General features: G+C 43.3%; 1 protein-coding gene across 1 annotated transcript; it reads left to right on the top strand.

Annotated features, from left to right (window-relative positions):
- Positions 1–40,801: 40,801 nt before the first annotated feature.
- On the top strand, positions 40,802–121,838 carry LOC116900627 (signal-regulatory protein beta-1-like). The gene is made up of 7 exons (XM_032902344.1): positions 40,802–41,034; positions 99,194–99,505; positions 101,033–101,347; positions 116,446–116,754; positions 119,424–119,750; positions 120,738–120,847; positions 121,450–121,838. The coding sequence occupies exons 1-6, from the start codon at positions 41,013–41,015 to the stop codon at positions 120,842–120,844; spliced, it is 1,392 nt and encodes a 463-aa protein (XP_032758235.1). The 5' UTR covers positions 40,802–41,012; the 3' UTR covers positions 120,845–120,847; positions 121,450–121,838.
- The last annotated feature ends 22,341 nt before the right edge of the window (positions 121,839–144,179 follow it).

Raw genomic sequence — 144,179 nt, 5'->3', positions numbered from 1 at the left:
CACGGCTGTCTTCTCAGAGAGCCTGTTTGTATAGTTGTGAATACACTCTGCCTAAACCTTGCTGTCTGACTGACTTGGGAGGAGGTATGATCAGAATCAACCCAGTCACCAGATGGCTAGGGAGACAGGGCACCCCTTCTGAGCTGTCGAGGGTATGCATAGGTCTGGCATGAGCTTCTATGGGCTTGCTAACTCCTGGTGGCCTTAGTCAAGTGCCTTGGCTGGGAGGCTACAGTGAGTGAACCAGAGCTCTGTGCTGCGAGAGGCTGGGAATAGGGGCTGGTGGAAGAACAAGGGAGAAAAACACAGGCTGGGTGGCATCCAGGGTGGTGGCGTAGGACCAGTTTTTACCAGGATGCCAAGGAGGTCTCTAAGGGGAGCTGTGGCTATGAGGAGGAAAAGTTGCCAGGCCCAGGGAGCAGTATGTACAAACTGCTGCACAGGGTCAGGTCCTGCCAGTCAGAGGAGTCCTTGAGGCCAGTGTGGTTGAGAAGAGGGATGGAGGTAGAGTGTAGAGAGAAAGGGAGCAGGTTCCGCAGTAAAACCTCACAAGTGCCATCACACCAGAGACACAACCAGATGGGAAACAACTCAGATAAGTTAAACTGTCGAAGGCCATTCAGCTGGTAACCCAGAGTGCCTGGCTGGACAGCCATTCACCGTGATGAGAGGGTTAACCAATTCTGGGTTGCTAACTACTGTCATGAAGTGAAGGATCGTGGGTAAGACCAGCCCACTGGGTGCTGCTTGTTTCCTGCTACCTGTAAGCATATTCAGCAAGCGGTCACTTGACTTTTCTAGCCCTCGGTTTGCTTACCTGTGCCCTAGAACTAATTCTGCCTGTCAGATGGCTGGCTGGGAGATGAGCCTGCCTGAGATACAATGAGTGACTGCAAAACATCACCCGGACGACTCAGGTCTAACCCTACCATGTCTCTTTGTGGACATGGGTCCAGGGACCCCTCTGTCCCAAGGTACTGAGTCTGCAGACTTGGGGGCTTTACCAAGGTGGTTCTGTACCAGAGGACCAACCTTAGGACTATAGGACCTCATAGAATTGGGAAGCCCTGGTGTCCTGTATCGCTCCTAGGGGTCTTGCTCTGCTGTTCCTTTGTGGCATTCATCACGACTGTAATTACTTGTTTAACATCTGCCTGCTTCTCTTGGCTGCGTGTTCTTATCTCAGCTGGCTTCGTGCGTTCCTGGGAACCCAGCACCGAGCCGTCGGCCTGGAGCATAAAGTTTGTTAGGAAAGCAAACAGCCTGGCTGGCGGAAGGAGCACATACATGGATGCTCTTTGGAGCAGCTTGACTCATTGCCTTCCAAAGGATCTGTTTCTAACCCAGGCTTGCTGGCCACAGAGCCAGTGTGATCTTGGGCACAGGTTCTCTGTAAATTAAGGGGAGTAAATGAGATAAGGGGAAATAGTGGAACTAGGGGATCTCAGGAGTGCTAGGGCAGCAGGATTTGGGGGCAAGGCAACCATATCAGGAAACGCAAGAAGGTAGCAAGATACACACGGGGTTCGGAGACTCCAGGCATTGGATGGATGGGAGGTCGCCATGCGTGGTGGGATTCTGTGTGTGCTACGGGCTGTGTGAGTTGAGTTCAAGTGTATGACATACAGATCACTGTAGATAGGGAGCTGTGTGCTAGGCAGCTGAGGCACAGAGAGGGTAACTTTTTCACTTATGCTTATTGGGGTGGGTAGTTTCAGTTCCCATCACTTTGAATATCTATGCCCTTTGGCCTCTGCCTTTCCAAGCCTCACCGGGAACTAAATGGGCCAGATGTTGGGTGATTTGTGGCAAAAAAAAAATATACAATTTTTGCCTCTCGGGGAAGGTTCTCACAAAACCAGAGATGATACCAGGAGGAGCGGGACAGGGCAGAGAGCTAAAGACCTCCAAGGTCTGGCTATTGGGCTTGGATTAGGCCTCCTGAAGTGGGCAGTCTAGCGAAGCCTTCAGATGCTCCTGACCATGGCGCTGCAGATGGAGTGATACTGAGAGCGAGAGCGAGAGCTCCCTGCAGAAACCGAGCTTTTTTTTTTTTTTTTTTTTGGGCAGCCTAGCTCAGCACCTGTGTGCATGCTGCGTCTGAGTGTGTATGGTAGTGTGTGTGTTAAGGGTGGACCCACTGCCTCCGCGAGAGGGAATTCAATCATTGCAATCGTTGCCGGTCCTCCGTGGCACAGGGTCGCTCAGCAAGCTGGCACTGGAATATTTTGAGCTTGCGGTAATGAAAGAAAGCTCACAGCAATTTGGCCCATCTTCAGTCTTGAAAGCCGCAGCGCGACATTCAGTCATCGGAGGCTGGGATTATCCACCGCTAATGGGGGCTGCTGCTCTCAGGCCAGTGAGGGAAAGGAGGGCTCAGAGAGGTTAAGTGACTTGCCCAGCATCACAGGATGGGTAATGGGAGGGCAAAGTCCGAGGCGCAGTTTGGCCTCTTCCCCTCCCCCAAGGCAACCCGGCTCCCCAGAATGGATCTTTGCTGAGTTTCCTGAGCGCTGGTTTCCATAGCAGCAGGCCATTCCTGCACAATAGATTCCTCCTCTTCTCTGGGCTTCCTGGCTGTGGAGGCTGCAGGGGCGGGGATGCTCCATCGTAGGGGACTGTTGGGTGCAGGCTTCCAGGAGCGAAAAGGGCCACTTAGGCGGCTTGGGAGCCTCCAGACCTCACAGAAACCCCACCTCTGCCCCACGCCGTGTCCGGGGTTTCCATTTCCACTCCGGAGTTGGGTGTTCTTCAGGTAATGAGTGGAGAGTGAGAAAAAGAATAGAAACTCAACCAAAACAGACCAGGAAGGACAGACAAAAGCAATTGTACAAAAACCAAGACAGGACAAAAGATATGTTTGTTTGCAGATAATTCATTTCAATTTTGCAACCTTGGAAGGGAGGTTCTGCCCCCTCCTCTGACAGAGAAGGAAACCGAGGATGATAGGTTTGTCACAGAGTACAATCCAAGAGCCAGCCTCTCTCCCATAGGAAGGCCTGGTGAAAAATGCAGATTTCCTGGCCACACCCTCGCCCATAGAATCTGCCTCCTGAGTGATGGCACTTAGGGAGTGAACTCTTCAGGAGAAATTTGAAGAGGGCAGGGCTTGGATATAGCACTGGGTAGAAATGGCCAGCCCAGGCTTGCTTGGGTTTATGTAGCAGGTAAACGCAGAGCTAGGGTTTAGGACCCAGATGGGAGCATGAAAGGGAAGAAATTGGCAAAGAGAAGATTTTCAAAGCAAGACATATGTCCCAGAAGAGATGGCAACAAGAAAAAAAAAAGTAGGGAAGCCAGAGAAGCAGAGTTGGTGGGCAGAGGAGGGGTGTGTGGGGTGATCAGAGTGAGCTTCAGTGAAGGGGGTGCTCACTGCCCCTCTCTAATCCCCACGATGACTTCTCAAGGGTCTGAGCTTCTTTTTTCTGGATGAAGAAACTGAAGAGGCACCCGATTATCTTTGAACTCTGCAGGCTGCTCTAGAGGGCGTCAGCTTTAATCACTAGGCCGCTTTTCAGGGGAAAAGCTCAAGGGCTCAGGACAGCTCAAAGTTTGTCACCATCACCGTCTACCTGTCTGTACCTCCCCAGGTACCAGTGTGCCTCAGTTTTCTTGCCTGCAAAATGGTGCTCCAAGGGCCTCACCCAGGAGACCCAAGGAAATGCATAGAGCAGAATCTAGTGCTGGAGAGCCAGGAAGCATCTAGAAAGTGATACTGAAGGTTCTCAAATCGGGGAGGGACTGTTAGCGCCTTTTGCCCTGGACTGACTGGGACAAGGGGGAAGAGAGGCCACCAGTGGATTCTGCTAAGTCGAATGTTCCATAGGACAGACCCAGTGGTCAACTCTTGTCTGCATCTGCTGCTGTAAGCCACGGGACTTCTCTAGGAATTCTCCATCCTAGGTAATCACAGTTCAGTCCTAAGTGTCTTGGGCACAGATGCTGCCACAACTCACAGAGCATTCTCATGGCTGCTGGTCGTCTGCCAGGTGGCCTTCCCAGGTGGCATGGGTGCTGGGACCATTCATAGAGCTATGAGTACTTGGTTCACACTCCCAAGGACACATCTTATATGGGCTCATCTTCCCGTGTCACAACTACGAGAGGCAGATGGACAGCAAAACCTGGGTGGTAATGAGCGCCTGGACTCCCCTCAGTTTCTGTTCTCAAATATGAGTGGACTTGGGTTGGGGGTGGGGTAGCTGGTTGAAAAAACAACCCATGTGACCTTAGATTTTTCTCTTGGTGGTAACAGTTTCTTGGTGTTAAGACTGCAACAGCACAGACTGACTAAAAGTGTTGATGCCCGTTAACCCCATAACTGTGTTGTGCTGTGTTTTACTTATCCAGATATTTGGGACTCCACTTACCCTGGGTCTGGGGTTATCCTTGTTCACGTTTTACAGAGGTGAAGACTGGGCCCCAGAGACTCTAAGTAGAGTGAATTTCAACCCTGTACTTGGGTTCCCAGGCCTATTTCCTAACTACCTCTTGGTTCTCAGAAAGGGGCGGGGACGGGGGATGAGGACAGAGCTAAGGGCTCTAAGGTTGTCTCCTGAAGAAGCAAGAATTACACTGAGGACAGGCTGTGGACATGCTTGTAAATGTAAGGCACTGGCGTAGGTAGCTGGGTGGTACCACTCAGGGATGGAGGGCCAGAATGGACATCTGGCCAATTTGCTTTATGAGCTGGAAGGGGGTCTGTGGGAATCTCACTTTGTCACCTGGTTTTGCTCTGATAGTAAAACCTAGCAAAGTCACATTCCTTCTTGCTCTCAGGATACTCCTGTGCCTCTCCACTGTGCATGGAGGAAACGCTAGATCTTTCAGTGCCCCAGGAACTTCTATCCTGGCTAGACAGAGTCAGTCCTCTCATTTCTCCTGTGCCTAGTCTCATCCTTGGTCCTTCAGCTCCAGCAACGCTCTGTGGATGTGCAGGGCACATCCGTGGCTCTTCTGCTTGTAAGGCACTTCTGCGAGATACCCATGTGGCTCCTCTCCTTATGTGTCTATTAGAAAGGCCTTTCTCGATGTTCATACTCTAAGTGTCCACTGCTGCCACACCAGCCACACCCATTCTTTCATGGTATTTACTCACTGTTCACATACTATGCACTAGACTTGTATATTCGTTTCATGTTTGGCTGTTTCCCCACTCCAGGATAACATCAGTTCTAGCAGAGTCAGGATTTTCCCAGTATCCCTAGCACAATACCTCTCCCACACATGGTATGCACTTAGTGTGAGTAGCACTAAGGAGCAAAGGGGGCTGCAGAGACTGAAGTTCACCACATTTGTCCCTCTGAAAATCACTTGCTCTAGTTTTGCAAATTGAGGCTCAGAAAAGGCAAGAGTGCAGGTTAAGGCGGGGCATAAGTCAGTAGAGAGCCCCCTTTGGGAACGTCCAGCCTTGTCTGAGGTCATTTCTTTTCCTGAGGCACCCAAGGACTGATCCCCTACAGGGTCTAGCGGTCCAAGCCCAGGCCATACCTCTAGGTTAGTAGGGAGGAAATATGCATTGTTGAGGCCACAGGAAAGACTTTCTATATGCTTTAATATATATGCTTTAATGAACTGAACTGTGCCCTCTCCTACTTCTTCCTCCCCACCCCTACATCCTAGTCCTTTAGGGTGCAATTGTCTTTGGAGACAGGGTCTTTAAAGAGGTAATTGAGTTAAAATGAGTTAATATGGGAGACCCTTAATCCATACCATGGTGCCTTTATTTGGAGAGATCAGGACACAAACGTACACTGAGGGAAAACCTATGGGGCCTTGAGGAGAAGATGGCTTTCTGAAGTTGGCTGAAGAGAACCCCCACAGAGGCCAATTCTGCTAACAGTTTGATTTGAGCTTCCGTCTTCCACAGCCGTGGAGAAGATGGATTTCTGTTGTTGCAGCCACCTGTAGTCCACTGTGGCGTGTTAATTGTGTGAATTAATAATGCAGATGCATCGGCACACACAATTCTTGCATGAACTACAGGGTAATAGTATATTAGTATATAGTATACAGTATACAGGGTAATAGTATATTAGTATATAGTATACAGTATACAGGGTAATAGTATATTAGTATATAGTATACAGTATACAGGGTAATAGTATATTAGTATATAGTATACAGTATACAGGGTAATAGTATATTAGTATATAGTATACAGTATACAGGGTAATAGTATAATTCCCTTATTTTACAGACGAGAAGGCAGGCTCAAAGTGGGGAAGTGGCTTGCCCAGGATTGCACAGTTCAGGTTTGCACACAGTGCAAACAGGCTGGTGGGGAGATGTCTAGACATGGTCTAGACACTGTGACATCTGTCCACATTGTTGGGAAAGTGTCATAAAAGTCTTAAGGACTAAATGATCTACATAGTTGGAACAATGATCTTCATTGAGCAGAGAGTGGTTTCCAACATTTGGGTCTTAGGAACCTTTTAAAAGTTAATGAGAACAAAACAAGTGAGAAAAAAAAAAAACCCAAAGAGTTTTCATTTATAGTCATTTATCTACCGAAGCTACCATATTAGAAATGAAAACAGAGGCATTCAAAACAGCATCCCGTTGGTTATCAGAACAACAGAGTCATCTTTCTCACAGCCCTCCGGGGTTGGGATTATTAATATCAACATCTCACTTTGTAGGTGAAGGGTCAAGCTCAGTGACGCTAAGTAGTCATAGGTCTCAAAACTAACAGATGACTAAAGCCAGGGTGGGACTATAGACATCTGGCTCCGGAGCTCAAGTGGTGGGCTGCTTTTTATGCCACTTGGTACTATCTTAGTTACTTTTCCCACTGCTGTGGCAAAATACCCTGACTGGAGGAAGGGGTTTACTTTGGCTTGCAGTTTGCGGGTATACTCCATCATGATGTGGAAATCAGGCACCAGAGCTTGGAGCAGCTGGTCACATTGCCTCTGCAGTCAGGAAAAGGGAGAGAGCGGATGTGTGCGCTCACCTCGCTCTTTCCTTTCTCCGCAGTCTAGGAACCAAGGCTAGGGAATGAGGCGTCCCTCTTTTAGAGTGGGTCTTCCCATCTCGATGTGTCTGGTGAAGATAATTCCTCACAGGCATGCCCAGAGGCTGATTTAATCTAGATGATCCCCACAGGTTTGTGAGATCTAGATCCCGTCGAGCTGACGATAAGCACCGCCCCTCACAGATGGGACACAGCCATCGTCTTCCTATTAGGAAGTGGCCATTGGAACATTTTTTTCTGGCAGGTTTGGTCTAAGTCTCTGTAGCCTGTCTGCAACAGGGACAGGATACAAAGAGTTAACCTTTCCCAAGAAAAAACTTGAAACTGAGAGATTTCTTTCCCTAGAGGCACACCAGGCATCCCACACCCAGGCAAGGGCGAGAAGTCTGCTCTTACAGCACAAGCCTTGCACGAGTTATTTATTGAAGTGTTGTGGCACCCTTGCCACATCCCAGAGCCTCTGGATGGAGGCCCCTCCGCAGAGTCTGTGATTACCCAGAAAGACCAGAAAGAAATGAGTTCTTTGAGGAGTCCGAGGTAGGATAAAACGTAGCTGAAATACGCCCTCCCTGAACGCTTTGCCCAACCCACATTTATCTTCCCCGTCTCGTTTTCCCTTTGTGAACATTCGCTGAGGACCTCTTGTGTGCCGTGTACCTTCTCAGTCAGAACAATGGTTAAGCCTCACAGCGAATTTGTGCAAATGGTCATTTGCAAATTCATTCTATCAACACTTACTAAGCACTGACAATATGCCTGGCAATTAAGTGGGTACCTGGAGCACGGTGCAGAGGAGAAGACAGATAAGGCCCTGTCTTTGGGGAAATTCACGAGCATATGGAGAAGACAGATGAGGAGAGAAGCAACCGTGGGCAGTGCAGGAGAAAGAGAAGCACAGGGGGTGAGGTCTAAGCAAGCACAGGCTAGGAGCTCAATAAATATTTGCAGTCATTAAGCCGAGTCTCCTTCCTGACGAGAGCTTTAGGCTAGATGTCCAAAGCGTTACTGTATTGTGTTTGCCAAAGAAGACTAATGGCTGTGATCAACTGCTCATGGTCATCGGGGATCTGGGAAAGCCACCTAGTGCCTCTGACAGCTTTCAGGCTCTTGGGGTCTTTTCTAGATTCTTTGCATCCCCCAAAGAGAGAAGAAAAGACAGCACAGGGGACATTTTAGGGCTGCTTGGAAGAACCTCAACGCTAACTTATCTGGTTTCTGTGAAGACACAGGTTGCAGTGTGGAGTGAGACAGAGGGGTGTTGGAACCCATGATTCCTCTAGAGCAGTGGTTTTCAACTTTCCAGAAAGTTTCCATCCTTTAGTACAGTTCCTCGTGTCATGGTGACCCGAATCTCAAAATTATTTTTGTTGCTACTTTGTAACTGTAATTTTGCTACTGTTATGAACCATAATGTAAATCTCGGTGTTTTCCAATGGTCTTAGGTGACCCCTGTGAAAGGGTCATTTGATGCCCAAAGGGGTTGTGACCCACAAGTTGAGAACAGCTCTAGACGTGTTTAGCAGAGGAAAGTAATGTTAAGTCAGTCTCTCTCTCTCTCTCTCTCTCTCTCTCTCTCTCTCTCTCTCTCTCTCTCTCTTTCTCTCTATCAATTTTTTTTTAAAGACAGGATTTCTGTGTGGCTCTGGCTGTCTTGGAAATCACTCTGTAGACCAGACTGGCCTCAGACCCCAAGAACTGCCTGCCTCTGCCTCCTGCGTGCTGGGGTTAAAGGTGTGCACCGCTACCATCTGGCTGTGATGCTGCTATCTTAAGGAGGGTGGGGTGTGTTTAGGAAGCTGGCATGGGTTCTGGATGGTCACAAACCTCTAACCAGGGGATGCTCATTGTAGTGTGGTTAAGACCATCCCTGCAGCTGCTGATAAAACCCAAATTCTCATTGAGAAAAAGCAGACTTGATGCGTTACTCTTGTCCTTCAAAGGTGGTTCCAGGGATGACTACATAAAGGGACCCAACGGGCCACCACCTCTGCTTAGCTTTATCCTGCTTGCAAGCCTCCAGCACTTAGAAGAAAGGATGGCCACTAACAGGCAGCCCCAAACTTACATGCTCCAAGCTTATCGAGTCCAGTGGGAGATAGGGCTTCCTTCTTACATAGTAAGTATATGCCCAGCTGCTTTTAGTTCCAGAAAAAGCATGTTGTTTCTACATTGAATTCATGACCACCCTTGTTTATGTTTCTCGACAGAAGCTCCTATAGTGTAGGGGAGGTACCAATCTCCCCCACAGAGACTCAAATATGTGATACTATTGTTGTATAGTGGTGTCCCCTGAGATTAAAACCTTCCACTTTGGAGGGAACTTCTTAAGATATTCTAAAGGAAAGTGACATACTACAGGAAAGCTTGTTTGAGTGTAATATTGGAAGTAAACAACTCAAAGTAGTTTCAGGAAGTTCCTGAAAATGATCAGATTCACTAATATATACATGGATGCTAAGGCTGTTGAGAATCAGGAAAAAAAAACCCCAAACAAACAAAAAAACAAAACCTCTCAGACGAGCCCAGCTGCCTGGAAGAAGCAGAGGCCAGCTAACTACCTAGAAAGACAAAGCCCAGCAGAGACGCCTAGAAAATGCTCAGACCAGCTGAGGTATCTGGAAAGGACACTCTCCAACCTGTTGAGCTGCTACAGGCTATGGAGTGTGCTCCAGGTTCCCAGCTTTGTGAGCTGTCACCCACACTGAAATGGGCTTTGGTGATGCAACTGTCTTTGAGTCATTTCTGTTCCTATAAGTAATCCCTCACCTAGATTTCTCTAAGTAACCCCAGTCAGGCTCCTTGGCTCACTAAGCTGAACTTCAGTGGTATCCGTGCTTTGGGTGAGTAGACATGTGTCTCTCCAGGAAAAGTCTGTAACCCAACCACTATCAAGCCCATGGTACAGCGCCTTATGAGCACGATCCTAGAGGAGCTGGCCTATCACAGCCCTAGAAGGTAAAGGGTGATAAAGAACACGACAAATATAGGTGGCTAACAAATGTATTAAAGGTCAGCTAAAAACTCCTAAAAGAAGACAGAGGTGAACCATATGGTTTTACAGTGTTAACAGAAAATCTTTTCCTTCTTTTCCAGCTTGTATTCAGAATAGTCAGAGAGACGTGAGCCCAGAGAAGAACAAAATGCCAGCTTGTTACAGACAGGGCTGCTTGGGGAACATGACTTAGGCAGGCAGGCAGGCACTCAGAGCTGATCCCTGTGGTGCCAAAAACAGACATCTACAAGCCTAGCCCTCCATGAAGCTTGTCAGGGCTGTCTTCAGGTGCTTGCCCCAGTTGCAGCCCTTCCTCCACTCTTACCAGTCAGTCCAGGATGTGACTCTGATGGAGACCTCCCCTTTTCCAACAGCGCACTGAAGTGGACCATCAAAGGCACAAGCAACTATCCCCCCAGGGTGACGGTGATCTTTCCCGAAGAAGCTAGTGGAATTTGTGATGGGTGGAAACTCAGAGAAAGAAGTATGCTAGTTTTCCTTCTTTTTTCAAAAAACCAGTATAAAAATGCAAGCCACCTTCAATGCAGGGTCTCATCCTAACTGGCTTTATATGATGGTGTGCATCCCCTCAGCCTTATGAGTATTGAACAAAATTGAAGGCATACTTAATGAACACATTTCTACCTGACTTTCTCCAAATTTCTGTACAAAGCATCTGAGAATGCCCACGAGGCTGCATGCAGCACAAAGAGAGGAGTCATGCCTTCTTGATCATTGTTGATTCCTGTGACTGAGCACCTATGCCATGTACTTAAAAATGTAATAGTCATAGGTAATGCGGGTTAGACAATTCATAGGTATCAAAGCACATCATTTAATTGCTTCCTTACCATAAGTAAGTGCTGTAGTCACTTTAGTGAACCGCATCTTATAGAAGAGGAAACTGAGGCACAGAGAAATGACTTAGTGTCCCCCGCCCCCATATACCCTGGCACTACATCTTCTCATAAGTATGTGAAGAGCATTCCCTCACTCTGCACACGTTTGTTTGCAACATTGCAGTTTTCATAGACAGTGGGGTGACCTGCTTTTCCTTGGACCATGTTACCTATGTCGTGCTCTTACCAACCAGCTGCCAGGCATCTGCCTACATCAGCGAGGTCAAGCTTTCCCCAAGATGACTTCCTCCCCTGCAGAATTGTTGTGAAAGATCATCCTCCAATCAACTGCTACTATCTTTGGGAGGGCTGGTTCTGCTCACAAGGAATTATTATAGGTGGGCTTGTTGACTCTTGACATTCCTTCATAGAAGGAAGGGGAGGTGAAGGGGGTTACGGGATGGTCACCCGAGTATCCAGTCCTCTCTCCCAACAGCTGCATACAATTCTACCCTAATTGCACATGGCCTTGAGGTCTTGGGAAGGGCTAGAGTGTGTAGATGGGGGAGGACTAGAGGAGGGGACCTCATTTACACAGTCAAGAGAGTCATCTCTGCTGGGTACAGACGGTCCAGTGAAGTGCTTTAAGGTCTCCTATACTCACTCCTGTCTGTAACCCCTCACCCACTGCTCTTTAAGTAAGGTGAACAAACTTACCGCTTCTTCAGAGTGAACTTTGGTGGACCTATGATCATGTTTGCTTTGGGCTCTAAGGAGGAGAGGTAGAACTTGTTTACAACTCTCCCAGGGAAAGACTTTCAGCAGCAAGAAGCCAATTGGCTCAATGCTTTTGATGACTCTGCAACCCTATTTGACCATTCTTTCCTGCCCCCGGGTCTGTGTACATATGCTCATATGTGAGTCTTTGTCCTTTTCTTTTTTCTTATACACGAAGTCTACATTTTTACCCAAAGAAATTACAGTAGCCCCATTATCGGTGCTTTTACATTGGTTCCCTAAGTTCCAATTTTCACAGCATGACAGAAAGAGCCATGTAATCCCATACAGTCTAATATGTCACATTATCATAAGGACGTACCAAGCTTAAAGAATACAAGCCCTTTATACTGTGTAGTAAGCTGGCCTGCTTTTTGATTCAGAGGGGCAATGTGCATCTCTGTGAGGACTTGCTGGCCACTGGAAGCTGCTCTGCTCCCAAGATTCCCTGGGAACTAAGGTCCCCTAAGAGCAGCTTTTGATCAATGATGAGGACTTGGCATTTCATCACTCCAGCTCTGGGGCATGCCAGGAACTGGCTTGAGAACTCCCAGTGTAGTAAGACTTCAGTTGGTAACTGGTTTGTTAACACTTCTCCTTCCCTTCCTGGCTAGAGTCCTCTCCTCTGATGTCACCTGCGTTTGAACTTCGATCCTTGGCTTAGTCTTCTTCTCGTTTAATTCAATACACAGAAATGATTGCGGGACAAATTATCGCCCCACCCCCACCCCCAGCACAGGCAACCTCTCCTATGTACACTAATCTAGGAACAGCGAGGTCAGGGCAGGATGGCATCCTCCATGAGTCTGAGTCTGCTGCTCACCACCCTGATACAAAGGGTATCAGGGGTTCCATGACTTTGAGTGGCAAGGATCCTTGGGAATGACTAGATGGATGGATAGATGGATGGATAAATGGAGGTGAAACCAAAGCTGAGAATTCTCATCAACGCTGGGCACAGACTGCATGAAGTTGGTAGAGAGGAGAGAATGCAGGAACATGGAGATGCCAAGCCTGAGCCAAGAAAGTTGTTTTGCTATGGAATATATTATTTTTGCAGGTTGCTATAGTTACCGCTGTGAAATTAAAAATTAAAACCTTGTGAAAGAGAGAGGGTTGACTGAGATGAGGCAGTTCCTTGACAGGCTGAGTTATTTATCTTTTCCCCATGTAACATCTGGTTACGTGCTTGCAAATTTATTTTTAATTCAGAGCTCTAAAAAGATTGTACATTGATATGCCATGCAGAAATGAATCACTTGGGGGAGAAAGATTAGCCAGTAGTATCCAGTGGCAACTGGTGACCTCTAGTGTGTCCCCTGGCCTTCGCCTCTGCTTCTCAGGCAACCTCTAGGCATCAGGGTAGGACTGGCAAGCATCTGGAACTCCTGCCAATCAAGCAGCAGCCGTAACCATGGCTCCCAGATACAGAGCCTTGCTGGAGGCTGCTTTCAGTTCCAGTGACTCTGACCAGGACGATGAGCATAGCTCCGGAAAGAGGCTGTGAGATCCCCACTCTTCAGTCTGGTCCCCAACCTGTGAAACAAACCCTCAGTGTCAGCCAGGATCTTTCCTGGGGGGTGGGGGAGACAGTCTGAATCAGGTTCTTAGAGAGTCCATGTTTGCGGCTTAGTGGAGATGACACTGGTGTCTGCACCTAGGAGACACAGGGTCTGGGTCCAGCCCAGCCACTGCAGGCTGTGTGTGTGCTTATGCAATCACAACAGTTTTTGATCCCCATTCACCTGCTCCTTCAGGGAGCAGTTGGAATCTGCAGTGTTCCCTGAGCTCAGCCTAGAAGTCCCAGGAGTCATTCTTGCTTTCTCCCTCTCACCTAAGGGATAAGGTTGGGACCCAGGGTGGGCTGCCCCGAGAGTCTCCTCACCTTTGTCCTACCTCAGGCCTCCATCATGGGTGTTGCCTGTACACAGAAATCTCTTCCCTCATGTTCCCAAGTCTCCCTTCTCTGCCTCCTCCGGGGCTTTGCCACAGCCATTCAGCAGACCTCTGCTTCCCACTTCTGCACCCACCCTGGCTAGGCTATCCAGCTCCTGATGGTGCAGTGCTGGGTTCTGTGCTCTCTCTTGCCTGAACCAGCCAGCTACCAGCTGTTCCTCCTCTTGATGGATTAAAGCTTCTCCCCAATGCATTGTTACAGTGATTGCATTTGTGGTTCTTGCTACTAATCCTTTATCGCGCCCCAATTTAAACTTTAGCGCTCACCTACGTGTGTGTACAGGGAAAAGTGTACATATATAAGGTTTGGACCTCTCAGGCATCCCCTGGGGACAGGGGATGACTACTGCAGTAGATAATCTTCCTGCCTTCCTGTTGTTTGTATCCTGTTATTGGTCTTGGTCATGGCTTTGTCCTCTATGTCCAGAGCAGGGTCTGTGGCCTACACAGCACAAGAGTTAATACTGTTCTTTGAGTAAGTGAATGAATGCAGTGAGAGAGTAAAGGAAACACTTCTCAGTCTGTACTGAGCATTCATCATCAGATGGTGTTTTAGATTAGTACTCTTTCAGCTGTGTAAGATTACTTTTAATACTTTCCCCTTGGGTCCCTACTGTCCGGTAGGGGCACAATACACTTCTGTCTTAGTTAGGGTTTCCACTGCTATGAAGAGGCACCATGACCAAGACAACTCTTAGAAAAGACAGCATTTAATTGGGGCTGGCTTACAGGTTCAGAGGTTCAGAACATTATCATCAAGGCAGGAGCATGGCAGCATCCAAGCAGGCATGGCAAGGAGATGCTGACGGGTCAACATTTTCACCTAAAGGAAGCCAGGAGTAGATTGTCTGCCAGGCAGCTAGAAGGGTCTCAAAGCCCACCCCCACAGTGATACACTTCCTCTCACAAGGCCACGCCTAGTCCAACAAGGCCACACCTCCTAATAGTGCCACTCTCTGGGCCAAGCATATTCAAACCACTACAACATTTGTAGAACAAAACAGTCTCCATGTCATGTTCAAAGCATCTGATCAGATAGGGTGGTGTTTTGTCTAAGAGTAGAAGGGAGCCAAGTCATTCGGCTCTGTCTGTGGTGGCAAAGCAGACCTCTTCCCTGCGTGTTGACTTCTTTGAGTCACTGACTTCCATGTTGGGCCCTGATGAAATAACTCCCCACCCCCATCCCTATTCCCACCCCCATCCCTATTCCCACCTAACCCTATTCCCATCCCTCATCCATACTCACAACTTGCCCAGCATTTAGCTGAGTCTGAATGGTGTTGGGCTAGGTGGACTGACGACCGGGCGAGGGATTTCCTATTAACAGCAGACACAGCCTGGACTTTGTGTCTGTAAAACGTCTTAGCTGCTGTCATTCTCTACTGTGTCTGACAGGGATGAAGTGGGAGGATCCGGGAACATTTTGTGGGCAGACATATCCAAATTTCTTGACAGGTCTGGACTCATCACCCAGGTTCCCCAGATGAACATGCTCCCAAACTCATGCCTGAAACTCTGGGTTTGTATACTCGTTGGAGGATGAATAACTAACTAGCTAGCCGTGCCAAGATCTGTAGAGGGTGCCTTGTGTAGCTGGCAACACGGTGTCCCAGCTTGACTCTGGTTTTTGGGAGGGACTGTTGTTTCTGGTAGCTAATTTGGTAGTGCTGAGAGCAGCAGGTCTCCGGACTGAGGTGCCTGCCTGTATGGCTGATCCAGTGAATAGAGGCAGGATGGGGTGGGGGAGAGTGCTTCCAGATAAACCAGGCACAAATGAAGTTGCCTTTTGGTCAAGGGGGGTGACCTCAAGGATCTGGCCTTAGCTCCTTTCTGTTCCTCATCTCTTCTGTGCAATAGCAACTTGCACCCCACCTTGAGGAGCAGTAAAGAGATCTGGATCAGTAATACAAACTCTGAACGCCTTGGACGGGAAGGGCACTGTCAAGGGAACCTCTTGTTCCCTTCCTCATTGTCTGTCTTGCTCTAGGCTATGAGCTCTGTCCAGAAGGACTCTACTATGCTGCGACTGCTATGGCTTTAGGAATTAACCTGTGATCAAGACTGGGATGACTGGGGTGGGGATGAAGAAAGGACAAAGACGGACATATGACACACCTGCCCAGAAACTCAGTGCATTTATTTATACAGCAGAGCAAGGAAGTGGATTTACTGTACAGAGCAGAATGAAAAGACAGATTTAGCTAATCTTGGTAGGGGGTCTCTATAGCAGACCAGTCGCAGGTTGTAAACATCCAGGGGGAGGAAGCTGCTGTTGACATTTCCCACACACTGACAACATCTGCACACAGGCGAGGGGAAAGGCTTTACCATTTCCCTGAACCTAATTGGGAAAGGCTCTGTCATTCTCGTGGGTTTGAGGCATTGGGTCCTTGACATGGCCATGCTCCACGTCTACAACACACATCCATTCAGAACTTCACCTGCTCCCCACATTGCTGGCTCTGCTCACCTGTCAGCACTGGGATGAGTTTGACATCCTTCAGAGCTTGTCAAGTCAGCACAGGAAGGATGATAGGACGGGAACTGTGGGCTAAGCCGGATGCTTGCTCCAAGTCTCTGGGATGGATCCTCAGGATCCTGGATATGTCACAGCAGGAGGGTTTAGGGCAGGATCCTTACTTCATTCTTCAAGAGTTTGTTCATGTGAATCGTGCTAATGGCTAGCCACTTTGTGGCCTGAAGAGCACAGCATAGATGCCTCTTCTGAGCTTGGTCCAAGCGAAGTCCTGATGCTGGTACATTTGGAGAGGGAGAAGATCGTGCATTTATGCAGGAGTGTGATTGTGTAGAGGGATTGGCTCTGGGCTTAAGAAGGTCTTGGGTCCTATTAGGCCCTGCTCTTGGGAAATTTAGAACTGAATACAATGCAGCTGTAAGTAATATCATATTCATATCACTATATAAGTAACAATCCTTGTTACTTATAAGTATTTTGATACTGCAGGACTATAATCTGTTTGCTCTGTAAAGCAAGTCTAAGGTAGGCCACCTGAGGCCAGTGTGGCCACTGGCATCACTGGGGACTGAGGCTTCGTCTGCCATTTGTTCTGTGTCTAACAGGTAACTTGCTATGTTCATTCTCGGCGCTTTGTGGTTATAAAATGGCTTTGGGGGGGTCTCAGGAAATGCACCCCTTTGCTGGGCAGGAAAGAGGGCAGAACGGTAAAAAGCTGAAAGGCTTTGTAATGCACGGTAACACCTGAATACACATAAATCTAACTGGCTAGATCCGTGTCTGGACCACTCCTCGTCAGAGGGGAAAATGAATGCTTGGTTTCTCCGTAGCCACTACGACGGGAGCTTTTAGCGATGGGAAGGCAGCTGTGCACACATGGTAACTCCCTAGCGTGGAAATCCTCTTTGTCTATAAACTCTGGTAATTTACACTTCTGTAAAGAAAGCCCATCTACCTCTAATAACATATGATCGAGACATGAGCTGTGTAGGGCTTCAGGCCCACTGTGCCAAGAGGCAGCTGTGGTGTCTCAGCCCCTGTATCCTCTCAGTGTCTCCACTTGCTCTACTGTTAAGTGGAGGATGTTTTTCGCCAATGGAGGTGTTTACCAGGATGAAAATAAGGAAAAAACTGAAAAAACAAAAAGGTCCCGGAAAGAAAGCTGAATCATGTCTGACCTGTTTTGAACATCAAAGAAAAATCGAAGCAGTCACTATTGTTCTCACTGTTGTGACTTCAACCACGGTTGTGCGGTTATAAAGATCGCAATCGTTATTCTGACTGTGGTCACCACTGTGAGTTTTTTTCCTGTAGATAGAAGAAAGGCCTAGTGTCCTAAGGCATGGTCCAGCACTGCCTGACCTGTTGGTGGCTCTAGACAAGCCCCATTGGCAGCTAGGTACTCCCTTTGTAGGGGAAGAATCTGGCCTCAGATAGATCCCTAAGCTCTGGTCTGAACCATATTGTAACCTGAGTTGGGAGTGAGAGGGCTGTGGTAAAGTTAGAGGCTCTCTTCCAATAGCCAGTCTAGGCCTCTCCCTCACACAGCTGAGACACCTCCCTCCTCTCTCTGGTTCCTGGCTCCTTCTCCCAATATTCATTCTCTCCTGACACTTTTTTTCTGAGACTTTCCTGCCTGCTTTCCGTGGTGGGAGGTCATGCCTTGGTGAAGGGGTCCCTCTGGGCTAATGGCCACAGAGTTGTACTAGGAGGAGCACAGGGAGGGAGAGAGACATTTTCTGGAAGGGTGACTAGGAGGCCCTTTTGTCCTCTCCCAAGGATTTGCCTCCTAACTTCTGGTGATCAGCAAGCTCTCATTCCTTTCTGTGCCTCAGTTTCCCTATCTGTTCAACTGAAGATCTGAACAGACTGTTTTGATAACTAGGCACCTTTGCACACCTCAAGACAGTATCTGAAATGCCCTGTCCTCACACTGACCCTTGTTTCAGGAAGGGGGACAGAGTCCACAGGGCTCCAGTAGTTCCATCCCTACGCCACTAGGCAGGGCAGCTGGTCTTTGTCATTTCTCACACAGTATCGAGTGAGGTTTTCAACACAACATTTTAACTCCAACATTAAAATAAAGAGTCTGACAGCAGTAACCAGCAGGTATAGATTTACCATGTGCCAGGCATTTTGCTAAATGTTTCACACATATTAATTCATGATGTAATCTTTCAGTAATGCAGCGAGCAAAGCACTATTAATAGCTTAAATTTGAGTAACGAGCAATTGAGTAACTTACCCAAGGCTCCTCAGCAGATCCGGGAATCTGAGAACAGCCCACTTGGCTGTGAACTACCGATATTTGTTTGTTTGGGGAGGGTGGGGGGAGGGTGGTGAGCTCATCTTTTCTGATGTTAGAATCTTGTTTGCAGCACTGTCTCCAAATTCTTTGCTTGGCTTCGGCTTGTACACCTGCAGGGACGGAGAGCTCACTACCTCCCTGGGGACTCTAGCTCTAGCAGCATCAGTATGAAAACACTCCCTCAAGTTTGTGGAGTGCTTAATAAGTCTTCAAGACTCACAGTGGTTTCCTGGGAAACAGAGCAGCTTGCTCAGCCCCCAGGGACATGGTGTGGTCTGGATTACAAGTGAAAAAATTTAGAAGGAGCTAAAACCCTCACATTTTGTTGCCACAGGAGAAAGGGCACATTGTGGACCCAAAAGCAGAGGCTTATTGTGTGAGATGCTCCTGCCTTGAGCTTAGTTTGTTATGTGTTGCTGTGCAGAATCCTGTGGACCGGGTGATTCATAAGCAGGGAAGCCTGTGTGGAACCTTCCTGGTGGCAGCCATAATCTTGGCAGTCAGGAGCAGAGACAGGAGGATGGTGAGTTTAGGGCTACATTCTGAAAGCTAGTCTGAAGAAACTCACGGGTGTCGATGGCGCTTAGTGGTTAAACCTTAGCACAGGGTGTACGAGAGTATCAGCAGCAGCACTACCAAAGGATTCTAGAGCCATGGTTCTCAACCTGTGGGTGGAGACCCCTTTGGGCATCCTGTATGTCAGATGTTTACATTATGACTCATTACAGCAGCCAAGTTAAAGCTATGAAGTAGCAACAAAAATAATTTTGTGGTTGGGGGTCACCACAATGCAAGGAACTGTATTAAAGGGTTGCAGCGTTGGGAAGGTTGAGAACCACTGTTCTAGGGGGCTATGAAGACCACAGTCAGGGACCCTTTGATCAATGTCTTCTGGCTGCCACCACAGAAGGAAGAAGGAGAAAAGAGAACATGTCCATGTGCACTCAGACGACAGACAGACAGACAGACAGATGAGAGCACTAGATGGAACTCCTGTTTCAATGCTTGCCTTCTCAATAGTCCATTCAGGAGTAGTGCTCTCCTGATGTAAACATTTGGCCCTGCCTCCTGATGCTGTGACAGGGGAATTGCAGATTATGCTTCTTGGGAGACACCGCCTCCAAGTCACAGGGCTGAGAGCAGCATCTTCACTTATAGCATGGCCTGTATAAGCCCAGCTTCTTCAAAGAGTTGGGATGAAGGCTGTGGACCATAATGCACAGGAAGTGCTGGAATTTGGTACCATCAACTGTGAAAATCCATCTTTTCATGCCATTATTTCTGACTTGGTCAACGGCTTCACCATACAGCGAATGAGGCCAGGATTTTGACTCTTGAATCCCAACTGTCCTGTTTGGTGTATGGAAAAAGAGAGTCTCAGGGAAGAGGAGGAATTTGGGGGTCCCAGTTAGTTGGTGGTCTAAGAAAATAGTTCTATGGAGCAAAGTAAAAATGTAATTAATCAGTCCATGGGCTATCTTAGGAGAGAAGAGGTCCAAGATCAAATCTGGGACATAGGAGGAGGAGGTTGGCTCCCTGGCACCAATCTTCCTCTAGGATTACTGTTGTGGGGCCCAGAGTGGTCATCCCAGTGTTCAGTCCCGTGCTGCACAAGGAGGGTCCATGCTTAGCTCTGAGACATGGAACATAGTAGAACGCCTTTTGTTTCAACATTTGACGACACGGGTGCAGGAACATGACTATGCCTGAGTGGGTCCATGTAGGAAGCAGATTCAGGTAGCACAGGTGACCTGATCCCAACTGCCCTGTGTCGGTGACCTCTCTGAGGCCCTGTCCCTTCATACGGAAGATAGAGATGGGGCTCTCCAGAGACTAAAAGGCGAGAAGTGCAGCTAAGTAGCTGGAAAAGTTGCCAACCCTGAATCTGTCTTAACTATATTTACAAGCTAGACAGTTTGACATCAGACCCCGACTCCCTCTTTTTCTCAAAAAGTGAGAGCACTTTGGTCACTTGGAACTTCCTTTCTTGAGAAAGGAAGCTGGGCATGTCAGACCATTGGAGCTACACTCTGCTCTACTAATCTCTTGGCAGCCACCACTGGGAGGACGTAATATTGAGACCCGCCCTTTTCTCCAGACTCCCCTCTCCCCCACCTTCCTTCCTGGGTCTGGAGGCAGCTGTGCTGGCTCAGGAAGGAAGGTTCTAGAAGAGGGATCTCCTGTTCCCTGGAGGTGTTTGCTCAGGGCCACCCCAGGATGAATATTTCCTTTTATAATGTTGCTAATCACTTTCCCCTGCAGGCAGGAGCCAGCCTCTCCACTGCTCCTGCAGCTGTGGTCCCCTCTGGGCTCTTCATCAATGTTACATGGTAATTAATAATACATTCTCCTGCTCCGACTCCTGATCCCTCTGACAGGCTGGATCTTCCCTACCAGATGAGACCGAAATCAAAGGCCTGAAATTGCAACCGAAAACATATCCTCCATGAACTCACGGGAAGAAATCAGGACAGCTTAAACTCCGGGTGGCTCTAGCACTGGGTGACCTTCCCATTTTATCCTATGAGATCACTGAGAAATAGTTCTGCCTTAGGGACGGGAAGGTCGTACCCCTGTGTTTAGGGGAGTACATCGTCTACTGTGTCTCGGTGTGATGCGAGTAGATGGTGGCAGAACTCAAGACTTAGCCCTTCGACAGATGTCCCAGTGGTGCTGATGCTGGTAGGCCAGGCACCGCCCCCGGAGAACCACTGCTGTATTTACTATGAACACAGAGTCAATTAATAGCTACTTGGCCCTGGGAACATGGAGTGAGTAGGGCAAAGTGGTACCCACTCGTTTGGATAGATTCAACTCGGTGCATCATGTGATGGGTTAGAAAGCAGATTCTGAAATTAGGCTGCGTTCAAGTCCCCAGACTGTGACTACACACGGTAGAGCCGCCTGTTTTATGAAACTGTCTAATGGCATAACCATGTCTCAGTTGACCGGAGAAAACAGTCGAGAAAATGGATGTCAAAATACGTATTTGGCAGTGTTGGCCATACAAATAACGTGACTTAGCAGGTGGTTACTGCTGTGACTGGGTCATTGTCCACGGCTGTGTGACTGGGTCCCGGGTGTCCATGAGGTGACATTCATTTACCAGTCGTTCCACACAATTGTCTTGACTTCCAAGAGCATCCTAGATGTGGGAAACACAGGGGCGGATGCACCAGCCATAAATCTCTCCTCTCATGGGGGTGTGGGATGAGTGGGCTGGGTAGAGGGGGATTTTCCTTAGGCACATGTGTTTAGAAGACTGCAGAGAAGCGTGACATGTGACAAAGAGAACTAAACAGGCAGGAAATAGTGCTTCATTAGGGATCGGGGTCAGCAGAAGTCCCCATGACAAGGTGCCCCCTGGGGAAAGAGCCTCCTAGGCGTTACTAAAAGCTAGGAGCTATCTGTGAGGAGGATGTTCTAGGAGAAGGCAGGGCCCAGGTCTGTGTACCCAGCAGTTTCTTGTCTCTAAAGGCCCTCAGGTACTCCAGGCATTTGGGCCTTAGAAGCACTCGGTGGTTTACATCACCCCACCCCACCCCTGGGAATTGCTCTAAACCCCACCAGACACATGTGTTCTTATACTCAGCCTGGCTACTAGATATGAGAAACTTTAGAGGTGGCCATCTGCGGTGGCTATTTTCTTGTCTGAGCCTGGCTTGACTGACATGTCTGAAGTAGGATGATACTCTCATCTTTACCTCAGGGGCAGCACGAGTCTAAAGCACTCCTGGCTATAAATGCTTTTGCAAACCGAGCACTTTACAGATGTTCCGTGAATAGTCTCTTTAGGCTAGGCTTGGGTCGAGGCTGGGACCAGAATTCTTATTGTGCCAGGGTGTGTGTTTTATTTGCATAGATTTACACAACATCTCATAATGTGTCCCTCCTCTGCTGTTAGCTTCTGTAAGTACAGGCCACCATTTAAAAATAGGGTGTCCAATGACTCAGGCTCTAAGGTCAACAATTGTTGAAACTGGAAAGTTTCTGTAAGGCGAAGGATACTGTCTATAGGACAAAATGGCAGCCTACAGACTGGAAAATGATCTTCAACAACCCTACGTCTGACAGAGGGCTAATGTCCAAAATATCAGACAATTCTTGGTGAAATAACTTGTGTACCTTATGCCACATGGACAGGGACTTTATAAGCATTGAGGAGTAGGGTGGGATCCAGGGGTAGATGCTTTCCATTGGCTCAGTTTGAGATGCTAGTGGTGCTCCAGTACCATGGGGAAGGATTGCAGGTATTTTCCCTACTTGACTCTGTCATGGTCCTCTCAGTGGGCTGCCATGGCAACATGTTCCAGAGCAGGTGGAGTTAGGCGGGGAGCTGGCCCCACACCCACCTTACTCCATTCTGAGTTCATAGGGTTTGGGCCCACTCAACCTTACCAGTTCTTCTGTCTGGTGTCACTGTCCACTTGCCTCACAATAACCGAATTTTAAAAATGGGGTACATAGATCAACAGAGAGATTCTCAACAGAGAAACACCAAATGGCCAAGAAGCACTTAAAGAAATGTTCAACATCTTAGTTATCTGAGAAATGCAAGTCAAAACAACTCTGAGACCGCATCTTATACCCGTCAGAATGACTAAGATCAAAAATTCAAAGGACAGCAGCACATGCTGGTGAGGATGTGGAGCAAGGGGACACTCCTCCACTGCTGGTGGGAGTGCAAACTCGTACAGCCACTTTAGAAATCAATCTGGCAGTTTCTCAGAAAATTGGAACTAGTTCTACATTAAGACCCAGCTATACCACTCCTGGGCATATACCCAAAAGATGCTGTACCATATCACAAGGACACATGCTCCACTATGTTCATAGCAACATTTTATGTATAATAGCCAGAAGCTGGAAACAACCCGGATGTCCCTCAACTGAAGAATGGATACAGAAAAAGTGGTTCATTTACACCATGGAGTATTACTCAGCTATTAAAAAATGAGGACATCATGAATTTTGCAGGCAATGGAATAGAAAATATTGTCCTGCGTGAAGTGATCCAGACCAAAAAGGACAAGCATGGTGTGTACGCACTTACAAGTGGGTATTACCTATAAAGTACAGGATACACACACTAAACTCCACAGACCAAAAACAAGCTAAATGAGAAGGAAGGCTCAAGTAAGGACGCTTGACTCTCACTTAGAATGGGGAATAAAATAATCATAAGGTGGGAGAGAGGATGGGGAGGGGGATGGGGTCGGGGGTCAGAATCAGGTATGGGGAAAGGCATGAGAGAGGGCCAGAGGGCCAGGAGAATGAATGGAAATCTGCAGCTGGTGAGAGTGGAGGTTGGGGAATGGGAGGTATCTCTAGGACATGCCAGAGACCTGGGAGGGGGTGGGGCAGGGAGGCTCACAGGGGCCTATGGAAGTGACATTGCCTGAGACCCATAACCGTGGTGATTTGAGCCTGGAGAGGCCACCTCCTATAGCCAGGCAGGAGCCCCAGTGGTGAGATAAGGTCACCAGCCCACCCACCAAACTGCTGACCCAAAATTCGTTCTGCCTGCAAGAAATTCAGGAACAGAGATGAAGACTGAGGGAACAGTCAACCAAAGACTGTCCCAACTTGAGACCCATCCTATGGGCAAAGGACCAACCCCTGACACTATTAATGATACTCTGCTATGCTTGCAGACAGGCAGGAGCCTAGCATAACTGCCCTCTGAGAGGCTGTACACAGAAGCTGACTGAAACGGATGCAGAGACCCTCAGCCAATATTGTGTGGATCTCAGGGACTCTTATGGAAGTGTTTAAGGAAGTCCTGAGGGCCCCAAAGAGGATAGGAACTCCACAGGAAGATCAATAGAATCAACTATGGGGCCCGCAGAGACTGAATCACCAACCAAAGAGCACACATAGGCTCGACCAAGGCCCCCTGCACACATGTAGCAGATGTACAGCTCAGTCTCCGTGTGGGTCCCCAACAACTGGAGCAGGGGCTGTCCCTAAATATTGCCTGTCTGTGGAATCCATTCTCCTAACTGGGCTGCCTTGTCTGGCCTCAGTGGGAGAGGATGAGCCTAGCCCTGCAGAGACTCGATGTGCCAGGGGTGGGGGGATACCCAGGGGGACCTTCACCCTCTCAGGGGAGATGGGAGGGAGTGGGGGTAGGGACTTTGTGAGGGGGAAAGGGAAGAGGGTAGCTATTGGTATATAAAGTGCATAAATCAATTAATTAATGAAAAAATAAAAATAAGGTGTTGGTCTCTCTTTTCTCTATTACTCCTTTGGCTTTTTAAAAGAATTTCAAGAATTAATCAAACATTCTGGTGTTTGAAGCTGTTTTGATTTGGGGCCCTTCTGCAGGAGGGGCTGTCCTTCATGAAGCCCGGATCCCCTGCTTTCCTGGACGGAGACAATAGCAGTGATCTCAGACAGTGGAAGGGCCTGGAATCTTCAAAGAAAAAGTCAATTTTTTCTTTCTGCTCACAACAGTAGGGCAGACAGACACGGGGAAAGTGTAGGGCAGCAGAGAAAATTCACCACAAAGCCCTTAGATCAACTGAACCAAACAGTACCACAACGGTGCTTTTCTTTACTTATTTCCCTATAATATTTTCATGTAGTTGGCACTCTAACACAGCCGTACCCTCCCAAACACACACACACACACGTTGAGCTAAATCCCCAACCCCGTCAACAACATTTTTTAAGACCGTGTTGCATTCCTTAGCAGAGGAGGTCCAGATGGCTCAGGGTGACTAAGGTATTTGCGGCTGTGATGTTTGTGCTCTTGGCTTTTTCTTGTTGAATTTTGGTTTCAGGACGGGAGAAGGAGGAAAGACGAAGGCTCCGAAAAGACTTTGTGGCAGTTGTTCCTGGATTTTGAAATGTGCATTTGGGGTGTCCCTACCATAGGCCTCTTAAGTCAATGTCACAACACCCTCAGTGCCAGTGGGTTTGGGGCCCTCCACTCGGTAAGGATACTTATTCTTTTGTTGGGATGCTTGAATTATATGCTTTTTTGCAAACATCCTTGGTGCACAGCATGTAACTGGAATGCAAGGACGTTTGAGCTGCCTCCAGTTCTATGCATCTTACTTTGTCAAATCAAAGAAGACTTTATGCCAGCCATAAATACTTTTGACTTAAACAAGTAAACATTCATAGTTTCTTTTCCTTTCTTCTTTCCTTCTCTTTTTCTCTCCCTCCTCCTCTTCCTCCTCCTTTCCTTTTGTCCTCCTCCTCCTCCTTCTCCTCCTCCTCTTCTTCCTCCTCCTCCTCCACCTCCTTCCCCTCCCCCTTCCCCCTCCTCCTCCTAATCTTCTAATGCCATTCCAAAAGCTAGCAATCCAGGGAATGTACAGCTATTTAATGATGCTGTCTGGGCCTTGGGTTCTGTCTCCTTTTTCTCCTATCCCTGAGACAGGGGCATTTGTTTTTATACTTGTTGTCTAGTGGCTCCGTTATGACCTCTGTGTATCTGGTTCTCATCCACCGGTATGAAGAAAAAGGAAGATCAAGGGGCAAATGGCCTTGCCTCAAGCCGTTTTCTGTGTCAGGAAGACAAAGCTTTCCTTGAAACCTACTCAGAAGGTTTTTTTTTTTTTTTTTTTTTTTTTGCTTTCCATAAGCCAGAAACAACGAGTTGTCAGTGAATAGAAATGATGTTATCATGATTCACACCTTTCACACCCAGAGCTCAGTTATGGCTGCCCTCCTAAAGGTGAATGAGCAAACAGGAGAATAAAAGAAAGAGGACGTCACCAAGTAGAGTGGGTAGAGTTAGTGAGAAGAAGGGGCTTACCTGGAGGAGGACATGGCCTCAGACTTGGTGGAAGATGGGATCATTTTGCTCCAGAAGGATGATTTTGTTGGCTGACACCCATTCCTCTGGACCCAAAGTAACCAATCATGGCTAGGAAATTCAGCAAGAAAAGAAGTGTACAGTCTGAATATCTGACCCCTGGGACGGGTGCAGCCATGTTTCAAGATTGAATCCAGATCTAGACCAGTGGTTCTCAACCTTCCTAGTGCTGTGACCCTTTAATACAGTCCTGCATGGTGTGGTGACCCCTAACCGTATTTTCATATCACATATCCAATATACAGGATATGTGACATTTGGCCCCTGTAAAAGGGTTGTTCAACCCCCAAGGGGATCAAGACCCACAGACTGAGAACCCTTGATCTAGGCCCTGTGTATGGTTGATGGGACAGAACTGGAATCAAGACCTTGATTTTTCTCTCTCTCTTTCTCTCTCTCTCTTTCTTTCTTTCTTTTTTTTTCGGAGCTGGGGACCGAACCCAGGGCCTTGCGTTTGCTAGGCAAGCGCTCTACCACTGAGCTAAATCCCCAACCCCAAGACCTTGATTTAAATATAGCTATGGCACACCTAAGTTTTAGATTTTTTTCTTCAGTTACAAATGTTAGCTAACATTCTCTCAGAGTTGAGCTTGAGGTTTACCATGTAACCAGAAGAATGATAACCAACAGAGAGATGTAAACAGGAACTCAGCAGAAAGGGTTGCATAAAGCTGATGTCGTTTTGAAGAACTACATTGGGCCAAATTTGACCAACACTTTTTGCCTCGACTTGCTCTGACATGCTGATGTGGAATATAATATGCTGATGTGATGCTTCCAGCAAAAAGATACCACAGAGTGTTCCTCTCATCACAGGATAGACTGTTGGCAGGTCTGACCCTCGTCCTGTGAGCTTCAGCCCTGCACCCAGGTCAGACTTAGCATTCCCAAGGAGAGAGGCGGGAGGAGACAGGACAGAGGGCAATGTTTTCAGTCCTCAAATGCTTCCCCAGTGGCTTCTGAGCTTCCTCCTGTGGGAGGCCCTGGGCCAGCAGGGAGGGTTGGCAGTTTCAGAAGTAGACAAGAAAGAAATCCGCAGGAAGCTCCAGAGAGCCTGGGCAGCCTTGTCATGAAGTATTGAGAGGAAGTGGGGATGGCAGAGAACATGGAGCTGCTCCCATCTTCAAGTACGCTGTTCCCTGCAGCTCTGAGCAGAGGTGCTTTCTGGAGCTCACTTGCCTCATGTGGGGAACGCAGAGCCAGAGCCAAACTGACAGTTGTCTCCAGGCCACGGCCAGACTGGATTTATGAGCACTTCCTCAGCGCCAGGCTGTGATGGCCTGCTAGAAAAAGATGAATGACACTTGGCCCTGCCCTGCTGGTGCACCAGTGTGTGAGCACACACACACACACACACACACACACACACACACACACACACACACACACACACACACACACAGAGCCAATGGTACGTGTAACTGACGGGCAGCAGGGATGCAAAAGAAACCTAGTAAGTTTTAACCTATCGATTTGACTCATCCAAATTATTTTAATTCCGATTAGCTTAGAATGCTCCAGTCCCGAGTCGGTATCAGGCTCCGTGGGAAAGCGAGAGGATGACTGAGTGGTATCTATAAGGTCAGCAGGCCTGTGGCTGCCTATAGTGCCCACATCCTTAAAATATGACGTGGGTGGGATGAAACAGTCAAGAGCCCTTGGAAACAGAAGGAACCACGCCTGCATGTGTGTGTGTGTGTGTGTGTGTGTGTGTGTGAGAGAGAGAGAGAGAGAGAGAGAGAGAGAGAGAGAGAGAGAGAGAGAGAGAGAGAGAGAGAGAGAGAGAGAGAGAGAGAGAGAGACCTAGGGGATCCACTGGCCCTGAAGTTGGCAGACTAGTGGGACCTGGCCAGGAAGTACTGTGAGCTACATGGGAAGAACAGGTGTGTAAACTTCTCTGTGCGTGTGCTTTGAGCATAACTGCTTCTGTCTGGTGGGGGATGCGTGTGGAGGGGGAGGGGGAAAGGCCATGCAGAATAGGGACAGACCAGACAGGATCTAAAGGTCACTCATTATAAGGGTTCTAGGTCCTGGGCTGGGGCCTGGGAGTTGTGGAGCTTAAGCAGTGAAGATGTAGATGTAGATGTCTTCACATTGTTTAGGAAGTCTTCTCTCCTGCTTTTGGGAGGCTATGTGGGAGGGGAGTCCAGGCTGGCCACAGCTATGGAGGGGGATAAGGGAGGAACAGGTATGGGTAGGGGGTTCTGGAGAGCCTGGCCTCCGTCCTCTCCCCAGGGGCACAAGGCTGATTGTTGCTGCTAGGACTAGTTTCTGATGAACTCTGATGAATATTCTGTGTCCTTTGCTGATTTTGAGTAAAAACCAACTCAAATCTTACCATTGTGGAGTTGGGATGGCCAAGGTATAGGGGGCTCAAAGACTGCAGGCCCGGATCTGGGAGATCACAGTTGACAACGGTCCTCCAACGAGGTCACCAAGATGCATCTGGAAGGTTTTGGGGGTGCGCCCTGAAAGAGCCCTGGGGTTCACATTACCTTTTATACTAACCCTGTTGGTAGTATTTTTCAACTGGTACAAGCTAGGGTCATCTGCGAAGAGGGAACCTCCATCACATTGGCTTGTAGGTAAGTTTTGGGGGGCGGATTTTATTGGTTGACAATTGATATAGAAGGGTCCAGCCTACTGTGGGTGGTGCCACCAGGACAAGTGGTCCTGGTTTGTATAAAAACCAAAACAACACTGGCTGAGCAAGCCGTGAGAGTGAGCCAGTAAGCAGCATCTCTTCGTGGTCTTCAGTTACTTCAGAACTGACTTCAATGTAGAAATGGAAGTCAAATTAGCCCTTTCCTCCCCAAGCTGCTTTTGGTCATGGTGTTTCACCACAGCCATAGGAACCAAGCTTGGACAACATTAAAAACAAGGGCACCCTTGTTGTCAGTTAATCCTTCCAAGTGAACCCCAAATCTAAACCCTAATGTTCCATCCACCACCCTCCAGGTACCCTAGGTTCTGATGGCCCCCTGCCCTCCTACAGGCTGTTCTTGAAGAATCCTGTTAGTGAAGATTTCAGTTCACAGTGGGAAACTGACGGGTTCCTGTGGCATTCATGGGTAAAGCCAAGAGCCCCGTGTGGTAACTGCTCTACCTGGGGGCCCAGTCTCTGCTTCTCTAACCCTGTCACCCGAATTCCCAGCCTTCCCCACCACCCTGTTCTTCTGGGCTTTCCACTGACTGGCATGGTCCCTCCACCATCTGTGGAAGCAGGGAGGGAAATACTCCTCTGCCGCGGCAGCCCTTGGAGTTTCGTTACACCTTAGGGCTCTCCATTCAGGAAAAGCCAAAACCTGTGACTGTCACAAAAAGGAATTCAGGACAGCCCAGTATGGAGCAGAGCTGTAGTTTATTTTAAAAGGATGTAAAAATACGTTGCGTTTATAACACAATTACATCATTTCCCCTTCCCCTTCTTCCTCCAACCCCTTCCTTAAATCCAGCTTGCTCTCTTCCAAATTCATGGCCTCTCCCTAAAAGAGATTCCACTTTTTAATGTGGATTTAATTCTTGGGGGATCATTAGACAGAATAAGATATCCCCAAGCATGGGTGTGGGCTTTTCAAGGGAAGGGCACACTTTACTGCACTTAAAAAAATCTGCTTATTGTTTATTTTTATTTATTTATTTATATTACATACACATGTACAATGTTCTGTGATTTTAGTCTTCCCTTATTGCTCCTTGTCACCCCCTATTTTTTTTTTTTACTCTGAACCACTTCTCCCCAACTAGACTTTCAATGGAGGCGCCGTTGAAGAAAGTAAATAACATCTGTACAACTAGTTCCTCAGGAAGAAGTGGGGCTCTCTCCTAAGCTAAGAGGGGTACAAGTATTAAGGCTTATAAACATAGACGTGTGGGAGGAAGTTTGGCAACATGTCTTTTAGGGAAGCGACCATAGCATGTTCTTCTTTAGGCTAATGACTCACTGAGCCACAGGCTTTTAGCCGGATTACAGTACTCCATTTGTGTTTCCTCCTATGGAATGGGCCTCCTGTCCAGGCTGGTTACCCCCAATATAGTCATGTCACTATTCCACCAGTGGGAAATAGGTATTGTGCCAAGCATGCTCTAGAGTGGATGCGACCATTGATATTTTTCCCACAGCAGCCTGCTTAGCAGTTATTAGCGCTACGTATGTGGCCAGCAGAGAGGGAATTTCCAACTCGATTTCAGTTTGGTTTCTCTACATCCTGTTACCAAAGTATGCGGTACCTTCACAGCAGGACCGTCACATCTAGTTTTGGTGGGAATACCAAAAGTGCTGGCAATGCCTATCACTCCTTTGGAAAGTTGACTGTCTTTATAATAGTCACGTGTATGTACGTGTATGTGTGCACATATGTATGTACAAATTTTGGTGAGCTGTAATGTTATTCTCTTCAAAGGACGGTGAGACTTAGCCTTTAGTGGCTGGCATATCCCTCCAGTCCATGCCAAGGAATGAGATCACAGTGGTTCATGGGGTAGACAGGATTCCAGACACAACTGTAGACCACAGGGATACAGACTGTAAACACATAATGAGTGTATTGTTCTTGAACTTCCCAGGATGTATGAAAGGGGAGTTGGACTCTATTCGAGGTTATAAATGCTAAGACTGGTAAGTCTGGTTTGTTGCTATTTTAAAACTCTTACTAGAAAATATCTGTATAGAAGAAACATTCTCCCTACCTCTGTGACCTTCACAGCAACTGTGGCTAGCACTGGGATTCTTGGTTCTCAGCAGTGAGAGGTGTCACAAGGGACTTTGGAGTGAGAGGCTTCTCCTTCTGCCAATGTCCTCTCCACTTTCCCCGTGCACATTACCCACTATAGATTGTTATTATTCAGACCTTGCTCAACCACCTTACTTAAAAATGTGGCCTAACCTCTCTTCCCCCACCCCCTTCTGCGATGTTCTTCACTGGCTATACCATCATGCATCAGAGCATTTTACTACCAGTCAAGCTCTCCCCTTAGCCTGAGAGCTCCTGAGGGCTGGATTGGGGGCATCTCAGAGCAAATAGGCAGCAGCCCAGTTTCCTAGAGACAGAGTTTCTATCCTGATCACTGTTGAAGTCTTGGTGCTGAAAGAAGTTTGTCACAGGTGGAAATGCCAACATGTTTGCTCAGCGATGTAGGCACTATACCACTTAGAACTGTGTACCTGGGGCTATGCATCAACCTTCTTAACACCTAGGAGGCTGGGGCTGTAGCAGGGGCTGTCTGTTTCTCTTCTGGGTTTAGAGGTTTCCTCTGAAACCATCACCAAGGCATTGTTACCTTTTGTTCTCCTATGTCCAATCTGACTCTAATTACATCTACAGAAATCCTTCTCACTAGCATCATGACTCATTAGCATGGGGATTAGCCTGGATGGCCAGCTGTTCCTCTTCTGAAACTTCCCATCTGTTTGTGCATGCCATCCATATTTTCTATTAGGTCCTTGAATCACTCTGTAATGATTTTTATTGCATATGTATGTATACCTTGTGCATACAGACATAATCTAAGGTAAACCAGTAGTTTGAACTTCTGGTTTAATAATACATGGCTATTTATTGAGTGTCATGAGTCAAGCACTGAAACAATAATTTTAAGCTTTTCAACCAGGGATTTAGATGAGAAAATTGAGGCTCAGTAACTATAGGTTACTTGTCTGGCCAGAAGTGTCCCATCCCTCTGGCAGACTGACTGCAAAGCCTTTGCTATGATTGGCTCTCCTGGGCTGCTGGGCTCTTTCCAGCCATTTGCTGTCCTACAGACCTGTGCTCGGCTCACCAATTTATCCACACCAAAGGATCCAGGTGGCTCATCCCCATGGCACCTCCCTGTGGCTCAAATTCAAGCACCTCCATTGCCTTCCAGCCCTTGCCACCTGGCCCCATCTGCCACTCCCTTCCTCTCCCTAGAGTCTCTCCAGCAGGGTGCCAAGCTGGTCCCGGCCTTTGCCAGGAGGATGCCACACCAGTCCCCATAGTGTTCTGCCTTCTTGTTCTCCTTACACCACCTCTAATCTCATTTAACTCTCCCATTCATTGGGCCTACTCACTTAGCATATGATACGGTTGAGTTCTGGTCTTTCCATTTACCAGTTCTGTGACTTACATAAGCAACTTGCCTCTTTGTGTCTCTGCTCGTTCCTAAAGGGAGGGCAATGAAAGAATCCATCTCAGTAAGTCCACACAAAGACTAGGGGGAGAGTCAATATACAACAGCTCACTGGGTAAGTGGCAGCTGTCACAAGAAAGGCAGCTGTGACACAGCAGTGGCACAGACCCAACACTTCTCTGGGATACCCCCTTCCAGCTGAGATGCAAGAGGAATGCGAAAGGAATTCCTATGGCCGAAGCTAGAGATGGCTCGGACCCCAGGCTGTGCCTCCCTTTGCCTGCCTGCCTGTTTAGCTGCTTGGCTGATCAGCTCAGAGTCTAGCTGGCCAAGCTGTGGCATGAGTTCTCCTGCAACCCCTCCCCTTGTCTCCATGCCAGCCACAGTTGATTTTATCACCAGAGACAGGCCACAGACGATAGACACAGGGTTTGCCTGAATAAAAGCACTTACTCCTAAAGTAATGGAATAGTCAGGTCGACAGATACCCAGGCAGTCACACACATAGACAATGCCATGTAACAACAGCTCACATGTTGCCCTCAGGATTTATTTCACATATACTAATTGATATGATTCCAGAATTGGAATTTTGGGGGTCATACATAATCATCTGATTAAGTGCTTCACGTAACAACTTGATAAGGTAGACTTTTATTATTATTATTATTATTATTATTATTGTTGTTGTTGTTGTTGTTGTTGTTATTATTATTATTTCCATTTTACTGATACGGTCCATGAGAATAAAGGGGGCTAAATTTGCCCAGGATCATCTCAGGTCAGTGGCAGGCCTACATTATAACACAGAGAATCACACTACCCGGATAGAACCCTGAAAACTGTGTGATCATGGTGTGCATTTGCAGTGGCATACACTCGATTTAGACGTCTGGATGCGGATGATGCCCCCCTGATGAACATAAAGACATCTTATAGATGTACAAGGTGGGATGAGGATACCCAAGCTTACAAGTAGGGCTGGCTAAGAAATCATTGTTTGCTTTATGGGAGCCAGGTCATAATAATTCTCAGTGGTAGATACACTCACACGCACATATTCTAAGACAGCCCTTTGCCTCCACTCCCATGGGCACACAATTACGTGGCTTCCAAGGAGTCCGCTAGTGCTTAGCTGATGCCCTGCTTGCCTCTACTCTCTCCATCACAGCGGCAGCTCCAGGAAGGCAGTTCTGTGATTCCGACCGTGTCTGACACCGACATGCTCAGCTCATGCTCTGTGGCTCCTGCCTAGGAAAAGCCTTTGCAGTCAAGAGCCCAGGCCTAAGCAGATAGGCCCAGGAGCCCACTGTGAGGCAGGGGACTTCCTGTTCTAAAGCGTTGCTCTTCCAACGAGCGTGCCTTCCAGCTCTGGTGGTCCCTGGCTGTTAGGCCACCATGGTAAGCATGTTCCCAGCCTTTGCCTGGATGGATCCACACGGCTCTTTGCCACACCTCTTTCAGATTTTCAGACATTTGCTTAAATGTAGTTCCCTAGCAAGACTCCCTTGCTCTCCTGCTGAAGGAACTCCCTAGCTTTGCTCTTGCTCTCCCCTCCCCCCACAGCTCTATTCCTATTGTCTCCCTAGTATTCTTGCTCCAGACTCCCTAACGTTTTCCTCTTTGCTGTTACTCCCTGCACCAGTGTGCTCGCCTCGGAGGTGGAGTTGTTTGCTCATTCAGGTGTCTTCTGAGCCCAGAATAGGTCTAAGGTATGGCAATCTTCACTGTGATGAGTGCCCTTGCTGGCCTGTTGGGAGGTTTGAGAGACTCCATCCCGAAGGGATGGAGAGGTCATTGTTATCTCAGAACTCTTTCCGAATATCACCAGATAGTGTGCAACTCTGTCTCTCTACTGGAAGAGTCTTCTGAAACACGGAGTGAATGGAGCGGACCATGAGAGTCCACAGCTAGCAGATGATGAAGCCCCATCTCTTTGCCTCAATACCGTGTGCCTGGGGCGTCTCTCCACACTGACATCTTTGAAGATACAACGCCACAGGAATGTCATGAGTCTATTCTGGGCATGGCTGAGGTCATCCATCCATTCATCCAACCAATGCTTACAGAACACATACTGTGTGCCACTGTGCACAGCTGCGGTGTTTTCTAAAAAAAATGATGTAATATAGCCATCACCTAATACCTACCATTTTAGCTGCTTTTAGCATGGCCCATTGGCAACAAGTGCATTTATACTGTTGTGTAACCATTGTTACAGACCATCTTCAGAACTCCCTCACCTTTTAAAAAATGAAACTCTGTATCCATTAAACACAGTCTCTCAACCCTGTCAGCCACCGTTCCTTCTGTTGCTATGGATTTGACTATTCTAGAAACCTCATGTAAGTGGAATCACACAGTATTTGTTCTTCTGTGGCTGGCTTATTCACTTAGTATAATGTACTCAAGGTCTACCCACATTGTAGCACGGGCAGAGTTTCATTCTTTTTTGAGGCTGACTACTATCTCCCTGTGTGCACAGTATAATTTATCTGTTCCCTCATGAACAGACATAGGTTGCTTCCACATTGTGACTCCTGTGGCTATGAACATGGACGGTTTTGTCTTGTTTTGTTTTGCTTTGTGTGTGTTTGTTGTTTGTTTTGAGACAAGGTCTCATATATTCTGGCCTCAAACTTATTATCTAGCTGAAGATGACCTTGAATTTCTGATCCTCCTATCTCCTCCTTCCAAGTGCTAGGGTTATAGGTGGGTTCTGTCATACCATTTTAGATGGTTCAGGGGGTCAAGCCTGGCCTTCTTAGTGATAGACAAGTAAGCATCAGTCATCCAAGCCCCAGCGAAAGTGTTCTGGGTGTGCACCCGAAGTTAGAGGTTCTGGGTCACGTGCACGTTTCTGACTTAGTGTTTTATGCAGTGCAATCTGGAACCTAGCCTTTCGCAGTGCTGCTGACCAGCCCTGTGGCTCCCTTCAAGGTGATAGATAGAGGCCCGTCTACCTCTTTAATTATTCAAGACATTTCTGTTCTCATCCTTAACTCAGGCTCTCCCCAATTCTGGGAGTCAGGAGGGAGGAAGCCTGTAATCTCCCTAGATCAGCAAAGACATTTGATTCACAGAGAGTAGGGTGCAGGGTAAGGAGTGGGAGGAATGTCTCTCAGCCAAGGTCACAGGCTGAGATGGGGTGGATCCTCCAGGACTGTCTTGAACCCTGGGCCTGCCTTGGGTATGACCCTGGGGACAATGACAGCACTGTGATTGTCCCTCATGTCCTTTTTCCCAGTAGGCAGGGCTGAGACCCATAGAAAGCAAGATCTTGGGCAGCTCTGCCCTCCCGTGCCAAGTTATCAATGAATATGCAGCCTACCCTGGGTAGAAACCCAGAGTGGAGCCCCAGAACACCTCTACCCATGGCTACCTGGAGTGTGAGGGAGGCTGCACCCTCATACACTGCCTGCCTCTGAAAAGTCGTTCAGTTCCCTAGCAACCATAGGCCTGGGCTGTGGCCACTCTGCATAAAGGCCAGGGGTCTCTAGCTGTGGATAGAGCCCTAGAGGAGTCCTTTTGGCTGTGCATCCTCTCAGGGCCTCGAGTCCAGGAATGCAGGAGAGACCCTGACAGGTCTGGAAGCTATTCCACCTCACCAGGGCAGGGTCTGTCCTGAAGCAGCCTATAATCTCAGTGGCCCACCTCTCCCAGAGACACATTCTTTACATTTTACTTTCACTTTCTGGCCGGTGTAATGGGGTGAGAGCAGGAGATTCTGCACCCCGAGAGGGACTGGCGTATCCCCAAGGGAGCAGACCAGTCTAGAACTGCTAGCTCCTTCTAGCAGAGTCCTTGCTAGCTCACTTCTCTCCCGCTATCAGAGAAGGTATAAAGGTGTCTGAAGTGCACCAGCACTTTGCCAGTCCCTCTGTCCTCCATGAATCGCAACCATGATACCCATATGACAGAGGGTAAGACTGAGACTTGGGGAGGTGGGGCAAGGTGCCTGGGTCACACAGATGGTAAGTAGTATGTGTCTGTATGCTCTTTGAGTGTGTGTGTGTGTGTGTGTGTGTGTGTGTGTGTGTGTGTGTGTGTGTGTGTTGACAGGTACCTGTGAGCATCAAATGTTCTTTATGTGTCTTGGATGTCTGTGGTCCTGAGTACCTGGGCGTCACTCTGGATGTGTTGGTGCCCCTGGGTGTTTCCCCTGCAGCTGTTATGAGCCCATCTCTAGTGTGCATCTGTGTGTCTTTGTAAACCCTTTCATTTTGGCTGTCATCTTGTTTCTGTGTGTCCTGGACCTTATGGGTTCACAGCCCAACTCTGAGAGTTCTCAAAGCCCCGCTTAGTGACCCATTGTGTTTTCTTGTATGTTCCAGATCCCCCCAACCTCTCGTAGCTCCTTCATCTCCCAGACACGCAGTCACTGAGCTCTTTTGGCACAGAAGGAACCTGGGGCAGAGGATCTACAGGCAGGCTCTGTGTGGCCCTGGAACTTACAGATTTCCATCTTTGGCTCCAACACTGGGCTCCTGGTTTGGCTCCTGAGTTAAAATTGCCAACCCCATAAGATAATGAGATGAAGCGTTGGATAAAACACTTGCCACACAAGTATGAGGGCCAGAATTTAGATTCCCAGATCACATTCAAATACCAGGCAGAACTGATGACCTGCCTGTAATCTTAGCTCTTGGGAGGCAAAAATACTTGATCCTGGGATCTGGGTAGCAAGCTGATTAGCTGGGCTAGCTGCTTGTGAGCTGTTGGTTCAGAGAGCGATCTGACCTCAGTAAATAAAGTGAAAAAGGATGGAGAAAGATACCAGACATCAAACTCTATCCGGCCTCCACATGCATCTGCACACAACTGTGCCCCACCCCCATGCACACACGTGTACACACAGGCAACAAAATCAACAACAAAATCAACAACCCCAGAATGAGCCACCAGCATGTCTGTGCTGGGTTTGTTTCCATGACAACAGAGAAGCTGGCAGGCCTCTGGCTCATAAACAGGTCATAAAGCAGGGAGATAGAGAGTGAGTGCTGCTGGGCTTAGTAATGGGTATTGCCAGGTGGTGCTGGGGTCCTAGAGCCCTGGTTGTCTCTCCAGGGGGAAACCATGCTCCTGCTGCCTCTACTGTGTATTGAGTACTCTTGGGAGAGTTCCTTTGTCTCTCCGAGCCTCAGTTTCCTTCTCTAAGAATGGGAACAGAAATAGCGCCTTAGTTCTGCCCCAGGTGAGATGCTGACTGGATTCAGGAGTATCCGTGATGAGGGTCCTCACAGGAGGACTCAAACCTGGTGTGAGTTCTCAGGGGCTCTGCCGTCCTCGTCAAAGTGCTCGGGAGAGGCAGCGGTGCGTGTAAAGACCCAGGCTAGGTTGAGTGCTGGCTGCAAACCCATCTTCATCTGTAGGCTGTGTGACCTTGAAAGAGGGTTGAAGTCTCTGAGCCAAATTCAGCTCTGAAATGGAGACCAAAATGTCATGGATTTGTTCGCTTTTTTTGTTTGTTTGTGAGAAAGAAGTCCAGTTTGTAGTCTACTCGATACGGTGCCTGCTCTGATGTCTGGGTGAGGTTGTGTGTAGTCACAATAGTTCTTTGCAACAGTGGTGCTCACTCTGTGCCAAGCCCTCATCTAAACAAAGTGCATTAGTTTCACTCTTACAACTAATTATTCCCCTTTTTGGATGAAGGCACAGTTAGGGCCAAAGCAGGCTCCCTAGGCTTGGCAGAGCGGCTGACAAGGTCCTGAATGACAAACAGTCTAGGCTCAGCACAGGCTGGACTCTGACTGGGCAAACAAGAAGGATGGCTAGTGGATAAACAAAACTAAACTCAGCATTCCTCAGAAACCTTGTGGATCGGGTTTCTGTTTGTCAGGGAAACCATCACTTCCCCTAGCCACCTTTTACAGCCAACTGCCTCAGGCAAGGGTGTCCAGCTTCCAGTGAACTCAGACAAGCCTCTAACCGGGTCCTGGCTCTAGGATGCTAGCGCCCTATCTGTGCTGGCTCAGCCCTCTACCTTTCCCCTTAAAACCGACAAGGTTTCTCCCTGTTTCCTTTGGCTCTTCCCCACTCCCTCGAGACAGCCTGAGCCGTGTGGGAGGCCACAGAAGTCTGCTACAAGCCAGAGAGCACCTTTATTCTTTGTTTGATAGATGTCAGTTCTCCGGGACCAGCAGAGTGGCCAGCCATCAGTGTTGGTGCCCTGGTCATCTCATGGGAGGCAGATGATGGGGACCAATATAGCCCAGACCTAACTTCCTCCCTTCAAGGGCTCATTCATGTGCTCAGTCATTCCCTAGCTTGAAGCTTATTTCTCTCACTGTGCCCACTGTCTCGGCCCACCCTGAGCTGCATGTCCCAGTTGTTGACACTCTTACCTGATGACAGTCGCAGCATCCTCCATCCAATCTACTCTCACACAAGGAGGAGAATTTCTCAAAGATGCAAATTAGATCAAGTCACCCCTTGAACACTCTTACAGCTTCTGGGTGTTCCAGAAGGAAGGATCACATGACCAAGAGCCACTCAGGCTCATACACGCACACACACACACACACACACACACATACACACACACACACATGCACACACACGTGATCACCACACATGTGCAGGAACATGCACAGGCAATTATTAATGCATACACACCCACATTTCTTTTCTGAAGTAAAGAGCACCACCATGGAGCTTAATGTGCAGGAGCCAAGGTGTGTGAGCAGAACTGAGGCCTGGGATCGTGGGCAACTCAGGATCTCTTATCCCTGAGGGCAGGATGGTGCATTCTTCACAGGAGGCATTGTTCACAGCAGCCTGATAATGCAGCAAAGGTTCTGCCAGCTGGGCATGTACCATGATCGGGAAACAAACATTACTTTTCTTGGTGAACTTTCCTAGCCAGAGAGTGCGTATTTAAGACTTGCTATCACTATTAAGTTCTACTGCAAGATTCTAGACTCTAGAAGGTGCCAGTCATACGGTTGGCTGTAACCTGATGAAAGTTGACTTACCAGAACAAGAAGCTAGGCTGCAGGCCAAGTCTGCCAGCCAACAGAAAGCTGGAGGACGGGAGCTGAGTCACACTGCCCGTTTCTTATGACCTGCTTGACCCCGAGTCTGGACCTCCCCTGGCCCGATGAGGTGCACTTGATTCAGAAGCATCTTAACTTTGGCTGAAGACCACGTGGTTTTCTCCCAGGCCCTCTTTGTCTCCTTTCTTCAGCATCTATTCCAGATGTCTATGCAAATCACAGCAATGGTCTGAGCTGTGGAAAGCCCTAGAAAGACATGGGAAGACAGAGGGCTGTGAACTTGGAGTCCGTATTCCTAATCTAGTGATCCAGGGTCATCTCGCAATCACCATGCCCTGAGCCGAAACCCCTGTTCTGTTGGGAGTCCTCATCTATCGGCTGCCGACTGACTTCTCTTTCCTCTTACTGTGAATGAGGGTCCTGACAAGTGCTTTGTGGTCTCCTGTAGCCCTGTCTTCCTTTGTGACTAATCCTTCTATTAAACCCTAATCAAATTGCCCGACGCAGGGCTGGCTGCTCCTGCAGGGCCGGCTGCTCCTGCTGCTTTGAACCATAAGGTCCAGGTTAGAATTCTGATCAGGTCTCCCCCCTGGTGAAATCACAGCACCTCACAAAGCCCCTGGGTTTCTCTTTGTGGAGATTGTAGCAGAAACGACATCCAGAAGAGGACATCTTTCAACTGCAGTGCAAACCACTGGGTTCAGGAACTAAGTCATTTTCTGTTAATTATTATGGTTCCCTCCCTGGAGCCTCACACGGTCCACAGCATGGCTATGTCTTGAAAAATTTTTGTGGCAATTACAAAGGAATAAATGAACGGCACGAAAGCTGTAAACAATGACCAGGGGGCTTATCCACTACACACACACACACACACACACACACACACACACACACACACACACACACACGTACATGCATACACACACATGCATTCACATGCACGCACACACACACATGCACACATACACATGTACATACACACTCACATATACACGCAAACACACACACACACACACATGCATGTGCACACACACAGCTTCACTTCAGCTGCACAAAGCAGTTTTTGTTTGAAAGCCCTCATCCCTGGCAAAGCAGGAGGGTGTGAATGTCTATATTTATTAAAACATATTTAGCTTCTATTTCTCTTTTCCACCCATCCACTGCATCCTTGAGAAGCAGCAAAGAAAGAGTACTATTTAACCCAGGTTCAATTCCCAGCTCTGTTGCCCATGACTTTCTTGGTCCTCAGTTTTCTACTCAGTAAAACAGGGGTAGTGGTTTCTACCTTGTCAAGAGCCCAGGAGAGAAGCTTGAATAGCTACAATAGGTTCACCCACAGAGGCTGGGCACAGTTCCCCGAGCTGAAGCTGGACCATTTGGAAAGACATTGTAGCTGGGACATCAGTCCCCTGAAGGTCTCAGGACACCTCTGGCTGGTGGCCCGTGCTTTTCCTCCAGTTGAACAGTGACATCAGACCGGCCGTTCCCAGGCTGTGGTGTGGGCTGGCAAGTCTCAAGTCCTCTGGTTGTCCCAGTTTCTGCAGACGACAGGCAACTGTGCCTGGGCTGCAGCACCATCCCCAGGTTTCTGCAGCTGCCACGGGGCACTCAGGCCTGCTGGGATTAGTAACTGGCTCACAGCCTGAGAGCCAAGGCCCTAAATAGAGGGCCGCCTATGCCTGCTGCAGAAGACCTTGGCAGCAGCTGCTCCACCTTGTCACAGGCAGGGAAACTGAGGCCCAGAAGGAGAGATGGATTTTCCACTGTTACCTGGTGAGAAAATAATGGCCAGACCCAAATTTCTCAAACCAAGGGCTAATTCATTTGCTCAGTCATTCCCTGGCTTGAAGCTTATTTCTCTCAATCCGTCCACTCTCCCTAGCCCACCCTGAACTGCATGTCCCAGTTGATGACACGCTTACCTGATCATCCTCCATCCAGTCTACTCTCACACAACCGTCAGGAGGAGACTTCTTTGAAAATGCAAATGAGATTACATCACCCCTGGAAGACTCTTATAGCTTCTGTGTCTTCCAGAATGAATGGAAGATCATGTTGGGGTAATCTTCTTGGGCACTGTGCGAAGTCTGTCTCTGTATTATTCAGATGTTGGTTTCTGTACCGCCGGAGTAGAGCATTGGCAGACTTTGGTATTGTTATTTCTATGAATCCGCCTGCCTTAGTAGTTTGGAAACAGACACCTCCCTCACCTTCTAATTGGTTGACTAAAGATCTAATGACCAATAGCTGAGGCAGGAGAGAATTGACGGGACTTCTGGACAGAGAGAGGGTCTTTGGGGGATTCGCCAGCGTGACACGCAGGTGGAAGGAGCAGGTGCCGGGACTGAATGAGAAGTAATGGGCCATGCGGCAGGATGTGAACTAGAATTAGTCAGGTTAGAGCTAGCTGGGAGATAACCTGCTATCATGTCTCAGCTCTCATAAATAATAATAAGTCTCTGTGTCATTCAGGGGCGGTCGGGTCCAAGAAAATCTGGCAATAATTGGTGTCCAACGTGAGGGTATGTATATACCCAAGCTTAGGGCCTGAGAAAAGTCTCTGGTGGAAAACGTGGAGGAAGATGTTTCCCTAGCAATAGAGCCATGCAGGAGGCCATTGGAGAGGAGCCCCAGACACAGCCGCCACAAGTTCTCCCAAGCATAGCAAGACAGGTAGGCCCATTCCTGACCTACTGAGCTTGTGAGCAATGGTGGTATAGAGGCGTCACCGCCCCTTCCAGACTGCAGTGCTCAGGTGGGAGGCCCAGCTGCTGTTGGCTGCAGTGGACAGAGGTCAGAGGTGCTGGCCCAGTTGGTGCACCTTGGGAATGCTCAACAGCCTAAGGGGGGCTGCTGCTGCTGCTGCTCGGGTAGGCAGACAGTGGCTGCAGTCAGAGTTGGGTGGAAAACAAAGCCTGTACACTGGCCATACAGTGGGTGGAAAAGGTCCCAGTGCACAGAAGCCTCAGTTTCCCTGGTTGGCTGTGGTGGGCTCAGAGCAGGGGAACTGCCCCTTCCCTATGAGCAGAGCAACTGGGGCAGGACCAGTGGCCATCACCCCATGCTAAGCGGAGCTGCAAAAGGAGTCCAAGTGACGGTAGGCAGCAGAAGCCAGGCCCAGGAGTGACTGAGAAACTGGAGTCCTGACCACACACGAGACTGATAGGACAACGTATGCTTTGAATTGTACTTAGGTGCTGAAGAAAATAAACAAACAAACTGGGTATAGACAGTCGTAGACAGAAATATGTAATTTAAAAATAATAAGTGAAGTCCCCAAAGGAAAGAGAGAGTTAGAGAGATCAAAAAGAAAATATTATGTGTTTAAAAAATTAGGAATACAATGGGAGGGGCACTTGGACTCCATGTAATTTTGTTTCAGTAATCGGCATAAAATAATAATATTTTCGGTAATGCTTGCAATTTTATATATCCTCTTTAAGAAAAATCAAAATCAAACAAGCTTAGATAAGGAGAGGAGAGGACTGAGGAATTAAATGTTAGGTTATAAGTGATAGACGATCCTTTGAATCGGAATAAAGACGCTTTAGAGGAATCAAATCTAAGCCCTACAGTGCCCCTTTGTGACAGGATTGTAGAATGGCAACCCATAGAGACGCTGTATGGGTACAGATTCTGTTTGATGATGCCATCTTAGAGCAATGTCACGAATAGCCTGTGTTTCACTTTGTAGTGTTTGGAAAACTAAAGTACATACATACACTGATACGCCATACAGTTGCTGCCTATTTAAAATTCCAATGGGCTTTGGCCTTAAGTTCTGGAAAGGCTGATTCTGAGATTGCACATTTATTAGAGGTGGTGGGTATCTTGGAGATGCCTTTGCAGACTGAAGCTAGTGATGCTCCAGTACATTATCCAATGGAACACAACGTTTCAGACATTATGACATAAAACATGCTACAGATATATCTTATAACCCTACAGGTCAAGCAATCATAAAAAGATCTAACTACACTTTAAAGGAAGTGCTCATAAAACAAAAGGGGGATAGAAGATCTCCCAGAGACAGATTAAATAATGCTTTATTGACTTTAAATCTTTTTAATTGTCAATAAGACAGGTAGCACAGATGCTGAAAAACACTGGATTTTAGAAAAGGACTGCTGAATTAACTCAAGAGTACATATCTGATAACTTCAGAATGGAAGTCAGGAAATGTGTTGAGTTGGGGGAGAGGATTTGTCTTTATTTTCACAGGAAATGAAAAGCTATGGGTTCCTTCAAAAATTATTAAGATTGTCTTGACCGTTTGGCTGCAGACGCAGAGAAATAGACCAAGGAGAACAATGAAGCAGGTGGTGTGACTGCTGGTCCATCTACATGGGATCGACTCTGAGGCTGGCCGAGACATGAAGGTCTCTGCAGTAGCCAGTGCATCCTGTTAGCTGCAGGATTTTACACACCATATTCTCACATGACATGGATAGAGTTTGTATTGCACTTTTCTTATACGGTCCAAATGGACTTATAAAGCTTGGTGCCCTTCACAGAATCGTCTCTAGGTGATTTGTGCACACTGCACATTCCATACCCATATTAATGCAAAACTGAACATTACCTTTAAAAGTTTATGTGCTTTCAGAACAAAATGAATGAATGAACACCAATGAAGACAAAATAAGTACCCCAGGTGACCTAGCCTCACAGACTATCTTAATTTCTAGTTCCTCAAAGCTCGCATCCAAGACAACCTGGAGGTGGCCGGGTCAATCGGCCCAGCCTCACAGACTATTCCAGCCAAGGGACTTAAGCCCTGTTCCTTTCCATCCCACAGAGGCTGGACATCAAACAATGCAGCAGCTCTCCCAGGATTTGTCCAATATCCCAGTTCCCAAGGGTCCCCAAAGGATGCTGTCGCCTCTAGACAATAGGAAGCAATTTTAAGAATACAATGCCCCCATTCCCAAGAGGCGGGGTGGGTGGTTTTTGTTTGTTCAATGGGTTATAAATGTTTGTCACTGTTTAGGGGGTCAGTCACAAGTCGTTACTGGTCTCGATTAGGGAGGAAGCAAAGTAAAGGAGATCAGATTCAGGGATCTCTTTCTCTCCTCTCTCCTTTCTCTTCTACCTAGTGTTAGGAGAAAAGGGGGAGGGAGGATAGAAAGAAAAGGGGGGTCACAAGGATGAGAGGATGAAAAGGTAGGTTGTTAAATCTACTTTTAAACTAAAGAGCAATTACGAGTCTCAAATATTTTACCTGACAGATTATTATATATTAATAGAAATGTAAGGTTATACTTTTGTTATAACGTAATATAGGTATGTTTCCACCCTTGTTTAAGGCATTGTACTTAGGCAACTCACTTTACAATGTAATGTAAAGTTTTATCCTTATGAAAGATACTACTGCAAACTATTTAGGATAATTAAGAAATGCAAGTCAGTAATTAGTCACCTATAATAACCAAACTCGTAGTCTTGTTAGGTATTAGTCTAGTTAATTACAGAAACAAGCTTTATTTAGCCTGCTGTCTATGTTTTTTAAATTAAACAGATAGTGAATAGCTAGAAACAAATAACATCTGTCTATTGAGATACACTTTAGATAAATAGGTGGTCTTTGTCTTAGATGGGGCTTTATTGCTCTGAAAAGATACCGCGACCATGGCAAAACTTATAAAGGACAACATTTAATTGGGGCTGGTTTACATGTTCAGAGGTTCAGTCCAGTATCATCAAGGCAGGAACATGGCAGCATCCAGGCAGGCATGGTGCAGACAGAGCTGAGAGGTCTACATCTTCATCTGAAGTCTGCTAACGGAAGACTGACCTCCAGGCAGCTAGGGCTAGGGTACTAAAGCCCACACCCACAGTGACACACCTACACCAACAAGGTGTAGTTCCATTCCTTGGCCCAAGCATATACAAACCCCCACAGTCTTCAAACACTTCAGAGATCTACAGAATACAGCATTTAAGTCTTTGTTATTTTTTTTAAATAAGGTTTATCTGACAGTGAGACACATCAGCTCCTGGCGACACAACCATTTTATTTCAAAGGAGATCACAGACACGAAAGAACTTCCGTAAGGAGCTTGCATCAAATGAGGCAATGTTGCCACTGGGCCAAAAACTGTCCTTGTCTTGACTGCTGACAGCCTGCTCTCCAAACTGTGGACGAGCAGGACACTGGGTAGCCAATTGACCAACTTCGCTGAGACAAGGAAGGTAGGCCAGTCCTACATAATTCCTGCTTCACAGATAAGTCTGTCAGATGCTCGGAACTTGTAGGCTGACAAAGATGGGTGACCTACTGTTACAGAGCGATCTTTGCTGACTTCCAGGCAGCCGACAGTGCCTGTCACTTCTATAGTTTTGGAAGCTGCTTGCTCTGTGCTTCCTGTTTACTTGGGTAAAATTTATCCTTCACAGACCCTTTCATCTCACAAAGAAGCTTAAGTTGTTTAGGGTTTAAGATGTTTTAAGGTCTAAAAAGATATTTTTAGGTTGATAAATGCAAGTTATGATAAAAAATGCTTTCAGTATAGAACTTTGAACTCACCAAGATAGGATGAATAGTGGAGTACTTTCTCCAAGGTTGCCAGATACAAATGGGCTGGACATTGTGAATGTAATTCTTACCTGGTAGTTCTCATAATTGTTCTTTTTGAATGTAGTTGATTGGTGTTCGAGAAAACGTCATTTATTGGACTAAAAAGGGGAGTTGGCACGGTGTAAAGGTTGTCTTTGGATTATTCACATTTGATTTTTGTACCAGGAGAGAGCTGAGAACTGGCTGGACTTTGGTATTGTTATTTTTAGGATCATCACTTGCCTCAGTATTTTGTAAACACACCTCCCTCACCTTCTGATTGATTTAATAAAGATCTGACAGTCAATTGCTGAGGCAGGAAAGGAAAGGCAGGACTTTGTGACAGAGAGAAAGAATTGGGGGGAAAGAATTGAGAGATAGGGGATTCTCCGGCATTACTTGGAGGTGGACAGATGAACAAAAGCAGAGTAGAGGGGTAGACCTGGCCACATGGCGGGGCATAGGCCAGGATTAGGCGGGCTAGAGTAGTTGGGGGAGGAGAGGAAGGCCCAGCTAAGACCTAAGCTTTAAAATACTAATAAGCCTCTATGTCATTATTTATATATCTAATGGGTCTGAATTAGTCCCACTATAAGATTACATGAACAAGAGCCACCCAGTCCCACATAGCCTTTTTTAAACACTGTGCTACATAGGCACAGACACAGAAACACACACATAGACACAGACACACAGAGACACAGAAACACAGACACACAGACACAGACAGAGACACAGAAACACACACAGACACAGACACACACACAGACACAGAAACACACACAGACACAGACACACAGACACACAGACACAGAAGCATGTGTTGACACATGCACATTCACACACATGCATGTGATCACCACGCAACAGACATGTACATGCATGGAAACATGTTTCTATGCACACACATTCAGACACATTCATATGCACACAGCATATACATAAATATGCACATCCACACAAGCACATGAAAACAGGCACACACATGCACACATTCATGCATACACATGTATGCGGGTAAGCATGTGTATATGTGTACATAAGGCACACACACAAACAGGAATAACATGCATATAAACACATACACAGGCACAAGGATGTGCCTTTACATGAACATATATAGTTGTAGGCACACATGAATAAACATACACTCGCATGCATACAAACAAGTAAACACACATGTACACACACACATGCATACACATAGTGTGACGGTGATCATGTTGGCTTCTTTGCTGTCTCTGGGAGGTCCTGAACCACTATTGCCTATTGTGTAGATACATATATGTGTGCACCTGCCTGTGAGTGTGCACCTGTGTGTATGCATGAATGTGCACATTTGTCCCTGTTTTCAGTGTGCTTATTGGTGTGTGTGTACATATTTTATGCAAGTGTGTGCATATATGCATGTGCCCGAGCCTTGGTGCCTGCTGTTTTCTGTCTTGAATGCTTGTCCTGAATATCATCATGCCTAGTTCACCCCGTGGCTCCTACTGTCCCCTCTTTAACCTCTAATGGCTCCACTTATGCGCACTCTGTCCTGTTACTGACTCACCTCTTGGTTTTCATGAGAACTAATTCATCCTCAGGTGTGATAACAAGTTGCTTCTACTCAAAAACAACTTTTATTTTTTAGCTTTAAAGATGATCCCCGCCACCTCAAATAGCTAATGGTGGTTCTGTGCTACTAGTAAGTTTCAGGACTGTCCTGAGCCCCTGAAACTGCACTCCATACACAGCCATGTTTGGTCTTGGTACAAGCTAAGAGCCCACTCCTGAGTGTGGCAGTCTCAGTGGCGTTTTGGGTTGTGCTCTTGTGCTCGTCCTTGTCACCTCATTCCCCTCCCCTATCCACCATTTTCCCAAGATAAATCAGCCAGGTCAGTCAACACATTTTGATGAAAAAGAAACAAGTTAGTCTTTTGACTTGACAAAGTACGCCATTCTAGGGGCAGAGGGGCCGGGGCAGTCAGGAGCATGTGGAATTGGTGCTGCAGAGGCCAAGACAAGGCTCCTTTTGTGTTCTGGGACAAAGATAAAGTGTCCTGGCAAGATGGGGCCAGGGCCTTTCCAGCGCCAGCTCTGGCAGACCGGATTGGCTGGCAGTGGTACAGCTCACCCCTAGCGACTGGATGGCCCGGCTTCTCACTACCTCCTCCTCTCTTGGACGCAAACAATTGAGAGCTAGTGAGAGGAGTCATGAAAGTAAGCTGTTTGCCCTTCCTGGCCACCTGGCTTTCACAGGGATCGGCATCCTCAGATCCGGCAGGCCTAGGACTTGTGCGAGCTTTAATTTGCTGCTTCCGTGGCTTTGGGAGAGAGAAAGCTGGCCTGGGTTCTAGGTCAGGTGACTTTGGACTCTCGGAGCCTCTGGCTACCATTGGACAGACAGCACAGCTGCAGGGCAATTCCAGCTGTACAGATGAGTGACACGTTGCCGAGTAACAGCAAAGCGCATGCTGGATGCAGAGCCGGCGCTTGGGTTTCCGGATGCCGCTTTACATCTGGTATCGCATCTGATTCTCAAGGTCACCCCTGTGCAGGAGGCAGGGTGCTCATTCCCACTGAGTTAGAAACCGAAGCTCAGGGGAGGGATGGCACCAGCGGGGGTGTTAGCACAGGTTAGGGTCCTGAGCAGGCGGGAAGAAACCTTCATCATGGAAATATTGGAGAGCACACTGGGCCACACTGCTAGCCCTGTGTACTGCTCCAGATGCACTGCTCTGACTGCTGCAGAGAATGCCCCTTTCCCACCCCCAGGTAATGGACTTTGCCTTTTATGACAACCTACCCTAGAGCAGGAAGAAATTCACTTGCTTCCTGGGAAAGGAAAACTTGTATGCTGTTTATAATTTTTTCTATGTGGGAGTTTTGAATTTTTTGTTTGGTTGAGGGTTTTTTTTTGAGGGGGGGGTTGGTGTTTTATTGTTTGTTTGTTTTTTAGTTTTAAGATGGGAGTTTCTCTGTGCGGCCCTGGTTGCCTTGGAACTTGCTCTGTAGACCAGGCCTTGAACTCAGAGATCTGCCTGCCTCTGTCCCCTTGAATGCTAGGATTAAAGGTACGTGCCACCACCACCACACCACTGCTGACACCCGGCCCTATTTGGAAGACTTAGCAGAGGATGTGTTTGCCTGGATGGCTTATCACCATACAGCTCTTCCCTGAGCACCTGCTCTCTCATTGTCAGACACAGAGGAACACGATAGAAGAGGTCCTGGCCTCCTGGAGCTGATGTTCAATCCAACACTCTGGGCCATAGCTGCACAGCAGAATCACCTATGCAAACAGTAACCTTTTTTTTTTTTTTTTTTTTTTTTTTATGGCTGTGTCCTGTGCTGGGGCCATGGGACTTCAAACGGTGATTCTAGGCCCCAGCTTTGCTGAGAACTGGAGTGTGAGGTTACGAAGGAATGAACACCCACCTAGAAAAGGAAATTGACCTTGAGAACGGGATCCATAAAAATGGGGTTGCCACGACCCAGCAAACATTTCTGGGGTCACTGGTGAGGAGTCTATAGCTCCTGTTAAAGCTGTTAAGTACACAATGGGAAATGAGGGAACATGGCCGAGGCTAGGGGGGGGAGCCCAAGCTGGGGGTGAGTGAGCCGGAGTGGGCAACGCATTGTATGGCTGCATATTCCTGGGACGTCACAGGTGGGCCAGAAGGCCCAGAGATGGCAATGGTTCCCCAGAACCTGCAGGAGTTCACACTGCCTCGAAGCCCAACCCATTTTACCCTGTAACCCAGATGGTGAGGAAGACCTAAGGCACTGTATTTAAGGCTGACACCAGGTCTCCTCCTACCCAGCCTGCCCCTAAAGCAGTCCCAGCTCACAGAAGCCTGGAGCATTGGGTAAGGAGCTGGGAGGAGTGAGCAGGGAAGTCAAGGGCTTTAGAAAGGCTATCCCTGCTGTAAAGTTCGGCAGCTGGGTGTATCTGACTGGGCCTTTGAGAGGCCTGCAACTGGAGAGGGCTCTAGCCTCACAGCCATGGGGTGCAGGGCCACACGCCTTTGTGAATAGTCTGTAAGGAAACCATGAGCTCTGACACGGCTAGGATTCTGCTGCACCCTATCCAATCAGATCCAGAGTCACTGATCCTAAAGGGGTACTTTAGAAAAGTGTTTCAGTGAGTGGCGGTAGGGTTGTGTTCAAATAATGCAGACCTCATTCATTTCCTTTTTTTACGAGCCTAGATGCTGTGTTCCAATGTATTACGATACTGTACTAAGATGCTGGGTCATGCTATATGCTAGCAGGATAGGTTGCCTTGGAGTTTTAGATTGGAATGTTGCTAAGAATTGTGCTTTAAGATGTTGAATTAAAATATAAATCTGTGTTAGCATGTTCTGTTTATAATAGGATTTTAGAGCTTTATGCTAAAATACATTATTACATTGGAACGTAGTAACGCTGTGTTTTGTTAGTATGGTGTGTGTAAGCCTAAATCAAGAGGAAGCCCGTGGGACTATGGGACTTTTTGACAGAGACAGAAGGATGCCTGGCCTGGATGTCAGGGACAAGACTTGGGTTCACATGTGACAGTGGCTCTTCTAAACCTCTTCCTTTCTGTGGACTCGGAATCCCTACTTTCCTAGCAGGGGTTGCTGGGCAGTGTTGGCTCTAGGGCTTCTTTTCTTCAGCCACACGTCAGGCTCCGAGCATAGGACCCTCACCATTTGCCTCCTGAGTATCCTGGTAGGAGAGAAGGAGGCTCCTTAGCAAGGAGATTGAGCTTACCTGGGAGTAAGGCGCTTCCTTGCTGCCAGAAAAAGGATGAAGGGAAAGTGACCAGGGCGAGAGAACTGCAGACCACGGTGGGGAGAGTCTGGGGATGGCAGCCAGCAGCTCGCACCCGGTCTGGGCTGGAGCCAAGCTCTCCCAACGGTCTTTGTAGCCTCCACTGCTGACCATGCTGCTGCTAGACAATAGGAGGAAGTGCCAAGTTCTAATCACCTAGGGCCACATCCCAGGGCCCAGTCAGACCCTCTTACTCTTCAGTTCTCCTTCATCCCTGTGCAGGACAGGCTCCTTCAGAACAGGCTTTGAACAAAAATATCTGGGCTTCCCCACACCAACTCTTACTGCTCCTCACTCACTGGAAACAAAAACAGGCAACACTGAGGAAGTGTCCACACGTTCACAGAGGCACTGCCAGCCACGTACCTCAGCTTTGCCCACATCCAGCCGCCTGAGGGGTAAACACCCCACTGAGGGGTAAAACGCATGGCCCAGCTATTGTCCATTAGATCTTGTCTTGGTCAGCTCTGCCATTATAACGGACTACCTGAGACAATTTGTAGACATAGCGTATTTACACTAGGGTTCCAAAGGTAGGAGAAGGACGGGAGCGTGGGAGCGGACTCTGCTGGCTTCTCCTCAGGGCTTGATGATCCGTCTGTGGAGAAGAAAGGGAGGAGAGGGGTTATGCTGGTTAGTTTTTATGTCATCTTGACCCAAGCTAGGGTCATCTGAGACCAGGACCCTCAACTGAGAAAATGCCTCTGTGAGATTAATTAGTAATTGGGGGGGGGGCAGCCCATTGTGGGTGGTGCCATCCCTGGCCCCAGGTTTTATAAGAAAGCAGGACAAAGAGCAAGCCAGTAAGCAGCACTCCTCCATGGTCTCTGCATCAGTTCCCGCCTCCAGGATCCAGGATTCAGCTTCCCCTAAATGGACTGTGACTCAGGGTATATGCGCTGGATAAACCCTCTCCTCCCCATGTTGCTTTGACCGTGGTGTTAACCCTAAGACAGAGGGATTATGCAGAAGAGACAGGGCAAAGGAGGCCACTTTCTTTTTAACAAACTTTTTTAAACAAACAAACAAGCAGAAACTAACCCTCTCTTGTGGGAACAGCTCTAACCCTCGCAGGAAAGTAGGACCTGCACGACCCAAACACCTCTTAGAGACCCCATCACATCTCAGTACATCACAATGGGGACAACCTGAACTTTGGTAAAAACAGACCATAGAGAGCAGTGTTCTTGCACAAGCCATTTCCTGACGGGCTCTGTGGGTTTCATTGCAAAGTTATACGATAGCTTTGACCTCACTGAACTAGAGACTTACCCATAATGCTTAGCTCAATCCCTATCAACTGACAAGGACTCTGAGCCTGGAGAGGTTAAAGTTGTCTAAGACTGGGTGGTTCCCATGCAGTCTTCTAGGTGTTCTAGTCTTGGAGAATAAAACTCATATTTCATGGGCATCCTATGTAGAGAAAGGTCTATAGTAGCAGGAATTGGAGCAGTTTTTCTGGGGGAAGGGGAGGACCGACAGACTGGGTTTTGGTAAGTCAAATCTCTGGATACTTTTTCCTTAAATTTTATTTTTGAGACTATAATATAATTATAACATTTCTCTCTTCCCTTTCCTCTCCAAACCCGTCGTCATCATCGTCATCATTGTCATAGTCGTCATTGTCATCGTCATCATCATCACTTACGTTTGCATGTGCAGGCATGTGTGGGTCGTGGTCTGAGTATAGAGGTCAGAGAACAACTTCTCTGTTCCCCACACTTCCCCACAGGGCCATGGGGGTAAAATTCTCATCCAGCATGGCAGGAATACAGACAGGGCTGAGATAGGCCTTGCTTCACAGAGGGTAGAGAAGCGGTGGGTGGAAAGGGAAGTGGATGGGGGCCATGACAGAGGACTCACCAGGGATAGGCAGTCTTATAAGGGTGGGGCACGGGTATGCAAAGAATAGACTCAGGCCTGTCTGAGTGCTAGCTTTGCCGTTAGCTTGCTGTGTGACCTTCAGCTGATACCCTACCCTGTCCGGGTTTAGTGTCCTCTTAGGAAACACCACTCCGTTGGTGAAGCCTCTTGGAGTGTTTGGATCCCTTAGTGTGTACCTAAAAGCCTTGGGATGCTTGGCTGGGGACACTGGATACATCTGTCCAAGAGCCCTTGTTCTCGTCGTCATACTGGAGCATGACCAGCAAAGAAGGAATGCCCAGTCCCTTAGTGGACGTAGAGGGGAGCTAAGGATGGCGGGAAACACCCCCAGACCTTACCTATTCGCTTTTCTTGTGGTCACTTGCTGGGGACAGTGGGAACTGAGCAAAATAAGTCCCTAGGCTGTGGCTAGGAAGAGTGAGCCACGCCTAGCGCCCGCCCTTGGGACCCACAGTCTAGGGGCGCGTACTGCCTTTTGCTGCATGTAGATGTAAAGGCGTCTCATCTTCTCGGCAAATTGACATTTAAAAATAAATATATAATGTTCTCCTTAGTCTTTTAAAGTCACAATTGATTTAAAGGCCATTTTATATGGCAGTGTAATCGCCCCAGATATCTCCTGGTTACCCTTTACATGAGACACCTTTTCCATTGCTTCTCTGCCATTCTATGCATGATGTCTGATGGAAAGGAAATCTTTTGAAGACACCAGATAGTTGAATTTTTTTGTAATTAAATCCACTCATCAGTTCATGTCTTTATGCAAGTATGGCGTGAGTGTGTGAGTTTGCGCCTGTGTGTGTGTGTGTGTGTGTGTGTGTGTGTGTGTGTGTGTGTGCAGATGTGTGCTTGTCATAGTGTGTGTATGGTAATCAGAGGATAGCTTCAGATGTCAGGCAGTCCTTACTGAAGGAACTCCGGCTAGCGTGGTTCTGGCAGGCCTTGCCCTCCCTCCCTCTTCCTTGCTAAAAACCATTTGATTGCATTCCTATAGCTAGCTACCGAGGTCTATCTATTCCTTTGCTTGGCCACTTCCTCCTCCTGAGGCTGACAACCAAGATCCAGCTACCAAAGTATTAAAGTCCAGCAATCAAAAGCCCCATCTGGCTCACCTGATTTACATACCGATTAACGTTAAACACCACATCCTAACAAGGGGTTTCCCGTTTTACTTTATAAACTGCCGTTTTTCTATGGGCCACAACTGTCTCTATCCAGAGGCAGTTCTTTGTCCCACTCTGGGACAAACCCCCTTATCCCTCTCCTTTGCCCCTTTTCTCCCCCCCTCCTCTTTCCCATCGTCTCTCTCTTCCTCTATCTCCTGTCTTTTCCCTGATCCCCACCCTCTGTCCCTGTGGGGCAAATGACTCTCATTGTGCTGAGATTTGGACTTGGGGTCCTGAGCCAATCCTTTTCCTTTCACAGTGTCTCTTGTGGTGTTTGGTAGCGTGTACACTAGGCCGATCAGCCCTTGAGCTTCCTCTTGTCTGCACTTCTGTTTTACCACCACACTGGGATTACAGAACATGCTGCTGTCTGGCTTTATGTGGGTCCTGGGGATTTTAACCCAGTCCTGGTGTTTGTGTGGCAAGTACTTTATTCACTGAGCCATTAGTGTTCAGTCTGTGCCTTTTGACTAAAAAGTTTAACCCATTTACATTTAAATGAGTTACTGATAATTAGTTTTGCTGCTTTGTTACTTGTTTTCATGGCCGATAGTATCTTGCCCTTGGCCCCCCAACCACCACCACCACATTCTTTTCTATTTAGGTATTTTGACTGGTTGGTTGTTGTTGCTTTTATTTTTTGTAGTTTTTATTTCATTTTATTTTGTGTCCATTGATATTTTTTCAGGACCCCCTCCAACTCCCAACCCTTACCCTTAATCGCCTGCCCTCTCCACCCGCCCCCATACCTACTTTCTTCAATATTACAGGTTCATTCTCTGAGACATCTTACTTGGTAGCACTTACTGGGTTGAAACTTGCTGTGTAGACCAGGCTAGCCTCTAGAGGCAATGACCCCCTGCCTTTTCTGAGAGCTGGAGCTACTGGGCTCACCATCTTGCCCTGCAATGATGCATCTGGTCTTCTAAAACAAGGGTAAATTCGGAGCTCTCCTTAGTTTGGAGCCAAGAGCGTTCTTTCTCTTTTCTCAATAAACAAAGCCCGACCCAGCTGTGTCGGGTCATTTTCTCCCATGTGGCCATGTTACCGGATGGTGCGGAGGTCTTCCCAATGTTCTTTTTGTTTTTCCTTGTTTCATTGTTTAGGGCATAACAGCAAATGCTGCATCTTGTCGCCAGTCAGTATTTCCTCCTTTTTTTATTTTTGTCTTTTCGAGACTCTCAGTTTGGGGTAGTAACTACCACTCTCACATATCTTACACATTACTCAATAGTCATGAAGTTACCAGAGTAAAACAGCTATGCAGACAATTACTAAATGGCTACTGGCAGGACTCTAATTCATTTGTGTTTTTCCTCCACAAACCAATACTCAAAAATATAGCAAAATACCGACAATCTGCCCCCACCCCAAAACCTCCTCCTTGACCAAGTTAAACTAAGAAGAAATGTTTCAAGGAGTTGGAAACACTTATTGTAGAATAGAGCTATAAAGGTTCAAGTTAATATTTCAATGAAAATTCCTAGGAGGCGTTCACCGCCTGTTAATATGAGAGAAGTTTATTTGGTATATCATTGAACTATTTTATAGAAAACTTCAGGTCCTGCTGTGCTCTCTCTGAAAAGTATAACATTTCAGTGGCCACACAAGGCCAGTTAAGTATGACCTAGACCTCTCCATAAACCTAATATGTACTTTTATAATATATAAACATAGTTAATACTCGTGTACTTGTTCTCTTAAATGAAAATAACCTTATAGAAAGGCCAAGTTCCTATACAGGAAATCTTTCATCATTATTATTTTTGAGGTTATAATTACATCATTTTTCTTCTCCCTTCCCTTTCTTCCCTCTAATTTCCCTCTCACCCCCTTTCTCTTTCTAATTCTTGCCCTCTTTTTCTTTAGTGGTTGTTACATATCTATGCATATACACATATACATATCTTAATATAGAAATACAATCTGATGAGTCTTTATCCTGTTACTTGTATGCATTTGCTGTCAGAGCTAACCATTTGGTATTGGATAACCAACTGATGTGCTCTTCCCTGGGAAGACTGTTTCTCTCACTCTCAGCAATTCTTAGTTGCCTGTAGCTCATTGTCTAAGCCTGAGGACCATGGTCTTTCCTTCTTCCATGTTACAATGTCTATGGGCAACATCCTTACCCAGGTCTTACATAGGTAGCCATGTTTGCATTAGTGATACTTTGTATTCCACACCACAGAATGAAACAAAGGCCAGTAATAAACACAAAACCATTCCACACTGAACATGCTTGATCTCATCTGTCGGTAGACATTTAAAATATGCCCTATAAACCATAGAAATACGCTCTACCTATACCTATAAGTAGCTGTGGTTCTATGGCCTGTCAGATTGCTGATATTTCTTTATGATTTTCACAGGGATTACACAGGTCCCAACTTCTTAAGCTGCAATTTCATCCCATGTGAGATCTTATAACAGAATGTGATAGTTCAGTAAAAAAATAATCTGGCAGATTAAATAATAATAATAATAATAATAATAAACAGAAATAAATAAAAATATTTGACAACAGCAAAAGGTTGCTGAATGTCTAACGACAAAACATCATTCAGAGTCTGGTGTGGAACGAATCTGAGGTTGCAGCGGTTCGTGCATATCGCTTGAACTTCAGGGAAGCCCTGGTTCTGAACACACTTGGTACTGCATACACCAAGAGCAAAGCAGTCCTGAAGATCCGGGCTTCTGCCGTTGATCACACGTGGCTTATTGTGCATGCCTTCCCCAATCTTTGGCCACAAGCATCTGTGGCCTATTGTGAGCCCTGCTCCATTTTCTTTTCTTTTCTTTTTTTTTTTTTTTGTTTCTTTTTTTTCGGAGCTGTGGACCTAACCCATGGCCTTTCGCTTCCTAGGTAAGCGCTCTACCCCCTAGCTAAATCCCCAGCCCCCCTGCTCCTTTTTCTTAACAGAGCCCAGTGGGTAGCCCACGCTAGAGAAAGATCAGAGTCAAAATAAACAGTGACGTGCAGGTGGCTTTGCAGCACGCTCGCTCGTAGTTATAAGCAAGGTTTTCAGGAAGAACCCCAGGAGCACGGCTGTACCTCTTCCAGTCCTGTCCAGCAGCTGCACTAGAGGAAAGAAGAATTGAGGCCTGAGCCCAACAGATGCCAGAGAACTTTCCCTACTGTTTTGAACGTGGCTGTTCCTTAATTGCATATACCCTCGGTTGTTATAAACCTTAGGCTGTTATCCAGAGCTTCTGTGTCAATTCACCCTGTTCCTGAGCGTGTTAACTTGATGCTTCCACAAAGGAACCAGACCGAGGAGTTTTCCTAGCTTGATAAAGCAAACTGGCACAGGAGAAATGCACGGGCATGGGCCACGCTCTGGCACGGAGGGAGGTGCTACAGATGAGATCCGAAAGACCAAAGGGAAGGAGCGGCTTTGGAGCTTAAAGAAAAGAAGGAAGAGGCAAGGAGAGAAGTTGAAGAAGGAACAAAGAGTGGAAAGTCTGGTTTGTCCTGGGTCCTGTTCAAAGGGAAGCAGAGAACAGGGAGCTGAGCCGGGGCACGCAGTTGAACCCCTGCTATAATGAGGCTAGGAACTCATGAAGGGTATGAAGAGACTTGGGGGTTTGGTTTGAAAGGAACAAGGTAGCCATTCAGAGGAAGCTTAGAGCTGGAGCAAATAAACTAAGGAAAAGTCTACATGGATACCTGGGCCAGCAGTACAGCTGGAGTGCTGGGACCAGGCTCAGCTTTGGGCAAGAGTTGGGAGGCTGAGAGTTCAGTAGGAACAAACTGGCCGATCCCTGAGGGCTAAGGGAAGGCCTGGCTGAGTAAACCAAGTCTGGCCCCGAGAAAGGGGAAATGCTCTGGCTTCATGGGTTCCCTTCCCTCCCTCCTTCCCTCCCTGCTTCCTCCTTTTTCTAAACCTGTCCTCCCTCCCAGGAAAGGAGATCTATTTCTTCTCTGGGCTAAGCTGAGACAATATCTTTGAGGTCTATGCTTTTTAAATGGGAACCTTTGAGAAAAATGAGGAAGCTGGGGCCCAAGGGTGGAAAGTGACCACTGACCACGTGCTGTCACCTTGCAGTGTATCAGTTCCCTCTGACACAGAAGTGTCAGCATTTTTACTGTGTTTTAGGTTGGTACCAAGATTTCAAGGATCAGGGTCCTCCGGCTCACGGCCTGAGGCTGTGGGGGCTGCTGCTCTTCTCTGAACCTGTTTCCCCTTGGGTTCCACAGAGGTGACAGTCGTCCTGAGACACTGGTTAGCACAAGCTGCACACGGTACTCAGCAGGGTTCCTGCTCGCTGTAAGTGTACCCCATTAACACTTCTAATGATATTGTGATTACTGCCATAGCTCTACTTTAACAAGGGCTCGCACACTTGGCTTGAGATACCTCTAACGGGACCGAATCTGACTTGGTTCTATGTCCAAGAATGTCAGAGTGATCCCTTCTTCCTGTTCCCTCCACCTTAGCCCCAGAGTTCACCTGTTTCCAGGCTCTGAAGGTTGTCTTAAGTCAAAAGGCAATGTCAGGGGCAAAAGGGAAGGGGTGGTAACAGGAAGAACAGGAGAGTGGCCATCCGTGCTTTAGCTCCGGGTCTAATCAAGACACTGAACAGGTAGACACTGGAACTTGTCTGTGAGGTTGGCTTGGAGCTGCAGGTGCCACAATGACGGGAACTTTGCAGCTCTTAGAGCCCAGATGTCAGCTTCTGACCTCAGAGCATGGGAGGAGAGTGTCCCTAGCTTCCCCAGGCCCCTGCCAGGAATGAGGCAGGACCTGAGGCTGCTGCCTCTCAGGGCTCTGTCATAAAGCACACAGTGGTAGGTTACTGGTTTCCACATAAGCCAAGCCCTTGATCTGCATGTTTGAGGAAACCCTTTGTTCCTTTCAAATCTCTATTCTCTCAGCTGGCTGGTACAGTGACTGGAACAGTTGGGTTTTTTTTTCTTCTTCCTTTTCTCTTTGGGTTTTTAAAAATAACTGGCTTGTGAGTTCAGACAGAATTGGGTTCCAGGCTTGGTTCAGGGCCAGGGACTTCTACATCCTTTTAACCCCCTCAAAGGTCCGGTAAAGAGGAAGAACCTGAAGACTAATCAGGTAGAGGAAGGCATGCAGAGGCGGCCTCTAGCTCCGGTCTGATAAAGAGAGACTAAACAGTATAGTCAACAGGATGCACACTCTGTGATAGCAGAGAAGGGTTTGACAGACACAGGCGGCCAGTGAATTCACCATCTACTCTACAATAGGGGACATCGTTTATTGGGTAGACTGCAAGAGGACAGCAGTCTGAGGAGCAGTTAGATGCCCGCCTATATATAATATTAGAGGCAATGTCTCTGTTTTGGAGACGCACTTTTGGTTAGGATGAGTTTTGTGTGTGCAGTTTCCTAGCATGCAAAGGAATATAGCCCAGGCTGGCTGCTGTGCAGTCTGAGAGGTTAGCACACGTCATTTCCAGTTTTCCAACCTCATGCAAACAAGGTCTATACAAATCATGGCCATGCAAATATGGGCAGCCCTGGCTGATTAAGGTTCCATCGTGGTCAAAGGTTTTGGTCATGGGGCACTTGGCTCTGTGGTAGATACCTTTCCAAGACTAGCCGTTAGGGATTCCTGGAACATGCTTGTGAACATTCCTTAATTGGGAATAGACTTCATTTTTCCAGTCTCCTGCTAATGGCCTTCCATCCACAAAGGCACAGACAGAATGATGGGGATTCCTATGCTGTCTGAACTCCAGGTACCCCATCTCTTTCTGGAGCTCAATTTTCTTTGATATAAAACCAGGAGCCCTAGGAGATGCCGCTTTCTTTCTCAGTTCTTGCCTGACATTGGTAATCATTTTTCCACACGCAGTTTGGGTTCTCTGAAAGAATGCTTTTTAACACAGAGCTCCAATTATCTGTTATCAATTGTATTTGGCCTTCAAAATGAGACCTTTCTCCCATTCTGAGACAAGATCATCTCTAAGGGACCAACATGAAGTAGGTGTGCAATAAATATTTGTTGCATGAATGGGCGATTGGTTTTAGCTATTATTCCTTGCCAGGGCTATTTTAAGAATTTTTTAAACAGTGAACAACAAAAGTTCTTGACTTTAATGTAATGTGTATGGGAGATAGGCAGCAAGCAAATAAAGAAAAAAAAATATATACTTCGTGCTCAGTAACGAGTAGTTGTGACAAATGAACACAGAGCAGCTGGAAGTGTCACTGGCCAGGGCACATTGTAGATAAGAAGGCAGGAAAGGCCCTCTAGAGCGGGAACATGGGGATGCAGAAGTCAAGAAATGGAGAGGCTCCTGGGACCCTTCTAGATTTTGAGTCTAACTTGGTCTGATTGTAAGATTGAAATCTTTTAAGAAAGATTCTAGAGGTCCAGTGATTAGCCACTGTTCTATTGCTGTTACAAAGCATCATGACCAAGACAATTTATAAAAGAAAGCATTTAATTGGGGGCTCACAGTTGCTCCAGAGGGCTGGAGTCCATGACGGTCATGGTGGGAAGCATGGTGGCAATGGTGCTGGGGCAGAGCTAAAAGCTAACATCTGCAAGCACAAGGCAGAGATGGGGGCAGGGAGGGAGAGAAGAAGGAGAAGGAGGGAGAAAGGGAGGATGGAGGGAAGAAGAAGAAGAAGAAGGAGGAGGAGGAGGAGGAGGAGGAGGAGGAGGAGGAGAGAGAGAGAGAGAGAGAGAGAGAGAGAGAGAGAGAGAGAGAGAGAGAGAGAGAGAGAGAGAGAGAGAGAACTACCTGGGAATGGTTTGGGCTTTTGAAACCTCAACTTTCACCCCCCAGTGACACACCTCCTCCAACAAGACCACACCCTCTAATCCTTTCCTAACAGTTTCATCAAGAGGGGACTAAGTGTTCAAATATATGAGTCTGAGGAAACCACTCTCATGCCAACCACCATTCCCAGGAATCTAGAAATCTAACAAAAATATAGACTTAGACTGCTCCCATGTTGCATGACTAAGATTCCACTGAGATTCTAAGATTCGCTGAAGCACTGATGCTCAAATATCCCAGGAAACATCGTCTGCCTTCTTCCTCCTATTCCTAGGAAATAGATTTTAAAAATCCATTTTATTTTATCTTAGTTTCTATTTTAAAAGAAACTACTTTAAAGTAAACTAGCTTACTTTAGTCCTCAAGAAAATTTATGTAAGCTTTATTGTTTCACCCTGGATTGATCTAATTATCACTGAGAAAATTTTCACCAAGTTCTACTGTGCTTAAATATACTTAAAATAAATCACTTGGGGGTCAGACTTTCAGTTTGAACTAACACCGGCTACTGTCATGCTGAACAGAACTGCCCTCTTACCTCCCACAGATCATCACTGCGCTGGACCCACGTGGGTGTTGCACAGACCTCACAATTTGGAGAAGGTAAGAAGATTTTTCTTTAAGTGGGAGTGGAAGGCAGGAGTTCAGTCTTCTCACCCAAGGAGCCTCCACCGTAAGAGAAGGTGAAATAACATGAGCTCTTCTCAGTTTTCTGAGCAAAGCATTTTTATACAATTATTGAGACATCTGTTAGCAAAATATTCAGAGCAAAAGCTCTGAGACTTCATATGAGTGACCGTAAAATTCAATCCTTGGTTTCCTGAACAAGGACCCATCGATGTTGCCAATTGGAGACGCATAGGAGCTAATGTGAAAAGAGACCATGAAAGGGGGATAAAATCCCTGTCAATTATCTTCAACTACAGTGATGCACTGCTTGGATCCCCTCCAGGAGGACCATAAAGAGGAAGATCCTCTGGTTACATCTCGGCAAGGGGCTACAGCTCCTACATTTAATGAGACTGATTTAGATACTTATGCTACCTCCCCTTTCAAATGCCCCAAATTTATATCCAAGTAAAACAATATTCATTCTCATCAGTCTGATTCAGAAATTTTGTCTATGCTGCCTCCCTTTCAGAGACTACTTAGAGAAGATGAGAGACATAATCAACAAGAAAATGATTGGAGAGAACCTCTTACCATGCCAGCTCCTCTAATGTCTGTAATTTTAAATCCTCAAGACCCAAATGTGTGTCAACATTACCAATTTACTTTTGAGTTTTTTAAAGAATTTCAGAAAATACATTGCTGCCAATGGTATGCATGCTCCATTTACTGATATGATATGGGAATATTCAAGAAGGGATATTGTCACTCCTTGGGACAATAAGTAAGCATGTAAGGCTTCCTTAGCCCCAGGATAATACTTAATGTGAAAAGCAAAATATTATGATGAATGTGATGAACAGAAAGAAATCATTGAAATAATGTCCTTATTAGTTCAGACATGCTTTGGGGGAGTGGACTAATACAGTAATACTCTAACACAGATGAATGGTTTGGCCCAGTGTTTTGACCAAGTACACTTTTGTGCACTGCAAGTCCAGAGAACTATTCCTGATCATGGATAAACCATGGGTCCTCCGGTCATTCTAAAATAGGTGGTCAATGATCCTTGGCCTGAGTTTCCTATTCAAGTTAGGAGAGCACTATACCCAGAAATAACTCACGGGGAAGCTGTAGATATCCTGGTTGGGAAGCTGGAGTTTGATGGAACTGCCAAACAGTGTAGAGCTGTCACAGCACCAGCAGGACATGGTGGGTCTTCCACTTGGGCAACAGTCGCTCAAGATGCCGGCAGTTCTCATTGCAGCAGCTATTCAAAAAAAAGTTTCAAAAGAGACCTTGCTTTGAATGTGAGAATAAAGGACACTAAAAATTTGGTGCAAAAAACCAAAAAACTAGTAATCCAGCCCCTTGCCTTTGCCCATGATGTCAAAGAGGAAAACAATGGCCTAAGGAACTTAATACAATTAGACAAGGATGGTAATCCTTTAAACTTCCAAGGGAAAAATCCCCAACCCCAGGATCAAAGGCGAAATTTACCCAATCAAAAATGAACCAGACTCAAAAACAGACTCAGGAAGAAAATAGGGTCCAGTGCAAGGAGATTAAATCCCTTAGCTTTATGAACAAGACCTTGATCTGAGGATGGTCATCCTATGTTGACATTATCCATAGGAAACTCTGCCTTTAGAAGCATGCTAGATCCTGGGACAGATCATTCAGTTATTATCAAGAGCAAGGGCCCCCATACTGGCCAATGTCCACAGCCACCCCTTTACAAGGCGTTGGAGGACAACAGGATTCTTTAAAAAGTACAAAAGTCTTAAATTGGACTGACTAAAATTCTTCCTAGGACCTTCCTATTTCAGTGGGGAAGAGACACATATTACAACAAATGCAAGCAGTGGTGACCATTGCTGCAATGACTCATCTGATAAGTATAATACAAAAGCCTATAATGCCCCTAATTGGGGTCATTGCTCAAGGGGCCATCCACACAGCTTTTAAAGTACAGTGGGTCTTTGATGACCCAGTATGGATAAATCAAAGACCCCTTCATGGGGAAAAGTTAAAACAGGCCCAACTTCTAGTGCAGGAGCAATCACAACCAGGATATTGAACCTTTAGTGGGCCCCTGGAATTTCCCTACTTTTGTAACTCACAAACAATAAATTTCCACTGTTATATGATCTTAGGGGCAAGCATGTTACTATGAGAGCAATTGGGGTCCTCCAGCAAGTGTTCCCCCCTCCTACTAGGAGTCCTCAAGGACATTATATTGTTATATTTGACTTAAAAGACAGCCTTTTCTTTATTCCTTTATATCCTGATAATAAGGAACATTTCACATTCTATTTCTAAACAATCAACAGCCAGTGACCCAATATCAGTGGAAAGTTTTACCACAGGGACGAAAAATAGCCCCCACTAGTTGTCCATGCTGTGCACATACAGCACTCAATCTGGGGCTGATTAAATGTCCCAAGGTGTTGGTCATTCATTATATGACCAATATAATATGAGCTCTCCTGCTCAGCTAATCAATACATAGAGAGCTTGACTTGAGTGTTAGATAAACTAAGAGCAAAATTTAAACAGAGTTCCAGATAAAGTAAAAATTATTTAGGATGTTACTATACATCAACAGATTTGCCATCATCCTCTCTGCTTAGAACATCCCAAGCAATGTTTCTTCAGTGAACAGCAACGACAACAACAACAACAGCAACAACAAAATGGGACCATATGAATCAGGCAGGTCCTGTCAGCCTATCAGCACGACGGCTTTAGCTCTGCTCTTTACGTAGCTTTCCAGAGACTCTGGGCAAACTTTGTAAGAAACGCAATACCAAAGTGGAGTGAGTTATTCACGTATTAATTAATGCTGTCACTAAAGAGGTAGCCCGTAGAGCTAGTTCCTTACTTCCTTATCAATTATTTATCCTTCCTTCCTCATCTTTGCCTACTGGAATTATCTAACAAGGAGGTAATGGTATTATGGAGATTAGTTATAATTATCTGTACTCTTTGCTTACAAGAAAATATAAACTTCATGATGATGGGAAGGACGGGTCTTAAACAATTTACCGGTAAAGAGACCACAGAAATCACTGTGCCACTACATAAAATTCAGGATGATTATTTGTTCCACACTGATAGTAATTGGCAGGTAGCATTTATATGTTACTCAGGACACATAAACAGTCATTATCCTAAAGATCCCCTTTTAAGTTATTTTCGAAGATACTCTGAGTATTACCTAAAGTCACAACTAGTAAATCTCATAGAGATCCACTTTAATGCTTTTACAGATGACTCTTCAAAGGTACAAGGAGGTTATGTTTTATGTACAAATCCCACACACATTACACACACACACACACACACACACACACACACACACACACACAAAGATTGTGTCCACTCTGGCTATCTGCACTCACTACAGTCACTCAGCTTTTTCTGGATGCTTCTCAGCCATTAAACACTGTAACTGACTCTGCATATTGTGCTCAAATGGTCTCTCTTTTAGAAACTTGCAAGACATAAGCCCAAGACCTACTAATCTTATTTCACAATTATTTCTTTCCCTTCAGACATCTATATGATAACGAACTCAACCTTTTCCCCGTAACTCGTAATCCCGCTCCTTCTAATTTCTCAGGTCTGTTAGCGTCCACTAATGCTCGGCTGATGTGCTGCGGCCTCCTTGCCCCGCAGTGCTTCTTGTGCAGGCCACTCAAAAATCTCACAAACTTCATCAAAATGCAAAGTCATTACAAGAAACGCCTTCTTAGCTCGTGAGTGAGCACAACATACTATTCCAACCTGCCCTTCCTCCTCTTTCACCCCACTGCCCTCTGCTGGCGTAATTAATCCTCAAGTATTAAAATCTAATGCCATTTGGCAAATATTAGTCGTATCTCAGAATTTGGAAGTTTAAAATAAGTTCATGTAACAGTTGATGCTTTTTCTAATAGTATTGCTGCTTCTGCTCTCAAGCATGCAACTGTGGTGGATGCCATCTTTCTTTGACTATACCTTTCTTTTCCAGGACTCCAATTCCAACCAAACACTGATAATGGTTCAGCTTATATTAGCAAATGCTTTAAGGAATTTTGCAATCTATGGAATATTAATCGTGTTACTGAGATTTCTTAAAATCCATAGGGTCAAGCTACTGTGGAACATTACCATCAAGTACTTAAATGACATTTTTAAAAGGGGGGTTATACACCCACCTAACTCATGACAAACTATGCTACACTTAGCCATGCTGACTTTAATTTTTCCATTTTAGATGATAATGCTGCTTTTGCTGCCTCAAAACATTTTGCCCTAAAGGAAACCTAGTCTAATGTTAAATTTTGTAAAATGAAAATATCTAGATACTAATCAATGGAAAGGATCAATTGTTCTTCTAACATCAGGGTGAGGTTAGGCTTAAGTCTTTCCAGATAACGAATCAAGTCCCAGATGACTCCTGCTCCAGAGCGTCTGACTAGGACAGCATTGGCTTGGGGAGATAGTGAGACTTAAACTCGTCAAGTCAAGACCTCAGGAAGAATACAAGGACACGATATCACAGACCCCCAAATGATGCTGTAATGTTTACTGACTGTGTTACATGTTATTTCTCAGCTTGTTGCTATAGAATCCAAATGCCTTCTGTCAGGAGTCAGAAAGGCGTAGCCCTAAGAGGAGACAGTATAATGTCATTTTGCCATGATAGGGGTTGTTCTTATAGGTTTTTTTGTTTGTTTGTTTGTTTCTGTTTTTTAATTAATAGGACCAGGAGCGATGACAAGAAAGCAAGGAAAACTTTCAAAAGTTTGGTTAATAAGACTACTAACATTACAGCAAGCCTATTAGTAGAAATTAGCCAAGAAATGGGTGAATCGAGAACCACAATTTCACAAACTAGAGCCAATCCTATATATTATTTGCTGCTCAATCATAATCTTGGTTGTCAACAATTTCATGGTTTGTGTTGCACGAATGTGATAGATGTCTCTCATACTATCGATGGTCAAATTAATGATCTACATAAAGAGATAAACACAATCTCTCAAGTGACCTTTGAGTGTCCGTCCTGGTTAAGATGGCTTTCCTCTTTCCTTGGTCCTCTGCTAGGTATTATAGTTCTGCTGTGCTTCTTTATAACAGTTAGACCAGCCCTGCAAGTGGTGTATACAACCTTAGCCTCTACTACAGCCCCAACTTTGCTTTAAAAAATAAAAATATGGGGAGATGTTGGAGGCATGGAGGGCCTTGTACTCACAGATAGGTATTAAAGAAACATGGAAAGTCGGCCCACGGTTGTTCCTTAAAAGGAAGGAATGTGATACCCGTTATCTCCCCAGAAGGCTGGGGAGGGACAAGTATTCTAGTGTGATATATATGTGTCAGGAGATCACACTGGACCCTTCCCCTTTTCACTGACTTACTTGTCTCAGTCAACCTATAGAACCTATCTTTGTGGAAGATGTTGCATAGACTTTACAAAGAGTTTCAATGTAGTCACATCCAATCTTTATTTAGCTTACTTTGTTCCTCAAAGAGACTTGTGTACACGTTACTGTGCACGTGGTAGTTAATTATCAGGAGGAAAGTTTTCACCAAATTGTGCTGGGCTTGAATATGCCTAAAATAAACCAGTCAGGGTCAGACTCCTGACATTGTGCTGAATCCAACTGCCTTCTTGCCTCCCACAGATCGTCACTCTTTGGGTCGTGGAGGTCTCAGAGACCTCCCGCAGTAAACAAATGGTCTAATGCTGCTCTGAAAGCTTAGTTGCAGCAATTTCATACATGCCCATTCAGGAAATTCCTGCAAACAACAAAGAGGAGTGAGACCCTCTCGTGGTAGTGCTCTGCCTGACTCTGGCACCTAAGGCTGATGCTCCCAGGGGTGGGCTAATTCTCATCAATCAAAAATCCAATAGGCTGGATAGAAGCCTTAAAAAAATGATCCGGACAGCATGCATATGATCTCTAGAAGCTCAAACCAGGTCAAAATCCAATATGGAGGAGGGCAGGTGGCCACCCCTACCTGAGGAGGACACACATTTGATTGCTTCTGAGAGAAAGGGAGTCAGTATTCTTTAGTGGCGTATGACCCCTGTTGCATCGACCACACTGTGAAGCAAAAGAATAGGTGACCAACACAACTGGACTTGATGGGGGTTGGGAAGGGAACATAAAGTTGGATATGTAGGGAGGTTGAGAGGAAATGAATAATGTTGGGAGAGAGGGATGAATAAGATCAAGATATATTCCATGAAATTCTTAAAGAATGAATAAAAACATTATTTTTTAAGGAATCAATTAAACAAGGGTTTTGGGTTACAAGGATTTCATGAAACAGCAGGATTCACAAAACTGGAGTGAAATGGCATAGGTGCTCCAGTCATGTGATGTGTAAAGTTCTGCAAGAACTCAGGCGAGGGAATACTTTGTTTGGTGGGGGGAGGGCATTGGAAAAGGCCTCATGGAGGAGCTGTTGGTGTTTGAGCTGTGTCCTTGGAAGGACATGGGAGGGGTAAATAAAGGAGAGGAGGTTGTTTGAGAGACTATGGCCTGTTAAGGGCCAGGCTGGCAGATTCGCTGGGTATATGGAAGGATCCTGGGAGAGAGGAGGTTGGTTCCGTTTGGAAGGAAATATGCCATATTTTGGCCTACCCCTTTCCATTCAGCTCTACCCGCCCATACCAGAGCCAGGTAATTTAATTAAGTACCCGTCTAACTTGTAAGACTATAAAGGAAAAGAGACGTACAAGATACTGTGAGCATTCTTTAACAGTGCTTATTCAGTACTCACACTCTCCCCGACTGTACCAGCACACGCATTACATATTCCTATTGACTTTGTCTGCTCTGGGCTTGGAGGCACAGAGCCCTAGTGGTTAGGGACTTGAGGCTTAGCCTTGCTTGTTGTCACTCAGGAAAGAAGAAGGGAGAAAAGAAATAAAAAGTGGCCACAGAGCCTACCAGAACCCTGATATGCTTTTAAATGCTACAAGTAAAAGCTGTGCCCTGTTGAGCACTAGCACAGAGCTGGACAAATGTCTGCTGCTTTGGCTGTGTGCCCTTGAGTCTCTGACCCTGTCTGAAGCCAGGCCCAGCCCCCAAACAGAAGCTTTGTGCTCACTCTTTGCTCTGGTTGGGAAATGTTCTTCCTCCGAAAACCACATGACTAACTCCCCCATGGACTTCCTTGACCACCTAACATAAACTTTCCCACCATTTTATGCCACATCATTCCCCACTCCCCTCCCTTTCTTCTTCCTCCTTTTCTTCTTCTTCTTCTTCTTCTTCTTCTTCTTCTTCTTCTTCTTCTTCTTCTTCTTCTTCTTCTTCTTCTTCTTCTTCTTCTTCTTCTTTTCTTCTTCTTCTTCTTCTTCTTCTTCTTCTTCTTCTTCTTCTTCTTCTTCTTCTTCTTCTTCCCTCTTCCCCCTCCCCCTCCCCCTCCCCCCCCCCTCCTCCTCCTTCATCTTCATGTTGGTGATTTATCTCTCTAGGTTCCACATCCATGGATTCAACCAACCCCTCATGATAAAAATGATTTTAAAAACAAACCCTTTCATTTTGGAGCTGGTTATGATTCCTCGTTCCTATAATCTGACTACTCCAAAGGCTGAGGTATGAAGGTCACTAGGAATACAAGACCAAACAGAGAACTCAAGTTTAACCTGGGATACATCGCAAGACCTTGTCTCAAAAAATAGGACAAAGCAGCCAGGCATGGTGGTGCATGCCCTTAATTCTAATACTTCAGAGGCAGAACTCTGTGAGTTCGAAATCAGCCTTGTCTACAAAGTGAGTTCCAGTATAGTCAGGACTATTACATAGAGAAACTCTGTCTTCAAAACCAAAACCACCACCAACAACAACAACAACGACAACAACAACAAAAATAGAACAAAGTGAAATCTTATATTGTTTTCATTATTTGTCATTATTCTCTAAACAATGTAGCAACTACTTATTGTTATTAGGTATTATTATCAATCAGTGTAATTAATCTAGAGATGATTTAAAGGAGATTGGAGCATGTAGGTTATACATACACTAGGCCATTTTACATAAGGGACTTGCTGTCCCAGGGACTTCTATATTAAGGATCCTAGAACCAGTTCCCCATGGTTACCAAGGGAAGACTGTACTGTTTAAACTTCCAAGGGCAAGGATTTTTGTCTGCTCTGTTCATTGTGGGTTTTATAGCATTCAGAACAGTGCTAGACATGGGCTACAGTTTCATAAACTTTTGCTCCATGAATGAAAGGATGGCCTGTGTGGGCCTCCTTGAACATATGAGAATAATGCCATCCAAAGCACCAGAGAATGGTGAGGCGAGGATTCAGGTCTGCATGGGGTGAAGGTTTTGCTCTCTTCACCTCTTCTCACACACTTAGAGATTCTTGGTTACTCCTGGTTTAGATCCAGGTCCCCCCACCGATATGGCAGTTCCCATCCATCAGTTTGTTCACAGCTGAATCCTAGGTGAAGGGACCCTCTCACTGTGAGGTGCTCTGGATTACACCAGACCACACCCAAACACCAACATCCAAAGCACAGACCAAATGCAATGAGATCCTTTCATCAGCAAGAGACAAAGTGGCTGGATCTGAATCAAGCCGAAAGAGCAGCAAATAGCTTTGCGGGTGTCAGTTTTAAGAGGCGAGAATGAGCTGGGACATGTTGGCTAAGTTCTGGTTGGTTATCTTAGCTAGGTTAGTCAAAATTGATTGCTGCACCTTGATATCTTGATTGTTAGGCCTTAGTGATCAGGAATGTGTCAGTGGCCAAATGAAGAAACAGACCTTGGTGACTAGCTTTAGGAAGAGAATCTAATGGTTTAGCAAAGGGGGAAGGGGATAAAGGCAATGTTTGCCATGTTTGTCTTGTTTGGGTCTTTGTTTGCTCAGGCCTGTTAGAGCCTTTCCCTGAGAGCCTCCTCAGTAGGTGCAGACGGAGTGGAGGAAAGGCTGAAACTTAGGAGACCAGAGGGTGGGTGAGGTGGGGTGGGTGGTTTTCCATCCCTTTGATGCGCTGAGATTGGATGGATGCCTAGCCCCTCTTGACTACAGATTGCCAGCGAGGAATCACTAATCCTCTTAGACATGAGCTCACCCAGGCTATAAGTGGCAGGGCTGGCATTTGAACCCACCTTTCCAGAGCTCACTTGTCATGCAAAAAGGACTCCCACTTAATGCTTCCTGGCTCACTCTACCCAAAGGTAACAGCTGCCTGGCCAGAAGGTCCACTGGCAACCAATTAGGACCTGTGTGTCTCACTCAAGGTCAGAGCTTTTGGGGACAATGTGAAATTCACTTTTAATTCACAACTCCCTTGTTGTATCCATTTATGTAAAAACTTTCATGTTATTTAAACCCAAACCCCCCTTGGACTTCAATGGAAGCTTTGAATCCATGTGGAAGGTCAAAAGCATTTCTTTGAAAGTGTGTAGGGACCCGGTAGAAATCATATTAGCATATTCATTATCATCAGGGTTCTTTGAATGTAGCTTTTAGCCGGTCTCTGAAAGTGATTGGAGAACTGTGGCTCTTTTTTGTTCAAAAACTCCTGGTCTGAAGTGAGGCTGCGGCTGCCTACTGGGTGCTACAGCATACCTTCCAAAGATCAGTAATGGATATGTGTTGCATAAGGCAGTGGTAAGGTGTCATCCATGAGGAGTCTCCACAGTGACCAAGTCTTGTTGGAGTCTGGTAGACGTACCTCTCTTCCTCCTTAAGAATGATTTCTGACAGAACCCAAGACAGTGCCTAGTTAATAAAAGATGGCTTCCTATGGAGGTTCCACACTGTTCACAGGAGGACCCTAGGTGAAGCAAAGAATCAGGGTTATACCTGCGCCGAGAAAGTAACAGGTCAATTCTGTGACGTATGGATCTCATTCTTAGTGATAAGTGGAAGAGACAGTTTGGTATGAAACGTTTCCAGTGTCCCCAGGACACCTTCCATGGACACACAGATATATCCATACAGAGTACTAAGATAGTAGGTAATACTGGGTCATTTCAGATGATGTATTGGTAGCTCAGAATATGGTAAGACGTAGTTAGACTCTATGTTGGCAAGATGGAGTCCAGGAAATACTGGGGAAGAAATATCGGAGTGGGAGACAAAGAGAGCACGCAGAGACGACAGCTTCTAGGTACTGACCTCTCTCGTGGAACCACAGAATTACTTGTGTTTCCTGAAGAGGGGATCATGCGTGAGCCATGATCAGGAGTGAGTTTTGGATGGTTAAGATGTGACATGTCTGTGACACACAAATGCAGTTAAGCAGGCTACTGGTCATGTGTCTAAGGCACAGGGGAGAGTCACCCCTAATGACAGGGAGGGAGACTATGACAGGTACCATCTATAGAGCAGTGTACCAGGGATTGAGCCAGGGTTCTGGTGCCACAAAACTAGGCCAGGCTCTTCTTCTGGACTTGCTTGCTTGCGGGTTATGGGAGGGAATGACCTAGAACTTTGAATCTTCCTTTCCTTTGCCACCTCCCAGTTCTAGTTACTGTCCAGTCAAGGGGAGAGCTGAATCAACCCCATTCATAAATAACAGCTGGACACATCTCAGCTGATCTCGATCCCACAGGTTATTGTAAAGCCACCTGCAGAGCTTCACAGCTGGGGAGTTTGACCACGCGTCTCAGAACAGAGTCAAGTCCTTGGGAAACTCTACAGGGCCTTGTGCTCAGCTATGCTGACAGCCCTCTCTGAATTAAAACTGTTTTTCACCTGTGCTTGCTCTCCTGAGCTTTTGGCTAACTCTTTCCCCAGGCCTCCATTCTGTTTTGAATGATGTCATCTGTAGAGTCTTCCAGTTTTCTTGGTCTTGTGTGACACTTCCTAGAACCGTGGTGATGTTGGAAATGACCAAGAGAAGGGACACAAGGCTGGAAGCTAGGAAGCAACTTCACTGCATGAATATAGCAGGCCTAGGCAACGTCAACCCAAAAACGGAGCTTCGGTTCAGTTAAGCAGAGCATTTTATACCACTTCTGTCCCCTTGCCTGCTTCCTCACCCCCACATAGCAACCCAGAGTGACATATTTTGATTGGCTATATTAAGCTTGTTTAGTAGAGTTTGCTAAATTCCTCCATAAGCAGACATTTTCCTTAAGCAGAGCAATTAGCCACAGACCATTTTTAGTGCAGAGGGGAGAGGTGAGAAACACGGCTGCAGATCAGACACAGCGATACACCACAAGGGCGTGGCCCAGCCTCTTACATGTGTTTTCCATCAGCTTCTTAGACTCTTCTGCCATTTTGATGCTCAAATCCCTTTCAGGGTCTATTTTAACTAGGTTTTCTATTACTGTGACTAAACACCATGACCAAAAAGGTTTATTTCATCTTATAGCTCTCGGGTCATTGCTGAGGGAAGTCAGGGCAGGAACCTGGAGGCAGGAGCTGATACAGACACCATGGAAGATTGCTGCTCACTGGCTTGCTTCCAGTGGCTTGTTCAGTTTGCTTTCCTAAAGATCCCAGGATCAGTAGCCTAGGGTGGCCCCAATCACAATGAGCTGGACCCTCCTACAGCAATCACTAGTTAAGAAAAGGTCCTTCAGGTTTTCCCTATCTCATTGGAGGCATTTTCTCAGTTGAAACTCTCTCCTTTCAGATGACTCTATCTTGTGTCAAGTTGACATAGGACTAGGCAGCACAAGGTCAAAGAGCATCATCTACTATCTCAGGTGACAAATATAACTGTACCAACATTCCTGGGCAGGGCTTCTAATATGGGCAAGCAAACAAGCGTCTTCAGGTGTTGGAGGGCAGAATTCTTTGATGTTTATCTCTCTCTCTCTCTCTCTCTCTCTCTCTCTCTCTCTCTGTGTGTGTGTGTGTGTGTGTGTGTGTGTGTGTGTGTGTGTGTGTGTGTGTGTGTGTGTGTGTATCCTTGTTCTAAAGCAAGGCTAGCACATGGTTTGTCAGATTCTGTTCTTAAAAACCCTATAGTTTTACATAAACCAAAAGGTATTATGACTGGCTTAGGGAACTCAGTCATTAACAGTAAAAATAGATAAAAGAATGTTAAAATTGTATGTATGTATGTTTATATTTTTTTAAAAAGCAATCAAAACCTATTAGGAGAATGAAAACAAAACAAAGCAAAATCAACATGAAAATTTCCTACCACTTGTGTGGGAAGCAACAGAAATTTTTTGCCATGTTGGGGCTGTGGCAGTCAGGTCTACAGCAAATATTAGACAATGTAGATAATGTCGAGAGGTGTAATGTATAAGGAAATAAAGAATAGTTTACTTACTTCTTTTGGTTGTCAAATCCTCAAGATTCCTATGCACAGCCTGGTTAGCTCCCAGGGGAGCCCAGAGCCTGAATCTCCGGTCTCCCTGGTCTTCCGACATCAAAGCTCGGTCACTCCAGATGGTCAGTTCGTGTGATGTGGACAGATCAGGGATGCATTCCCAGTTGCAAGAAGCTGCCTTCATTCTGCTGCGTGGAGCCCAGGAAATCATCTCTGCCACCCTTAGTATAGGGGGATGGATTCCAAAGCAAGCGAGCATATCCAGCACGGGGCCCACTGAGTTTTAAGCCTAACCCAAGGCATTCTGTACCTTAGTCTGAGGAGTTAGAGCTTAACTTTGTGTTCTTACATGGTTGACTTGGCTTTGTGACTGTGTTTTCTGAAAAATGTGTTCAAATGCTACAGCTGAAGGGTATAGTACAACTTTGTGAACAATATGCAACTGAAGCACATATTTTGATTTTCAGAAGTGTTGGCCCTGGAGGAATTTGGCTTTCTGTTAAATGACTCTTAAATATTTTTAGCAATACATTTACAAAATATAGCTAATATGTTCATATTTTTTGTGTTTGTGATATTCATCAGGAATATATTATGATAAAATTCATGAATTTCAGAAGTTAGACATTTCCTAACTAGTCATTGGATAAATCCTCATAAACATGGTGCCATAACATCTAATTGTAATCATGATCCCTATGACCATGACAAAGGTCTCAGTGTGGGGCAAGTGGACCATGACACAAGACAGAAGAGCTGGTAAGGCTGAGTGAGCTCAGACCCTGTGAATTTCAGAATTGAGAAGGTAGGAGTGGGGCCTCTCCCTGCTCTGGAACACATAACCATGACACCCCACTGAGGACCATGGCAATCAGCCACATAGCATAAAAACCCGGAGTTCTCCATGCTAATAAGGTATCTAGATAGGCCCTGAGTATTCAACCAATGAGTTTTCCCTTCCCATTTCCAACACCTAGCAATATATGCCAGTGTTGCCTGGGTACACAGGAGAGTCTGGGAACCACAACCCCCATTACATTACATTGTGTGTGTGTGTGTGTGTGTGTGTGTGTGTGTGTGTGTGTGTGTGTGTGTGTGTAGTGGATTATTGGCTGTGGTCCAACTAACCCACCAAAGGCTGTCTCCAGAGGCAAAGAGTCTGGCATTTATTCAGTCCATGAGTCTAGATGTCTTAGCTGGTCTTCAGTCAGTGTGGGAATCCTGAAGAAGCAGGTTCTGGCACCAGCAAAGGAAAGCCTCAGCAGCAAGACAGATACATTTGCCAGCACTGGTGAAGGAAAGTAGGCAAAAGGCAAAGGCTTCCTTCTTCCACATCGTTTTATTTGGTCTGCTGCCAGGCGTGGCGCAGATTTAGGGGGTCTTCCCATGGCAGATGACGCAGTCAAGAAAATCCCTCACAGGTGTGCCCAGCTGCTTGGGTTTTGGTTCACTCTGAATGTAGTCAACTTGAAAACCAAGATGAGCCACCAAGTGTAACACTAATCTCTTTTCTGTCAGCTTCATAGTCAGGGTCACCCATGCCCAGGCCATTTGGCTGTGGTGGCATCCAGCTGATGATTATCCATGATACAATTGATAAACCTTTGTTGATTATTTTATGTTTTTATTTATTGTCGACCACAAAAATATACTATACTTGAATTTTGTAATTATTTGTGTACAGTCTTAAATGAATTTGGAGTTGCTCTGGGGACTCCCATAGAGTCAATGTAGATATTAAAGGACTTCGATATTGTCCTCTTATCCCTGGAATTAGCTTTGCCAAGAGGAAGAGAATGGAAGGCCAGGGTAAAGGGGACAGCCAACAAGGCAGTGTGCAGGTCCCCACCAGTCTGGTTGTAGGCTTTAGTAAAAAGTTCCATTGCCCATAGAATCACTATACTTTAGCTTGTGAGACTGCACAGAGTACTTATTACATGCCCCTTGTTAGTTTGAGGCATTCATTGTGTGGGTACAGGCTCCAAGATCCCCCATTAGACAAAAGAATCCATCCCCCTGTTGTGTGAGACTTGAGAAGTAGCTCACTTTCCCTGTTGTTAAGGGCGTGTGGGGTTGGTGGCCCTGCCAGTACAGTTGGGAGCAGGAGCAGCAGATTCTGGCAAACCTTGCTTTTCCATGTGTTCTTATTCTGCAACATCCATCACCTAACATGCAACTGCTACAGTGAAGTCTGTGCCCCACCCTAGGGAAGGAGTGCTGCTTTAGCCCAGGGATGTCCTGACGTGCAAGCACCATGTATTATAAAGTCAACCAATTTATCAAAGTATTCGATTCTCCATATTGAATTCTTGGCATACTTAGCAAAAGTAAAACCAAAGTGAACTCTATCTGCACTACGTACGTCCTTAATATAATAAGGTTTTGTGTGGTTGTTGTAAGTGCTGGCCCATCGTCTGACCCTGTAGGAATAGGAATTGCAAACCTAGAGACCATTGCTTTCAGAAGCTGGGCTACCTCATATGAGCAGAAAAAACTTCTATCCAGCCTGAGAAACTGCATAGACAGGCAAGTGTTCGTGACTTCTGATTTAGGGAAGTTTTGTAAAGTCAACAGCCAACTTTTTAAACTTGGATTTCCCCAAAATTCAGTATTTGGGGAGGGCCCTAAGTCACTGTCATGGGTTATCCTGAGCAAAGGGTCACACTGTCCACAGGGTATTCTGCCAAGTCAGAGAGCATAAAAAGCATCAGTGGAATATGGTTTCCAGAGCTGTCTGGCTGGTGTGAGCTTCCTAATGGACCTGTTTAACCAATGCAGGGGCAATGGCCTCGGGGATGGCTGTCATTTATCTTCAAATGCTCAATTGTCCCCGTTTTCAGCCTTAAACGGCCATTTCTTTTTGTAATTGGGGTCCCATTTACTTAATAGGCTCGGAATCAATGCGGTTAGTCACAAAGGAAGTTCTTCCACCACTACTTCCTCCCCTCTACATTTTGGGGAAGTCACTACTTCTGTTTCTCTGTCTGTTCTGTGGTTGCCCCAGGCAGTAGCAATATTTCCCTTTTGCTTGTAGCAAGGAGACAAATAATTTTATCCACATTATCAGCAGTAACAGCTGGGAGGGGCAAGGTCTTTTTCTCTCTGAAGATCTAGCGCACTGCCGTCTGTATATATTTTAGTTTTTATTGCCCACTTTCAGTGGTACATATCTTTTACATATCTGCTTGGCAATGATGAAGACCTCATATGATTATAGCTTCTACATTGCATCACATGTAGCCTGAGGTCCCTGATGATTTTCTTTTTTTTTTATTTTTAGAATGTACATCGACTAGTGTTTAATCTCTGTGGACCCAATGGCTTCTCTGATCCAAAGGATGGGCAACTTATCAGAAGTTCCTCATTGTCCCTAGGGTCCTGGTTCACCATGAATTTCAGTGGCCAAAATAGTGGATGGATGCCTTCTGGGATCCTCTTACTGCTTTTGGTGTAGACTTTCAAACTTTGATGGATACCCAGACGATTGGCACTATATCGGCCTTATGCTTTAAACTCTGTTATAACATTTGGATGAATCTTAAACAAAACAACCCAAGAGTTTCAATGAAGTCTTGGCTTTGTTTTGGCCAAATTTTCCCAAGTAGCCGAAGTTTAACCAAGTTGTCAAAAACTTACATGGTTGTCTGTCTTTTGGGGTTTTGTTATTTTGTTTTTGTCGTTTTGGTTTTTGAGACATGATTTCTCTATGTAGCTCTGGCTGTTCTGAAACTTGCTCTGTAGACCAGGCTGGCCTCAAACTCACAGAGATCCACCTGCTTCTGCCTCTCAAGTGGTGGCAGAGAACTAATGGGCATGTACTCCCATGCCTGACTCTAAACACAACTCTTTAAGTTAGTTTTTGTTACCATGAATAGGTCGTTATCACCTTAGGGATTTTAATAAACTTTAATTATTAATCGTATCATCCTTAAGTCCTGTCTTAGTTAAGGTTATTATTGCTGTGATGAAACTCCTGACCAAAGCAACTTGGGAAGGAAAGGATTTATTTGACTTACACTTCCATATCACTGTTCATCCTTGAAGAAAGTCAGGACAAGAACTTAAACAGGGCAGGACCCTGGAGGCAAGAACTATGGAGGGTGGTGCTTACTGGCTTCCTCTTCATGGCTTGCTCAGCCTGCTTTCTAATGGAACCAGGGTCTCCAGCCTAGGAATGGCCCTACCCACCCTGGGCTGGGCTCTTCCACATTTATCACTAATTAAAAAAAAATTCATACAGGCTTTTGTATAGTCAAATCTTATGGAGGTATTTTATCAATTGAGATTCCTTCCTCTTCAATAACCCTGGTTTGAGTCACGTTGACATAGAACTAGCTAGCACAATGGCTCCTTTGTCAACTTGACACAAACAAATCGCTGTTAAGCCACAACCTTTCCCTCCTTGTTCATCTCCAAGATCACACATGAATACCCACGTTACAATATAAACATCCCGGTCTTTACAAATTCAAACGCTTAAAGATTCAGTCTCTTTAAAACATTCAGGCTCTTTTAAAACCCAAAATCTTTGTGAAGTCCCAAATCTGTTTCAAAGTTCAAAGTCTCTTAACTGTGAGCTACTTTAAAATCACGTTCCATGATAAAACCAAATTTAAGGCGTAACTACCTACAAACACAGCCTCACAGGAGGGTACTGGGAGGAAAACTTCAACCAGAAGAGGCTAGACACGCCCAGGAAAGCACAAGGAATAAATTATATCAGATGAGCAAATCAAAAGAAGAAGGGGAAAATCCATATGCTACCACATCAAAATAATAGAATCAACAAACACGGCTCGTTCATCTCTCTCAACACCAATGATCTCAATTCCCCAATGAAAAGGCACAACCTAAACTGAGTAAATGTGAAAACCTTCGGCTGCATCCAAGAAACACACAGACATACATCAGGGTAAACGGATGGGCAAACATGTTCAAAGCTAACAGATCTAAGAAGCAAGACCTTGTAGCCATTTTAATATCTGCCAAAAGAAACTTGGAAATAAAACTAACCAACAGAGAAAGGAAAAGGACACTACATACTCATCAAAGAGAAAAATCTACCAAAATGACATTGTGCACCAAACACAAGAACACTTTCATAAAAGAAACATTATGAGAGCTTAAATCACATTTGACCCTCACACACCAATAGTGGGAGACTGAGTATCCTGTTCTCAGCAATAGATGGGTTATCCAGACAAAAAAATAACAGAGAAACACTGGAGCTAACTGATGTCATAAACCAAATGGACCAAACATATTTACAGAACATTTGACCCTAATAGAAAAGAATACATCTTAGCAGCTCGTGTAACATTCTCCAAAATTGACCAAACACATAGACACGGAGCAATTCTCAACAGATACAAGACAATTGATATAACACCCTGCATCCTATCTGACCACTATGGATTAAAGCTGACTATGAACAACGGAAACAACAGAGAGCTTACAAATTCATGGAAACTGAACAACTCACTACTGAGTGAAAACGAGTCAAGATAGAGATTAGTAAAAGCTCCCAGGGGCTAAACCACCACCCAAAGAGTACACATGGAGGGAACCATGGCTCCAGCCACAGATGTAGTAGAGGATGGCCTTGTTGGGCACCGATGGGAGGAGAAGCCCTTGGTCCTATGAAGGCTCGTTTCCCCAATGTAGGGGATTGTCAGGGTGTTGAGGTGGGAGTGGGTGTGTGGGAGGGGGAACATCCTCATAGAAGCAGGGGGAAAGGGGATGGGAGGGGGGACCAGGAAAGGGAATAACATTTGAAATGTAAATACATAAACTATCTAATAAATAACTGGAGAAAATAAAATTACCAGAAAAAAAAAAACATAAAACACATCTTGATATTAAAAACAGATTCCAAAAAGCTAAAAACTTAAAAACTCTCTAGAATTAAATAAAAATGAGAATCAAATATACCTAAACTTATGGTACATGATGAAGGCAGAGCTCAGATTCAAGTTCACATAGCATTAGATGCCTCCATTAAAAAACTGGTGAGGGGGTTGGGGATTTAGCTCAGTGGTAGAGTGCTTGCCTAGGAAGCGCAAGGCCCTGGGTTCGGTCCCCAGCTCCGGAAAAAAAGAACCCAAAAAAAAAAAAAAAAAAACTGGCGAGATCTAATATTAGTACATTATCAGCACACCTGAAATCTCTAGACCAAAATAAAGTAATAACATCCAAAAAGGACTAGATAGCAAGAAATGTTCAAACTCAGGTTGAAATCAATACAATAGAAACAAACAAAAATCAATATGAAGAATGAATAAAACAGAGTTTGCTCTTTGAAAAAAAAAATCAATAAAAGTAACAAACCCTTAGCCAGTTTAAAGGATTGAGAGAGAAGATCCAAATGAATAAAATTAGCGACAAAAGAGGGACAACAACAGACATGGACAGAATCTGAGAATCATAAGGAAATATTTTAAAAACCTGTACCCCACCAAATTAGAAAATCTGAAAGAAGTAGATAATTTTCTTAATATAGATCACTTATTTATCAAAGTTAAATCAAGATCAAACAAGTAATTTAAACAAACCTATACCTCCTAGTGAAATAGAAGCAGTAGTTTAATCTGCTAACCAAAAAAAAAAAAAAAAAGACCAGGGCCAGAATTCTATCAGACTTTCATTAAGAGTTATTCCCAATAATCCTTAAATTATTCCACAAAATAGTAACAGAAATAATAACCAAAGGCAAGATGGTTTAGCTCAGAATTCCACCAGATTTCTAATGAAGAATTAATGCAAATACACCTCAAATTATTCCACAAAATAGAAACAGAAGGAACATGCCCAATTTATTTCATGAGGCCAAAGTTACCCTGGTACCGGAACCACATACAGAGAATTATAGACCAATTTCCCTTACGAACATAGATGCAAAAATTCTCAATAAAATACTTTGCAAACTAAATTCAAGAAACACATCAAAATGGTCATTCACCAGGATCAAGTAGACTTTATCCAAATGATGTAACTCACCATGGAAACAGACTAAATGACAAAAGCCATATATCATCTCAGTAGATGGAGAAAAATCCAAAAATCCTTTGACAAACTCCAACATCCCTTCATGATAAAAGTCTTGGAGAGTTTAGGGATACAGGGGGCATCCCTAAACACAGTAACAGCAGTTTACAGCAAGCCCATAGCCAACACCAAATAAGAAGAAACTCACAGCATTTCCAAAATCAGAAACAAGACCAGGTTGGTCACTCTCTCCATACCTATTGAATTCAATACTTGAAGTCTTAGCTAACAGCAACGAGACAATTGGAGATCAAGAGGATACAGATAGGAAGGGAAGAGGTTAAAGTATCTTTATTTGCAGATGATATGATAACATGTGTAAGTGACCTAAAAATCCCCCCAGGTAATTCCTAAAGCAAAGTAGCAGGATACAAAATTAACAGAAAAATCAGAAGCCTTCCTGTACACAAATGTCAAATGAACTAATTAAAAAAAAAAGCAGGGAAACAACAGATTGCACAATAATCTGAAAAACATGAAATATTTTGGGATAACTCTAACCAAACCAGTGAGAGACTTTTTAAGATATCGAAGAGAATAATTGAAAAAGATATCAGAAGATGAAAAGATTTCCGTGCTCATGGCATTGGTGGGATTAATGGAGTTCTGCAGTCCATAACAACTCTAACGTGATTCTTCACAAAACTTGAAAAGGCAACTTTCAGCTCCACCTGGAAACGCACAAAAACCAGAAGGGCTAAAAGAATCCTGAACAATAAAAGAACCGCCAGAGGTGTCACCATTCCCGATCTTAAATTTTACTACAGAGCTATAGTAATAATAACAGCACGGTACTGGCACAAAAACTGAAGACCCAGAAATAAGTTCACACACCTATGGACACCTGACCTTTTATATATATATATGTGTGTGTGTGTGTGTGTGTGTGTGTGTGTGTGTGTGTGTGTGTGTGTGTGTGTGTGTGTGTGTGTGTGTGTGTGTGTGTGAGAGAAATAGACACTGAAGTCAGCATCTTCAACAAATGGTGGTGATCCAACTGCACAGATGTATGTAGAAGAATGCAAATGGATCACACTTACCACCCATGCAAAGCACAACTCCAATTGATCAAAGACCTCAGTATAAGGTCAGATAGAAGAGAAGATGGGAAGTGACCTTGATCTCATTGGCTCATGAGAAGACTTCCTGCACACTGGCAGCGCAGACACAAAGTACAACCATTAATAAAGAGGACTTGATGACGCTGAAAAGCTGCTGTGCTGCGGGAGTACGCCATCATCTGGACAAAGCTTCAGGCTCCAGACTGGGAAAGGATTTTTGCCAACACATCTAATAGGAAACTAAGATCCAAAATACACGAAAAACTCAAAAAACTGCACATCGAGAAAACAACCCAATTTTAAGACGGGGTGGGGGACTAAAGAGCGTTCTCAGAGCACAGTGGCTGAGAAGCACTTAAGGAAATGCCCTACAGGCTTGTCTATGCCCAATGGAGGCATCGTCTCAATTAGGATCCCCTTCTCTCAGATGACCCTAGGTTGTTGATGTTGACATAAAACCAGTCAGCACAAGTTCGTCATCTATAAACCTTTTATAAGACCCAGCTGTAGGGTATTTTCTTAATTAGCAATGGATGTGGGTTTTGTTCTGGCAATTATAACACCACAATGTAGGACTTGGATTCGGGTGTCATTTTCTCCAGAGCAATCACTTGAATGGAAGCCAGAAACCAACACTGAGTGCCAGCTAATGGTCTTATTTCCTTAGGCAGATGGCTGTTAAGTTCTTTCAATGGCTCTGGACCTCTCTGTGTTTGGTTGGTGGTCCATTTATTTATTCTGACTTGGTTAATCAAAGATTCTGATTTGATAGATATCACTTTGGTGTGCTTTCAAAGTATTTAGCTGAAAGGGTCTAGTTTGTTTTCTTTGAAGCATTTTGGTCTAGATATTTTGGTTTTGGTTTTTGGTTTTGGATCTCTAAAGGTATTTGAATTTTTGTTCACTTTTGGAACTTCGAAGGCATTTTGCATTAGGTTTTGTTTGTTATGGTTTTCTTTGTCTTTGGAATGTTTTCATTTTTTGTCATTTGGCCTTTCTTTCCTGACACTCTTCCTCGAATACATAATTTCGAGTTATTCTGTTGTTTTTCCTATGACCTCGTTAAGCTAAAGACCCTGAAGAGAAGAGGCTCTTGTTCTCTCCCTTACAAAGTGTCCGGGGTGCTGTGGGCATGGAGGAATTTTTACTCACAGACATGGACTAAGGGGACCCAGAATGTTAAGCACAGAGGGTTGTTTCTTCAATCAAAGGAATGCAAAACCCATTTTCCAGAAGGCTGGCATGGCCATGCTTCCTAGCCTGGTGACCTTTGCACAATCTGTGTGGCCAAACACTCTCTGGCACTGGATCCTGTTCCAGCCCCAACCTCATAAACTCTTTTCTTTCCAGTCAATCTATAGAACCCATCTTTATGAAAGGTGTCACATGTACCTTACAAAGAGTTTCAATGTAGTCACCTCTGATCTGTATGGAGCTTACTTTATGTGTCAAAGAGATTTGGGTATGTTTTGCTGTACCTGCAGGACTGATTTAATCATCTCAAGACTGGTCCTCACCAGATTGTGGTGTGTTTAAATACTCCAAAGATAAACAACTCTGGATCAGACTCCCAAAGTTTAAACCAACATTGGCTACTGAGTGATGTTATACTGAACTGCCTTTTTGCCTACGATGACTTGGCACTCTGCTGCCCATGGAGTGGCAGAGACCCTGTGCTGGACAGTCTTATGTCAACTTGATACAAGCTAAAGTCACTTGAGAGGAGGGAATCTCAATTGGAAAAATGCTTCTTAACCCTCTGCCGCCATCGATCCCTCTCTCCCCTTACCTCCTTCAACCGAAGAGCTTCGTTTTCCTCCTTTACTACTTTTCCTCGTGAGTGTCATCCGCCCTCAACCAGCTATTGTGTGCCAAGGTTGCAGAAGAGCTGAGGAGAAGGGCCTTGTGTTCCAGTGAGTACAGTATGAACGACCTGGGAGACTGTTTCAGAGGACAGCTTGCTGATTGAAATAGTGAGGCTTGTGTATATAGCTTGAGTCAGGGAAAGGGGAGGAAAAAGGACAAGGGAGGACCTGCTGTGGCAGGGGCAGGGGCGGGGCCTTACTAGTGTACCATCACAATTAGCAGACGGCCACACCTGTGATTTCTGAGAAGCCAGTTCTCTGGCGGGGAAACACCACTTAAGATGCTTTATCGAGACGGGGTCTTTGTCTCTATGGAGTTGAGTAAGCCCAAGTCTGATTTGGGTAGAGAGCATCCCCACTCTTTCCATGCTCTCTGAGAGATGTCTTTGGCATGGGTAATGCTCTACCATCCTTTATCTGGCTTGGGAACCCACAGCTCTACCTTTCCTTTTTATAATGGGACCGTGTCATCATCTATGTCAGCATAGTCTGTGGGACTAGCTTGATATTGAACCAGAAATTGGTTGACTGTGACTTTTGCTATATTAATAGCTTGGCATTTTGCTTGGGTTTTTGTTGTTGTTGTTGTTGTTTTGTTTTTGTTTTTTGAGAAACTGTATAATATGTGGGGTAAGAAAGAGGAGGGCTCGGATGCCTATGAAGGTCAAGAGCCAGGCAATGAAGGGGCAGGGTCATTGAAGGCCTATTGGGACCTGAAATTGTTGCAAGAGGTATTGAAGGATCTTACTATTTTGCCCAACCAAATCACAATTCATTTATATAGAAATGACATTCCTCCCCCCAGGATGACACAAGTAACCTCCCCCTCTGTTTTGTCCAAGGGTCCAGAGTCCTATTTTTGCAGTACAACTCCAGCAAAAGTGGTCATAGGTTGTGGGACGGCATCCAGGCTATTCTTGGTGGTTGCCATGGATTGATATATTAGCAATATGAACCAAAGTTTTCTGGCCTATATCAATTTTTTTTTATTATTATTAACTTGAGTATTTCTTATATACATTTCGAGTGTTATTCCCTTTCCCGGTTTCCGGGCAAACATCCCCCTCCCCCCTCCCCTTCCTTATGGGTGTTCCCCTCCCAACCCTCCCCCCATTGCTGCCCTCTCCCCAACAGTCTAGTTCACTGGGGGTTCAGTCTTAGCAGGACCCAGGGCTTCCCCTTCCACTGGTGCTCTTACTAGGATATTCATTGCTACCTATGAGGTCAGAGTCCAGGGTCAGTCCATGTATAGTCTTTGGGTAGTGGCTTAGTCCCTGGAAGCTCTGGTTGGTTGGCATTGCTGTACATATGGGGTCTTGAGCTCCTTCAAGCTCTTCCAGTTCTTTCTCTGATTCCTTCAACAGGGGTCCTGTTCTCAGTTCAGTGGTTTCCTGCTGGCATACGCCTCTGTATTTGCTGTATTCTGGCTGTGTCTCTCAGGGAGGCGATCTGCATTCACATTTTGATCATCCGTCTTGAGTTTCATTTGTTCTAGGCATCTAGGGTAATTCAAGCATTTGGGCTAATAGCCACTTATCAATGAGTACATACCATGTATGTCTTTCTGTGATTGGGTTAGCTCACTCAGGATGATAGTTTCCAGTTCCAACCATTTGCCTCACGAATTTCACAAAGTCATTGTTTTTGATGGCTGAGTAATATTCCATTGTGTAGATGTACCACATTTTCTGTATCCATTCCTCTGTTGAAGGGCATCTGGGTTCTTTCCAGCTTCTGGCTATTATGAATAAGGCTGCGATGAACATAGTGGAGCACGTGTCTTTTTTATATGTTGGGGCATCTTTTGGGTATATGCCCAAGAGAGGTATAGCTGGATCCTCAGGCAGTTCAATGTCCAATTTTCTGAGGAACCTCCAGACTGATTTCCAGAATGGTTGTAGCAGTCTGCAACCCCACCAACAATGGAGGAGTGTTTCCCTTTCTCCACATCCTCGCCAGCATTTGCTGTCACCTGAGTTTTGATCTTAGCCATTCTCACTGGTGTGAGGTGAAATCTCAGGTTGTTTTGATTTGCATTTCCCTTATGACTAACTTGATGTTGAACATTTCTTTAGGTGTTTCTCAGCCATTCGGCATTCCTCAGCTGTGAATTCTCTGTTTAGCTCTGAACCCCATTTTTTAATAGGGTTATTTGTCTCCCTGCTGTCTAACTTCTTCAGTTCTTTGTATATTTTGGATATAAGCCCTCTATCTGTTGTAGGATTGGTAAAGATCTTTTCCCAATCTGTTGGTTGCCGTTTTGTCCTAACCACAGTGTCCTTTGCCTTACAGAAGCTTTGCAGTTTTATGAGATCCCATTTGTCGATTCTTGATCTTAGAGCATAAGCCATGGGTGTTTTGTTCAGGACATTTTTTCCAGTGCCCATGTGTTCCAAATGCTTCCCTAGTTTTTCTTCTATTAGTTTGAGTGTATCTGGTTTGATGTGGAGGTCCTTGATCCACTTGGACTTAAGCTTTGTACAGGGTGATAAGCATGGATCGATCTGCATTCTTCTACATGTTGACCTCCAGTTGAACCAGCACCATTTGCTGAAAATGCTATCTTTTTTCCATTGGATGGTTTTGGCTCCTTTGTCAAAAATCAAGTGCCCATAGGTGTGTGGGTTCATTTCTGGGTCTTCAATTCGGTTCCATTGGTCTATCTGTCTGTCTCTGTACCAATACCATGCAGTTTTTATCACTATTGCTCTGTAATACTGCTTGAGATCTGGGATAGTGATTCCCCCTGAAGTCCTTTTATTGTTGAGGATAGTTTTAGCTATCCTGGGTTTTTTGTTATTCCAGATGAATTTGCAGATTGTTCTGTCTAACTCTTTGAAGAATTGGATTGGTATTTTGATGGGGATTGCATTGAATCTGTAGATCGCTTTGGTAGAATGGCCATTTTTACTATATTAATCCTGCCAATCCATGAGCATGGGAGATCTTTCCATCTTCTGAGATCTTCTTCAATTTCTTTCTTCAGAGTCTTGAAGTTCCTATTGTACAGATCTTTCCCTTGCTTGGTTAAAGTCACACCGAGGTACTTTAAATTATTTGGATCTATTATGAAGGGTGTCATTTCCCTAATTTCTTTCTCGGCCTGTTTCTCTTTTGTGTAGAGGAAGGCTACTGATTTATTTGAGTTAATTTTATACCCAGCTACTTTGCTGAAGTTGTCTATCAGCTTTAGTAGTTCTCTGGTGGAACTTTTGGGATCACTTAAATATACTATCATATCATCTGCAAATAGTGATATTTTTACTTCTTCTTTTCCGATCTGTATCCCCTTGACCTCCTTTTGTTGTCTGATTGCTCTGGCTAGAACTTCAAGAACTATATTGAATAAGTAGGGAGAGAGTGGGCAGCCTTGTCTAGTCCCTGATTTTAGTGGGATTGCTTCAAGTTTCTCTCCATTTAGTTTAATGTTAGCAACTGGTTTGCTGTATATGGCTTTTACTATGTTTAGGTATGGGCCTTGAATTCCTATTCTTTCCAGGACTTTTATCATGAAGGGGTGTTGAATTTTGTCAAATGCTTTCTCAGCATCTAATGAATTTTGTCAAATGCTTTCTCAGCATCTAATGAAATGATCATGTGGTTTTGTTCTTTCAGTTTGTTTATATCACGTTGATGGTTTTCCGTATATTAAACCATCCCTGCATGCCTGGGATGAAGCCTACTTGATCATGGTGAATGATTGTTTTGATGTGCTCTTGGATTCGGTTTGCCAGAATTTTATTGAGTATTTTTGCATCGATATTCATAAGGGAAATTGGTCTGAAGTTCTCTTTCTTTGTTGGGTCTTTGTGTGGTTTAGGTATAAGAGTAATTGTGGCTTCATAGAAGGAATTCGGTAGTGCTCCATCTGTTTCAATTTTGTGGAATAGTTTGGATAATATTGGTACGAGGTCTTCTATGAAGGTCTGATAGAATTCTGCACTAAACCCGTCTGGACCTGGGCTCTTTTTGGTTGGGAGACCTTTAATGACTTCTTCTATTTCCTTAGGAGTTATGGGGTTGTTTAACTGGTTTATCTGTTCCTGATTTAACTTGGGTACCTGGTATCTGTCTAGGAAATTGTCCATTTCATCCATTTTCAAGTTTTGTTGAATATAGGCTTTTATAGTAAGATCTGATGATATTTTGAATTTCCTCTGAATCTGTAGTTATGTCTCCCTTTTCATTTCTGATTTTGTTAATTTGGACACACTCTCTGTGTCCTCTCGTTAATCTGGCTAAGGGTTTATCTATCTTGTTGATTTTCTCAAAGAACCAACTTTTGGTTCTGTTGATTCTTTCTATGGTCCTTTTTGTTTCTACTTGGTTGATTTCGGCTCTGAGTTTGATTATTTCCTGCCTTCTACTCCTCCTGGGTGTATTTGCTTCTTTTTGTTCTAGAGCTTTTAGGTGTGCTGTCAAGCTGCTGACATATGCTCTTTCCTGTTTCTTTCTGCAGGCACTCAGCGCTATGAGTTTTCCTCTTAGCACAGCTTTCATTGTGTCCCATAAGTTTGGGTATGTTGTATCTTCATTTTCATTAAATTCTAAAAAGTTTTTAATTTCTTTCTTTATTTCTTCCTTGACCAGGTTATCATTGAGTAGAGCATTGTTCAATTTCCACGTATATGTGGGCATTCTTCCCTTATTGTTATTGAAGACCAGTTTTAGGCCGTGGTGGTCTGATAGCACGCATGGGATTATTTCTATCTTTCTGTACCTGTTGAGGCCCATTTTTTGACCAATTATATGGTCAATTTTGGAGAAAGTACCATGAGGAGCTGAGAAGAAGGTATATCCTTTTGCTTTAGGATAGAATGTTCTATAAATATCTGTTAAGTCCATTTGGCTCATGACTTCTCTTAGTCTTTCTACGTCTCTGTTTAATTTCTGTTTCCATGATCTGTCCATTGATGAGAGTGGGGTGTTGAAATCTCCTACTATTATTGTGTGAGGTGTAATGTGTGTTTTGAGCTTTAGCAAGGTTTCTTTTACGTATGTAGGTGCCCTTGTATTTGGGGCATAGATATTTAGGATTGAGAGTTCATCTTGGTGGATTTTTCCTTTGATGAATATAAAGTGTCCTTCCTTATCTTTTTTGATGACTTTTAGTTGGAAATTATTTTTATTTGATATTAGAATGGCTACTCCAGCTTGCTTCTTCTGACCATTTGCTTGGAAAGTTGTTTCCCAGCCTTTCACTCTGAGGTAGTGTCTGTCTTTGTCACTGAGGTGTGTTTCCTGTAGGCAGCAGAATGCAGGGTCCTCGTTTCGTATCCAGTTTGTTAATCTATGTCTTTTTATTGGGGAGTTGAGGCCATTGATGTTGAGAGATATTAAGGAATAGTGATTATTGCTTCCTGTTGTATTCATATTTGGATGTGAGGTTATGTTTGTGTGCTTTTCTTCTCTTTGTTTTGTTGCCAAGGCGATTAGTTTCTTGCTTCTTCTAGGGTATAGCTTGCCTCCTTATGTTGGGCTTTACCATTTATTATCCTTTGTAGTGCTGGATTTGTAGAAAGATATTGTGTAAATTTGGTTTTGTCATGGAATATCTTGGTTTCTCCATCTATGTTGATTGAGAGTTTTGCAGGATACAGTAACCTGGTCTGGCATTTGTGTTCTCTTAGGGTCTGTATGACATCAGTCCAGGATCTTCTGGCCTTCATAGTTTCTGGCGAAAAGTCTGGTGTGATTCTGATAGGTCTGCCTTTATATGTTACTTGACCTTTTTTCCCTTACTGCTTTTAATATTCTTTCTTTATTTTGTCGTTTGGTGTTTTGACTATTATGTGACGGAGGTGTTTCTTTTCTGGTCCAATCTATTTGGAGTTCTGTAGGCTTCTTGTATGCCTATGGGTATCTCTTTTTTAGGTTAGGAAGTTTTCTTCTATGATTTTGTTGAAGATATTTACTGGTCCTTTGAGCTGGGAGTCTTCACTCTTTCTATACCTATTATCCTTAGGTTTGATCTTCTCATTGAGTCCTGGATTTCCTGTATGTTTTTTGGACCAGTAGCTTTTTCCGCTTTACATTATCTTTGACAGTTGAGTCAATGATTTCTATGGAATCTTCTGCTCTGAGATTCTCTCTTCCATCTCTTGTATTCTGTTGGTGATGCTTCTATCTACAGCTCCTTGTCTCTTCTTTTGGTTTTCTATATCCAGGGTTGTTTCCATGTGTTCTTTCTTGATTGCTTCTATTTCCATTTTTAATTCCTTCAACTGTTTGATTGTGTTTTCCTGGAATTCTTTCAGGGATTTTTGTGACTCCTCTCTATGGGCTTCTACTTGTTTATTTATGTTTTCCTGGAATTCTTTTAGGAATTTTTGCGATTCCTCTCTGTAGGCTTCTACTTGTTTGTTTATGTTTTCCTGTGTTTCTCTAAGGGAGTTCTTCATGTCTTTCTTGAAGTCCTCCAACATCATGATCAAATATGATTTTGAGACTAGATCTTGCTTTTCTGGTGTGTTTGGATATTCTGTGTTTGCTTTGGTGGGAGAATTGGGCTCCGATGATGCCATGTAGTCTTGGTTTCTGTTGCTTGGGTTCCTGCGCTTGCCTCTCGCCATCAGATTATCTCTAGTGTTACTTTGTTCTGCTATTTCTGACAGTGGCTAGACTGTCTTATAAGCCTGTGTTTCAGGAGTGCTGTAGACCTGTTTTCCTGTTTTCTTTCAGCCAGTTATGGGGACAGAGTGTTCTGTTTTCGGGCGCGTAGTTTTTCTTCTCTACAGGTCTTCAGCTGTTCCCGTGAGCCTGTGTCTTGAGTTCACCAGGCAAGTCGTTTGTAGCAGAAAAGTTTGTCTTACCTGTGGTCCCCAGGCTCAAGTTTGCTCGCGGGGTGTTGCCTATGAGCTCTCCACGGCCTCAGCAGCCAGGAAGATCTGCGCCGCCCCTTCTGGGAGGTTTGGTGCACCAGGGTTCCAGATAGCTTTTGTTTTCCTCTGGGGTCAGTACTGTGGCCTATATCAATTAATCCAATTATTGGTTTCAGGAAGTAAGGCAGAAGAATGGCTTTGCTTGGCAGAGGACTTTTGCACAAATAGATACGGATGCTAAAAATACTGGTGGTGAGTTAAAAAATCATCTCTCTGCTCTGATGCCAAAGTCATTCCCACGAACAATTAACTGGTCCGAAATAACACAACAGTGTTAAATAAGGCCAAGGAAGACTGCCTGATGTCTATGTCAGGTTTTCAAAAACATTTAAGGAGTACTCAGGAACTCTCCCTAAGAACACGGAGGCTCACAGAAGTGATGTCTGGTTCCTGAAACTTGGCAATGATGTGCTTTGGGGGAAGTGAGGCTTACCTTCATGCTATAGGTATATTCCCCAGAATTGCAGCATCCCCTACAAATTAATATTTCCTTCAGGAATAATGGAAATAATAATGGAAAGAGAGGCTCCCTGCCATAGGTAGTAAAAGGGAGGTAAACAAAGGTCATGCCTGAGAATAAGAATATTCCTGAAGGCCCCTACCCAGCAGTATAAGCCAGGGTGACAGCTGCTTGGATGGCCAGAGCTGCACACAAGCTGCATGGACGCTCCAGAGTTGCAGGGGTTTGGGACTCATCATCCAGGCTAAGTGGACTTTCTAGTGACACAGCTGCTTTTGAATTAGCACTGGCCCTTCTAAGGAACCCCTCCCCCACACTCATGGCATTCTAATAAAAGCTCATTACATCACCAAATTGGCCAATAATACAACCACTACTTTAGGCTGCTGTGAGCTCCTTTCTGGAATGAGTGAATTTTATGTATTTTTCTCCAAATTGTTAAAAAGTTTTATATAGTCACAGAATCTGTGCCTCTCAAAATTGGTGAATCAGGATGATCAAAGGCACTTGTCTCCTTGAGTAAGTAAGATAGTTCACACCATAGGCTTTTAGTACTTTCCGAGCTTCTAGGAGAGGTTTCAGTAACTGGAGAGGCTTCAGAAACTGTAGGTGTTGGCAAATTGGAAAGCTTCTTCCAGATATTTTTAAAAAAATCTTTATATTTCTGTTGCTGTAGAACCATTTCTGTTACCAGAATCTGCATTATTTAGGATTCTCTAGAGAAACAGAACTGATATAATCTATATAATCTCTCTCTCTCTCTCTCTCTCTCTCTCTCTCTCTCCCTCTCTCTCTCTCTCCATCCATCAATCCATCCATCCATTTATATATATCTATATCTATGATAGCTAGATTCCCTCTCACCTCTCTCTCCTCTCTCTCTCTCCTCTCCACCCCCAACAGAAAGTTCAAGAATCCAGTAATTGTTCAGTCCGTGAGGCTGGAATCCCAAAGAACTCAGCTCGAATGCCAGTGAAGCAATGGACTTGCTAACGAGGGTGGAAGGAAAGAGAGCCCCCCTTTTCCATGCAGTCTACCAACAAAAGATGTGGCCCAGATTAGAGGTGGATCTTCCCACCTCAAAAGATCTGAATTAAAAGTCCATCTTTCCACTTCAAACGATTTAATTAAAAAAAAAATATCCCTGATAGGTTACTCAGCCACTTGAGTTCTAGTCAATACCAGATGTAGTCGAGTTGACAACCAAGGGTAGCCATCACAAGTCTACAACTTGTCAACTTGACACACAATCATATGCCTTTATGTCATGCTTAGTTTCCAAATTAAAAAAAATAGATCATAATTACTCCTAAAATGGTATAACTATCCCACGTACAATAGTAAAAAATTGTATATTTTATCAGGTCGTTATCACGCTTAATAGGATCAGAACGATCCCATGTACCACTGCAAAGCATCATAAACTTTAGAGTGGGGCAGTGTCTCTTGAGGGACATTCTTCTAGTATCCCAAACTTAAATACGATAGCCAATGATAGTCTCTTAATTGATGCCACATTACATGATAAAGAAATCTAAAGAAAACACAAATATCTGTACAAATATATTCTTAACCAAGCATGACAGAAACACAATTCTTGATTCTGCAGCTGGTCACATGGCCTTGGCTGGTAATTTATAACTATCTACCTTTACTATTTAGTCAGTGTTTCCTCCGCCCTTAGCAAGCACCTTAGGAAGTCGTGTCTCTTTTCCTGGAAGAGTGACCCATACCTTTATTCCTAAAGGATGTGTGTCCTTTGTCATCCTGATAGATTAGGTCATCTGACTCAGCTCCACTATTCCCAACCTTGGAGTCCATGCTGAGTCTTTGCTTCTGGGACCTCTTGCCAGAACCCAGGATACCAAATAGGTTTCTCCTTTACCCAGTCTTCTCCACCTGCCTCCCCTCCCCCAATATTACTCTTCTGGAGGAAGTCCAGACTGGGTTTTTTTTCCACTTTATTTCCCCACTAGGTTGTCTCCTCTCACTTCCCCTCTTTCCTCCTTGATCAGTAGGGCATGAAGATCTAGTTCAGTAAACCTATACCAGACAGGTGAGGACTCACTCTCCCTTGAAGCATCTCTAAAGAGTTACCTTTCTTAGAGTGTCTGCTAAGCTGGGTGATGGTGGTTGGAAGAAAGGGAAAAACATCCACAAAGTTTCCCTTGCAGGCTGAATCAAGTCTCTGTTCCTTTCCACATTAGCTAAGTGGACACACTGCTGGGAGTGAGGGGCTGGGGAGGGCTTTGAGAGGGGAAAGAAGGCATGCCTGCCTCATCATCAGTTCTGGGGACACACCTGATAATAAGGGTCTTCTTATTGTTCATGCATCCAGGGCATGAAGCATCTTTCATGTCAAATTATTTTTCAACAGGGAAAAGATAAAACAGCAATCAAGGTAGGAGTTGTACCACCATGGTAGCATAATTGTTTAACATGCATAAAGTCATTAGATCAAGTCCTACTATTACAAAGAAATAAATCAAACAAAAGTTCTCAAAAACAAACAAACAAAAAAAGACCCAGATCATATGTCCAAGTGGAGCACCAAGAATTCAGATACAGCAGAGTAAGGATAGAAAGGAACCAAGGGAGAAGTTTCTGTATCAGGTCAGAGAAACAGGCTGCTATGTCCCCAGTTCGTTTTTCTGGAGCTTGGTGACTATTAGATGATTTTGAGCAACAGAAAATACCCAGGCAACGTTTATGAACCCAGCTAAGTGGAGACTAAGGGTTGGACTTTTAAAGCCCATGCTCTCCCTATCTTCATTGTATCTGGTTGTACTTACAAGATTCACTGCATCTGCCTTTCTGGGACTCAGCATCCATTCTATATTTCTGGATGTCCTAGGGCTATAACAGAGTAGACTGGGTGACAATGATGTCTGTTGAGTGTGTTGGTCCCTCCCGAAAAGAGGAGTCTAAGGATCAGAACATCAGAGATCAGCTCTTTGGAAGTAAGCTCAGCCCCTCCCTAGTCTGGCTTATGGGGTCCCAGAAAACCAGCACCCAGCCAAAGTGGTAAACTTTCTCTGGCTGTGGGCTTGGGGAACGGACAGAGATCTTAGCCAGAATGACTACTTCCTTCACTGTGGCACACATTTCTGCCCAAGCCCTGTAAGTGTGGGCAACTAGGGTGTGTGGGGCAACCCAGATTGGGAAGAAACTAGCCAGAGACTACCGGGCCCACTCAGAGCTTCATCCAGGTTTGTTACCTGGTGCATGTCAGGACTAATGCTTCTTATCATGGATACTACACTGTGGAAGGTTCTGGGTCCAGGGCCTCTTTTGGCCACACTTCTGCTGGCATTTGCAGGTGAGTCTTGACAATGGAGAACCTCAGGCATGCAGGAGAGTGCACAGAGGTAGCAAAATCCTGTTCTCAACAGAAAGGCTGTGTCTTAGAGTTCTTCCTGGTCTGATTGTACCTTTTCCATACTATAGACCTTTTAGATAAAGGGAGCTAGTGGGACCTTAGGGATCAGAGGAAGAACATGTGGCATGGAGGTAGGGGCTAGGAGGCCTGGTGACAAGGAAAGAATCTGAGTTCTGTGATGTAAACTCTGGACTCAGTGGCTAATAGGCCTAGAAGTGAGGAGAGAGGGGGGGAGGGGGGAGGGGGAAAGGGAGAGGGAGAGGGAGAGGAAGAGAATATGAATGGAATAAATCCAACTAACAACTAATGAATCCGGGATCCAAAGTCAGATGTACTGGCAAAGCCTTCTTTAGTCACTGACAGGCTATATGACTTTGAGCAATTGCTAATCATCTCTGCATCCCTGCCCCCTCAAGAAACAGAGACCATAATACTATCCTCCCGCTGTTGGGCTGTGGGTAAGACCCTCAGGAAGTATGTTTAGATAAAGCAGGATATATAATCTAAGGGGCCAGAGCCCATGCTCTGCTCTCTGCCATCTGTCTTTCTTTGTCATGCAGAGCTACTTTTTTTAAAAAAAATTTAATCTTTTTGTTTTTTACACTCCAGATTTTATTCCCCTCCCGCTCCACCCTCAGACTGTTCCACATCCCATACCTCCTCCTTGCCCCCCTGTCTCCATGAGGATGTTCCCACCCTCCTCCACTCCCACCCCACCAGACCTCTAAACTCCCTGGGGCCTCAAGTCTCTTGAGGGTTAAGTGCATCTTCTCTGACTGAACCCAGACCCAGCAGTCCTCTGCTGTATATGTGTTGGGAGCCCATATCAGCTGGTGCATGCTGCCTGGTTGGTGGTCCAGTGTCTGAGAGATCTGGCGGGGGTGGGGGTGTGGGGGTGTTCCAGGTTAATTGCTGGTCCTCCTACAGGGTGGCCCTCCTCCTCAGCTTCCTCCAGCTTTTCCCTAATTCAACCACAGGGGTCAGCAGTTTCTGTTCATTGGTTGGATGCAAATATCTGCATCTGACTCTTTCAGCTGCTTGTTGGGTCTTTTGGAGGACAGTTATGATAGGTCCCTTTTTGTGAGCACACCATAGCCTCAGTAATAGTGTCAGGTCTTGGGGATCTCCCCTTGAGGTGGATCCCACTTTGGGCTTGTTGCTGGACCTTCTTTTCCTCAGGCTCCTCTCCATTTCCATCCCTGCAGTTCTTTCAGACAAGAACAATTATGGGTCAGAGCTTTGACTGTGGGATGGCAACCCCATCCCCCACTTGATGCCCTGTCTTTCTGCTGGAGGTGGGCTCTACAAGTTCCCTCTTCCCACTGTAGGGCATTTCATCTAAGGTCTCTCCATTTGAGTCCTGAGAATCTCTCATCTCCCAGGTCTCTGGTACATTCTGGAGGGTCTGCCCAACCTCCTACCTCCTGAGGTGGCCTGTTTCCATTCTTTTTTTGCTGGCCCTCAGGGCTTCATTCCTTTTCCCCCACCCAATACCAGATCATGTTCCCCTCTTTCCCCTGCTCCATCCTCTTTCCCTCCCAGGTTCTTCCCTCCACCCCCCCTTGAGATTGTTTTCTTCTCCCTCTCAAGTAAGACTGAGGTGTCCTCACTTGAGTCCTTCCGTTTTTCTGAATTTTTTGAGTTCTGTGGACCGTACCTTGGGTATTCTGTTCTTTTATCTTTCACTAACATAAGTGAGTACTACCATGCATGTCCTTTTGGGTCTGAGTTATCTCAGGATGATATTTTCTAGTTCTATTCATTTGCCTGCAAAACTTAGGATGTCCTCATTTTTAATAGCTTAGTAGTATTCCATTGTGTAAATGAACCACATTTTCTGTATCCTTTCTTCTGTCATGGGACAACTGGCTTGTTTCCAGCTTCTGGCAATCACAAACAAGGCCACTATGAACATAGGTGGAGCATGTGCCCCTGTAGCATAGTGGACCATCATTTGGGTACCTTCCCAAGAGTGATATAGCTGGGTCTTCAGGTAGATCTATTTCCAATTTTCTGAGGAACCTCCAGATTGATTCCCAGAGTGGTGGTACCAGTTTGCAGTCCCACCAACAACGGAGGAGTGTTCCTCTTTCTCCACATCCTCACCAATATGTGTTGTCACCTAAGGTTTTGATCTTTGCCATTCTGACTGGTGTAAGGTGGAATCTCAGGGTCGTTTTGATTTGCATTTCTCTGATCACTAAGGACTTTGAATCCCCCCCCCTCCTTTAGGTGCTTCTTAGCCATTCAAGATTCCTCTGTTGTAAGTTCTATACCCCATTTTTTGATTGGGTTGTTTGGGGTTTTTTTTGGCAGTTAGCTTCTTGAGTTCTTTGTATATTTTGGACATTAGCCTTCTGTTGGATGTGGGGTTAGTGAAGATTTTTTTTTTCCCAATCTGTAGGTTGTCGATTTGCTTTATTGACTATGTCCTTTGCCTTACAGAAACTTTCCAGTTTCATGAGGTCCCATTTATCAATTCTTGACCTTAGAGCATGAGCCATTAGAGTTCTTTTTAGGAAATTTCCCCTAGGCCAATGAGTTCAAGGCTCTTTCCCACTTTGACTCCCTTTTGTAAACTGACTTTGAAAGAAGGGTTCTTGTCACTGGGTCAATAGAGTATAACTCAGTCTGAGCACAGTAGGTGTGCAAGGGAAACAGCATGACTTAAGTAAACCATTGCTTTAAATCTACAAAAATGATCCTTAGATAGGGCAACCATTATTACTCTAGGGGAGAGACTCTATGTTAAAGTAGTGAGGACTTTGTCATAATCAGTACTGCCTGAGCCTGAAGGAAGGAGTTTCTAGGATGGAGGGTGTTCCAGGTTTTGTCTCATCTGCCTTTGTTCTCAGTTGGTTTCTTGACCTTAGCCATCCTGATGGGGTTAAGGTGTAAATGTAGCTTCATTTGTCGTCTTTCTATAGTCACATGGCTGTGATTATTCACCTCTTCTGTCTGAGGATCACCTCCAGAATTGTGAGTAGGGCTGTTTTGATGGACATGAATTCCTTTAACAGGTTTGTGTGATGGAAAGGCTCTCTTTCTCCTTCAGCTACGGCAGATAGTTTTGCTGGGTATAGTAGTCTAGATTGGCATTTGTGGTCACTTAGAAGTTGAAGAGCATTGCTCAAGGCTTTTAATTTTTTCATTGAAATCAGTGGTTAATATGATGTGATTTCCTTCTTATGTGAGTTGTACTTTTCTCTTTTTGTTCTTGTACCCTCTCCTTGTTCAGTATATTTCATGTTTCGACTATAATATGCACACGGAGTTTTGATTCTGATTTTGTCCGTTTGGGCTCTACTGTATATTTCTTGTATCTATGTGGTTGTACCTTTCCTCAGTTTGGGGAATTTTCTCTTATGATCTTGTCGAAGATATGGCCTTTGCCATTGATTTGGGATTCTTCTCTTTCATCTATTTCTATAATTAGAAGGTTTGATCTCTTTTTCTTCCTTTTCTTTTTTGTTTGTTTGATTGTTTTTGTTTTTTGTTTTTTAAGGCAGGATTTCTTTGTGTAGCTCTGGCTATCCTAGAACTTGCTCTGTAGACCAGGCTGGTCTAACTCACAGGGACCATCTGCTTCTGCCTAAGTGCTGGGATAAAAGGTGTGTGCTACTACCACTTGGTGAAGAATTTTTATGTTGTTCCATAAATTCTGAATGTTCTTTTAATGTGTTTTTAATTTCTATAATTATATTTACTTGAGTGGTTCAATTGCTCTACTTTACTCCCAAAATATGATATTTTATCTTCTACACAATCCATCCTATTTGTAAGACTTTCTCCCGAGTTTTCTAATTGTGTTATTGATTATTTAATTCTATCTTCACTATGGCTTAAGTTCTCAATATTTCTGTCTTTACCAAATTCTGGATTTTGTTTCTCATTTCATTCACCTATAGATATTTTCTTACACATTTATTGTTTTCCGCTACAAATTCACTGAGCTGTGTCTTTGTGCCTTCCTTAAATTTCATGACTTATTTAATAAAGTTTTTTGGTTCTTTTAAGTTCTGTGTTATGGGGTTCATCTAAGTAATTCACAGTGGAGAAAATTTATGTGGGTCTGGCAGGTTTGAAGAGATAGGCAGACTTTCATGTCCTTTCATATTTTTTGTTTTTGTGATGTGTCATAGGCATGTGGACTTCTTTTTCGATTGGGTGTCTTCAGATTGGATCAGTGCAGGGACTGAGCAAATGGAGAGAGGCCAGGAATATCTGGTGTATGATCTACTCATTTAGAGTTAGGCCTGGGAACAAGGTGATGGGGCAGGGTATGTGCGAGTCAGGGGAACACAGCAGGCAATGGCTGTATGTGAGGTGAGTGTCCAGTGACATGACTGTAATTGTAGACATAACACAGGGGCAGGTGGGGGTGAGAGGATGCACTAGGCAAGTAGGGTACCTGAGGTGTGTCCCTGGAGTTAGTGGAGATGATCAGTTATGTGTGTGTGAGAGAGAATTAAGTACGCAAAGGTGAGGCTTGGCCTGCACATCCAGAACTAAGCCTTCGAGTATGGACATGGTGCAGGAGTAGGTGTGGGTCAGAAGAACCCAGCAGGAAACGATTGTGCAAGCTACACTCTCAGAATTAGGCCTGCACTTGTGGGAAGCAATGTTGCAGTCTTGTAGTAGACCTTCTGTTTTCTTAAGCCTCCTAAAGGCCCGTTGCCTGAGCATCCAAAGAGTGGGTCGCATGGTCCATTTATTTGGTATATGCCCAAGCATTACACACTCTCTCTCCTTAGTCCCTAAATGTCATATTACTGTGTCCTCTTCCATAGTGATTTATATTCATTCTTTAGTTTTTACGTTTTAGTTCAAAATGTCCTGTTTTGACTGTCCTTTTAGAATGACTCCTCATTTTTCTATCTGTGTATATTTTGAGTCTCCTGAGTACATCCACTCTCCCATAGAAATCATGTTTTGTTTGCTGTTTGCTTGTTATGGTCCATTTGCACTCCCTCCTCAAAGTCAGATACACAGGTAGTATAGGCTCCCTTAGCATGGGTGCAGTGGAATGCATCTTGACTTGAGGGAGCCATTGCTCTAAGTCTCTGAAAGGCTGGCCTCAGGAAAAAGGACAGTTCTCATTTTCTCTAGGACAAGCCTTGGGAGGGTCAGCACGCTTCTGTATACTGTTTCCTCCAGCCCTGAGAAGGTCTCCATAACTGTCTGTCGTATATTCTTTTGTTTCAGTTGGGAAGCCTTTCATCTCACTGAAAGGCCCAGATCACAGGGTAACGTCTTCTAATTTAGTGCAGTTTCTCTGTACTGCTGGCCCTTTCAGCTCCAGAAACCTCAGTGTCAGCTGGCTGAAGAACAGTAACGAACATCCAGCCTCAGCCCCACAACTGGTGCCAGTCAACAATCACTCTTACTCTGTCACAAGCAAGGCATGGGTGGCCTTGACCAAGCAAGATATCTTGTCTCAGATCACCTGTAAAGTCACCCATGGAGACATTGATGAACCCCTAAGAATGACCATTAATCTTTCTCAAGTGGTCAGAGGTGAGTGGACAGTGAAATACATGCTGGGGCCCACTGGAGGCTTGGAGGGCTTTCCCAAGGCCCCATTTTACAAATGGGGAACAGAAAGTGATCATTGTCAGCCTTGAACACGTGAATATGGATTAAAAGTACAGCCTTCATGGGCTGCCCTGGGCTTTGATCTTAGCTGTGTCATAGGCTGCAGAATATTAGCCTTGTGTCTTAAATATTCTGTGCCTTGGTTTTCTCCCACCCGCCAAAAATGGAATGAAACCAACACTTACTTTGTAAGTCTCCTCTGAAGATAAAATCAGTTGTTCCTTCTAAAATGCCAAGAATTACGCCTAATACATTGTAAGATGTTTAGGACTGTTTGACTTTTGCAATTATTTGGCCCTGGTGTTCCTCTCTGAACATATGTGTCCTATTTATATCATTGCTAGTGTTTTAAATTTTCTAAATATTTATTATTGGTTGGACCTGGTGGTATCAAGCACGTAATCTCAGCTCCTTGGGAAGCTGAGACGGAAATATAACAATTTCCAGACCTGTGAGGTTATGATTGAGTTCAAGCTTAGCCTGAGCAATTTAGTGAAACAAAACAAAACAAACAAAATAAGCAAAAGAGGGCTGAGGATGCACTTCAGTGGTGGAGTGCTTGTCTTCTTTCTCCCCCCTCCCCCTTGGAGCTGAGGACCAAACCCAGAGTCTTGTGCTTGCTAGGCAAGCGCTCTACCACTGAGCTAAATCCCCAACCCCCTCTCCCCCCGAGTGTTTGTCTTCTATGAATAAGGTCCTGAGTTCTGGGAAACCTTAAGTATTGAGTAAAAATATTATTCAATATTTTATCACTCAATGTATAATGAGTGCTGTAGGTACTATGATTATAGAGTCCCTATTCTTGTGGGGCAATTCACCTTAATAATTCTTGCAATCATACATCACAATATGTATGAATATTTAAAACTCAGATCAGATTAGGCATCCATGTGTCTCCAGCTATATTTCATGAATATTTATGCTTGTCCCTATTTGTCTTACATGAAACATATAACAAATTGCTTATTTTTTAAAAAAAACAAGTGAACTCATGATCTCTCTTCACTCATGAACTCAGAGTAGCTGAACAGGAATTGCACAAGATCAAGCCACTTGACATTTAAGCATTAAATGAGGGTCTCCAGAAGCCCCTGCCCCATAGCTGTAGAGCTCTGGACAGCTTGACTTTGATGGAATGAGAGTGAGTTTTCTTGAAGGGCATGGGCCTGGTAGGTCAAGCATGCTCCAGTATCCCATATTCATGAGGATATGGACAGCACAAGTTAGACAAGAAAAGAGGGGCTGAAGAAATGTCTTAGTGGAGGCAGAAGGATATGATGCTCAGGATCATCCTGGCTATGTAATGAGTCCAAGGTCACCTTGGAATTCTAGGGACCCCAGGAATCAACCAATCAACCAATCAAAAATCAATCAATCAATAGACCCTGGGACAGGTAAATAAGTGAATGCTAAGATTTTTTCCTAGGCTTACTTGTTGTTCCTGTCTAGTTACCCCCACACTGAAGATCACCACTGAGCCCCCGGAGATCCAAGATCATGCACATCAGAGAGTGAACCTGACTTGCCATGTAAGCAACTTCTATCCCCCAAACATGCGCCTCATCTGGGCTAAGAATGGGCACAAGATCCTGACTGTGGAGCATACTCAGGCCACCAGAAACTCCGATGAGACTTACTCTGTACAGCACACATTACAGGAAGATGCCATATTGAATGATACTAACTTTATCTGCTGGATGATCCAAGATGACCAGCCTCCAGTTGGGGACAGCATCACCCTGGGAACCCCCAGGAAGGTCAGAGGTATGTGCTTTGTTTCCTTCCTGTCCTCAGGGCATTGCGATCAAAGGGCTAGAGACTAAGGGAATTCTGAGTGAAGTTGAGAAAGGAAGCCCACTCCCAGTGAGGATGCTCTCATAGAGCCACCCCCCATGCATGCCCCTTCTTCCAGATACTTCCACAAATAAATGAGTCTCCTTTGCTGCCCTTATCATATTGAAAGTTTTTCTCCTTAACCCCTGTTTGCAAGAAATTGCCACAGTTAAGGGCAGTTGGGCTCCAAATAATTTCTGGGAAGGCAATTAATAAAGACAGTGAATTCACCTGGATGTTTCTAGAAATCAACTTTGAAGAGACCTCGAATTATTGACCCCCTTAGCTAGGAAAAAGAGTTATACAAGATGGGTGTGACTCCCCCTTGTTACCTCCTTCTCTCTCCTCATTTTACTTTTTTTCTATGCACACGTGCTCCTGATGGTAACTTCTGTTTCTACCCCATTTCACACGTTCATGATTCGTACTATTTCTCCCACAAGAGGGCACTGTGACATTGCAATCCAGAACTACCTTGTTTCTCTGCTCCAGCTATGCTTCATACTCTGACATGTTGGTGCAGGTGCACAGTCAGGGACAGATAAAATAATAGGTCAGGCATAGGCGAGCCAGGGGTAAGACAGCAAGTGGGATTTTCCTTACAGTGCATGTAGGCTCTGGGCAGCTTTGAGAGAAAGGATGGAGATGCCCGGCAACCAAACAGCCCATTCTCATAGCAAGCTTCCACCTTGTTTTGTATCTAGCCCTCTTCTGGTTGCTGTAAGAATTCTCAGAGGTAATAATCCCACTCACTTTTACACCTCTTTGGGTTCTATTTTTGTTGTCCAGTAGAAATAAGGAAACTGTCCAACCAATGGGACACACACACCTGGGTAGTAAACTCCAGATGGATGGGTGCCTTTTGATGGGAAGCAAGTTGTATAATTTAAAATTTTTTTTCATTATTATGTGAGATTGTATACATGACTGCCACATTTACATCATTTCCACTCCACACTCCTCCCCCAGCTCCTCCCATGCCCCCCATTCCCTTCCACCTTCACAATCTCTTCATTACCGTCATACATTTATGTATACATATATAAATGCGACCTGCTAATTAATTCATACTATGGTTCTCCTTTTCTGTCTTATTTTTCTCCTACCTGCACTTAGTATATCTGTACTTTCACTTGAGGATGGAACTCATGACAGCATGACATCGACAGTGCCAGACACCACAGGGTCTTCTGGGCTCTCTCTCTCTCTCTCTCTCTCTCTCTCTCTCTCTCTCTCTCTCTCTCTCTCTCTCCATCAAGACCTCTTTCTATTTGATATTAACATGTCTTTGTAGCTATACCGTCGCAAGCTTTCCCAACTCCCTTCACTCAGCACACTGACTCCTAAGTACATCTACTCACATGCCTGATCTACTTGGTTAGTATCCTCAGAGAACTCACTGCATATCAGCCATGGAGCCCTTACTGCATATCAGCCATGGAGCACTTACTGCATATCAGCCATGGAGCCCTTACTGCATATCAGCCATGGAGCCCTTACTGCATATCAGCCATGGAGCCCTTACTGCATATCACCCATGGAGCACTTACTGCATATCACCCATGGAGCACTTACTGCATATCACCCATGGAGCACTTACTGCATATCAGCCATGGAGCCCTTACTGCATATCAGCCATGGAGCCCTTACTGCATATCAGCCATGGAGCACTTACTGCATATCAGCCATGGAGCCCTTACTGCATATCAGCCATGAAGCACTTACTGTATATCAGCCATGGAGCCCTTACTGCATATCAGCCATGGAGCACTTACTGCATATCACCCATGGAGCCCTTACTACATATCAGCCATGGAGCCCTTACTGCATATCAGCCATGAAGCACTTACTGTATATCAGCCATGGAGCACTTACTGCATATCAGCCATGGAGCACTTACTGCATATCAGCCATGGAGCACTTACTGCATATCAGCCATGGAGCCCTTACTGCATATCAGCCATGGAGCCCTTACTGCATATCAGCCATAGAGCACTTACTGCATATCAGCCATGGAGCACTTACTGCATAGCACCCACAGAGCCCTTACTGCATAGAAATGTTTCCACTGATTGTTATCTCACACTTTGAGAGCTGGAAGGTGGCAGACTCTGATATGAGTGACAGCCAGCAGCACTAGGCTTACAATGTAGCTGTCAGATTACAAACTAAACGTGGTGTTTCTATGTGTCTCTCTTTGTCATCTGAGAATGCAGACTTCAGCATTGTCACAAACGCTTCACAAATCCTATTGGAAGGTATTTACTTTTCTTGAAATGTCACATCTGCCTATGCTGTTCAGCTCCCACAATCAAGCACTTAAACTTCAGTGATGGCTAAGAACCCAGGCCTGTGGCTTTACAGTGTAGGTTCCTCTTCTGCGTGTCTCCCTCCTCAGCTCCTGGAGGAAGAACAGGTTTATGTTTGAATTTGGCAAGACTTTGCAGTTGAATGGATCAGCGTCAACCTGCAGGATCAGTGTGTTCAATGCCTATCTGTGTGACCCCAGGTAAAGCAGCTTCCTTTTAAATTTGTCCCATCAATCAATGAGAGTCGCCAAGTGTTCTCTTCCTTGTCTCCTGAATGCTGTCTGAACACCAGGACAGCTTTTGCAATGATTATTTCAAGTTTACATGTCCCAGAGCTGGGCTGAAAGCAAGAAAGTATTAAAAATCCCTGAGGAATATAGAGCTAACCTCAGAGATGTAGCCCTTTTTGTTAGGGAATTATAGAAAGGCATATATAGATTTTCATAAGTTGATTTTGTATTGTGCCATTTTTCTGACTGTTAACAATTTCTAGATGCTTTCTGATGGATCTTTGGGATCTATTATGTATGAATTTGTAAATGATCTTCAGGACAAAACTCTTTTGCTGATCTCAATAGGTGCAGAAAAGGCCTTTGTCGAAATTCAATATTATTTTAGTTATAGAAGGACTTTATCATTTAGTATCACCTGCAAATAGGGCTAATGCGACTTACTTTCCTACTTTAACCTTTTATTTGTGTCTCCTGTTTTATTGCTCTAGCTAGTACTCCAACCACTATATTGCGAGGGTGGGGAGAGGGAACAGCCCTACATAGTTACTGATTTTAACAAAACTGCTTCATGCTCTTCTCCATTTCAGATGATGTTGGCTGTGGGTTTGTCACGTATTGTCTTTACTTTCGTTGATTTATGCTCCCTGATGTCTTTCTATGACTTATACCATGAATGCATATTGAATTCTTGCTAAAAGACCCTTTCTGTATCTATGGAAACAAGCATATGATTTCTGTCTTGAAGTCCATTTATATGACTTATTAAAAAGAATGGATATGACTTAGATACCCATCCTTGCATGTCCAGGAGAGAGACAACTTGGTAGTGGTGGGTGATTTTTTAAATACATACCCACATTCAGTTTGCAAGTAATTCATTGAGGAAATACGCATCTATGTTCATCATGTACATGGGCCTGCAGTTTTTTTAAATTTATTTATTTATTCACCTTACAACATAATATCAGCCCTTCCTCTCCTCCCAGCACTCCCTCATGCAAGTCCTCCCCCTACTCCACCTTCCTCTTTTCTTTTCAGAAGGGGAAGCCCCCACCCGAATGTCAACTACCCCCCTGCACATTAATTCACTGCAGGACTAGGCACATCCACTCCCACTGAGGTCAGACAAGGCTGCCCATTTAGGGGTGCCAGGCAGACTGGTAACAGGCTCAAAGACAACCCCTGCTCCAGTTGTTGGGGGACCATGAAGATCAAGTTGCTCACCTGCTAAATATGTGCAGGAGGACCAGGTCCAGCCCACACTAGCTCTTTGGTTCATGATTCAGTCTTTGGAAGCCCACAAAAGTCCAGATTAGTTGACTCTATTGGTCTTCCTGTGGAGTCCCTGTCCTCTTCGGGTTCCTCAATCTTTTTCCCAACTCTTCCGTAAGACTCCCCAAGCTCCATATAATGTTTGGGTATGAGTCTCTGTATCTGTTTCAGTCAGCTGCTGGGTGGAGCCTCTCAGAGGACAGTTATGTTAGGCTCTTGTCTGTCTGCAAGCAGAACAGAGTATCAGAGATTGTTTCTTGCCCATGAGATGGGTCTCAATTTGGGGCAGCCATTGGTTGGCCTTTCCTTCAATCTCTGCTCTGTCCTTTCCTGCACATCTTTTAGGCAGGACACATTTTGGGTCAAAGGCTTTGTGGGTAGGTTGATGTCCTTACCCTTCTACTGGGAGTCCTGCCTGGCTAAGAGAAGTGGCCACTTCAGGATCCATATCCCTCAGCTAGGAATTACCTCCATATACCTTCTGGGGCCTCTCCCCAACACAGGTTTCTGGCATATCCTAGAGATTGTCTCTTTCCTCAGGCAATATCCCTTCTCTCTCCCCTGCTCTCCCTACATATGTTCCACCCCCACCTTGATCCCTTCTCTGTCTCCTCTTCTGCTCAGTTCCCTCCTTCCATCAACCTCTGACATTTATTTTGCTTCCCCATCTGTGAAAGATTTGACCATCCTTCCTTGTGTCCTCCTTGTTATCTGGTTTCTTTGGATATGCAGATTATAGCGTGGTTTTCATATGTATTATAGTTAATATCCATTTATAAGTGAGTACATACCATACATGTCCTTTGGTTCTGAGATACCTCATTTAGGATGGTGTCAGGAGCCATAATGGGACAAACTAATAACTAGCACGTGATCTTCCTAAGATGGCCTGTTTCAGATTGTTATATAACCTGCAACAGGTTTACTCTTATATGGCAAGGCCATAGGAGAATTCATTTTAGGAAAGATTACTGACTGCTATTTATATGCTTTTCCTGTTATTAATAAACATATATAACAATCACTAAGTAATAGCCCACACCTTTAGAGCAGATCTCTACAGATCTACAAAGACATACTGTCTTGAAGACAGATAGACAAAGAGATGACTTCTTAAGTCTTAATGATGATCCTATAAGAATTCCTAAAATTATATATCAGTGATTAAGTTCTTTTATAGTGGGACTGCTATTAGGTCATTTTCTGATAGTCAAAACTGCAATGAGAAGTCTGCCAGTCTCCCAAGTGTTACCAGTTAATTGCTTCTGGATAGTAACCAGACTTTCTCCTACTCAGAGCACGTTCCAAGAGGTTGTAAAACAACCAAAGATCTTAAAAAGGGAACTAACGATTTATTATAGGTTCTAGGACAGAAGATAAAATATTGACTGGGTTTATCTATTCAAAGCTTCACTAATAATTTAGTTATGGTTTTAAACCTTCAGTTAACCTGTGGAGTTGTGACAGGTGATGGATGTTTAGCCAGATAATTACTCCTAATGGATACGCATGTAAACTTCTATTTCAATTTATGATTTGATTTTTGTGTGTGAACTTATGATAGACTTTTTAACATGTGATCATGTATTCTGAAAGATGTATAAGTACTGAGGACAAAGAGATGAGAATTTTTCCCTTTTTTAGAATTTTTTCCCTTTTCCAACTTACAAGAATTCCTCCCCACCCCCACCCCCACCCCCACTTAGGATCTTTCCACTTTTCCCCTTAGATAGCTTTCATAGGAGACATTACAACTTAGTAATAAACACCATAATCACTTTTCAAAGTGTCCCTTTTTCTTCCTGTGACTTCCAAATAGCATGCCGGGAAGTTCCCGCTGAGGTAGTACAAAGGCTATTTAGTTAATCCTTTGCTGTTTTAGGAAGAGGTGCTAAGTGCCAGAGACTGCAGTTTCTGTCCTCAGAGGAACACAGAAAGGTAGGTCAGTTACAGTAGCATAAAAACTTAGATTTAGATAAGTAAACTTTTTATTATACAGCAACCCTAAATATTTGTAAGACAAAGTCTTACTCCTGAATCTCTTAAGAAAAAGTCGTACCCTCTGCTGACGCACTTCCCCCTCCCCTGCCTCAAGAAGAACCGACAAGAAAGACCCCCACCAGGGATGGCCCCCAGCAGGATGGTATTTTCTAGTTCCATCCATTTGCCTGCAAAATTAATGATGTCCTTGTTTTTAATGGCTGAGTAGTATTCCACTGTGTAATTATACCACATTTTCTGTATCCATTCTTTAGTTAAGATATATCTAGGTGGTTTCCAGTTTCTGATTATTACAGATAAAGTGGTGATGAAGATAACTGAACAAGTGTCCTCATGGGATGGTGGAGCACCTTTGGGTTATATGCCCAGGAGTGGTATAGCTGTGTCTTGATGTAGAAATATTCTCAATCTTCCAAGAAACTGCCAAATTAATTTCCAGATTGGTTGTACCAGCTTGTACTCCCATTAGCAATGGAGGAATCTTCCTGCCCCACATCCTTGCCAGAACGTGTTGTCCTTTGAGTTTTTAATCTTAGCCATTCTGATGGGTGTACAGTGAAATCTCAGGATCGTTTTGATTTGCATTTCTCTGATGACTTAGGATGTTGAACATTTCGGGTGCTTCTTGGCTATTTGATGTTCCTCTGTTGAGAATTCTCTGTTTAGCTTTGTACCCTATATTTTGATTGGGTTATTTGGATTGTTGGTGTGTAACTTCTTGAGTTCCTTATGCATTTTGGATATTAGCATAACTTCTTGAGTTCTTTATGCATTTTGGATATTAGCCCTCTGATGGATGTAGGATTGGTGATCTTTTCCCAATCTATAGGCTGTCATTGTGCTCTAATGACAGTGCCCTTAGACTTACACAGAAGCTTTTCAATTTCATGAAGTCCCATTTATTACTTCTTGACCTTAGTGGAAGAGCCATTGGTGTTCTGTTCAGGAAGTTGTCTCTTGCACCAATGAGTTCAAGGCTATTTTCTACTTTCTGTTTTATTAGATTAAGTGTGTCTGGTTTTACATTGAGGTTTTTGATCCATTTGGACTTGAGTTTTGCGCAGGGTGATAAATATAGATCTATTTGCATTCTTCTTCCTGCTGACATCCAGTTAGACCGGTGCCAATTGTTAAAGATGCTTTCCATTTCCATTGCATAGTTTTAGCTTCTTTGTCAAAAACTCAAGTGTCCATAGGTGTGTGGGTTCATTTCTGGGTCTTCAATTCAGTTCCACTGATCCACCTGTCTGGTTCTCTACCAATACCATGCAACTTTTTAAAAGTTAATTTTTATTTATTTATTTATTTTATTGGATATTTTTATTTACATTTCCAATGTTATTCTCTTTCCTGGTTTCCTGGACATAAGTCCCCTTTCCCATCCCCTCCCCTGCTTCTTCTGTAAGGGACCATGCAACTTTTATTACTATTGCTCTGTAGTACAGCTTGAAGTCAGGAAGAGTGATACCTCCAATAGTTCTTTTATTGTTTAGGATCATTTTAGCTATCCCGGGTTTTTTGGTTTTCCATATAAAACTGAGAATTGTTCTTTCAAGATCTGTGAAGAATTGTGTTGGAATTTTGATGGGGATTGCATTGGGTCTGTAGATTTCTTTTGGTAAGATGGCCATTTTCACTATATTAGTCCTACCAATCCATGAACAATGGAAATCTTTCCATCTTCTGATTGATATTTTCCTCAACTTCTTTCTTTAGAGACCTGAGGTTCTTATCATATAGGTCTTTCACTTGCTTGGTTAGAGTTACAACAAGGTATTTTATGTTATTTGTGGCTATTGTAAAGGATACTGTTTCCCCAATTTCTTTCTCAGCCCATTTATCATTTGTATAAATAAGAAGGGCTTCTGGTTTCATTGTATTAATTTTATATCCAGGATCACTTATGTATAGTATTATATCATCTGTGAATAGCAATACTATGACTTCTTTCCATTTTGTATCCCCTTGATCTCCTTTAGTTGTCTCATTGCTCTAGCTAAAACTTTTAAGTACTATATTGAAGAGCTGTGGAGAGAGTGGACCAACTTGTCTTGCCCCTGAACTTAGTAGAAATGCTTTAAGTTTCTATCTATCCAATTTGATGATGACTATTGGCTTGCTATAAATTGCCTTTATTGTGTTTAGCTATATACCTGTATTCCTGTTCTCTCCAAGATATTTACCATGAAGGGATGTTGGATTTTGTCAAATGCTTTTCCTGCATAACACAGTAAGATGATCTGTGTTTTTTTTTTATTTCAGTTTGTTTATATGGTGGGTTACCCTGATCAATATTTGCATATTCAACCACCCTTGCATCCCTGGGATTAAGCCTACTTGATTATGATGCATGATATGTTCTTAAATTTGGTTTGCAAGTATTTTATTGAGTATTTTTACATCAGTGGTCATAAGGGAGATTGGTCTGAAATTCTCTTTGTTGAGTCTTTGTGTGATTTAGGTATCAGAGTGACTGTGGCCTCATAGAATGAGTTTCCTTCTGTTTCCATTTTGTGAAATAATTTGAGGAGGACTGGCATTAGGTCTTCTTTGAAAATCTATTAGAATTCTGTGCTAAAACCATCTGGCCCAGGGCTTTTTTTGGTTGGGAGACTTTTAATGACTACTTCTTCTTCTTCTTCTTCTTCTTCTTCTTCTTCTTCTTCTTCTTCTTCTTCTTCTTCTTCTTCTTCTTCTTCTTCTTCTTCTTCTTCTTCTTCTTCTTTTTTTTTTTTTGATGTTCACTGCTTTTTGTTTTTTTTGGGTTTTTTTCCTTCCATTTTATTAAATTGGGTATTTCTTATTTACATTTCAAATGTTATTCCCTTTCCTGGTTTCCACACCAACATTCCCCAACCCCTCCATCTCCCCTTCTATATGGGTGTTCCCCTCTGTACCCACCCCCCTTACCCCCCTCCCCAACAATCCCATTCACTGGGGGGGTCCAGCCTTGGCAGGAACAAGGGCTTCTCCTTTGACTGGAGCCCCTACTAGGCTATTCATTGCTACTTATGAATTTGGAGCCCACTTCTATTTCCTTAATGATTATAGGACTATTGGGATAGTTTACCTGATTTTGATTTAGCTTTGGTAATTGGTATTTATTTAGAAAATCATCGATTTCACTTAGATTTTCAAATTTTGTGGAATACAGTCTTTGGAAGAAAGACCCAATGAGTCTTTGAATTTCCTCGGTGTCTGTTGTTATGTCTCCCTTTTCATTTCTGATTTTGCTGATTTGGATACTGTTTCTCTTCCTTATAGTTAATTTGGCTAAGGGTTTGACTACCTTGTTGATTTTCTCAAAGAACCAGCTTTTGGTTTCATTGATTCTTTGTATTGTTCTCTTTGTTTCTAATTGATTTGACTTCAGCCCTGAGCTTGATTATTTAGTGGGGTGTTGAGGTTTCCCACTATTAATGTGTGTGATTCAATGTGTGATTTAATTACATTTTAGTAATGTTTCTTTTACAAATATGGGTGCCTTTGTATTTGAGACACAGAATCGAGATGTCCTCTTGGTGGATTTCTGTCTACTCCTCCTGGGTGTGTTTGCTTTTTCTTTATTCTAGAGCCTTTAGATATACTTTTTTTCCTTCCATTTTTATTAAATTGGGTATTTCTTATTTACATTTCAAATGTTATTTCCTTTCCCGGTTTCCTGTCTATCAGTCCCCTAACCCATTCCTCTCCCCTTCTATATGGATGTTCCCCTCCCCATCCAACCCCCCATTACTGCACCCCCCAACAATCAAGAACTCTCCAATTTCTTTATGAGAGTACTTAGTACTATGAACTTTCTTCTTAGCACTCACTGCTTTCATAGTGTCCCATAAATTTGGGTATGTTGTGCCCTGATTTTCACTGAATTCTAGAAAATCTTTAATTTCTTTATTTCTTCCCCCATCCAATGATCAATGAGCAGAGAGTTGTTCAGTTTCCATGAATAAGTAGGCTTTTTGTTGTCTATTTGTTGAAGTCCAGCTTCAATCCATGGTGATCTTATAAGATGTATGGGGTTATTTCAATCTTCTTTTGTCTATTGAAGTTTTGTTTGTGACCAATTACATGGTCAATTTTGGAGAAGGTTTTATGAGGTTCTGAGAAGAAGGTATATTCTTTTGTGTTTGGGTGAAACGTTCTCTTGATATCTGTTATGTCTATTTGAATCATAACCTTTGTTAGTTTTGTTATTTCTCTGTTTAGTTTCTGTCTCAATGACCTGTCCATTGGTGACAGTGGGGTGTTGAGGTTTCCCACTATTAATGTGTGTGATTCAATGTGTGGTTTAATTACATTTTAGTAATGTTTCTTTTACAAATATGGGTGCCCTTGTATTTGGAACACAGAATCGAGATGTCCTCTTGGTGGATTTTTCCTTTGGTGAGAATGAAGTGCCCTTCCTTCCCTGTCTTTTTTGATTACCTTCAATTGAAAGTCTATTTTATTAGACATTAGAATGACCTATTCCAGCTTTTTTTCTTGGATCTATTTGCTTAGAAAACCTTTTTCCAGCCCTTTCTACTGAGATAATGTCTATCTTTGTTGCTGAGATGTGTTTCTAGTATACAACAGAATGACGGATTCTGTTTACACATTCATTCTGTTAGCCTGTGTCTTTTTACTGGGGAATTGAGTCCATTAATTTTGAGAGACATTGATTTTGAGTATCAACCAATGATTGTTACTTCCTGTTATTTTGATGTTGGGAGCGGTTAAGTGTGTGTGTTTGTCTTGTATTGATTTTAATGGTGTAAAATTACTTATTTATTGTATTTTGTCATGGAATATCTTGGTTTCTCTATGTATGGTGATTGAAAGTTTTGCTGGGTATAGTAGTCTGGACTGACATCTGTGGTCTCTTAGGATCTGCAAGACCTCTGCCCAGGCCCTTTTAGCTTTAGAGTCTCAGATGAAAAATTTGGTACAATTCTGATAAGTCTGCCTTTATATATTGCTTAGCCTTTCCTCTTTGCTGCTTTTAAAATTCTTTCTTTGTTCTGTATATTTAGTGTTTGATTATCATGGGGCAGGAGAATTTTCTTTTCTGGTCCAATCTGTTTGGTGTTCTGTAATCTTCTTGTACCTTTATAAGCATTTCTTTCTTTAAGTTAGGAAGATTTTTTTTTATGATTTTGTGATTTTGTTGAAGATGTTTTCTGGGCCTTTGAGCAGCTAGAAATTTTCCTCCTCCTCCTCCTCCTCCTCCTCCTCCTTCCTCCTCCTCCTCCTCCTCCTTCCTCTTCCTCTTTGCCTTAACCTCCCATCTCCTTATTTGTTATGGATCTATTTAAGTTGTCTGTCTCTTCTTGGTCTCTTTGGTGGTTTAGGAGAATCTAGAAATTTATCTTTTCTTGCATAATATTTATATTTCTTGCATAATGAAGCATAGATTTTGAAGGTATTCCTATATAGTCTTTGAAATCTCTTTGGTGTCTATTATAATATTTCCTGTTCATATCTGGTTCTGTTGATTTGAGTTATTTCCTTTCTTCCTGCTGATGGGATTAGGAATCTGTTGTTCCTTATCTTCCTAAAGAACTACCTCTAAGATTTGTTCATCCTTTTTATCATTTTACTTATTTCTTCTTTGATATCTAAAATTTTTAAATAAACCTTATTATTTAAAAAGCTTACAAAAAATTACACAGCAAAGTTAAGCAGACCCAATGTTTAAACAGCTCATTGAAGTTCTATACAGTTAGACTATCCATTTGGAATGGAAGCTGTGTAGCTTCTCAGAATTCGTACTTTTAGATGTTCACTACTGAATATATATTTATATACTTATCTACCATTGAAATAAAAATATCATGATGGAGGTAGAATTAAAACAATTAACCTTATATCCTATTTTATAACTGATGTTCATTACCCTCATTCAGTCCTTTCTCTTCTCCCAGTATTTAGCCTTTCTTGTTCTCTTTCCTACATTTGTTTACATGTATGCATATATTACTGGTTACATTCCACATATGAAAGGAAATATACAGTTTTTTCCTGAGATTTTGTAACCTCACTTAAGATCATACATTAGAAGCCCATCCATTTTTCTTTAAATTTTGTGATTACATATTTCTTGAAAGTTGAATAGTGTGTGTGTGTGTGTGTGTGTGTGTGTGTGTATTCCAATATTCATTCCTTTATTGATACACAATTAGGTTGATTCCCAATTCTTTGTTATAATGAAATAACCAACCCATGGTGTGCAAATATCTCTGTAGTATGGTGTGATATTCTATGGTATATACCTGGGAGTAAAATATCTAATTCATAGTCTATTTTTTAGCCTTTTTGTGAACTCTCCAAACCGATTTCCTCACTGGCTATATTAATTCATATCTCTGCCAACAGTAGATAAGGGTTCTTTTCTATCCACATCTTCTCTAACCAACATCTGTTGTCAGATTTGTTGATGACAGCCATTCTTACTGGGGTGAGGTGGTATCTCATAGTAGTTTCAATATATGTTTCTTTAATGTCCAGGGGTATTAAACATTTGAATAAACAGTTGTTGGCCATTTGTGCCTCTTTTGTGAAAACTTTCTATTTAGCTCACTTACCCATGTTTTGATTGGTAGTTTTTTTCCTTGATATTCCAATTATGCAGTTCTTTATAAAATCTGGATTTTAGTTCCATGTCTGTTCTTCCCTTCTTTGGCTGTTTGCTCTGCTGATTGCTTCCTTTGCTGTATGAAACCTTTTTTTTCCACCCAGTTCCATCAGTCGACATTTGGACTTGATGCTCATTCTGTTAGTGCTCTGTTAGTGCTCTATTCAACAAGTTCCTGTCTACTCCAGTATCTTTCTCAAATGCACTTTCTTCTTGAAATTTCAGTTTCCTGTTTTAAATTAAGGTCTTTGATCTATTTTGAGTTGATCTTTCTACAAGGTAAAATATAAGAATCTAATTTAATTCTTCTACAGAGAGAAATCAAGTTTTGCCAGCACCATTAATCGGATAGCCCAATATTCTATTTTGCCTATCGATTTCCCTGTCTATTTTATTCCCATACTGGGCTGTCTTTATCACTATAGCTCTACACTATGATTTGAGGTTAGATTTTGCAATGCAATCAGTAGTGCTGTTACTCCTTAGGATTGCTTAGGATATTCATGGTTGCTTGTGGTTCAATATTAATCCATTGCATTGTCTCTTCCTAAACCTGTAAACTATGATATCAGAATTTTGAAATGTATCATGTTAAGTCTGTAATTAATTTTTGTACTATAGCCACTTTCACAGTATTAATCCTACCAATCTAGAAGCATGGAATACCTTTCTATTGTCTAGTACCTTCTGTGATTTTCTTTTCCAATATCTTAAAGCTTTCAGTGGAGGATTTTTTTTCTTCTTTGTTTAGATATATTGCTAAGCACTAAATATTTTTGGAGTTACTTTTCTATTTTCTTTTTAAAGCTTATTTCTTTTATTTTTGAGATCATAATATAATTTTATTATTTTCCCTTCCCTTTCTTCCCTCCAAACCATCCCATATAATCCTTCTTGGTCTCTCAAATTCATGACCTCTTTTTCTCATTCATTACTCTTATATGCTGTATTAGCTAAGTATCTATAAAGAAATAGAATGTATAGAATTAATGAACACACACACACACACACACACACACACACACACACACACATGCAAATGGCTTGCAGGCTGTACTCCAGCTATCCCAACAATGGCTTAATCAATGGAAAGTTCAAGAAACCAATAGTTGGGCAGTCCACAAGGCTGGATGCCTGCTTTATCTTCATATTCTGATAATCCAGCTTCTATTTTGTCCAATCTACTTGTAAGTCTTAGTCTGAGTTTTGTAATTGGGCTGTTGAGTTTTTCAGTCACATCTTTTTCGAGTTTTGATTAACATTTACATTTCTTTACTGAATTTAGTTTTCAAATCCTGAATTTTCTGCTTTGTTTTATTCAGCTCAATATTGTCTTTTCTTGAGCATCTTTCAGGCTTTATTGGTACAGCCTTTAAGTTCATTGGATTGTTTGTGTCTTCTTTAAACTCCTTGAATTTTTCAATGATGTTTATCATTTTTCTTTTTCATGTGGTTCATCTGGGTAACTATCAGTGAAAATTGTTTTTATAGGAGTACTGACTATTATCAGGGGTATACTGTTTTGGTAATTCATAGTTGTGTTCTTTTCAATGTGACCTAGGCATGTGGATTCCTTTCCTTGGTTGTGTGTCTGAACTATAATTCTTGGCTGCTACATGCTGGATTGGTGCATGAAGTGTGTGACGAGCTCGGGTTGTCTTCAGAGATGGGATGGTTGGTCCTAGTCCTGGTTAGACTTACTAGGAAGATCCACTCTGACTACTGTACTTCTGGAGCTAGAAGTGTTCAGATGGGTTTGGGGGAACTTATCAGGGAATTCCAACGGTTAACACTTGCTCTCAGAACTAGACCTGAGTAAAGGAATGTCACTTACAGAGTTGAGAGGCTCTTCAGGGAAAATCAATTCATGAGCTCTGATGTTTACTTTTTTTTTTTAAGGTAATAACAATCCTTCAGGTCCCTTGAGACTTTAATGTTATAGTTGACACTTATAATGTGCTTGTCATGCTTCAAACAGTCAATATCAGCTTCTTTACTTGTTAACTCTGAGAAATAAGTTTTGCCCCATGTTGTTAATTAGGAGTAAGATACAGGAAAAGTTAAGTTGCTATGGCACACACACACACACACACACACACACACACACACACACGTGTGTATGTGTGTATGTATATGTGTGTGTGTTACAGATATAATTTGAGTAGACAACAATGTTTATATATCAAACTTTCTGTATGATGTGCCCGTGGGCATTAAGGAATCTCCCTTTAGTAGTGAAGGAAAGACAGATTGCAAGGTCAGAGGCCAGACCCTGAGACTAGACTACCTGGTTTTGAACTCCTGGCTGTGTCATTAATTATGGATTTGGACTTGTTCTCCTATCCATTATTTGATGAATCCGAGAAGAGCCTGAGAACATGGTATTGTTGCTTAGAGTGTGTTTTATGTGGTGTTGGTCTTCTGAGCTGCACAGTCCCTTTGGTCTTATTGTTTGCCATCTGCTAGAAGCTTCGGAATCCTCCTATCAAAAGGAAATATTTAAGTCTCCATGAAAGAGGAAGTGATGGGACTTTACAAGATGGGATCCAGGAAATTGTTCACACTGGAAATTGATGTGACATGTGGCTTCTCTTCTTGCAGGAAGGAAAGATTACTCTCATAACCTCGAAGGGCCCCTGCAGCGGTTTGCACCTGGAGCAAGCATCCAATTGAAGTACACCTCCTCTGAATTGCCAACCCGGCAGGTTACTGTGATTTGGCTTAAAAACAACCACAGCCTTCTCCAGACCCAGACCAATGTCTTCTCAGGTGGAGAGACCTACAACGTGACCAGCACTGTCCTCGTCCCACTGGAGAGTGATGACATATTATCTTTAGTTCTCTGCCTGGTTGAGCATAAGTCCTTAGTGGTTTTCCAGAAAGTCATCTACTTAGACCAGTACCTTTATGGTAAGATTTTCTCTCCCTGGCTGAGGTAGGCTGTGGGATTCTCTTGGTTTATTCACCGAGGAAATGGTCTTAGTTGATAGTGACACTAGAAACAATATATAAAACACTATGTTCAGGCTGACTATGCAGAGGTAGCATTTTGTTGTTATAACTGTCTAGAGTAACACTCGGAACTCATTTCTTTCATCTGAAAAACATGGGCTATTTACTCTCTGGGATTTAATTTTAGTATTTCTAATCTTTAGAAGGAATACTTGAAGGACTTTTCAAGCTTCTAGATTTTAGGGACTATGTTGTCCTTGGATCATTGCTCTAGATTTGAGTCTAAATTTTCCTTCTTTGTGGTTGGTTTTCACAGGCTGTACCAATGCTTGGCACATCTGTAAAATCAGACAAATCATGTGTCATACCTAAGAATAAGTTTAAAGGTCCAAGACTGACCAGTAATAAAATTAATTACCTAAAGCAAATCAGACTTTTGAAATTTACAAATGATTTTCCTCTTCATTTTTTGGGTCTGCACAACAGAAGAAATGTGCTACTCTCATGGGAGCAAAGGTGTCATCTTACATGGAGGGAAATGCTAATGTCACTGTCTCCAGATAGCAGAGTTTACAGCCAATACAGCACAGTAGGGAGGGTCTGCCTTATTGGATTTATAGAGGTATCTTGTCCTATTTGTCTTATTCTTAAAGGCAACTGATTCAGATATGGAAGCACCCAATATTGTAAGGTCCTGAGTGAGTGATCTTTGTCCAACTCTATATGTACCTAGTCAAATTGCTTGTGATATCAGTCTCAGTGTTTGAATGTCTTTTAGCAAAGCTGTGTTTTAGGGAGGTCTCTTACCTAAGTAGTTTTACATAATTCTCTGGAGTTAGGACAACTGCGTAAGGAAGAAAAAAAAAATCATAGGACCTATAAACGCTCACAAATGAACTGATTACTTTATCAAATTGGTTGCTGTTCCGAACCTTTCTTTGCTCAGCGCATGTATCTTCAGCTATGTTTTCTGTTGTAGAAATGTCTTCATTTGGTCTAGAAGGAGGACTTCAGGGATCAAAGCCTCAGTTCCTTCAAGTTGCAATACATAAGGACTTAACATTATCAACACTAGACTAAGAGCTGAAATCTGTCAACTAAGACATCAGAGAGCTGATATGACTTTAGAAAATGTCTTCATTTCAAAGTCTTACAAACAGTTACGATAGTTATACAAGGTCTGATTAGCTTTGATGTCAGTGTAAGGCCCATGTGTGACAGTCGACTGTGCCAGGAAACTTGGTAAGGTAGACTGGGTCTGAGACCCCAGTACACAGGTACCACCTGAGATAATATGTGCATTCTTGCTCCCTGCTGGATTCCTGGCCTGGAACACATGACCACACTCCCCACATAGGTCATGTAGCCCAGAACAGAGTTCTCCGTGCTAATGAGGTATCTAGAGGCCCTGGGGGTTTAGCCATTAAGCTTCCCTTCCCAGACATTCCTTCCTGCAAAAAGTATTTAATCTCTGACTCACCCTGAGAAGTTCGTATGCATCTATTTTCCACAATGAACAGTCAATAAATGGTCTGGATAAACATAAACTGTCTCTTCCATCAAAACCACCATGGGGAGCTTGGAGAAGACCTTTCTACAGAGACACAGCCTAAGTCTCCTGTAGAAGGCTTCTCTATGCATCCAGACAACCATTGCTAAATTGAGAAGAATCACCAATGAGCTAGGCTGGAGCTCCCTATTTCCCCATTCCCAGGTTCATTGCTGTTCTCAGCCTGTGGCCCCCACAATGGTCCTGGCCTCGTCACTGGTCTGGCAGTCAGGGAACCCTAACTTCAGGTTCCCACATCTTAGACTGCATTCTCCCACCTTCTGAACTGTGTCTCGGTGCTTCCCTAAATCTCAGCACCAGACAGTGGTGGCACAGGGTCTACACAATTAAGCATCCCCCTCGTTTTGCCTCCGTAGCAGCAGGGAGGAACATGCATCCACAGGCCCAGAACCTAGACCACCCAGCCTTCAGTTTAGAGCGATATTTCTATCATGCTTCGGCTTCACATGAAAACTACTGTAAAGGATAATAGTGGGATTCCCAACCCCTCCCCCTAATGTCTGCCATTGTGAGCACAATGCTTTGTATGCAGACAGCTCTAGTTGAATCCCTTTTAGAAGCCATCACTCTAATCTCAGAAGACTCAGCATGTGGTTATGACTATTATATTGTGCCAAAACTTCTGTTTCAGCTACAATCCCCAGATTTGCTACTTGAGACCTTGGAAAAAATATTTAACCTCTCTCAAGACTTTTTTCTATGTAAAAATCTTAGTATCTTGGTCTCTAACACTGAGTGTCCATGAATCTTCAAGTCTTGGAATCATCTAATTGTAAAGTAAACCAACAGACTTGTAGTTTGCTAAATGGATTTGATACCTCATGTTCTATAGGTCAAAATGAAAAGAAGAAGCATTGGGAGGTCCTTTATCAATCCTTCTATCTATCCGTCTATCCAAACTCGTGCTCTCACTTTCTCTGTTCATGAGACTATTAAACAGTTCCCAAATCCTTATTTGTGCCAGGCACTGGGTTGAGCCCTAGCAGATGATCCCACATCAAGAAGATTTCAGTAGATTTCCTGCACTAATTCTTGGCTTTATCTGGATTTTTGTCAGTTCCTCCGGCAGTGAGAGTGTCCCAGTCTTCAACTGTCTCCAATTTGGTGACTGTTACTTGCCATGTAGAGAGATTCTATCCAAAGGATATATGTCTCACTTGGCTGGAAGACTGCCATGTGATCAGGAGAATGGACAAACCTACACCTAAGAGGAATGAGGATGGGTCCTACACTCTGGAGATCCTGCAATTGGTAAATGCATCAATGCAGAGGTCTGATCAAGTACTCACTTGCAAGGTAGAGCATGAGGCCCAGCCTCCCACCCATGCCAGCATTATATTGTCTACAGCATCCTTTCCCATACGCAAAGCCATCAGGAGCCTAAGTAAGTTTGCCTCTTTTCTTGTGGGCATATGGGAGTCACCTTGGTTTCCTCGCTGCATTTCAGAAAACACTAGGGAGATAAGTTTTGTAATCGTGAAAGTCTTGTCCAAATTAGGAGTCTGAGGTTTGTTCCATAGGCAGAATGGTCTCCAGTCACTAGCTTCCTTTAGAGTGACCATCCAGAGTGGTTCTTCCATTTCTATTGGAAGAATGTTCTACCAGGTCATTCTCTTTGAAAATATCCTAGAGAAAGTTTAGCTTAGTGCTGATCCACTTGTGACCATGAGATGTTTATCACCAAGACTCTGGTTTAAAGTAGTCTCAGGTACATGGGGGTAAGCTTACATGTACATTGTCCTATAAGACTTACTTGAACAGCCATATCTGGGAACTGCCTTCTGCCTACTCTGATGTTAATTTCTTTACTTCATTTTTGGATGAACATATAACCCCTGTTCAACAGTTTCCTTACATGTAATAAACAGGTTCCTAATTTGTAGAATCCTTTTGAGAATTAAATGTTAATATACAATGGATGTATAACTGGTATATTATCTACACTAAATATCAGCTGCTAATATTATTTGCTTTTATGTAAAATTGTTTTCAAATTAATTTCTAATAATTACAGTAATCTAAACTTAGTCAACACTGTCAGCTATCTCTCAGAGATCCCCTTTCTTCATTTATAAGATGTTAACAATAATACCAATGTTCAAAGATTACAACAAATGTTACTTTAAGTGACCGCTAGACCTTAAGGAGAAGGCAATGATCATATTCATGTTGGCATGTTGACTGATGACTGTCAGAACTTTGAATTTAAAGGTAAGCTTCACAGGTCTCTTATTTCTGAGAGCTAAGTACAGAGGAATGAGCCCAAGGATGGATCAGAATTGGGAACACTCGGAACTCCCAGGCTAACAATCTCAGATCATTTCAACTCACATGACCCTGTTCATTGACCCCTTCGCTCTGTGTATTTTAGGTTCAGAGAAATCTATCCACATTTTTGTGGCTTTCCTTCTATGCCACAAGGTCCTTCTGGTGGTGAGTTTACTGGTCCTCTTCACGTACAGGTGGTGGAGCCTGTGACAGGTGAGTTTGTCCTTAGAGAGTGAGGTCACAGCCATGGTCATGGGTAGTGAGAAGAATTCAGAGTAAACACATGGGATTCACAGGGTATGTCTTCAAAGATTCCCACAAATGTTATCTACACTCAAGAGGAAATTAGAAATATTCTCATTCTCACCAAATATCTTGTGGAATTCTTAGAGGCTCCCAACCCTCTGCATTGTATGATCCTGGAGTTGGAATTTTTTTATAGTTATGCTTCCTGTGATTCCAGAGGTGTGGGAATGGAATAATAGTCAAGACCTAAACTCCAAAGGGTCTGCCCACACACATTGTTAAATTGTCCTATGATGTCAACCAATCTAAAAGGATGGACATACTAACTGGTGAGAAAAATGAATGTATATATGGAAGAGAGGTCAGGTCCCAGAAGGAGGTGTGAGTGGAGTAAACAGAGGCTTCATTTCTGACATTCCTTAGGAATTCAGAAAAAGAAGAGAACTGGCTATTTAGTGCCTATTCAACAAATACTGGTGGAATTAATACACGAATGAAGAAACGAATGAGTAAACAATGTTTCCTACTTCTGTATAACCTGTAATACATTGCCTCCTACCTTCTCTAAGGAGCTCAAGTGGCGAGAAGATGCAAAGATCTGCTGTTGATCCGAGACTCCTGCTCTGCACTCATCTGCCTCCTCCATACATGTGCTCCCCCCGCACACTGTCAGATGTGGACTTAGATAGTTTAGGGTTGTTTCGGACTCAAGATACTAAATTTCAAATGAGCTCTTCTTCCATCCAAAAGGCAATTTGATGAAGAAGAAAATGGATGTTCACTCTGTCTCATGGTCAATCTTTAATTTTCCAGTTCTCACAACCAACTAGAATTTCTGCAAGCATGATTTAATTTTAGCAGACACGAAACTTAAAATTATTGGGCTGCTGAAAAAGAATTTTCCTATCTTGAAATGGGATTAAAAAGAGTATAAAACGCCTCTGGATTTACTATAACGTTTTGTAAAACATAACATTTTGTCCATGTTTTCTTCAAGTTTCTTTATTATATTGCTCTGAATTTGCTGGATTTTTTTTCAATCATGGTTTTATACTGTTATGACATATACATAACCTTTAAACAGCATATAGTATTTTCCGTTTTTATTCTTTATAAAATCTATGATATCACATGTATGTAACATTTTGAAACTTTTTTTATACTTAACACACCTTGTAAATTTACTAACTTGAAGCATAACTATTCTACCCATTTACTGCTGTGTGGTCTTCTATTGTAACAATATGTCATATTTCGTTAATCTGTCTCACAATGAACACTGATTGTTCAATGCTTTTGCTACTACAATATTGTGACAGTCTTTTCCTAATCTCTTTGAGTATATGAAAGAATTTTTCTTATTTCTCAAACAGGACACAAAGCTACATTGTTGTTAACATTTATATGTTTTGTTACCTCAAAAATAAATTTTCAGTTTTTAAACATTATGTTCTCATTTGATTACACACACACACACACACACACACACACACACACACACACACACACAAACTTTTCTTCCCGATTATGCTGATCCCCTTTACTACATAAGTTTATATAGTCTGGAGCTGTATTGATAATTTATTCCACTAAGCTACTTGTCTATCTCTGTCAAGACTATATACTGCCTTAGCAAGAGTAGTTTTATAGTTTTTGTTTTTTATTCTAGAAAAATTGTTCCAATTTTCTCACTCAAAATTGTTGTGTTTATTTCTTTTTCTTGTGCTTTATATTTTTATAAAATTATTCATTGCATGAATATTCTGGGAATAGCATCAAACATTCTCCTAAAATATCAGTGGAACCAGTGTTGCTTAAATGTCATTATAAAATATTCTTTTTTCTTTTTTCTTTTTTTTTTTTTTCTTTTTTCTTTTTTTTTTTTCGGAGCTGGGGACCAGACCCAGGGCCTTGCACTTGCTAAACAGCGCTCTACCACTGAGCTAAATCCCCAACCCCAAAATATTCTTTTTCTATCAAAACTATCTCAGTTCGAGGCCAGCCTGGTCTACAGAAGTAGTTCTAGGACATTCAGGGCTACTTAAATAAACCCTGTTCAAACAAACAGGAGAGAGAGAGAGAGAGAGAGAGAGAGAGAGAGCAGGCAGACAGAAGAAATCAGCAAACACTAACTTGAATATTTTTAGTAGCTGGGCAGTGATGGCTCATGTCTTTAATCCTAGCACTTGGGAGGCAGAGGCAGGTGGATGTCTGTGAGTTCTGGGACAGCCTGGTCAACAGAGAGAGAGTTCCAGGACAGCCAGGGACATACAGAGAAACCCTGTCTTGAAAAACAAACAAAATCCTCGTAGTTGAAACTAAGCATCCTAAGCATAACCCAGAGAGAAGTGAGCCTTAGTTATTGTGTGCACATTTATCTTTTTGTGTGATTTCTAGTTTTAATTATTTGACTTTTCAATTATTTTCACCACACTTAACTTGTACTCCTCCACTCCTTCTTCCTCTAGAACCCTCTTGTTAGTTTGAACAAGAAATGTTCATCATTGTCTGGGCAAGTCTAAGAGGGGTGGCGTTATTGGAGAATGGCCACCACTAGAGGCAGTCTTTGAGAGTTTACACCTCATAATGCTTCCAATTTGCTTTCCCTACCTCTTGCTTGCATTTCAAGATGTGAACTCCAGATTCCTTCCTGATCTATGCCTACAGCTTCATTGCCGTGATGGACTATCTGGAACCGTAAGCCAAATTAACTCTTACTTGAGTTACTTTGGTCATGTGTTGGGGGATGTTTTTGTGCACTGTGTACTCAGTTGCTGCTCTCTGTACTAGAGATCTAGTTGCAGTCTTGACTCTGGTGCAGTCATCATTATGTAGCATCTCCTGACGAGTATTTTGTAAAACATTGTTCTCCACCATCTTCTGATCAGCAGGAGAGGAAAAGGAGGAACATCCACACCCAGAGGCAGGGAGAGGGTCTCACATGAGGGACCAGAGGAGTCACCGTTAGATACAGTGAAGGTGCCAAGTGAGACTAGGATAACAGGCCATGTGACTGGAAATAAGTCTAAGGCCAGCGCTCTTGGGTTAGACTAGCTCAGAATCTGCCCAGATGTGGTGAGTAAAGCTTATTAATAAATATAAAGGTCTCCGTGTCATTGTTCAGCGCAAGGGCAGGCATAGAAAAACGTCTACTTTAATAGTCATGGAATTTAATTACAGAATCATGAAAATAATGTTCTGGTTAGTTTTTTGACACAGTTGGGTCATTTGGAAATAGATAACCTCAACTGAGAAAATGCTTTCATCAGATTGGCTTGAGGGCAAGTCTATGGAACCTTTTTCTTTTCTTTCTTTCTTTCTTTCTTTCTTTTTTTTTTTTTTTTTTTTGATTAATGATTGATGTGGGTAGGCCCAGTTTGCCTCGAGAGTTACCACCCTTGGGCAGATTGCCTTTGGCTATAAGAAATGCAACTGACCAAGGTGTGGGTAGCGAGCCAGTAAACAGCTCTCCTTCACGTCCCTGCTTCAGTGCTTGCCTCTGGGTTCTTGCCTTGAGGGCCTGCCCTTGCATTTCTCAAAGACGGATCCTCATATGGAATTGTATTTCAAATAAACCCTTCCTCCACAAGCCGATTTTTGCCATGGTGTTTTAGCATAGCAATAGAAAGCAAACTACAACAAGTAATATCCAGAAATTGCTACCAGAGAGTGAGTACTGTTGTAAAGAACAAAACCAGCAATCAAACAATGATGTTATAAGTAGAATTTAAAGAGGCATTCCAGTAGGAGCCTAAAAGACAGTATACTCATATAATAAAATAAATAAATCTTTAAAAAAAGGTCAAAGTCTCTTCTGAGGCATAAACCAATCTCCTAATTATAAACTATAAAATCAAAGCACAAATTATATATTTAACAGCATATATATATATATATATTACAAGTCTAAAAAAGAGGGATGGAGGCCTTATGATCAACATGAAACTGTATGCATGTGAAGATGTATAAATACTAACAGGTGACCATGCTAGGCAACTCCATGTGTGTGAACATGTGCATAACTCTGATGTATGACTATGCTGGAAAACTGCATGTATATGAATGGTGCGTCCATGCTGACATGTGACCATGATCAGAAGTTGTATGCATATGAACATAAGAACATTTGACCATGCTTTGAGACTGCATGTGTGTGAACATGTACATACATGTCAGCATGTGGCCATGTTTGGAAATATCATGTGTGTGAACATACATGTGCACACTGGCATGTAACTGCTCCCAGAAACTGCATTCATGTATACACGCACACACATAAACACACCAACATGTGACCATACTTCGATAAAGCATTTGTGAGAAAGTGTACATGCACACAAACTTGCTACTGTGCTCAGAAATTTTATGCACATGAAGTTAAGGTTAGAGTTACTGCTAGAGTTAGGATTAGAGCTAGGGTCAGTGTTAGGGTTAGGATTAGGGTTAGAGGTAAGGTCAAGGTTATAGGGACATAGTGGTTTTAGTGTTAAGACTAGGCTAAAGTTTAGGACTAGAATTAGAGGAAGATTTGTAGGGAGGTTTGGGGTTAGGGTTGTAGTGGTTCTCAACCTTCCCAATGCTTTGGCCCTTTAATACAGTCCCTCATGCTGTAGTGACCCCCAACCATAAAATTATTTTGTTACTACTTCATAACTGTGATGTACTACTGTTATGAATTATATTGTGAATATCTGATATTCGACATCCTCAAAGGGGCTGCTATCCACAGGTTGAGAACTTCTGGTAGGGCTATAATCAGAAGTGTCCAGGCTGGTTTCAAGATTAGGATTATGATGGTTAGGGCTAAATTTAGAGTTTGGCTTATTGTTAGGGCTGGATAGGGACAAGTTTAGAGCTAAGATTATTTAGATATTTAGATCTAGTTTAGGTTTAGGATTATGGTCAGGGTTTGCTTTAATACTAGGGTCAGTATTTGCCTAGGTATAGTTTTATGGTTGTTCCTGAGGTTAAGTTTAATTTTAGAGGTAGAATTAGGCTTAGGTTTATGGCCACTGTTTGCTTTTGTTTTATATTAGGATTAGAGCAATGGTTGGCGTTATATTTTTATTGGGGTTAGGGTTAGGACTGCTGTCATTTATATTGCTATTGAAGGTTAATGGTAGGATTAGAGACAAGGTTACCTTAAAGTTAATCTTAGAGATGGGTTGGAGTTATTGGTATTGTTAGGGCTGGGGATATGGCAGTGTCGGTTAGAGGTAGATTTGAGATTAGGCTTAGAGTTAGTATTAGGGTAAGTGTGGGAGCCAGGTTAGCTCTAGTCTTACAAATAGATTCAGCCTTTGAATGAAACCTAGAGTTGATGATTGGTTTGATACTTGACCCGTCCAGCGGGTCCAGTTATTCAGGGTCCCGAAGAGGCTTTCTACCTGTGGGTCAATGAGGGTGAAGAGAAGAAGGAGACCAAGTAAAAGTTCCGTTGTCAAGGTCTCGTTTATTGAGAGAAATGTACAGCATTTAAAGCTCTGAGGCAGGAATAGGAGTGGGAACTAAAGCTTAGAGTGGGGGAGTATTGGGAAGTGCCAAAGGATATAGGGTGAATCACTAAACTACAAGATATCCTCCTTAAACAAAGAGGCAACAGTCTTCCAGGGACATGTTCTTTGAAAAGGTCGAACCCTTCTCAGGAATCTGCTCAGAGACATCCGGTGTTTTGCTCAGGCTGAAACATCCTGTGATTGCTCCCGGGGTCTTCCTGGGAGAGGCTTTTGTCCAACAATCTCATAATCTTACAGCAGCCACCTAGGGGTGAGCATCTGTGGCCATACAGCCCAGAGTCACGTAGCCACCCTGAGCTATGCAGTCACAAAGTGGCCAGGCCCAAATCCAATACAGCTCCCTACAGATATGAATGCCATGATTAGTTTTAGAATAAGAGCTAGGGGCAATGCTTGGCTCTGCCCTAGTTCTGTCATTCTCATTGTGTTAGTGATAGGCATAAGGTGAGTGCTAGATTAATGGTTAGGTATATAGGCCAAGGGGTAGGGATAGGGGTAAGGATCAGGTTAGGATTGTTTTAGTGTAGGAGGTAGGGTCTTGATTAAGTTTAGATATTGGCATAGGAATAGGATTAAGGTTAGGGTTAAGAAGGGGGCATCAGGGATGGGAGTGGGATGTTAACATAGTTCAAGGGCAAAAAGGGTTTCTGGGGCAGGTCTGGAGCTAAGCTGTGGGTGTTCAAATGGTAATGGGCAGTGGGAAATTGGTGCTAAAAGAAGCAACTTACTGTTAAGGGTGTCTCGTGAACAAGGAGAGTTTATGGAACTTATCTGGAGCAAGCTTCTCTAACCCTCACCTTAATCTTAACCTACCCTTGCTCAAGAACTGACCCATAACCCTATCTGAATCCTCTCTCTAACCTCAAATCTATACTCTACCTTAAACATAGTCCTAACACTAACCCTGGCACTCAATTCTGTCTTATCCCAACCCTAAGACTACTCTAAACTTACTCTAAACCTAGCTCACAGTCTAATCGTATTCTAGTATTAACCATAGCCCCAGCCCCAAGACTAATCTAGCACCAGCTCTTACCCCAACCTTGGGTATGTTCTTAAGTCCACCCTTAACCTTTTCTCTAAACCTAAGCCTAGCCTTAAATTTAGCCGTAAACATAGCTGCAACCCTAACCATAATACTCTACAGAGCTCTAATCCTGCCCATGATCTAATAATATATACAACCCTTTATCCTTAATTATAGCTCAAAATCTTTCACTAAACATTTTCCTAAACCTAGTCTTAAACATAAATCTAACCATAACTCTAAATGTAAAGCTAACACTAACCATTAGCTTTAATTATAATCTTATATATACTCAAGACCTTATATAAACTCAAGTCTAACCTAAACCCTCCCCATGGCTGCAACTCAAGCACTAACCAGAGATACCGCCTGCCTTGCTGTAGGAGAAACTCCATGTGCACTGCTGTGGGGGAAACCTCTGTGCACTGCTGTGCCAGTGAACCTGTACACATTGGAGCGCTAGTAGTTTGGTGTGCTCTGCTTACTAATAAATGCATATGGGCTGTTTTAAGAATCCATGGACAACATCGTGCTCTCCTGTACTGGTGCAATCATGTGCACTGCTGTACTACATTGGTACACCATGTGTGCTGCTGTACTAGAACATCTGTGTGTAGTGTTGTACCAGCACGTTCATGAGCACAGCTGTATCAGTTCATCTCTGTGTGTCGTTTTACTTGTAAAAATATTGTGTGCTGCTGTACTAGGATTTCTGTGTCCACTGGGTGTGAACTCCTGTACCAGTCCATCCACGTGTACTACTGTGCCAGTACACCCATGTGCACTACTCTAACAGTGCATTCACGTACAGTGACGTACTAGTGAATCTGTATGCACTGATGTCCGTTACACACTTGTGTGCAGCTATGCCAGCAAATCTGTTCACACACAGCATTAGATCCGAGTGTCCCTTTCTTTCTTTTTTATTTTTTTTTATTTTTTTCGGAGCTGGGGACCAAACCCAGGGCCTTGTGCATGCTAGGCAAGCGCTCTACCACTGAGCTAAATCCCCAACTCCCCCTTTCTTTCTTAATGTCTTCTTTCCTTTCTTATTTCATCTTACTTTTAGACATCTTTTTTTTCTCTATGTGTTTTTAAGATCCTAATTTCTACTTTCCCTTTTCTCCCTCCAAACACTCCCATATTCTTTCCACCCACCTTTTAAAAATTTTCATCCTTTTCTCTCTTCCACTCTTCCGATTTTTTTTCAGAGTTCTTTTCTTTTTCCTTCCTTCCTTCCTTCCTTTTGTTTCCATCATCCTGTTTTCCTATGTTTCTCTGATTTCTATCTTCCATTGGCCTTTCTTCCTCTTTTTCTCTTGGTTTTTCTATTATTTACACTCATTTGCTCTATCTTTCTTTCATCCTTGTGTTTTCTCTCTCTCGTTCTGTTTTTCCCTTGTTGACTCTGTTTCTTTTTCTTTCTTTCCTTTCTACTTTGTCTTTCATTTTTCCTTTTTGTCCTTTCTTCTTTCATTTCCCCTTTTTCCTTTTGTTTTTTTATTTGTTCATTTTTCCTTCTGTCTTCCATTCTTTGTTTTTGCCTCTCTATCTCCCTTTCTTCTGTCAGCTTTCTTGTTTCCTCCATTTCTGTCTCTTTCCCTAGATTTCCTGTCTTTATTTCTTTTCTTTCTATCTTTTTTTTTTCTTTCTTTTTTTTTTTTTTTTTTTCGGAGCTGGGGACCCAAACCCAGGGCCTTGCGCTTTCTAGGCAAGCGCTCTACCACTGAGCTAAATCCCCAACCCCTACCTTTTTTTTCTTTATCTAATACAGAAGGACTCTGAAGTAAGGCCCTTCCCTTTCCCTTACTAAGCCATTAGATTACATTCCTAAAGCTAGCCCCCAAGGACTATTGCTTCACTGGACACTTTATATGCCCGATTCACTCCTAAGGGTTATCACCAATGTCCAACTATCAAAACATCAAGATCCAGCGACCAAAAACATCCCCATTTGGCTACTCTAATTTGCCAGGAGCCATCTAGGGGAAGCTAAAAACCAGCAGATGATCTTCCTGAGATAGTTTCACCCATGGATTGTAGAACTACAGTAGATGAGCTCTTCCAGACAAGGTCGAAGGGACTACATTTTAGGAAAGATTCCTGCTATTAATATGCCTTTTCTATTATTAAATATATATAACATCACTAGGCATTAGACCACACTTTGGGGCAGATTTCAGCAGATCAATGAAAATGTACTCTCTTGTAGTGATGTTACATAAACAAATAGATGACTTTTTAATTCTTAATGATGATCCTATACAAATTTCTAAAGTTACATTAGTAATTATTAAGCCCCTTATAATAGGACTGCTATTAAAGACCTCTCTGGTATGAAAACTGCAGTTAGAACTCTGCCAGTCTTCATGAGTCACAAGCTAATTCTTTCTGAGATAGAAAGAAGACATTTACAACTTAGAGAACATTCCAAGAGGTTGAAAAACAATTAACCAAAGGTCATAAAATGGAACTAATGATTTATTGTAGGTGCAAGAACAGAAGATAAAATATTGAGTGGGTTTATCTATACAAAACTTCAATAATAACTTAGTCACAAAATTTATGATTTTTTAACTCTCCATGGACCTGTGAAGATAATGACAGATAATGAATGCCTAGTCTTAATGGAGACATGTATAAATATCTCTGTTGTAAATTTCTTATTCAATTTATGATTTTAATTTATGTGTAAACTTGTGATGAACTTTTTATTTATGTGATAATATATTTTGAAAGATGTATAAGTGCTGAGGACAAAAAGAGAAGACAGAGAATTTTTTAAAGAGAATTTCTGGAGAAGAAGAACTTAGAAATAAAGATTAAATTCACTTTTCAAAGTGTCCCTTTTTCTTCCTGCTACTTTCACTAGTAGAGTTCCTGCAAGAGATCAGAACAAAGGATTAGATGAAGTGTCCAACAGTGGGGAGTGGAAACTAGTAGAACTCCTCCAGTAGAAAGACAGAGTATCAAGTGGAGGAATGGGGTTTCCATCCCGCAGTCAAAAATTCTGACCCAGAATTGTTCCTGTCTAAAAGAACTGCAGAGACAAAAGTGGATAAGAGACTGAGGGAAAGGAGGTTCATTAACCAGTCCAAACTGGGATCAAACTCAAGGAGAAGCTCCAAGGCCAGACACTATTACTGATGCTATGGTGTGCTTACAGACAGGAGACTAGCATGGCTGCCCTCCAAGAGGCCCAACAAGCAGCTGACCTAGACAATGCAGATAATTACATCCAAAAAATAGACTCAAGTTGGGTTGAATTAGGGAAATTCTGGAAGAAGAGGAGGAGGAGGAGGGTGACCCCATAGGAAGACCAGCAGTCTCAACTAACCTGAACCCCCCAAATCTCTCAGACACTGAGCCACCAACCAGGCAGCATACACTAGCTGATATGAGGCCCCTGGCACATATACAGCAGAGGACTTCCTGGTTTGGCTTCAGTGAGAGAAGATACACTTAACCCTGGAGAGAATAGAGACCCTAGGGAGTGGAGAGGTCTGGTGGGATGGGGTTGGGGTGGGGACATCCTCTTAGAGACAGGGAGGAGGAATGGGATGAGGAACTGTTGGAGAGTGGACTAGGAGGAGGATAACAATTGGATTTAAAAAAAATAAAATAAAATAATAATAATGATAATATAATAATAATAATAATAATAGTAATAATAAACAAAGGCTACTTTGTTTAACTCCCCACTGTTTTATGATGAGTTGCTAAACACCAGAGACTCTGCAATTTGTAACCTCAGAGAAATTCAGACAGGTGGGCCAGCTATGGGTGCAAAGTAACTTAGAATCAAGACAGGTAAACTTTTATTATTAAAAAGCAATCGTAATTTCTCACAAGACCAAGCCTTTCCCCTCAGCTACCTTCAAGAGAAAACCAGAACTCTGGATCTGGCCTCTGGCACTAATTAATAAACCAAATCAGAACTTACCAACCCATTCTAGCTCACTGTAACACAGACCTCCCCTTTCTCCTCTTAAAATCACTCCAGCAAAGCTATTTGCTGTTGTTTCTGTCCAATAAAGGATCTCTTTGTACTGGAAACCAGTGTTTGAGTGTGGTCTGCGCTTCATCTGGGGTCCAGAGAGGAGCACCCCATAAAGGCAGGGTCCCTACACACTTTTGTTTTCCTTCCTATTTCCCTTTTTAATTTCTGCCTTTTCTTTTCTTTCCTTTCTAAACTTTATCTCCTTTGGTCTTTACTTTTCATTTCCCTCTGTTTTCTTTCTTTGTTTTTCTGCTTTTCTTTATTTTTTCTCTTTGTTTCCTTCTGACTCTCTTCCTTTCTTTTATTCTGTCTATTATTCTTCATTTCCTCCCAGCTTCCTTTTCTTCATTCTTTTTTCCTTTCCATTTTTATTTTTCTATCTTCAGGGTTGTCTCTCTTTGTGATTTCTTTATTTGTTCTATTTCCATTTTTAGATCCTGAATGGTTTTGTTCAGTTCCTTCACCTGTTTGGTTTTCTTGTAATTCTTTAGGGATTTTTATGTTTCCTCTTTAAGGGCTCCTACCTGTTTACCTGTGTTCTCCTGTATTTCTTTAAGCGAGTTATTTACGTGCTTCTTAAAGTGCTCTATCATCATCATGAGATGTGATTTTAAATTCGAATCTCACTTGTCTGGTGTGTTGGGGTACCCAGGACTTACTATGGTGGGAGAACTGGGTATTGATGATGCCAGGTAACCTTGGTTTCTGTTGCTTAGGTTCTTGTGCTTGCCTCTCACCATCTCTGTTATCTCTGGTATTAGCTGGTCTTGCTGTCTCTGGATGGAGCTTGTCCCTCCTGTGGACCTGCGAGCCTGTGATCTTAGGTGTGTCAGCTCTCCTGGGAGACCAGCTCTCTCAAGGTAGGATTTGAGCATGAAGAGCTGTGTCACAGGGTTAGATCTGGGGTGTCGATGGAAACAGAAGGATTCTGTCCATGACTGCTTCACAGTTTCTGTGCCCTGTGTGCTCCTGGCAGGTCCCTCTTTGGCCAGTTATTGGAGCAGAAGGGGTGGTCTCACCTGTGAGCTTAGGGATGACAACACTCCTGGGAGACCTGCTCTCTCTGGGTGGGATTTGGGTACAGAGAGCTGTGGGACAGCCTTAGCTCTGGGGCACACATGGGGACTGGAAGGCTCCTCTCACTCCATTTTTATTTTTGTCTGTCTTTCTTTTTGGTGTTTTATTCTATCTCTCTATTATCCTGTTGTCATTATGTTTTATATTTTGTTCTTTGATCTGCCTTCTTTCCTTCCTTTCTTGCTTCCCCTGTTTCATTCTTTCCCATGTTTTTCTTTTTTCTGTCCTTTCTTCCTTTTTGTCTTTTTTTCTTTTCTTGTTTTTTCCTTATTTTTCTTGACTTTCTATCTTTCTTGATGTCTTTCAGCCTTCTTTTTCTGTCCTTCAATGCTTTTTTTTCTTACTCTTTTATGTCTTTGTTTTTCTACCTTTTAATTTCTTTGTCAAGTCTTTCTTTTCCTTTCTTTTTTCCACCTTTCATTCTCTTTTCTCCTTTGTTTATTTCTTGCTTTTTTTTCAACTTTCTTCATTTGTTTGTCTTCCTTTTTTTCCCATCATTTTCCTTTATTTTCTTTTTTTCTTTCTTTTTTTTTTTTTTTTGATGGTAGTATACACATTTAATCCCAGCAACTGAGGAGGCAGAGGCAGGTAGATCTCTGAGTTACAGGCTAGCCTGGGCTATGAAAGGAGTTCCAGGACAGCCAGAGCTACACAGAGAAATCTTGTCTCAAAGAAAGAAAAAGAAAGAAAGAAAGAAAGAAAGAAAGAAAGAAAGAAAGAAAGAAAGAAAGAGAGAAAGAAGAAAGAAAGACAGAGAGAGAGGGAGAGAGAAAGAGAGAGAAGAAAGTCTGGACAGACAGAAAGAAGACAGAAAGAGAGAGAGAGAGAGAGAGAGAGAGAGAGAGAGAGAGAGAGAGAACAGGAGGAGGAGGAAGAAAAAAGAAACAGAAGACAGAAAGAAAGAAAGAGAGAAAGAAAGAAAGAAAGAAAGAAAGAGAGAAAGAAAGAAAGAAGGAAAGGAAGAAAGGAAGGAAGGAAGGGAAGGAAGAAAGAAAAGAAGACAGACAGAAAAAAGACAGATGGAAAGAAAGAAAAGGAAAGGAAGAAAGGGAAGGAGGAAAGAAGACAGAAGACAGACAGAAAGACAGATGGAAAGAAAGAAAGAAAGAAAGGAAGGAAGGAAGGAAGGAAGGAAGGGAAGGAAGAAAAAAAGAAGACAGACAGAAAGAAAGACAGATGGAAAGAAAGAAAGGAAGGAAGAAAGGGAAGGAAGAAAGAAGACAGAAGACAGACAGAAAGACAGATGGAAGGAAAGAAAGAAAGAAAGAAAGAAAGAAAGAAAGAAAGAAAGGAAGGAAGGAAGGAAGGAAGGGAAGGAAGAAAGAAAAAAGAAGACAGACAGAAAGAAAGACAGATGGAAAGAAAGAAAGGAAGGAAGAAAGGGAAGGAAGAAAGAAGACAGAAGACAGACAGAAAGACAGATGGAAAGAAAGAAAGAAAGAAAGAAAGGGAAGGAAGAAAGAAAAAAGACAGAAGACAGAAAGATTCCTTTATTTTTCATTTTACTTTTTTCTTTTTTTTCTTTCTTAATTCTCCTTGTCTTAATTTTCTTTCTTCCTTTGTTCCTTCTTTCTGTCTTTTTGCTTTCTTTCTCTGTTCTTTTTCTTTTTGCCTTTATTTTCCTTAATTCTGTTATTCCTTCTGTTTTTACCTTTTTTTTCTGTTTTTGTCTTTTTTCTTTTTCCTTTTATATTTTCTTTCTTTTGCTCATCCATTCTTGGTTTTTCTTTTTTCTTTCTTGCTTTGTTTTTCAGTTTCTCTTAGTCTATGTTTCTATATTTCTTCCTTATTGTCCTGTCTTTTATTTTTTTCTTTCTGTCTTTTACTCTGCCTTTTATCCTTTCTCTTTTCTTTCTGTCAGTCTTCATTTCTCCATTGCTTCCTTTTTCTTCCTTTTTGTTTTTCTCTTTTTTCAGTTCTTTATTTTCCTTTGCCTGTTTTGAATTTTTCTGCTTTTCCTTCTTTTGTCTTTCCTTCATCCTTACATCCTATTTTCTTTCTTCTTGTTCATTTTTTATTTTACCTCTTCTTACTTCACTTTGCTTTTGACTTTCTGTCTTTCATGGTTTTCCTTCCTTCCTATTTTCCTTTTTATATTTCTTTTGTAACTTATGCTTCTTTTATTTATTTCTGTTTTTCGTTTTGCCTTCCGCCTTGATTTTTTCTTTTACTCTTTTTTTCAGTCTTTCTGAATTTTCCCTCTTCTAACTTTTTTCTCCTTTTCTTTCCCTGTCTTAACAGATATTTTTCTTTTTTATTTCTTTGGATCTTTCTTACTTCTTTTCTTTTTATCCTCTCCTTTCTTTTTATTCACATCCTTTTTCCTTTCTTTTTTGCTTCCTTTTTATCACTTTCTTTTGGTTTTGCCTTTTTTCTTCCTGTATTTTGGATTTCCCCACATTGTTTCTTCCTTCCTTCCTTCCTTCCTTCCTTCCTTCCTTCCTTCCTTCGTTTTGTTTTATTTTGTCTTTCTATTTTCTCTTTTTTTCTGATTTTTTTAGTTCTCTTTCCTTTGCTCTTGCTTTATTGTTTCTGTCTCTCTTCCTTTTCTTTCTCTTTTTTCCTTTGTCTTCATTGTTTACTTGCTTTCGTTTTTCTTCCTCTTTTCATTATTTCTGTGTTATTTTTTTTCATTTTATGTTTTTATCTTTTTACTTACTTTTTCCTATCTTTTGTTTCTTCTACTTTATCTTTTTTCCTTTTTTACTTTCTTGTCATGTTATCTTTTTATTTTTCATCTCTTTCTTGTTTCTGACACTCATTTTTCCCCTTTGCTTTCAGTCTTTTGTTTTTCATTTATCACTTTGTTTGCCTTTTTTCCTCCTTTCTTTTGATTTTTCTTTGTTTCTTCCTGTCTTTCTCCCTTTCTTTCTGTTTTTCTGTCTTTATTCTTTTTATTTTCTATTTTTCCTGTCTTTTTCTTTCTTTATCTTGATTTCTCCCTTTCTTTCTCATTTAACTTCTGTCTTCCTTTCTTTTTTCTTCCTTTTCTTTCATCTTTCTCTTCTTCTGTTTACCTTTCTTTCTGTCTGTCTTTATTTCAATCTTCCTTTTCTTCGTTCTTTTTCTTCCCTTCAACCTCTTTCTTCCTGTCTGTCTGCCTTTTTTATTTTTTCTGTATTTCTTCTCTCTTTTCTTTCTTTCTTTTCAATTTCTTATTTTTATGTTCTTTTTTCATTTTTGGTTCATCATTCTCTATTTCTTTCCTTTTTTCTTTATCATACCTTTTTACTTTCTGTCTCTTTTCCTTTGTCTTTCTTTTCTCATTTCCCTTTTTATCTCATTTCTTTCTGCCTTCCCTTAATTATTTCTCCACTTCTTTTTCTATCTTTCTGCCTTTATTACTTGTTTTCTCTTTATTTTTTGCTTTCTCTCTATCTCTATTTTTTCTTTCTGTCTTTTATTCACTTTCTTTTTCTGTATTTCTTTTTTATTTTTGTTTTTAATCTTTCTTTTTATGTGTTTCTTCTCTCTTCCATTTCCTTTCTTTTCTTTTTTCTTGCTTATTCTGTTTACTTTTCTTTGTTTCTTACCTTCTTTCTATCTTTATTTTAGTCCTTTTTCTTCCTTACTTTGTCTTCATTTCTTTTGTTCTGTTTTTTTCCTTTCTTCCTTCCTTTTTTCAATTTTTTTCTGTTTACTATTGTACTAATGCTGAGTGCTGCTCTCCCACATTGTCCATATGCATTGATGTACTAATTCATCCAAGTGCACTACTCTCCTACCACCTCTGTGTTTGCAGCTATTCTACATCTGTGCACACTTTTCTAGTAATACATCCTCATGCATGTCTGTATCACTATGTCTTTGTTTACCTCACTTCTGGTTCAACACATTGTCTCCAGTGTTGTAAGAATATATACATAGACACTCTGTTGCTTGAACATCCATGTGCAGTGCAGTACCACCTCAACCATGAGCAGTGCTATACCACTACATCCGTGTGCTTTAATGTATTAATACAAGCGTATTTTCTTGTACTGCTATAGAAGTATATCCATGTGTGCTGCTACACTTCTCATGACCTATAGGCATCTGTGTTATACAGATGTATAACTTAGGTCGTGGCTATGGCTCATAATCTGTCAGCATCAGTATTATTTTCTGTATATTGTAGTATTGGCATCTTTGTTATACACTACCTGAAACTCATGGTCCATAAGAACCTGCGTTATAATCTTCCTAAAGCTTAACTCCTGTTGTTTAAGAATCTGTGCTAAACTCTTCCTGTAACTTGTGGTCTATAAATATCTACATCACTTTCACCTCCAAACTGAAAGCACACATAATCTAATGTGTATACATGACATGAATCCTTTAGCTTTTTCTTTGTCCTTTTTTATTTACTGAGCAATAATTAGGGTTTTAGATGACTTAGAGACTTATTCCTATTAGCATCTGAACTCTACATTCATTCAAAAAGTACTCTTCTCTCACCTTCCTTCTGATCATTCTCCTGTCTTATTTCCTCGGCCTTGAGTGGCCACACCCCTCCTCAAGCCCCCAGTACAGAAAAGATAGAAAAACTTTTGTAGGTCTGTTGTGGTTTGAATGAGCAATCCTCCATAATCTCAAATATTTAAATGTTTGGTCCTCAGTTAGTGGAACTGTTTGGGAAGGATTAGGAGATCTGACTGTGTTGGTGTAGACTTGTTAGAGGAGGTATGTCCTCAAGGGCAGGCCTTGAGGTTTCCAAAGCACACAACAGGCTACATCTTGATTTCTCTTCCTGATGTCTGTGGATTGGGACATAAGCTCTCAGCTACTGCTCCAGAACCATGATTAACTGCCTGACTTCATGTTCCCTGACATCATGATCATGGACTAATGCTCTGAAACAATAAACAAGCCCCCCATTAAGTGCTTTTCTCTATAATCTACCTTTTTCATGGTATCCCATTCACAGCAATAGAACAGTATCTAATATAGAAGTTGGCACCAGGGACTCATATCATAAGGGATATCAGTAACATGGTCAATATTCAATAAATTCCCTTAAAGCATTTGCTAATATAAGCGGGACCATTATCAGTTTTTCGTTGTAATAGGAATCCTAGAAAAAAGAAATTGAATAATAAATGATTAATGGCATACAAGGCTGTTTTATTCATGTTAGTAGAAGCAACAGTCATATTTGAAAAGTATCAGCTATTACAGGGCCATAGTTTAAATATCTAAATTGTAAAATATGAGAAATATCTGTCAGTTTTGGATTTTAACCCTCCAGAATGAATTATTTACACCAGCAGAGGGCAGTGGTGTAAAAGAAGAACAAAAAGATGAAGTTAATGGGAGTTTTTGAGCAGCTTGGAAAAAAAGGGGGAGGGCAAGGAGGCCAGCACATTGTTTGGCTTGAGCATTAGTGGATGCTATCAGTCTTGGCAAATTAGAATGAGCACAGATATGATTTATAAAGAAAGACGGAATTTGTCATTATATAGATGCCTGAAGGGAGAAAAATAATTGTGAAATAACATCGGTAGTGGACTTGGATTTAAGTCTTGTAGTTCCTAAAAGAGAAAAAGTTTGAATACAACATGCAGAGTCAGTTACAATATTTAACAACCCAGAAACATCCATTAAAAGCTGAGTAATTGTGGTGAGTTCAGACAACCAGGATGGGTATAATCTTTTATGAGGAAGATGTTAAATTCATTTATCAAGCATAAGCTCCTTGTCCTTTTAAAAGCCATTTGTAAAAGCATTAGGAGTTGTCTCTACAGGATTTATTAGTTGTAATTTTAGATAATACTCATGGGGTACCTTCAAAAATATCTTAAAAGGGGATCTTTAGGATAATGATTGTTTATGTGCCCTGAGTAACATATAAATGCTACCTGCCAATTACTATCAGTGTGGAACAAATAATCATCCTGAATTTTATTTAATGGCACAATGATTTCTGTGGTCTCTTTACCAGTAAGATAAGACCATCATCACTAAGTATATATTTTCTTGTAAGTAAGCAGTTACAGATAATTATAACATAACCTCTATAATACCATTACCCCCTTGTTAGATAATTCAAGATGAGGGAGGAAAAAATAAGTAATTGATAAGGAAGCAAGGGACTAGCTCTACAAACTACCACTTTAGTGGCAGTATTAATTAATACACGAGTAACTCACTCCGCTTTGGTGTTACGTTTTTTACAAAGTTTGCCTGAGAGTCTCTGGAAAATTATGTAAAGAGCAGAGTCAAAACCGTTGTGCTGATAGGCTGATAGGACCTGCCTGATTCATATGGCCCCATTTTCTTGTTGTTGTTGTTGTTGTTGTTGTTGTTGTTGTTGTTAACTGAGGAAACATTGTTTGGGACGTTCTAAGCAGGGAGGATGATAGATTGAGGTTTGAGGATAGGCTTAAAATAGAAAAAGAGAATGCAAAATGTTCTTATCATCAGGATATAAAGGAACAGAGAAAAGGTCATCTTTTAAATCAAGAATAATAATGTCCTTGAGGAATCATAACAGGAACAGGAAGCCCTTTGAAAGGTTCCCGCATTTTTTTTCATAGTAGCATGCATGCTCCTGAGATCATGTAACACTGGAAATTTATTATTTGCCTTTTTTGACTGAAGGATCTATGTCCTAGTTGAAATTCCTATATTAGAAGTTGGGCCTGGGGCTGGATAGATGGCTTAGTGGTTAAGAGCACTGACTGCTCTTCCAGAGGTCCCAAGTTCAAATCCCAGCAACCACATAGTGGCTCACAACCATCTGTAATGAGATCTGATATCTTCTTCTGGTGTGTCTGAAGACAGCTAAAGTATACTTATATATAATAAAATAAATAAAGAGAGAGACAGAGAGACAGAGACAGAGGCAAAGAGAGAATGAGAGAAAGTTGGGCCTGTTTTAATTTTTCCCTAGGAAGGGGGCCTCAACATTCCTTAGCCCGAGTTTTCCCTGGGGAAAGGCAAGGGGCCTCTAGCACAGGCTGGGACCACGCTTGGCAAGCAGACACATGGGCAGGGCTGAGATGGCTTCCTCAGTCAGCCTCATCCCCTGCCGAGATGTATCCAGAGGATCTTCCTCTGTATGGTCTTCCTGGAGGGGATCAAAGCAGGACATCACTGCAGTCCAGATTCTGAAGTAATTGACAGGATTTTATTTCTCTTTTCATGGTCTCTTCACATTAGCCCCTGTGCCTCTCCAATGTTCAACATCAATGGTTCCTTGTTCAGGAAACCAAGGGATGAATTTTACAGTCACTTGCACAAAGTTGCAGAGCTAGTTAGGTGCTCCCCTGCATCTTCACAAAGGTCTCGATAATTGCATAAAATGTATTATCTCAGAGGACTGAGGGGAAGCCACGTCTATCACTCTCTTACGGTCGCCACTCCTTAGCTGAGAGGACTGAACGCAGACCTCCACTTCTACTTAAATATATAGATTTTTTTTAACCATCTTCAAGGGCCAAGTGCTGAACATTTAGGTAACATTTACAGAGGTCTCTGTGACCTCCATGGCCTTCAGAGTGACTATCCACGGGAGTTAGGAAGGCATTTCGGGTCACCATGACTCAGTAGTAGGTGTTGGTTCAAACTACCAGGGTCTGACTCCTGGCAGTTTATTTCAAGCATGTTTAAGCACAGCACAATTGGTGAAAATTTATTCTGGTTATAATTAACTCAATCTAACATTCACAATAAAGCATACATAAATTTCTTTGAGGAACAAAATAAGCTCAATACAAATTGGATATGACTTCATTGAAACTGTAAAGTCCATAAAGATAGGTTCGATAGATTGACTGAGAAAAGCATATTTATGGTAAGAATGTTAACTTACAGATGATGCCCCTAGGCCCCTCCCAGGGATCCAACTGCAGCTTATATCATCAACCATCTTTATCTGTCGCCAGGTCTGGGCAGTGCACATGGTAGAGTATAAAATGATTGTTTGCGACTACTCTCTCTCTCTCTCTCTCTCTCTCTCTCTCTCCAGCTGGCCTTTCTTTCTCTCTTTCTGTCCTTTTCTGTCCCCACTTCTCTGCCCTCATGGCTCTGGTCCCTTCTGTCTGCCTACCTCTACCCCTTCTCCGTCCTAGCTCCCCTCCCTTCCCCCAAATAAACCGCCCTTACACCAGGTCTGACACATGGTGTAATCTCTCAGGGCCTGCCAGGTACCACCCTATCCTCATGGGCTCCATATTTTATTTTATAACAAAGGGTCTTGGGGGAGGATTTGATACCATAAAATTCTCCAGCCAGCCACATGGGTAGAATAAACATCATCGGACTATTTAACATGTCTGCTCCCAGCACTCAGGGCTGATAATAGGCATAGCCTTCCCTTGAAGGTACAACCTTGCACATTTAACATTCCAGGTCCTCCCACCCCCAGTGCTTATCTATGAGCACAAAGATCTTAGTGCTTCCTACAGGGCACAGGCCAAGTTAAAAAAAAATCTGCTGGAGAGCTAGGATGCCTGGATTAAAGTAGATGTGGGGAATTATGGGATATGGAAGGACAAAATCAGGAGTCAGAAGTACTATGTGAACGTTGTTAATGAGCTTTGATTTTTGTCGCAAGGGTAGCAAGTGAGTGTTTCTATTGTGGGTGGTCACATGGCTATGCTTGTGTTTCCTAACAGATGTTCCTAGCTTAGTCTGGGAAAAGACACAATAAATGTGTGGTGAGACATTCTGGATGATCAGGATGTTGACAGTGATGAAAATGGCTAGATTTAAGATACATCCAGGATATTTTAGCAACGATATAGACTCCAGGACTTGATGAAAAGACAGCAGCATCCTACACTTTTGCAAACAGGGGAGTAGCATTCACCAAGATGCAGATTATTAATAAAGGCCTAGGGTGCATTTCCTGAGTGGCAAGGGAAAATGAATGGCCCAACGAATAAAAGCTACCCAGCAAATAAGGAAAAGTGTGGGGAAAACAGCACAGCAGACCCAGCAACGTGAGTGACAGTAACCTTCCCAATCTCAACTTTATTATTATATTATAATAGTAAGACTATTAAGGGAGTGAATTAAATTTATGTTGCTATAAAACATAGGGTAGAAAACTTAAGAAAAATGGCATAATTGAACAGAGAGTGTGAGTTGACAGCAGAAACAATATAGATTACAGGTTAAGGTTTCCATTTGCAGTTAGACAGTTACGAATAGGTTCCTGTTTGTCCTTTGCAGAAAGACAGAGTAAACTCCTGTCTGTCCTGTGTTAAGTTCTTGCAAGTTAAGGCCTCTATTTATAATTAAGAATAAGTTTCTGTCTCTTAAAGATGACGTAAACAGCAAAACATGTTTACACTAAACTTGTGACCTCATCCACACATCCTTACCCTATTCCTTCCCTTTCACTATCTTTTTCCAAGGATGTATAACAGCCAACTTTCTCGACCCTGTAAATACACTAGCTCTCCTTAAATAAGGACTTCTAGGAGCTGGCAGGAGCATCTCTCTCAAATCCCAACTTAGCAAGAGGCAGCCAGACTGGCCAGTCCCGGGTACACCCCAAAATACAGCTTCCTTTAATCACATAATCTTGAACTTGGTTTTTTCCTCACAATTCTCAGGTTCAACAAAGATATCTATAACTGGGATGGAGAAGGTTTATATTACAGAATTCTATAGCCTAGGAATAGTGAATTGCAAAGCAATACACATTCATGCAAAGGTCTTGTGTTGACCTATACAAGAGGAGAAGGAACTAGGCAGTAGATGAGGTAACTGTCCCATGAACATCACCATGCTCCCTGTCCCTCTTCTGACTGTTACTCCTTCTTTTCCCTCTCCCCCTCCCCTTGCCCTCCCCCTCACTTTCCTTCTCCCTCTCCCTTCCCCAGCAACACACATTTTCATAGGTGTAACCTTTCAAGAATAAATCACTATGCGTGTTTTTATTTACTACCCTTAGAAATCTCCCCAGAACTGAGCTTCTAAAACCATTGCCCATGCTCTGCAAACATACCATGAAGAAGAGGGGTTGTTAATGTTGACATAATCTTTTGGGTTCTTTTCTTCTCTTTGAGCCATATAAGACATTTTGATTGATTAAAGACTTTGAGAAGCTCTATAGCAGAAAAAGTGAGTTAGCTTTGCACATCCCAAAATTTCCAGAGACATTCATCTGCAACAAACTTTGTAATGTGTTATCAGGTAACATGTCACAGACATCAAACATCAGGATACTTCAAACCATCCTGGAAAGCTTTGGTCACATTATTCCTGCCTCTACTGCTCTTTGCTGTCTCTTTTTAGAAACACATGTTTGAGGTACATGTGACAAGAATGTAGAAGACGTTCATGTCACTCTTAAGTAGTAGCCACTCTTTAGGGTCTGTTATAGTCCCATAAGAATGTATATTATATAAAATATTATATTATATTTTAGCATTAAAATATCTCAGTTTTCTTGCTGGCTTCTTTCCCACGAATCATACTTGACCCAGTCTCCCTAGATCCCATAAACAAAATGTCCAATGGATAAGCATTTTGTGAAAAGGGCAAAATCTCCAATAAGCAGTGACTTTCTCATGAAGACAGAGCCTGTTTCTGCTGACCAGTCCTGAGGTGAGTGTGAACGAGCACATGTTGGCCAAGATAGATTGGAGATGCCTCTTCTCCACTCTGTGTGCCCCTTCTCCACCCTGTCAGTCCCTTACAATATTATCCATGCATCTTCCCACTCCTGGAATGGCCATGTTGTCTGTGTAACAGTTCAGACTTGCTCCTTTTCTACAATTTTTGTTTGTTTTTTGTGATACAAGTGGCTATGTCTCTATCTAGGGACCTCAGAGTTGGGCCTCTGCTAGCTAACACTTATAAATAAAGATTATATTTTAATTTTTATTTTATTTAACTAATAGTTATTAGTATTATATTTAATTTATATTCAAATTATATATTTCATTTAACATTTGTATTTATAAATTATAATTACCTTGTAATCTTATTTTTGTCTGTGGTTTGTATTTTGAGACATAGTTTCAATATCCCTGGCGAGTTAGAAAGTAACTATGTAGCCTAGGTTGGTCTCAACAAAATCAGTATCCCTCCTGCCTCTGCTTCTGGAGTACGGAACATGCACCACTGTACCCAGCACGTGAGCCTTCTCCAAGAGCTGTAATGCCTGTTTCCGCAAAAATGGGGCATCTCTAAATTGAAGTGTGTTGTATGTGTGAAATCCACACCAGATTTATTTACAAAACTTGAAAATACCCTGCAGCAATTTTATGTTGATTATATGCTGAATAGAATCTAATACTAAACTTCTGTAAATATATAATTAAGATTAGTTTTTTCCTTCTTTTAGAAATTTTGCAGTAATGTACATGGTGATTCTTCCGGCTCATCGCCTCAGTCACTACTGAGTAGAATATCTATAAATAATCACTACTGAGTAGAATATCTATGAATAACTGGAAAGTTAAAACTAGGACAGAACAAAGAGAGAAAGTTAAGAAGAGCCTGGTTAAAGACCCTCACAAGCTAAGAGCTGAGAATTTTGATACTAAAATAGACAGACAGACAGACAGACAGAGGCGGCTTTAATAATTGCCTAACAGAGATAATATTCTTTTATAGAGAGATATTTCAAATAAAAATGATAAAATAGCAATGAACATGTGTCCTTCCTAGCTGTGAGCCTGAAAAAAAAAATTGAGAATCACAGAGACTATGAACTTTGTTTAGAGTTAAAACAGTCTTAAC

This window comes from Rattus rattus, chromosome 5, assembly GCF_011064425.1.
Source record: "Rattus rattus isolate New Zealand chromosome 5, Rrattus_CSIRO_v1, whole genome shotgun sequence".
Lineage (NCBI taxonomy): Eukaryota > Metazoa > Chordata > Mammalia > Rodentia > Muridae > Rattus > Rattus rattus.
The sequence above is the reverse complement of the archived record's forward strand: the minus strand, read 5'-3'. Positions and strand labels throughout refer to the sequence as shown.

Excerpts from the sequence above, each read along its gene's own strand:
- LOC116900627 (XM_032902344.1), top strand. The coding sequence starts at position 41,013 with ATGGATTTTCCACTGTTACCTG. Across the intron at positions 41,035-99,193 it reads GGATTTTCCACTGTTACCTG|TTGGGAAGCCTTTCATCTCA; the intron begins GTGAGAAAATAA and ends CTTTTGTTTCAG. Across the intron at positions 101,348-116,445 it reads AACCCCCAGGAAGGTCAGAG|GAAGGAAAGATTACTCTCAT; the intron begins GTATGTGCTTTG and ends CTCTTCTTGCAG.